This window comes from Ciconia boyciana, chromosome 1 (assembly GCF_034638445.1).
Source record: "Ciconia boyciana chromosome 1, ASM3463844v1, whole genome shotgun sequence".
NCBI lineage: Eukaryota > Metazoa > Chordata > Aves > Ciconiiformes > Ciconiidae > Ciconia > Ciconia boyciana.
Window position 1 is genome coordinate 150,760,980 of NC_132934.1, and position 144,179 is coordinate 150,905,158.

Here is a 144,179-nt window from a genome sequence, read left to right on the forward strand (position 1 = left end):
TGGAAGGGTTTTGTGGTTCCCATCTGCTGTCCAGCTCAAGACGGTATATAATATGTAAATGTACGAAGCTGTTTTCTGAGATTCTTGGGCAGTCACAACATAGGCAAAGGTTACCATCAGAGTCACACTGGAAATGTAAAAACTTGTGTGCCCCTGAGTATTTATTTAGGTAAGGAAAGTTTACGCAGCATATGGAAGAATTACTCTGTGAGGAAATTCAATTTCTGTAGCTTTTTTATCTCATTTCCTCAGTTCCCCTGCCATGCCCCGAGCTCTACCCTTTCTTTAGGAGCCCAGAGTGAGCAGGGAAAAATGTATTGAATTTAATGGTTGGCTTGGGAAATTCTTCCCCAAAGGACTGTTTGTCCATTATAACTGGCTGTCTGCTGCATTTATTCTACTTTGTTTTACTGGCTGTAAGGACATGAGTACTTACATTTTACTCTCTCTCTCAAAATGTTGTGGTTTGGCTGAGTGGTTTAGACTAAACTGAAGAGTTATATCGGTACTAGAGAGGATGGTTTATTTTGGTCTTTTTACCTGTGTGTTTTCAAACTCCATCTGGACCGTGAGCATCAGGCTGTGCGTGGGAGCGGTGCTGGGGCGGGAGGATGCGCAGGAGCCCTCATCGCCCGTTCCTCTGCACACACACAGAGAAGTGCTTTCCCCAGCTGCTCTGCTCTGCTGGAGAGGGAAATCTGGAGATGGGAGCAGGGACAGGGACCCCTGCGCAGAGGGCTCGGTGCCCTGGGGAAAGGCAGATTTCAGGGGGACTTATGCCCGTGTCCCTCGCAAGCGCTGTGCAATTTAGCTGTAGGCAAGGCAGGGTTGACCGCACTGTGATTTCGCATTAATTGTGCCGTTCACACCGGGCCAGAGGACAGACTGTTGGCAAGGTCAACCAGGGCTGTCCTTGCAGTCACCCTGGCCTCCCCCATGGTGCAGAGGACTTGCAGAAGCCCCTCACCGCCCCTTCAGCTCAGCTGGGGTGCACCGCTGTTCCCCGAGGACCCCACGCCGTTTCAGCCACGATGCCTGGCTGTGCTGTTGTTCTGCTGAAGAAAAGGACAGCTACGTTTCACCAGCATCCAGTCACTTTGATAAAATGGTTTTTCAGAGGGACGGTCAAGACCCCTGAGACCTTGTAGCTTCCCCAGTGGCTTGGCCTCCACCTCCAGGACATGCACCCCGGCACCCCGTCTCCCATGGCCCCGGTGCCAGGACACCTGCTCGCCCACGGACAGCTGGGAGCGGGCCAGGCAGCAAGACTTGGCGCCCGAAGAAACCTGTTCACAGTCCGGCTGCAACAAGTCCAGCAGCCTTCTGCTTGCTCATTCTGTGGGAAAGACTACACTTAAGAGCCCAGCAAAGCAGCCCCAAGCTCACTCCGGTCACATGCGGAGAGGATTTGGATTACAACTCCCCAGCTGCACGGGCAGCCCATGCATCCTGGCCTGGTGCAAATGCAGTGGATTTTGCCTATTGATCCGCATTTTCCCTCCAAGAGGATTTGCGTATGAGGAGACAGTTGTTGAGAAATTAATTTGTGCTGCACTAGTAATTGTATTATTGCTCATGTGCTGCTACGGACATAGATGACGTTTCACAGGAAATCATGAAGAAAAGACTATTGCTTTGAGTGGGGCTGTAATTTAAAGTTATCCAGACAACGTGACCCATGCTCGTATCCTCACCCCTGCAGTGCTGCAGTGGTACAGCGCCAGTCCAGTCCAGCTGATGTTCTGACCAGCACCTACGTTTTCAATACCTACATGTTTATTCTAATCGATAGGTTTAACATTTTAGACCTAGTTCATAATCCTAATATCTGAACTAGTGAGCACTTAAACCTGAAGCAAAATTTTCCTGTATATGAATAAGAGATGCAGGCTTCCCGTATACATACCCAATGTAGAGATGCCTCCTCTCTTTACCTGCCTGGGTGGTATGAGACATATCTCTAATTTATGGCTCCGTTTTATAGAAGGTATATTTTATTGCCATGAAAATGAAGACATCAGTAATCATATTTGATTAGTCATTTATATTCTAAATGGCATCACTGCACCATTGGTAATAGGAGGCAAAATACCTAAAAATGTGCCAAAGTAAATTGCTTCTTGCATACGTACTGTTTCTTCTAAGTCTGTCCTAGTCTGAACATCCCCTTTGAACACTTTCCTGTATTGGACATACTGATTACTCTGCTCGTTTAGCAAGCAGTAAATGAATGGAAGTGTTATTAAAATACACCAAAGCATTTTGATTGGACTAAATCCACTTCTCTGAGAAATGAATGCTGGGAAGAGCATGTAGGAATAACAGCAAACACATAAAGTTAGGAGGAGCAGTTCAGCCCGGGAGCTGGAGGCGGAGGCGATGCTCCCGCGTCTGGCACTGCCCGGGCAGGCAGCGGCCGCAGGGCAGGACGAGCCGGGGCTTCTGCTCTCCGGGGCCGGGGGCGTTACTGGGAGCGAAGGGAGCTGGGCGGAGGGGGTAGCGTTACTGCGTGCTGCCTCTCCCTAGCAGAATTAGGGTCATCCACGTTCCACTGATTTATTTGTGGGAGAGGAGTTAGGGGAATTCATTTGCTAATCCTACACCCAGCTTCCCTCTCCCCTGGCTGCAATCTTCCAATAATTTCCCAATATAGACTCTACCTCCCTCTCTGCAGCTGTTTGTTATTTGTTATTTTTAATAACAAAATGCTACTGCCTAAGGCTGATGCTCGGAGACTTTTGTTTCTTCATCAAATCCACTTCCACCTAAAGTACGTAAAGGATTTGTTCCCAATACATAAAAATCTGTAAAATAAGCCACTTGTACTACATTTTTTCTTGTCTAAATACACCTATCGATTCACTCTGAAGAAATTAGACACCTGCTCAAACAGTAAACTAAATGTTCAAGAAAATTAGAGAGAATTGGGAGGCTGACTCTCCAATCACTCATAAATCACGAACGTATACTTTACTTTTGAGTAGCGATGAAATAGTTTGCAGGAATCGTTTTTAGGTGGCTAAGGATGGCTCACCGCACTCCTGCAGTTGTTCAGCAGGGACAATGTGGGGGCAGTGGCTCTACGTGACATCGCTTCAGCTTCCCAATTGTATGACTGCAGCTTAATGAGCTGCTTAGGGCTTGACCCAATGAAAGGTTTAAGTGACTAACAAAAGACTTATGTATTATTAAGATGCCTGTGCTCAACATCGCAAATCCATACCTTCCTGTTTGACTTTACAAGTCTCTAAACACCGCCAACTCTGCGCCTCCACGTGCCCGGGACTGTCCCTGATGCTCTTGCCATGTCTGGGCTTGATCGCAACCCAAAAATACAGTGCTCGTTTGCCTTGAGGGCCTGCAACAGTGGGCTTGGCACACAGCCGCAGGATGGATCAACCACAGGAGGCAGCAGTGGATATGGAGCAGCTTTGACTACGAATACTCTCCACCTTTGTTGTTGAAGGTAAAGACAAGATTTATGGGGCTGGAGAAAGGGTGTGTAGTGTCACTGCTTAATATGTCAGGCACTCACATGGAAAGGAAGGAGTCAGTAAAATCCAGAGATCTCCATCTCCTAATCATCAAAGCAAGTTCAGGACCCCTTCACCCTGGCCAGAGGAGCAGGGGTGGGATCTCTAAGAGATCCTCATGCACCATGTCTCTTGGTGCCGGGCTGCAGGCGCTCCCTGCAGAAGGTGCTGGCTGAAGGTGGTGTTATTCTGACCCCTTTGTCCCAACAGTTTGGTTTCACAAGTCCTAGGGAGTCAAATAACTGCTTCATGACCCCAAATTGGAGGTCCTACCTCTCTCACGCCCTTGCCACCGCACAGTCCCACTCTGTATCTCACGGTGACGCTGGCACTCATGTGTTGGCTTTGTACTTGAACCACCTCAGTTCAACAAGCCGGAAGAAAACAAACAAACAACCAACAGAAAACCTACATAGCTTTATGCCACACTAGTGAGTCAAAGGGGAGGGTCCAGTCAGGGCCAGAGCTGGTGTAAGCAGGACGCAGGATTGGGAAACGAGGAAAGAGACGTGCAGCCTCGCCTCTTCGTCCTGAGCTGAGCGTTTCGGTGGCTGCATCCACAGGCTCCGCGTGTGCTCTCCAGGGAGCACCATGCCTGGCTCCGGGCTTGGGTCCTGCTTGCACGTAATGTACACCTCTGCTGGTGAAAATATTAGCAAAGACCTGAGGAATGAAGAAGATTGGTATAACTTCATCAGAAAAAGATTAATCACTATGAACATAAGCGGCTGTCCAAATAGTCACATACAGCCTAAATGCTGGCTGCTGGGGTTATGTTCGTACTAGATACATGCTGAATAAACGTTTTCTCCCAGAGTATAAACATTTATGATTTAATCTAGGAATTAGCCTTAGGGAAACCACAAATGTCTAGAGTATTTACATTTGTTTCAGATAATCAATTGTTGTTGGTCAGCAAATAATTAATCTGAATTAAAGAGGACTTGGGCAACACAGGTCAAACACACACACTTCTGCACTGCTGCAGGAAAAGAACTGAGACCAAAATATAGCTCTGAACGGGACAGGTTGCTTCCTTCTTGACATTAGCTCAGCTGATGTATGTAGGCAGCAGAGACCAAGCAGATTTATAGCTTACCAAGACCTTTCTGCCCATCCTGCCCTTCAGAAGGCAAGGAACTGCCAGGTGAGGGCACAGAAGCAGATCAGAATCTGACCCAGAGATACATAAAAACAGTACAGCATTCATCTAACTGAGAGAAATTAATTGGCAGATATATTCCCCAAACTGCTTTATTCTGCTTATGCAGAATGTTACCTTTAATTCCATGATATCTGCATGCCCACAAGTCTATTTTTCCAATATTTAACCAGCACTGATAAAAGACATAAGCAGGAAGCACCTGGGAAATTACAACTGAAAAGTCAAGTGGATTTGCTATAGGTCCAACTCTTAAATTATAGCAAAAAAAGACATACAGGTCTATTTGAGATAGAAATCCTTTTCTCTATATGTTCCTATATTAAAGAGAAAGAGAAAAAAAGAAAGAGAAAGGAGAAGAGAAAGAGAATGAAAAAGAGAAAGAAAGAGAGAGAGAAAGAGAGAAGGAAATGAAAATGAAAATGAAAAGGAAAAAGAGAAAGAAAGAGAGAGAGAAAGAGAGAAGGAAATGAAAATGAAAAGGAAAAGGAAAAGGAGAAAAAGAAGAAGAAAAAAGAAACAAAAAAGAAAAAAGTAAAAGTAAAAGTAAAAGGAAAAGAAAAAGGAAAAGAAAAAATAAAAATAAAAAAATAAAAATAAAAAGAAAAAATAAAAAGAAAAAGAAAAAAGAAAAATAAAAAATAAAAATAAAAATAAAAATAAAAATAAAAAGAAAAAGAAAAAGAAAAAGAAAAAGAAAAAGAAAAAGAAAAAGAAAAAGAAAAAGAAAAAGAAAAAGAAAAAGAAAAAGAAAAAGAAAAGAGAAAAAGAGAAAAAGAAAAAGAAAAAGAAAAAGAAAAAGAAAAAGAAAAAGAAAAAGAAAAAGAAAAAGAAAAAGAAAAAGAAAAAATAAAAATAAGAAGGAAAAGGAAAAGGAAAAGGAAATAAAAAAGTCTTTTGAGAGTTAATTCTTCAGCCATTTTCCTCTCTGTTTGAACTGGCACTCCATGACAACATTTCCATTATGTGCCATCTCTGGTGTATTGCTATCAAAGCATACAGAATTTTTCCATTGAGTGGAAAATTGGCGAGGCTTTCTTGTTTACAACTGCAAAGGTAACAACTCTGATAAAGTAATGGACATAATTATGCCACTTTTAGCCAAACTGTGGGAAAAATAACTTTCCGTTCCGTTAGCCTGGCCAGTGCACCTGAATGTGTTATTCTTAAAACCAATGCTGATGTTGCTTGTTAGCAGCATCCCTGCTCAGAGAGGGCTGTGCTCACTTCGTGACTTCCTGGCTTCAGCAAATCATAGAAGTAAAAGGCTTCTCCCTGCAAGTGTAGTTTAAGGTTTTGCATTATAATCGGTGCTCTCAATAGGCTCAGCTTTGGCAGAAGAGTGTGAGATTGACTTTTATTTCTACCCCACAGGTTAGAGGCAGCAAGCAAAGCTCTGGGCTAGAAGTGGACCAGGCAGTTGTACCCATCTCAGTAGATTCCCGCTGCAGTCCTTTTGGGCTCCGCTGTGTGCTGCTGCTTCTCACCAACCGCCCTTGAAAGACCAAGTCAGGTCTAAGACTGAAATATAAATGGGTAGATGCTGCACTGCTGTAGCGATCATGCCATCCCCATTATAAAGATTCACAGGCAACGCCGCGTAGTGCAAGCCCAGATAAGAAAAAAACTCTGAATGCAGTTGAAAGTAGACCTAGGCTATTCAGAAGCACTTAAAAACCACAGGACTACTATTCTTCCCAGGCTTGCCCTTTGTGGATCTCAAAGCACTTCACAGACATTCACCGAGTCTCACCACCGCCATGCGAGGTGTTAGAACATCGCTACTTTCCCAAGGGTGGGTAATGCAATTTCTGGGCACCCACATGGAGACACATGGAAGTTTCAGAGACACCAAACACCCAGAACTGCCAGCCACTGGTATGCATACCTCGTGCCCCAAATAAGCACTATTAAAAGTGCAATGGCAGGCTTATTTTTATTTACCTCCGAGTAAAAAAGAACTTAGGAGTACACATTTTCAAGTGTGTCTCCGCAGCTTTGAGAGCAAGAAACTTTTTATTTGCTTGCTTTTTTTTGCCTAAAGAAAGCTGAGAGTAGACTATCTAAGTAAAGATGTGATTTGGGCAGTTTGGCCTGTGAGCAAAACAGACCATATTGGATGACTCACAGTGAAATTGCAAGAGCAGATGAAATCAGCGAGAGCCATGAGCTTTTCCGTAAACAATTTCAAAGTTACAGACACCAAAGCACAAGGCAGCCCAGTATTAGGCACCCGTTAGGGGAGGATACCATTAAAACACACTGCACCAGGCAAAGAACAGCATGGGGAGTCCAGCACAAAGCCTGGTTCATGACTTTAGACCTACTTGAACAATAACATCTCGACCTAAGGGCACAATTCGTTCCCTCTAGCTTGGATACTTCCCAGGAATTCCCCTCCCGGTGGTATTTCGGTGGAGAGGGTCCTGTGACTAGGAGGTTTGGGACAGGAATGGGGAGAATGCAACCACTCCCCGTTATCGCTTTTCCCACCCACCCTCCCATGGTGCAGAGGTTTTCTCCTGCCCTGACGCTTTTGTAGGAGCTCCAAAGCCAGCAACTGGCAAGGGGAGGCAAGCCAGCTACAGCCGTGCTGGTGGGGGCTTTGAGGGGGGCTGCAGAGGCAAAGGACCTTGAGCTTTGACTCTCTGCAGGGTTCCCTGTGGTCTGCTGGGAAACTCCTATGGTAAATGAACCTGTTTTGTGGGTTGCAGGCAGAGGAAACGGTTGTTATCCTGATTGATCTGTGAAAGGACCATCAGGACCTACCAGTATCAACACAAAGTAAATGAGCTGCAATTAAGGTTGCTTACACAATTTGCTCTGTCAGCTAGGGACTTCACCAACCAAACTTAAAATCCCTGGAGAGCAGCAGGATACTGCGGTGGTGAGCTCTGCAGAAAGCCCTCCAGGAGACAAGGAGGAAAACAGCCCGGAAAAGTTTGTAAGAATTAACTCATTTCACATAAATTTAAACATCAATGTGTAGGTAGTTTAAAACCTAGAATAGAACTGGTTATTAGGTCAAATAGCTCCTTAATGCATTGGACCACTGCATTTTTGTACGGCAGCTGAGCAGCGTGTGGCCACCCGCTCCCAATGCCTCGTGCCTCAGGGCAGAGCACGTGTTCGTCGCTACGGCGGACACTCTCTACTCAAGGGAGGTTTGGTATTGAAAGAGCTGCGATATTTCAAATCAGGAATTTGGGAAACCATGCGGACCCTTTGTCAGGAATAGCCTATTTCTTGCCAGGAGTAGGAATTGCTCCTACTTTTGGCAGATGGCACCGGCTCAGACACCCATCCAGACTCCTCTGCTTCATATGCCCACGTATGTTCACAGACTACAGATAAATGTGTTTTGACTTACGTTAGTATGACAAAGGTATTTGGCTAACAAGTGTCAACACTATAAATACAACAGATCCACCTAAAATTTGTTGAAGAAAAAATAGCACCCGGTATGTTTCAGATGAGTGCTGGATTTTTCAGCTAAATCAGAACTGACTTCGCTGCTACAAGTCACAACACTAAAATATACTACCTGTATATGATGCCCTCCATGCTTTACATCTACAAATTAGCCCTCCATCATCCCAGTGAACTATTACTATAATCGTATAAAAGATAGGAATGCTAAACTGCCAAAGCTTTACTGACTAAGCTAAAGCTATATAGCACTTGGGTGACAGTGACAGATAGAAAACAAAGGCTGGGAACACTGATTTCTGAATTATTTCTCTTGTCTCTAGACAATACCTGTATGTAATAGAGATCAGCTAAAAAAGAATGGTAGTGGAGCAGATCTGAGGTTAGATATGCTCAGCCATTTGCTATTGCCAGGTTGCTGTCTTTGCAATAGCTGATTAAAAAAGGATTGCCTTAAAGCTGAAAAAACCCACCCACACCCAAGAAACCTGTAACTGTATTTTGCAACCTGAATATTTTTTTTCCAGCTCTTTTGTCACAACTAAAAAGTAAGTTTGTTCCTTAAAATAATTAATTGTACAGAACATTTCTGTTTAAAATACAATCAATATTTAAAATAAATCTTACTTTATCTTGATTCCAGTTAACAACCCATATTTATAATTTTGTATAGTTAAAATTTTCTCCATCTGATTTAATAATTCAGCATTTCCAGATTATTTTATGTAATATTTGTATTTGACCAGTGATTTTTACATTGCTGTCTTGTATTCAGTTTTTCTATTATGTATAATCGTTCAGCAATTTCAATTATAACTGACAGAGTCACACAACAATTTCTCTTTCAATCATGTTAGTTCTTCATACTATTTTTCTTTCAGCTAATTCTAATTTTAATTAGTTAGAGCAGCAATTGATTGTACTGATGTACTATTCAATTAATTCCACAGTGGTGACTGAGGTTATTTGCTGAGTGACAGCAAAATACCAGAGTACACCATATTTTATAATAATTATGTACCAGTTCTACTGGAAACAGTAGTCCATCATCTTGTACATCCAAATGCTGATTTTAGTGTCACACCTAGTTGGATTTTTTAAACATATTTCTCATTACAGAACAAAGATGACTTCATTTGTTAAGCGTAGAGATCACAAGCTCTGTAACATTAAGAACAAATTTTAAAAACTGACCATACAAAACATCTTGAAGTTAAGTTTTTCATCAGGAGCAGGTGCAGTCTTGGTTTGTTATTGTACGTCCATTGTGTTTTACCCTCTGTTATAGTAGATCATGTAGATGCAGGGAAAATCATCTAGTGATCACTCTACTGTTATGGTCTTTTTTCCCTTTCAATTCCAGATTGAAAGGTAAAATACAGACTACACTTTTGTATTTTCTGCACCAGACAAAGCAGATTTGGCTATGACCCATGCAGATTGTAGACAATGTTTGATCTGTGTGGACTGTACATCTGTGCAGACTGTAGACTAAAACCTTGTGTACTGATCGGTAACAGTCTGCATTACCTATTCAAATAGGAAATGTTGCATGAAAGTAAACTTCATGCCAGCATATAATAGCGGAAAACTACTTACGGTATCTGACCTAATTCAGAATTGCCAACCTCAAACATTCAAAAATTCAGTCACGACACCAATCACGAAACTAATGTAAAATCCTGATTTAAAAGCACATTGATTTTTCTTTTATCTACAGGTTTCTAAGTTCACAGGGATCAGGCTTCCAGACTTCCCCTGGGAGTCATGAAGGATGAAAACATTGTTTGAAGGTTGAGCTTCTTGTGTAGCCTTCTGCTTCTTGGAATCAGTGCTCTGAGAGATACCAAATATTTTGTATAACAATGACAATACTATAATAATTGGCAGTACAGTTTACAAAGGCAGGGCCTATGATTAGTCATTAGTTATTATAAAAGAAATGGGAAGGCTAATAAGGAGCATTTGTTTCCTTCTCTGCAGTCAACTACAGTATTGTTAGTTTGTGAAACTCTGACACCAGCTAGAGCTCTTAAGGGTGAAGTCACCTCTTGAGTATGATGTTGGTAATTAAGGCTGTAGACACAGTACAGAGCTGAGAAGGAACTTAAACCCAAGTCAGTGTCACATTACAGGATTGTTGCATTGCCTTCACTCACAACCTGCAGCTGCTTTTCCAACCTCTTGCCCCAGATTACCACCACCGTCCCTCCGCTCTGTTTGCCCAAGGACTTAGGTTGACAGGATCCATCAACGTAACTGTCGATCTGAAGCAAGCGTCTTTGCCCACCTCCTCAGATCGTGGCTGCCAGCCCAAGCTGGGATGGGCCAAAGAAGAAGTCCTGCCCATGCACACAGTTGTTGCAAGGTTGCAGCTGGTGGGTCCCCAAGGAAGCTGCCATGGAGCTTGACCAGGTTGAGGACCCACCGGGTTGAGCTTTCCTCCATCAGCAGAGATAAACAACTACATACACTTGAAAAATGCTCCTTCCAAGCAAAGAAAGCACTGGTCCCTGGGCTTATGCAATCCATAAATTGGTCACGCAGCCTACTGCATCTCCAAGTAAGAGAGAAACTGCATGTTTTTCCCCATGAGAGGGGAGTATCAGCTTGAAGTCCTGAGCAAAGTCTAGTGTGGATAATTACATTTTGTTGACATACCCCACCTTGGCAGTGGGACCCTATAGCCTGCGGCGCTCGCTCTGAACTCTTGCACGGCCCTGCCATGTGTCAGAGGGTTGTGCTCCTCCCTTGAGACGGCTGCACCTCATGGCTGGAAGATACAACGCCTGGGTCTCTGCGGTGTGCAGAACAGCCAGCTCTGGACAGAAGTTGGTATTTAAATGCAAAATGGAGATTACGTTGCAGAGTCAAGCCATTTAGAAGCAATATTTTGAATTTCAAAACTCTTTGAAAGATCAGTTTTAACCTTTGAATAGAGTTCAAAAGATGTCCCTCAGCACACTTTCACTTTTAAATAAACAGGAGAATCAAGGGCCCTGACATTTCCAAAGCCCAAAACACCGGTTTGTTTTCCTTACATAAATACTTTGAACCTTAGCAACTGTCTACAAAAGATAACGATAGAATTTGTCACAATAAAATGTGATCTGCTGATAGATTTAGCTTGCAGTTTTACAGCACCTCTGGGTAGCTTTGGTCCATTGAAGAGAAGAATTTGGATGTATTTTGAGCTCTGAGGACACGTTCTCCCCCCTCAACGTTTTTCATAAATGTCATTGAAGATGCAGTAGCCATGTAGCAAGTGAGAAAAGCAGCTGCGTTACTGTCAGGCTGAATTAGAATCATTGTGCAAATATACTTAAGTGACTCAGCAGTAACTAATTGAGTATTTGGGATCTATTCTCCCCTGGTAGCGGTCATGTAATTCCCCTTCTTCTACATGGGAACGGAGCATATGCATTAAGCAGAAACTAGATGATGTGTAGTGATGTAAACCCTTTAAGGAGATTTTTGTTTAGAGAAAAGACACTGACAATGCTTTCACATTTTTAAATTAACTGAATCATAAGCTGGGAAGTTTTCTGAAAGGTGTTATTAAAACGAACATTTTTTTCAGATTAGAGAGAATTAAAAACCATCTTGTTTCTTCCAGAATACCCAGTGTTTCTTTACCTCTCCATCTGTTAGTGACACAATGTTACAACCCCACGTGTAAATGAATTTTATTACATTATCAATGCCTTTAAAAGACAGTTTTAAAAAGCAAGAGTAGCAAATTTTAAAACAGGTTAATTTAGATTTATTTTCTCTTCAATGAACTAATACAGAGAAACCAAATGCCTTTGCTGTCCACTTCTGAACCGGACACACTGTTTTCCAGATTTGCAAACAACTTTCCAGTTCCTCCTTCTCATGTCCCTGCTAAAATGTCTCCCACTGGCCTATGCAAGCAGGTATTAGCTCATACTCTAGACAGAGCAGCTGGTGAGAAAACTTGATACACCTGGAAAAAGATAAAAGTATTTGCACAGAAGGTGGAAGGAGCCTGTCTGGGAGGTGGCAGTTGTGTCCTTGCTACAGTGGAGTGTAAATCCATTAGCGTGGTTTGGACCTGTACGGCTGGGATGTGTGGCAGAGATGATGGCCACGTGCCCATCCTGAGGAAGCCACTGCTCAGCCAGGCAGGTGGTAAAGCACAAGCAGCATTGCATAGGGAACAGAAAATGTGTAGTCATAAGAAAAGAAAGGTGAAGAAAAATAAAGAAATACAAGCCAAAAGACACAACGTGATTTTTTAGCCTCTTGTGCAAGATACGAATTTCAAGACAAATTGGCTGCCATTATGTAATTGCGAAATAAGTCCGTCACACAGCCTCTGGGTTTGTTGTTTGCATGTAACCCTCTTCGAAGCAGCAGCATGAGGCAGGCTGTTTCTTTACCAAAGACGAAGAGGCATCTTTCTATTGCTTAACCATTTTTTCTTTTATTTTTACTATACAGTTACAGCCTTAAGCTGGGAGAAATATTCATGCTCTTCTCTCCTGTGTATATATTTTCTAAGGGCTCCACCGCTCTTATGCATATGCAAAAGTGCATGCTTTGCATATTTACTTTCTTTATACAAAATGTTGTGCCCGCCACATCATGTACTCCTTTCACTTCTGTGCAGACTCCCCCAAATTTATCATCTTCTCATATTTAGAATGTAATTCTCACTCAAATCACAAGCAGCCAGCTCTTCTTAATAACAGTTATTCCAGAGATAACAGCTAATTATGACATTTCAAAAAGCATACATTAATATTTCAGTAGGCTCAACATTTTGAAATACTACTCAGAGCAACATCTTGGTCTTTTTTGCTGGTGAAACATAAGGATACGTTCAGCAGACAGACAGTTAAAATATCCTTCAACGTACCCTTGCAAACCCTTTCTACAGTGTCTTATGTTCATCATAAGCCACAGTATGGAAAAACCAGCTTTAATGGATCGTTTCTTCGTGTAATTAAATATATTTAACAACAGCGTGCTTCAGAGTCCTTAAATTAGTCCTTTGCCTGAAGACAATGTATTAATCCAAATCCCTCCTTAAAACATTCTTCTTCTGTAAATCCTATTAGCATTAATCTGCTAAGGCTAGGTGCGCTTTATAATTTTTCTCAGATACCTGGAAAGCTTTGAGATCTATTGCCCACTCGGCGTCTTACGGTGCCGAACATTTTTGGAGATCTCATTTAGCCTGGAAGCCCTGCGGGGTCGTGTCACCTTCCCCTGGGCATCCTCAACTCAACAGCGCTGTAGGGAAAACAACAAAGTAGAAGGTTTCTGTAGGCATTAGCAAGGGTGTGGTAAGAAGGGACAAAACTGAGACTGAAACCTAACTGTCTATTAGAAATGCAACGAAGAGGAGGGATAATTCACCTCTCCTTTATCGCTCCCATGGTGCATGTTGTTCCAGGAACAACAGAGAATTATATCTGAGAGTCCTTGGACGACCGATACCATTTAAATTCAGCCTAAGCCTCTGCGGGCTGGAGTGAGGCCTGACTGCGCGGCGAGGTGGAGGCAGCAGGGACCCCACATATTTTCCAGCTCTAAAAAATCACGGTCAGATTATTGTTTCAAAAGGAAGATTAACACCTCTCTGAATCGAAGTCAAATGTGTGCACGAAAAGCCTGGAAAGGAAAGGGGCTTTCTGTTCCTCCCCAAGGTGCATGCAAAGTCTTTCTTGGAAGAAGGAAGAGGCCACGTTTTCCTTTCAGGTTTATCTCACAGGCACATGAAAAGCGCTTGGGGCTTCCCAAACCATCAATTAAATGGTGTGAGAATTAGTAAAAGTTAACAAGGGGAAAAGGGAGTTATTCGAGGATTTCTGAACTATTTTAGGTAGGAGCATGGAAAGATCTCCGAGTACACATTTTTTAATCATTATATTTAAAGAGCTGAAAATCTTTGTCCGAGGTTCTCCCTGCTACTTTTAGCTTGGTCAGGGAAAACAAGACAGCAGGGCTGCTGACTTTATTTCAGATTTGGAAAAGGTGGCGTGGCCTCCCAAGCCAGGAAACGTGCCCTGAGGAGAGACTGAGGCAGTACGGGTAACGCACGATCCTCCTCTCTTTGGAGGCCGCCATGTTGGAAAGGGTTAATGGATTTATAAGGTCTCAGAGCGGCTTCGCCCCGCAGCACTGGTTTTTACTCTGAAGTCTCCGGGTCACTCCGGAGGGCCGACCTTTCCGCTTCCCCGCAGCCCAGGGACACACGCCCGCCGAGGGACTGCGTCCCCGGCAAGGCACTGGGGCCGGTGGGGACCGTGACTGGCCGAGGCCGGTGGCCAGCCCGGCACGTTGGCCCTTCCCACGAGAGACCCCGGCCTCTTTAACCACTCGTGGGGAAGCCCACCTTTCCCCACGAGTGGCGGGGCGCAGGGGGCGGCCCGGACCAGCCACGCACCCGGGGACGGGGCTCCGTTTTGTAAGAAAAGGGCGGCTTGGGGTGGTTTCCGTGCCCGGCGCCGTCTCCTGAGGGAACACCACCTGGGCAGGTACATACCGAGCCCCGGTAATTAAAATTACCGCCCAACCCACTTAATGTGCGGGGCGCTGGGGCTGAAACTTTGCCCCGGGGCGGAACGGGAGAGGAGAGACGGGAAGAGACGGGAAGAGACGGGGAGAGACGGAGAGACACGGACAGGGGCCGGGGCCGGGAACAGCCCGGCCCAACCGCCGCTGCGGGGCTGGGGCCTCGGCCGCCCCGCGCGCCCCGGCGTGACGTCACGGCCCGCGGCCAATGGGCAGCGGAGGCGCCCTGATGCCATGGCTGGAAGTTCCCGGCGGCGGCGGCTCAGTGCCCCCCGCCCGGCCCGGCCCGGCCCGGCCCGGCCCGGCCCGTCGCACCGCCGGGGCGAACCGCGGCGCGCCCGCTCCCCGCCTCTTCCCCCGGCCCGGCCCGACCCGGCCGCGAAGTGCGCGCCCCCCGCCCCCCCATCCCGGTGTCTTTAAGCGCTCGCCAGTACTTTCCCCAGGCGCTTCCGCTGCCAGCGGGGGAGCTTCACCGGGAGTGCCGGGTCTCCCGGGGCTTGACGGGGACGCGTGTGGGGGGTGTCAGGGCGCTCCCGCCGGGCAGGGCCCCCCTTGCCCCGCCCCGCAGCCCCGGCGGCGCAGAGGGGAGGGAGCCGCCCGGCCCGGCCTCCCTGTGCTGGAGCGGGGGGAGCGGCGGCCCTCCCGGCGGGCGAGGGGGAGTCCGGGGAGCTCCTCCCGCGCGATCCCGGCAGCGGCAGCGGCAGGAAGGGCAGGGCGGGGGCGGGGGCTGTGCCTGTGCCGGGGGGGGCGGGCGGTTGGCGGGGGAGGGGCCGCCGCCGCCGCCGCCGCCGGGCGCAGCAGGCTGAGGGGAAGGCAGGGAGCGGAGCCGCCGCCGCCGCCGAGGGTCGGGGCCTCGGACGCGTCCGGCGCGGAGCGGAGGAGGAGGAGGAAGGGGAAGGGGGGGAGCCAGCCGGCCCCTCTCGGAGGACGCGGCCCGCATCCGCCCGGGGAAGGGCAGAGGGAAGCGGAGGGGGGAGCGAGCGGGCGCCGCCGCCGAGGAGACAAAGAAGCGGAGCCCGCCTGGGCTGGGAGCCTCCCCGCTGCCGCCCGCCCCGCTCCCCGCCGGCCGGCCGGCCGGAGGTAAGCGCGGCCGCGGGCGGGCCGGGGATGGGGCCGGGGCGGGGGCCGGGGCCCGCCGTAAACTTGTGGCGGCCGCGGGGGCGGCGGGGGAAGGGCCGCCGGGAGCGGGGGAGGGGCAGGGGTCACCTGGGCGGGGGAGGCCCCGTCGCCGCCCCGGCGGGGGCCGGTACCTGCCGGGGGCGGCACGGGGGGCCGGAGGGGGGGGTGGGCGGGGAGGTGTTTGTGTGCCACGTCCAGCTGCGGGGGGGTCGGGGGCGGCTCCTCCTCATCCTCCCGAGTTGCCGCTCGCGAGTGTGCGTGTATGTGCGTGACAGCCGCTGCCTTGTGCCACCCGCCGTCCTGCCGGGGGGCAGCGGCGGGCCGGGACATCCCCCCCACCGCCCCGCGGGGCTCCGCGCCCGGCCCGGCGGGCGAATGGAGGCGGCGTATCCGGCGGGCGCGGGGGCAGCCGGCGGGCCCGGCGGCGGGGGAAGGCGGGCAGCGCCTCCCGGCCGGAGCGCGGCGCAACCGGAAAGTTTCCTGGGCGGGAGCGCCCCCGGTGCGGAGCGCTGGGGACCACGGGCGGTCACAGCGGGCTGCGGCCGGGGGTACGGCCCCCTGAGCCCCCTTCCCTTTCTTCTTCTTTCTTTCCATTCCCGGCGTCCGACTTACTAGAGCTGGAGCCGGGGGTTTTCTTGAGGAGCGCGGTGCAGTGTGCCCTCGCTCGATGCCAATGTAGGTAAAGGACATAAAGCTAAAAAAAAAAAAAAGCTAAAATTACACCTCCTGTACTGACTACTCGATGCAGCGCATCCCTGGGTGTTCTGGGAGGAAAATTACTTAAGTTTATAAGTCTTTTCATCCTGTTTTTAATTAAAAATGTGCCCGTGCTAACAGATACCCCTTGCTGGCAGGCTGGGCACCGTGGCCCACCTCAGGTGAAGTTGTCAGATTGGGATTCAGGTTTGTAATTCAGGTCTGAGCTGCGACTGGCTAATCGTGAGTGCGTCTGACTCTAGTTCCTACATTAATATCTCCCACTGTTGCTTTTTTTACAGTGCATGTGGCCGGCTGCATGTATTGGGGTTGTTCCGTGATTCCACGTAGCATTTAACTTGGAACTGTCTTGTTCTTTTGTTACTTTAAAACTTGAATGCTGACTGAACCTCGGCAAGAATTTAAAGCGTTCTTTAGCTGAACCGCGTTTCTTCTGATTGCTGTGAAGCAACATTTGTTTCTGAGGAACATACTGCTACTGTTGTAGCAGCTCAACGTAGAAGAATTAGACTTCTCTTTCATGAAACGTGGTAGTGCCCTTTGTAAAAACAAATTTTCATGGCCTAACCATGCGTGGTTTGTATCATCGAGAGTTCGGACTGGTAACTTAATATGGAGGAATTTGAAAGGGCTCACTGGGTAGGAGCTTATGAAGAATTTCTGTTTGAACGTACTTGTTTTGCCACTGCTTTTTGGGAATCTGAAGCAGTCAGCACCACGTAGATTATGTTAATGGTACTGTGTTTTCATTTTTAGGATTATAACTTCAGAAGTAAAATAATGTTGTTGCTTCTTAGAAATACTGATTTCACAACTCTGGAAATTGAAATCCTCTGTCTGACCCAAGTCACTTTAACCAGTTAAGCAGATCACTTTGTCTTCATAATTGATTTGCTTCTTGAGGCTTTGACAGAAGATGTCACTTTCAGGAACAGTGAATAAATGTAGAGATATAAGGCACCTGTAGAAGTACCTGATAGAAGACAGGAAGATCGAGACTGTAATTAGCAAATAATTTTATATAGGCCATGAAACAGATACAGACTCGTTAAGATGTTAGCTCTCATTGCCGTCGCTCTTGTCATTGCAACGTTAGCTGTTGTATTGGCCTTTTACTTCTACCAGATGACGCTTCCGATTGCTGTTGTGATATAATGATACACAATATCTCTTTTGCTATATTTTTCCAAAACCAACAGCAGAGTTAGTCCTTGATTGTCCGGATGGTCCTTTTTATTACATCCTTGCTGCTGAATATACGATAAATTAAAAACTTCAGCCTTTGCCTTGTTACTGCAGTGGAAAGGGTACTTATTATCTCCCCTTCCTCTCTTTTCTTCTATAGTTTCCTGGCTAGCTGTGTGGGAGCGTAAGGAAAGGTATTTGCTATCTTATGTGTCACCTTGCATCTTCTGTCTGCTAAAGAAGAGGGACAAGGTCAGCGGCATCTGCTTCTTTTCCAGCCTTTGTTTTTTGTACCTTGTGTCGCTGTTGGTACGTTACTCCTCTGTGATGCTTATGGCTTTCCTCGGTAGAAACTATAATGGTAGCAACTCAAAAAGTGATGCCCAGATAGCTTTGTTTGCTGGTCATGGTCTTGAGCAGCAGCAAAACTATCCAGAGTATCTGTGTTTTTCATGCTCCTTGAGCATAAAAGCTGCTTCCAGACTCATGGAGACAGGTGCTGTATCAATTTACTTGCCGCAGGTTTGAAATCAAAACCAAGGCACCTTTGAGTCCGAAGCGTATGTTCTAGAAGATATTTCCTGTTTGCATCGAGGGACTGATGGTGTCTAAGCCGTGGGTATTCCCCCCCACTCCTCCGCTCTGTGTTTTGAGGAAGGGGAATTGCTGGTGAGGAATTATTACAGATTTTTGAAGGAGTTTTTAGATAGCTGAAAACTGTCTGTGAAACCAGATGCTACCGTGTTTCGGTTAGCTTAGACCCAGAGTAAGGTGCTGGGTGCTCGTCGCTGGACACTCTGCTCCCCTGAAGTAGGTCATCTGGCGTGTTGAAGAGGCAGAGAGTTGAGGCGCTCTGCAGGAAAGCTGCTTTCTACTTCTACTGAAATAATGAACTTAAAGGCAATACACTTTATCCTTGTATTTACTAGGTATACAGAAATGTTGCAGAATGATAGTTTCCACAGTGAAAGTCAAGAATCCTTATTAGTTCCTGGAGTGGAAGACCTTCAGAGAGAACTGGGATGGTGTTTGTAATGTGGGAAATAGCATTGTTTCTTCCTCCTAAAGCGTGTAAGTGAGGCCTGCAGTACTCATTTAACCAGTGCACCGTTGTCCAGTCTTCTGAAGAATGTGCTACATGAGATCCTGGTGACTTACACCTTTTGACAAATGACTTTCCTGTTTGTTTTGCTTTGCAAATTCATGAATTTCAGCCCAGGTATCCTAAGCTCATTTCTGTTTTGGGTAGTTCCATTTATATTTTTCTTGCAGATTCAATTAGGCCCATTAGTTTCCTCACAATAACATAGTCGTCGGTGTTCTGCCCAATTAAACCATTGCTCTGTTCAGTGGGGGGTAAAGTAATTCTTTCAAGTGTTAAGTTGTTTTTTCTTGGAGTAATCTTTTTCCCCCTCATAAGGATTCTTAATTGTTTCATAAATGCTAATGAAATGAGTAGATTGGAAGTGCATTGAAATATGAAATACATATTTTTATATTCCATTAAATATATGTGACACAACAAATGAATTTGTTTCTCACCATTAATGAAGTGAGTTCATATTTCAAAACCAGCATAAATAACTTTGTGTGCAGCGAGGTGGCCTGGCAGTGTATGTTTTTAAGCTTTAATAGAGTATTGTAAATTTTAAGAATTCAGGTGCAGAGGAATAAATCTTGATTAGAGAGTAGCAACCCATTGCATTTTAAATTACTGTAGCTATGAACAATAACCTGATGTCAGTAAAGTTTTAGAAATACTTGTGCTGAGAAAAACATCTGTTAGAGTGGAAGCTCAGACGTGCTGGTATAGCCAGTATTTGTTCAAAGTCGTAGAATCAAACTTTGTGGCTTAGAGGCTTTTTTCCTCTGTAGGTTTGTTGTGCTGGTTTTGGTCCTGATCTCATTAACAAGTATTAATATGGTGACATGTAACTAAGATTGATTATTCTGTGAAGCAGACAGTGGCGTGAACAGGCTGGGACTCTTGGTAGGTACCTGAATTCTCAAAAATGTTGCTTCTTACAAACACGACAAAATACAGATGCAAAATAAAATGAAGTACAGGTGTGTTTTTAATCTAGGCCTGAAGAAACCTGATCCAATTTTCCTCAACTCGTCTAAGTTACTGTCTGCAGAGTACACACAACCCTAGAAATAGATGTGAAAACAGGTAGTGAGATATACCACAGACGGAGTATAGCTGAAACTTTATTAGACAAAACCTGGCATATTTAGTGTGGAAGTGGTGTGGATAGTGTTCGCTCTGCCAGGGCTGGACTGTTTAGCTGAAATGGGTCAATAACCAAAAATAAATGAGCAGGCCTTCAGATTATTACTTCTTTGGTAGAAAGGCAGATTTTAGCCTTCTGAACCATTTAAAGTTTCTGAGTTCTAGAAATGATCAGAGTATTTGTGAGGGCCTTAATAAGGAGAAGTGACAGGGGCATGAAAGAGGATACCGAAGTTTAGCGAGAGGCTAGAGGCTGCGGACGCTCTTCCTGACGCAGGTGAACTGGGTCACATCCTCTTACGATGTGAGAAACTGCTTTTAGCTGAGTACCATCTCTCGGCTGTCTTTCCCTACAGGTTACACTGGATCCAGCTCCGTGCAAATACGGAGGAGCCGTCAGACCCTGCAGGAGAATGGGAGGAGGGTGGTTAGCAAAAGCAGGTGCTTGCTGCTCATGCTGGGGTGAGATTCTGAGTTCTGCTAGCGGTGCAGCATTTTAAAAAAATTATGCTTTTTATTTTTAAGAAAATAAAGGAAGCTGTTTAAAATTTCTCTTCTGATTTAACTATGCCGTCCTTATTTATATTACTTTTTAAAAGTAATTAAACACTGTTTTAGAACCTTTCCTTCAAAATGACAATAGATCCTTGCAGGGTGGGAAGGTTTAGAAAGGAATGGTGGTGTTCATTAAGCATACAAACTATAAATTAAATATATTGGGGATTTTCTAACTCATCCTTCTTGTCAAATTTAAGTTGGCTGAAACAATCCTTTTTGTATACCAATTAAGTTTTTAGTTAACTGTATAGTAAAATAAAGCAGTTCATGACTAGTCCCCTCACAGGTTTAAAAGAAAGGAGGAACACTGAATCCTGTTAAAACTTACTCTACGTATGGAGAGTTAAATTGGTGTATTACTCTGAAATGTTTTATTAGTCCAGAATGCCCTAAAGAAATTCAAGGAACAGCAATAAATTAAGCCTTCTGTTTAGCAAGACCTGGCACTGATACCAGAGGAGAGGAGTCCCAAGCATCGATCGGACTGACCTCTTGGTTTTAATGCAATAGGAACACCCTCAGCATAGCATGGCTGCAAGGTTTTTCCTTCCTGTTCTTACAATAGCAGTGTATTCATCACACTTGTTTTCTCCCACATCCGTTGTGTGTCGGACTTGGCTCCCAGTGGCGTCCTGGGCTACCGCTGTTCCAAGGGAGTTGACTTCTTAGTTGACATCCTAATGATGTTTTGGATGACGACAAGGAAAGTATTTTTCAACTCTTTAATGCAGAAGGAGAGATAGGTGACTGTATGATGTGTGTTTGGGCTGAATTTTGATAGCTGTCATGACAACAAATCACGCGTTCATTTCCCTGAATGGATGGTGTCCCTCCAGACGCACACAGAGTGTTATCAAATTTGACAGATCTTGAATGATGACATGTCAAGGATTCTGGATTCCACCACAGGAGACTTGGGCTGCTGCAAATGCACGCAGCCACCTGGCTTAGCAAAACTCACTGTAGGCTTTTTCTTGGTTTTGAGTTCAGGTGGAAAAACAAGTGCCCTTTGGGTTTCTGTTTTGTTTTAAATAGATTTAGTGTTTGTTGAAAAATTAATTGGTAATTTTACATTGAAAGTTTGTTTGCTAGATTAACAGCAGGAAAAAAAAAGGTAGTTGGACTTCATCCAGTCACTTTAAACATGTTTGTTTCAAATGCTTTCAGTGTTTTTAGTAAGAACTTCAACAAAACCAGAAGGACAGGTTTTGAGTATTTTTTAGGTCAGAAATGGGCACTTAATTCACTGATTTTTCATTTTGGGTTAGTGCTATCAGTCAGTGATGATACAAACACCCCATGTTAGTTCTGCTGTGGAGAGGAGGGACGGGAGCTGACACCTGTATAGATGGGCTGCAAACAGGGGCAGTGGCACAGATGGTTTGTTTGGCTTATTTTTAGCCTTGGCTGTTGTTTATTTGTAAAGTTGCAGTGTCAGTTGGACAGCTGTTTCTGGTTTAACCAGACTGCAGAAGTCTTGTAAAGTTGAATAAAAACCTGTGAATACTGATTTTTTGCATGTTTTGTATGGGAATGTTATGCTGGGTTACAGTCCTTCAGTATCTAGCACTCTGGTAACTCTGACTCAGATGATCTGCAAACAGCAGTTTTAAGTGAGTGGCGCTGTATTTATTTATTTTTGAGATGTGAATTATTTTTGTTAGCAATACTGTCTGGTTATACCTGTAACATAAGTGAATTAAAAATTGGTACCATTTAGCTGCTGGAGAAAAGGTACCATGTTTGTACCTTTAATTAGTTCGTCCTACCAGAGCTCCTTGAAATCCTATGGATGTAGCAACTTTGGAAATGTGAGTTAAGACATAGCGTTTTTCCCAGCGAGTATTGAAATTTTGTAAAAGTCCCTGCTATTTTGGCAGCTTTGTGGTTTTAATTAAGAATGTTTTTGTTCCAGTTGTAAAAGAAATTGGCTATGGTGTATCTTGCTTAAATGTGTTTTCCTTTAATCATTGCATGTTGAATACAAAAATATATAGGTGGCATTTATAGGTATAAAGATGTATATTTATGTGTATTTTTACATCAAAAAAGAGTCTAAGCCATTTAGAGTATAAACATAGAGCTTCACCTTTCCTGTCTTTCAGAAAAAAGATTAAAAGAAAAATTGATGATCATTCTCCTTCCTTTACATTTTCAGGTCTGTAGGCAGTCTTTCTGCTAGTGCTGCAGGGGTAATATAGAAATAATTATATTGTGGACTATTCATAAATGGCATTCAAAACAGTGTGAATTTAATTCAAATAGGGAAAGAAATTAATGCCAATATCCCAAATAATTAATGCTATAATAAAGGATCTGCCTTCCACTTGACACTGAATGACTTACGTTCCATTACATCAATAGACTTAAATCATTTTGAGCATTCAATATTAAAATTCTAGTTCATGAATATTAGAAATTTAATCAGATACCTCGGTAAGGACTGTGTGGATTGTATTGGGTTTAAACACGGGTAATAATAAAGCTTGTGTTTAGCACAAGTATCAAAATATGACACATCATTTTTATGAGCTCTGAGGCTCTTAAGGGATGCATGGGGAATCGTAATGAACTGAAATGTTATAGACCTCCTATGACAGAAAACTATTAAAGTCTGTGTAATGTTATTGCGGCAATGTGTGTCTTCTGCTGTTAGTCCTGTCTTGTACTACTGATGGTTGTGTTCCTTTAGGATCTTTTCTGGTTTTGCTGATGGGAGAGCCTGGATGTTTGTTTTCAGATATTCCTTTCACCTTTCTGGAACATCGGGAAGATGTAACATCTTGGCTTTGCCAAAATGTTTGTTCTTTCTTTTATTTCCTAACTTTTCCCGCTGTGGCCCTGTGAAAATGCAAGCATGTCCTTAATACCTCTAGTCATCCTATTGGAATGAATGTCTCTTATTTACAAAACATGAAGCTGAGCCATAAGTATGTCTTCTTCAAGACAAGAACCACAGTTACGTTGCAGGTCAACTCTTTTTTAGTTATACATTCTTTAACTTGTCATGACATGTATGTTAAATTACATGTTGAACTTCTGCCTGCAGTGTCACATAGCCAGCTTATTTTTACAGACAGACTTTACACCTATGCATTGTGTGTTATGTTGCTCTATCAGCAGTCCCATAAAGTCAGTGGGACTGCTAGTAGTTTAGTGTTATTTAATGAATGATAATACTGAGGTGTTAAAGAACAGGAGTGGATCAGGCAGTGCTTGATATAATGCCTGCTTAAGTTGATGGGAAAAGGAAGCTAGTTCCTCATGGGGAAAACAAGGAATGATTTGGTTTGGTGTTTAATTTTAAAATATGGAAACCTAGAATTTAAAACAGAAAAACAGACTGTATGGAAGCAGAAAAAAGGAAAAACTAAAATGCGATGCAAGAAAAGCCCTGAAATGTGTTGAGGGTTATAATGTCTGTTTTGGAGGAATCGAGGTTTGAAGATAAGTATATTAATTCAGATCATTGAAATAAACAATTTTAAAACTTTCTCCCCCATGTTTTAACTATAATACAGTGTTTGATGGTGCAGCTAGACTTAGTTTCAGTCTTCTATGATAAAAGTCTTTTCAGTTTGTCCTTGTGATTTATCTGTTCTGTTCTTTGATTATTATTTTTTTCTTCTTTCTGGATGCATAATTTTAGTGGTTAAGTAGTTGGTCATTTGGATTCCTTTGAGATAATATAAGTGACATACTTGTGGTTAAAAGAAGATACCATACATAACTGCAATCTGAATTAATGGACATTGCCTTACTCTTCTGCAGCAATGGCATACATACCATTACTAAGTGTACACAGCATTAGAAGCAGCCTGGTATTCAGTAGATTATACTGTGCTTGCCAAGCAGATAGTAAAATTTTAAATGTTTTATTCTTCAAAGATAGCAATCCTGAATCTGATGTCAGCAAATCATGATTGCAGGTGAGTCAAGGTGGGGTTACACTAGAGAGAAGATAATTTTTCTGATGGTTGAGGTAGAGCACCTGTTGTTGTATTATCAAGTCACTTTAGTTACAGAAAAACCTAGGAGGAGTCTATATATACATATCGATCAGCAAGATAATCATCAACTAACCTATGATCGTAAAGCCTTTTTCTTGGTGATTGTGTAGAGAACAGCTTGGCATTGCTAATTTCAGGTGCATTTGGCAGTTTAGAAGTCGTTTGTCAATGCGTGAACCGAATGTATTTGGCAAAGGAGCTGGTAAGGACGAGCAGTGAGGGAAGGGCTGCATGTCCCCCAGGTCTCCTGTGTTCCGCGGCCGCGTGGGGAGGTGTTGGTAAAAGTGCAGGGCAGGGCTCATAAAGTGCGAGCAGCTCAAATCCCAAGAAAACGAAATGCGGTATCAAACAGCTTCAATCATATCCACCCCTTGGCTCTCATCCCAGCCAGGTGGGGGGAAAAAAACCCCAGGTGTTGCCTTTCAAGCCGCAACCCTCGAGCAGCCCGTGCTGCGTCTGCCCGGGCAGTGATGGCAGCCGAGAGCTGTGACCTCCCTCTGCCACCCCGCGGGTCGCTCTGCCTGCTGCCGGCCTGCTGCCTCCCACCTGGCTGGCACCAGCCCTTGGCTCTCGCTTCTGCCCCCTTTTCCTGAGACCAGCTTTTAGAGTGTAAGAGATGTGCCCAGCTTGGGAGACGCCACGCCTGGTGTTAAGCAGCCGCATTTCCATGGGTTGTTTAAATTGCCGACACTGTCCTTCTAAAATTGTGGAGCCTAATAGGTGTAAGAAAACCCCAACAAGCCTAACCCCCAAAAAACCCAGCAACAATCAAACCCCCAAACCCAACAAGAATACTTGCACCTGGTGTCAATATAATTCATAGTTTCAGTGGTTATGTAGATGCACCTTTAGATTTTCTTAGGGAGATACCATTTTATTTTACGAAGTTTGTAAAGATTTGGTCTTCATTTTAGAAAAACTTTTAGTTGGTGCATGCCTTGATTGTTGTGTTATCTAAACAGATGGTGATCGCTTCTGCTTTGTGGCTTTGTTAGTCTTTTCCCTCCTCCTTTTCCATTTTGTAGTGTTTTGTACATAGTTAGGATTGGGAATAGCCTTGATTGTGAGTGGATATGTTTTTGGGTTGTCTGTAATCCATTCATATGGCAGAAATATTTCAGCAATTAAAAAAAATAATTAGATAAAACTAAAAATAAAAAAAACCCCTGTATCCTGTCTAGCATGATTACACTTATTTGGGAATAAAATGAGCAAGATTTGACTGAAACATTGCAGTTAAGTGATGTTCAAAAATACAGTTGATGAGGTTTCTGAAATGAGGACAGATTATCCACACTTTTGAACGCTCGCATACAACATTTCTGTATAATTGTTTTAAAGTTTCTTCTTCCATGAATATGTTCTGGCATTGCATTAGGGTATTGGGGTGGGCTCCCACATGTTTCAGTCAATAAATATCTTTCACTAAATAAAAATAAGCATTTTCCCGTTGAGAAAAGTCGTGAATGTTTAATGTTGTTTTTGTATTGTTTCCAGTGCAATTGTCTTGAAATATTGTAAATTTAAGGAAGGCTAAAATTAATGCCGTGGTGTGTAACCATCCTGTGGAGAAGTCTGTATGTTCCTGTAGCTGCTGTGTGAGAGTGATCATCATACGTTGTCTTGAATCACACAGCCCCTTGCTCTAATCCCTCTTTCAAAGCATCCGAATCTGCCTTCTTCACCCCATCTCCCTTCTGCTCCCTTTGCAGTACTGGGGAGCACTGGTCATTGCCTTAGAAATATACCTCTTCTGATTAATTCACTTTTTCCCAGCGACTTAGAGGCTGTCAGGTAGCTGAATGGCATCCAGCTGCTGTGTTATGAAGCCCCTTGTCTAACGGTCTGCTGTTAAAAAAGTTGCTGTGGAGGTTATTACTCCTGTATTCTTCATACCAAAAGAGTCTTTCCGTTAAATTAACAGCTGTGAATAGGATTTGGATGAAGATATTTTTCTTCTTGTTTTGTTGGCTCACTATTCTAAGCATGTAGTTGCACACCAGTCACAGAAATGAGGTTGTCTGCTTGCTTTATCTGCTCAAGCTGGGAGTAAGTATGAGGTGCCTTATGGGTTATTCTGTTGAATATTGTGTTTTGTTTTCCTACCTACATATGTATATGCCTGCAACCTGGTATTTAGGAATGATTTGTTAAATCTGAACTGAATTTATGAATATCACTGTGGTCCAAATTGAGGCAGGATTTACCAGTGTGTACTGGCTTTGGACTAAAACGAATTGTATAAAAAATAACACCGTACTTTCCTTCCCTATGTGGCATCCTCCTCCTGCTTGTCCACTCTTTATCATGGCAGAGGGAGAGCTGCTGTAGTGAGAAATGTGAAATGAGGTCCAGCACTGGATCTCGGTGCGACAGGGAGTTGGGGGAACAGCAGAAGCAATCTTACGTAGGTTTTTCTGTTTTCCAGTAGCTGGATAGTCTCTTTGTAGTAATATTTCTCCAGAATGTTGCTGTTATGAAAAAAATCTCTGTCCTTTATGGAAATGTAGCCCGGGGTTTTCGGCTTGTAGATGTGCTGTAATATACTTTGTGAGAGTTGCTGATTCTGAGGCTTTTATATGCAGCACCAATCTGAAACTTGATATTTCTAAGGGTAGGTAAAGGAAAGTGAGTTGGAGAATAGAAATCCTGAGTTAAGGGAGAGTTAGACAAGGGATGCATGATTTACAGTTAGTAGCATTAAATGTGTATATAGCTTTTTTTTAAAAAAAATTCATTTGGGCATACTTCTAAGATTGTTTTTTAAAGTTGATTTTTTGTGCCTACCAGCTTTCGCTGTAAAGTGGACATAATGCAGGTTGCTGAGTCATTGACCCTTGTAATCAACAATTTATATATCTTCAGCTTGTTTAGCTTCATACCAAGAAGCAGTAGGAAAGTGATTTTTATATAAAAATCACGGGGTGAATAAACTTGTTCACGAAGGAAGGGCTTTAATTTTTCTCTGCTATGTCTAATTTTTTATCATTATGTGTGGACTTACAGAATGTGCTCAGCTGAGATTGATCACTGGTGTGTGAAATGACCAAATTATAACAATGGAGAGTTTTCTGAGGTGGGTAATATATTTTCATATGTAGCTTCCAGCAATGAGTTTAATACACTGAAGGCCACATTTTCAGTGCTTCTGTTACTGAAATGTAGTGCTCTGATCATTTTTCTGCTGAACTTCAATTTAGAGATTCATCTGGAAAACATCCAAGGAAAAAAGCATCAAAGCAAAATAATAAGAATTGTCTCGGAATGCAGGAAGATCTTTTAAGTATAAAATTAAAATATACATCGAGAGCTTGAAAAAGTGCATAGAACACCTTAAAGGCTAAATCTGTAAGTAAGAAAGGAAAATAGCTTTACAGGCACGTACCTTGATGTTGTAATAGTTTGCTAACCTTGGGTGCAGGAAGTAAACTTTTACGTTCTTGCCGTTTATAGCTTCATTTCCCATCTCGAATCTTTTGGCTTTGCTTCAGCTAAAGGATTGTTACCATTTTAATGATAGATCCCCAAGGAGTATATTACTACCTGCAGAGCTCTGCTTTGGTCCTGTGCTCCAGTTCAAAGCCACCAAGTGAACTCTTCCAAATATTTAATCAACTGAGTTATGATACTCGAGCCACTTATGAATATGTTTAGTTAACTTTTCCGAGGCTTAGATTTGTGACTTTGGCAAGAAAAGCCGAAGTGAAGAAGCCAAATGTGAAGAAGAAAACTGTGATTAAAAGAAGTGTATGCATAGTTGAGAATCATTCTGTCTCTTTAGCATTTTAGTTGTGACGTGAGAACTGCTATTGTAGATACTTTTGTCTGTCTAGGATGGTTTGTGGCCAGTGTAGTAATAGCTGTGGGAGGATGGTAGAGTGGGTGCAGCTTCAATAGCTGACGACTTTTCTGTTTTGTAGACATACAATTAAGAATATGGTAAAAGTTGAATTTCAAGCTGATGGCCAATATATTTTATTGTAAGAATAATTAAAGAAGAAATTTCTTCTGTATTATGCAGGAACACCTCCACATATCACGCTGAAGTCATTCTCTTGTTTAGGCTTCCCATGTGGGATTTTCCTTTCTTTGCAGCAGGTCCAGACCTGTCAAACACAGACTTGGGTTCTTCTTGAATTGTCCTGGCACCATCATCAGGTGGTTTCCATGCAACCTGCAAAACATATAGAAAGTTCTGTAAAGCGCAGATTTTTTAGGGGTTGTGTTTGTTTTTATTGTTCTTTGCAATGAATTTTAAAATGTTCAGGAAATTTAGCATATTTTATTTGTCTGCCAGGCACAATAAAATTTTGCTGTAGCATATGAAAGCAGCTTTTCATCCCACCCACAAGCTCGGTATACCTAAAAGGCCCAGGTATTGGCTGGGGCAGGGAGAGATCTGCTCATTAATCTAAATCTTAGCAGGCATGGGGATTTTCTTCACCTCTTTTATTAGAGGACTCTTCTGCTTGCCTTAGTTTCTACATTGTCTTTCCAGCTCAGCCCACACGTTTTTCTTGCTTTTCTAGGAATAGCTTCCTTAGATGGCAACACCAGTGGCTGGCAGCTCTGTGCTTGTTACGCCTGGGGAAAAAGCCCTGGCTTTCTCAAAGCCCACTGCCTCTAGCAGCAGCGAGCAGATATGCTGTCATCTTTAGCAGATGTGAGTGGCAGATACGTGGTAGTCTTGTCTCTGGATGGCTGAAACATTCTTCAGCTGGAGCAGCTGAATGGATCCTGGTCTTGGATGAACATGACTGATTAGTATAGTGGAGCAATGTCTGTGCTGTGTTAAATATACCAGTTGATGCTGCCATAAATTGTTTTAGGTGCTTGCAAGTATTCTCTCCAAGTTAGGGTGGAAATGCTCTTGATTTTCTTCCTTATACACAGAAACCTTGCAGTAGGTCTGGATTAGACTCTAATTACAGAATCACCTGTACTTCCTTGCTGTCTTTCCAGTCATCTCCCCATTCTGGATAAATAGTATACATACACTGTCTCCAAAACAAATTTTGCTATGGAATATGCACACAGGAAGGTCTTCAGAGACTCTAGGATCCACCCCTCTGGAGTAAGATTCTTTTCTTGATTTCTGTGTGTGTTTCAAAACAAAGTACCACCCTCAAAGCAGTTCTTGTCAACAGAGTTATTACTTGCTGTTAATTTTCATCCTTGGGGTAAAAAGATGTGTGCTAAGATAACTTAGTTTCAAGAGGCAACATGAGGAGAAAAGAGAGGAAGGTAAAACTGAGCGTGCCAGCAAAAAGGTGAATGATTCTCTGTTTCTCTGTATCTGTGTTGGAAAATACCATGATCTGTGATTCCAGTCTTGAAAGTAAAAAGCAAGGAGGAAAGTTATTCCGGTCATGTAGTGTCATTTGATTGCTGCTTGCTAATCTGCGTTTTCTTTCTTAGAAAAAGAAAAAGGATGATTTCATCACAGATTCCAAATAGTGGAGAGTAGACATCCCTGGAAAGTAGAAATTGTAGTAGAAGGATTAATTAGTTGCTTTCTACCTAGAGCATAGGACTTGCTCATTTTGGCAACGGCAAGATGTTTAGCTCAGCTCCACCAATTTTTTTTTAAATCTCACTCTAATTTGCTGAGTTTGGAGACTATGTGATTATTTCAGCCAGCAGGAAAGCCTCATTTCTTTTTCAGGTTTAAAAAAAAAAAAAGTTTGCTAATTGTTCTGTTATTTTTTTGAATGTTACTTCATAATGTGCACCATTAAACTTTGTATGCAGGAATGGGAAGAATTAATTATTTCTTCTTCAGTTGGTTCACACTGAAATAGCCATAAAACTCTTGATCCTGATTCTCCACTGTTTTGCAGCTTGTAAATCACGTACTTTGTGCTCCAAGTGCAGTGTGTTTGTATAATACTAGTATTGATGTTGATGTATTATTTCTACTTAAGGCAAGTGTAAATAACTTTACAGAGTTGCAAAACAGTAGGGAAATAAGCCTCCAAAAGCTAAGGCATCAGATTTATTTTCCGAGGCAAATGAAGAGGTTCTTTGAAGCCTGATCAAAGCCCAGGCTCACCAGTTGTGCGTAGTATAAAGTTGGTGGCATTTGAGCAGAATCTGTTGGCTTCGGGAGGTTTGGTTTGTTGTTTTTTTTTTTTTTTTATTGGGGCTTTATATCTCTGGAACCCATATTCAACATATTTCTGGAAATGACAAATGCACTGCCATATGGCACACCAGATTTCAAGCCACTCCGAGGTGCATGTGTGAGTTTTAGAGTGCCTGGAAGAAATGAATGAAAACCACATTCTCAATTTTATCTATTGCCGAGCTCTGTAGGCAGAGGAGGGGGGCGGCTTTGAAGTAAATTCTGCTGGAGGGATTGCATGCTTATTTCTGAGCCGCTGTCCTAATGTAGCAAGGTGTAGACGTAATTTATGTTTCAAAATACGCACTAATTTCAGCAGGACTGTCAGTTTATGTGCTGCTGTGTTTGTTCTGGGAGATGCTAAGAAGTACTGAGCATCCTTTTGCTACTGGCAACTGTTACCGTTTTCAGTCCTTTCATTTCCAACCCTTTTTGGGCCTAAACCTCTCTTTCAGGCTTTAATGCCTGAACTTAATTCTTACATATTGTTGAACTGTTATTTTTATATATGCTGTGTCTCCTTAAAAGGTTCTGTATTGATTGTGCTTCCTGAGTAGATTTCTTAAGCTTTTGCTGGTTAGTAAAAGCTGAGGAAGCATTACTGGAGATATTCGTACCAGGGTTATTTTTAATCCTGGAGACTCTATGAAAACTTTTTAAATGCAGAAAAGATGTTTGGGGAATTTGTGTCAGGTTTGGGTTAGAAAAAACATCTCCTCCGTGCGAAGGGCGAACTAATAAGGTAGTTCCTTATTAAGATTGGTTGTGTTCATGTAAACTTACACGAATTCTGTGAATTTGCTTCAGAATCAAAGACAATGAATTTTGAAATTTTCTTTATGTAGAAAGAGGGGGGGAAAACCTTACTCGTGAGATGATAATTTGAATGATTAATATTTTGCCACAGTAGTTGCTTAGCTGGTAGAATTTATTAAAATTAATTCTGTCTTCCTGTAGCAGTAAGAGAGATTTCACAGGGGAAATCATGTTAGTCTACTAAATCCTTTCCCCAAATTTTTCTTTTTAAAAGTGTTGTACCTTGATACAGTAATTGTTCATAACCACTTCCAACCCACAGCCCTTATGCTCTTTGATTTGTATGGAACCCCAAGGCTTTTGATAAGGTTGTGAGTTTCCTCCATGTTAGATCATCTCCATGGTTCAGTTCAGCTTGCCGTGTGCCAGTTAATTGCTGTTTCTGACCTTGAATGAAAGTGTGTGTTGTGCGCTCCGGTTGCAATAAAAATGTGACAGTGAAGGGATGGTATTCAGTGATGTAAAGCTGCAGTTTTACATGTGTTTATAATTACTAACAATTCTGATGTTCTTAGTCATACAGCCTTCTGGTGGAAAAATGTTTTCCTTCCTCCTGGAAAATACCGATTCATTAGGCCTCCGTTAATTAATAAATCAGTTTGACGAGGATGGATCTTCTGGGGAGAGTCAAGAAGCTGTGGTTCTCGCCGGTGGCAGGCAGGAGGGCCAGGAGCTGCTCCAGGGATCTGGGTGCGCGCGTTCCTGCTGGGGGCCGCGGGGCAGCTCTCCCCGGTTAGAGCTCGTGGGCAGGAGCTTGAACGGACACAGGCGGGGAGTTCCTGAGGCTGAGAGCCTGTTCTGCGGTGGGGGGCAATGGGTAACTGGCTGAAAATTCAGGGAGATTTCTAGGAGGGGAAGACTATATCCTTTCTTTCTCTCTGAATGGGCTTTTTTTTTTTTTGTGAAATCCATCTTCAAATGATCTTCCTCTTTCTGAGACGAAGGATTTTTTTTATAATTTAAGCAAACATTTTTTTTTTTAATACAGAATCTCAGTTCATATCTGTACTCCACTTAAAGACTTCTGGAGTATAAATAAAAACCCCCAATAATAATAAGACATTGTTCTTTGTTCTTGAAATTTTGTAACACTCTATGTAGCATTAAGCATGTACTCAATGTAATGTTTATTTGTGATCAAGAATTTGGCATTTCTGAAATGCAACTTCTGGGGTTTTTTGTAGGAATAAAAAGAAAAGACATTTTAGAGTTTTTAGCTTTACCTGTTTTACACACAAAACAATTTTTAAGCATAGTGTTCTGTGTCAGAATGGTAATACACTTCTCTAATTTCTATCTGTATAGAAACTGGTTTCTGTATGTTTTAAGAGGAGTATTAGTACATTGTGGATTTGTTAATTAGGCCTCTTTCTTCATATCTTCATTTGAAAACTCTTCTCCCACTTTTTCTAGAAATGCTTTGTGTATTCACATCTTTAAAGAAACTTTGGAAAGAAACTTTGAAAAATCACAAAATGAGCATGTAGTGAGGCATTTGAAGAATCCCTGTATGCTGAACCTTTTCATTTTGTGTCTTCGACTTGGATCAGAATTAACAACAAAAATCTCCGCGATTCTTCCCTTTCTGAAAGACTGGCTCAAATTCATTGGTATTTTATTTTATCTTTCAGGATTAGAGTTTAAGCTGTCAAATACAAAACCTTAAATAAAACCTGATATCTTTTAGTGTAATACTTGGTGTAGATGGTCTGCATTTCCTTTATTGTTTATAAATTTCCTTAAATTTATTATTTCTGAAATTTCAGTGTATCAAAAAGGATGTCTGCACCTGGGCTATTACCAGCCAACCCTTATTTTCCATCAAATTGTTCTGAATACTTTAAAAAAATCTGTTATAATTAATGGTTGTTTCTCATCAGCTTAATTAAGAGAACTAAACTGCATAGCTCTTCTGTGTGTATTTTTCCTTCCCTGTCTGTGCAGGGGATTGCTAATTGTGTAAAACCTTTCTGCATCTCTTTCAGTGTTGTTCCTCTTAAGTTTTGGCTGCTCTTGTCCTGTTTCTTCCTCTGCTTTTGCACTGCTCGACCTTCTCATGTGAGTTATCACACCAGCCTCCCACTCCGTATTGTACGCAAGGCGTGGAGTCTTTACCAGCCACTTATTAAAAGACTACATCTGCTATTCCAGCTCTCATTTTGAAGACACCAGTGAGGAACAATTTGGCAGATCTCTCTGCAATAAAATTAAGTTGTGATTGCATGCCCATCCAAGCTTTAATCTAGATATTGCAGGTAATGGCAGTAATGAAGATGTGATAGCATGGTCTAGCAACCAGAATATATACCTGGTAGATTTGTAATCTTGTTTACATGTTGGTACTGTTTGGAGAAGCTCTGTAGACCTGAAGCAGAACTCATGCTGCCCTCAGGCCATCAATTTACACATACTTTTAGTTCTGCAAGTTTTCTTTGAAACCATAGATGTGTGGGTTTTTTTTGTTTGGTTTGGTTTGGTTTTGGGTTGTTTTTTTAGGGAAGAATTGTTTCATAACATTTGGTGGTAATTAGCCTGAGTCAGTCTTTCGAGTTGTGGGGGAAATCCTGCCCTGCTGAGAATTACAGAAGTCTTGTGGTTGATTTTTGAGGACCCTACGGTCTCGTTCTGTTTTTCAGTAAAGCTTTTGTATAGGTACCCAAGATGCCTTCAGAATTTGCGGACGTGTATGTATTAGTCTGATGGCTCATTCTTTTATTTGACATCACAAATTTGACTAACACGTGCCAAGAACTTTTTAAAGCTGGTGTTTATGTCTGATTACTTACTCTTCTGCTTGCCGGTGTAACTCTTCTTCAAGTAGCAGGTCCAGGCAGTCCTCCTGCCTCTCAGCTCTGGGGAGAGCATTGGTAGGAAAGAGAAGTTTTTTTGCCTGTGGGTATATTAAAAGGCTGGAAGAAGAAACAATACCGTCCTCCTTTGAGGTGATCCTTCCTCCAAGAATCTGAAGCTTTATTCAAACAGGAGGTGTTTTTGCTCTGTGACAGCTTTGAGTTTGGTTCTCAGGCCCAATGTGCTCATTTGAAGTTCCCATCGGGTTGTACTCTGCAGAAAAGAGGAGTCATGTTTCTGTGGTGAAGCCAGCCAGCTTTTTTAGGTGGCAAAGCTAAAATTGGCTTCTGAAACATAAGTTATGCAAAGTGTGTAACATTTAGCTTTACAGTTTATAAGCGCAGCACTATCTTCTTCAAAACTTCATTACTGATCAGTAATAGGCATAGAAACCCATGCTAGGTAATTTTGGTGGGTATGCGCTCTGGAGGGTTGGGTTTTTTCCCTGTCCTCTGTTTCCTTTGCGTCTCACAAAGTGAGATGGTAATCTGTCTGTAATAAAAATAAGTAGGCCTGAGTTGCTTTGTTCCATGTATATTTTGAAATGCTGAATATTGATTGACCATTCTTGAGATCATTAATGCCTGTCATTAGCAGGAAGGGTGAAGTAATTCTAGTTGAACAAGTAAGTGCACATATAAAGTTACTATGGGTTAGTAAAATGTAAGGTGAGAATCGTTTTTTTGGCAAAGGAATTAATTAATGGTGTACCCCATAAGGGTGCAGAACCAGTACTAGATGATGCTTCATGCTTTTTGTCCTTGGTATTGCTTCACTGTGGTATGTTTATTTCTGACTGTTGGACCATCACCAGAATTTTGAACACTGTTCGCACAGGATGTCTGTTCTTGGACTGTTTTTTTGTTTTTGGGTTTTTTTTAAAATATAATGTTTTTGCTACCATATGTCAGATATGCTAAGAAGCTTGTTGCTTGAAGCTTGTTGCACTGCTTTCTTAAGGTACCTAGTGCTTCTAAAAATACAGTAGCTATAATTTAAGCACTCGATACGTTTGTAGTCTGTATTTAGGCTCTAGTTTTGAAAATTCTTGATTTTTACTGGGAACTGTTATTTTATATTTGTCAAGAAGAAAGCACTTGTGGCATCTGTGATATCGCTGATTTAAATGGAAGGTTGCTATAACTGATTTTTTTAAGAAGAATTGTGTGTATGCTTTAGCAGTCAACAGTGGGTTTCTGAGACTGTTACTCTTAGGTTTCATGGCAATCGGCTTTGTGTTCTGAAGCATGTGGGATGTTTGTGCTCTTTTGCAGCTCAAGAGGTGTAACTACCCTAGAAGATAAGTTCTTGTTATAGGATCCGTATTTGCCATCATAGCCTGCTGAAAGGAATGGTAAAATACAATGAAAGCAAATATAATTGAAGTCCTGTAGAAAGGAGGGGAAATCATTCTGCCTCCTTGAAAGTAAACCAGAATTTTCAAAATCATTTAAGTATACCAGTACAATTTGGTGTTTTCAGTTCTTTATTAGCTTTAAAAACTAAGAGACGATACTCTTAGCTTCATTTTTGGGCAAAGACATTTGGATCATGAAGCTGGCATCTTCATATTTTTGTAAGTGAAGCTTACCTTCCTTAAGGTGTGTTACATTACTCAAAGTTGCAGGCAGAGTTAATTCAAGGTCTGCGGTCTTTGGCGTTTGTTGTTCCCTAATGTGGCCTGCCCATAGTTTTAGGCGTAAGATGAAGATAAATGGGAAGGAGCAAAAGATAGGCAAAACAGCATGGAAGGCATTTTAAAGAGCATGCAGAAAAAAACCTTGGAAATACACTAGAAAAGACCATGTGATTGAGTAATATGCATGGAAAAATGCCTCTGCCTTTTGTTTCCTTTTCTAGCAAAAGGGGAAAAAAAATCAATAATGTTACTGTCTTTATAATCTCCTCTGCACAGAGAAAGCTCTGGCCCAGATCTTCCCATTCTAATTGCAGAATTGGAGCACAAACCTTGAAATGACTTAATTACCCTCCCTTCCCCCCATCAGCATTTTCTCTCCCTTAACCTGGAACTTACCTGTTTCTCATGGTTTTACTGACTGTTGGTGGTAGGCATGTAAAGGACATAACATTATAACTAAAATTGTTTAATGGGATGACTCAAATACTTAAAAGTCTGTTCTTGAAACTTTGAACCTTTCTGTCCTAGCAACGAAGTGTCTGGGGAATATGTTTGAAAGTGGACAGCATATGTTTTCCTGGCTTTTGTGCTTTAACAACAGATCATGTGTTTAAATGTCAGCATGACATTTTGATTTCTAGCCTGCACGAGGAAGATGATTTAGTCAGGTCAGCTATTAAGAAACAGCTATTCAACAAGGCTCTTACGCATCCTTCAGAGAGAGCTGTGACTGTGGCCACTGCTTACTACAAATGAGGGTTTTTTTTGTTTTCTTTGGGTTTTTTTGCATTCCCAAAAGAAAGGGCAGACCTGGACATCTATAAGCAGTAGTCTCTGGGTAGTGAGACAAGCTTGGGAAATACTGTAATGAAGGTAGAGGGGCACATGATTATAATATATCCATAAATTAACTCCACTGAAGTGGTGAGTATTCAGAGCTTCTGAAAGTTGTGCAAATTTACTTTGCAATATTTAGCAACGATAGTTTTTTATATCCAGATAGAATAAGAGCTTACTAAAAAATGCCATCATCTTTTCAGTACCCTTCAGATTGGTGGGGTTTTGTTTTGCTCTCCCCTCCCTGCTTCCCAACCTGATGTTACCCTGTGCCAAAGGGTTCCTTGCCCAGGAAATCTTAAAAAAAAAACCCAACAAAAAAAAAAAAATCCCCCCCCCCCCCCCCGTGACACCTTTGGAATAAATGTTGAATTCACTAGGTGGTGGTTGGTAGGATTTGCATGTGTTTTAAGCATTGAGCACCAGGACAAACTTCTGTGCCACAGGCAGAAGGCTCAGGCGTTTGAGAAGCATGAAATAGCGATGGCCAGCTGGCTTCTTCAAGGGAGGGTGGGAAGAAGTGGCGTTTCCCAAGTCTCCCTGAAATGCCTGGCAGAGAAAGAGAAAATTCAGAGCTACCTCCCTTGTAAATGAAATTTTATTAAGCTCTGATTGCCATCTATGTCATACTGTAAAGATGGTTGAAAAACGTGCTGATGCTCATTTCGTTCAGTTTATTGTCATACCGTATGGGATTTAAATGAGACCTAATAGACTAGTAATTGGATTTGCAATGCCTGCGTGACACAAAGGAGGATTCATGGTACTGTGCTCAGTGTGTTCTAGAGAGCAAATGCAAAAATGAAATCTCTTGTAATAAAGAACTGGCAACAAATGGATTCCTTTATATATATTCTTAAACTTAAAAAGAATAAAAAATTGAAGCTGAAGAATTTTGTTCTAGGCTTTGCCAAAATGTTTCTGACAGCCTCATTGACTGCATGGTTCAACTTAAAGCTATTTTAAATAAACTCTGTATTTTTTCATTGTAAGAAAATACAGTAAAGTATATTATTAACAAGTTTAGTTAAAATTATTGTGTCTGATATTCTAAGTTATGCTTTAACAGCAGAAAATGTGGTGGGTTACTGATTTGAATTTGGTCCATACTGGTAATACGCCAAATTGCTGGCTTGCAAAGGGATCTCTGTGCATGCCTCTAAAAATGATTTTGAGATTAAATGCCGTGAGCGGGTGAAGATGGTAGCTGGTCTTCATTGGCACTGCTTTGAATTAAGGCTATCTCGAGTTCTGGAGTGCAACCCTGCATTTGTATATGACCCATTTCTTTGAATTTCTTTTTGAATTGGCTGTACACTCTAGAACTTACCAGACTTTGAACAAAAAAAGCTTCTTATTTTCAGACTTTTCTGAATATCCCCAATTATTGTCATCAGGAAAAAAAAAAAACAAAACAACCGAACAGCAACAAAAAACCCCTCACCTCTAACTGTGTGAGTCTTGGTGCAAGAAGCACAGCCTGAAACATGCAATCCTAAATATAGGCCCATTCATAATGAATGCTTTACTCTCTCCTGAATTTGATAATCGTGTTGATAGCAGAAGCACTTGCAATATGTATACAGTGAGTTATATCCTTACCTTTGAAAGCGTCATCTCCAGTATGCGGACAGATCAGGGTTAGAAACTTTGTCTAAATCAGTCTGCTATTTTTCATCATCATTCACTTATATTTATCTAAAGGTTTATTTATCTATTCATAATAGAGATAAAGGTTTCTAGTTAGAATGTAGTTACTAACCAATATATATTGCTTCAGTTATTTGGCAAGTGCAGTTTTTTCTTTAGTTTCCTAACAGACTCTTGAATAGTTTCATTTTAAAAAAAGATAAACTTATATTTATCAGTAGTTTCAGAAGCAGTTATTTTAATATGCCTGCAAAGAAAGAAGACAAAAATCCTTGTATTTTTTTCTTTGTTGAATTAAAAGTCTATTTCCCCCCCACCTTGATAGTTGTCTGTTTTAAAACCACAAATAAACAGAATCCTGTGGCAAGGTTCAGCAAACTGAATTTGGCACATAATTAAGCAGTAACACAGACACTTCCAAGGCAAAAGGGAAATCAGTGGTTATAGTGGTTTAAGGAAAGCAGCAAGAAATCATACTCTTGGATTAAAAGCCCTGAATACCATTTGTCACTGCTGCCTAATATTGAAGTGAGGGAGAATGTTATTTTCTTTTATGTAGATTTTAGATAAATTTAGTTCGTGCTTCTGGGAAGTTGGCATGTTCTGCTACTGCTGTTAATTTTTGGTTGGGAAAAGGAAGTTTTGGAAAAACCAAAGTGGTAGTGGAGGATGTAGAGGTAAGCAGAAATCTTTTTAATTACTGGAGTCAATACATCTTTTTTCGAAGAAGTGAACCTGGAAGCTATTATCTTGGGGGGCAAATTTGGACAAGGTAATTGGCTTTGACCTTTTGCCAGATGTCTGACAGTTCTTTTTCCCCTCTCCCTTGTGTCCAGATAAATGTCATGCCTTTAGATTTTTGTTCCCCTGTTCTGGTTTCAAGTGTGGAGCTGCTTATGTAGCTAATCTGCGCTTAAAATTATTTCCACTTCTAACCCCAGTAGGACTCTCTTTTGGGGTATTCAGACAGAATTGACATAATTGGATTTCTGCCCAGATACTGTATTTAGATAGCTTTGGAGATGTCATTAATTTGACAGCTGCCACAGGAAATCTTTGTTTTGACTATTGTTACAGGGCCTGCAATGTTTCTATTGCATTTTCATTTGTAGTCTGCCACTGAATTGGCATGATTAAAATGGGTAGAATAAGACACCATCAAATGTGTACAAGACATGAAAGGGAGAAAATCAGTGCTGAAAACCTCAGAAGGTAGGCTGTTGCCAAATTTTATTTGAGTGTTATGAGATTTTGGAATATCTAGTTATCTTTCAAACAGCAGTGCCTGCGGCTAGGGCTGCTGTGTGCTGTGGTGGAACCGAAGCTGTGTTAACATTTCTCTTCTTGTTGTCAACCTAGAGCAAAGTTTCAGGGGCAGTTCAGGCAAAAACTGCTTCAACAGTTTCTGATGATTAACTTGGAATAAAAAGCAGGTGGTTTGGGGGACTCTGTTCTTGGGAAGTAGCAATCCTAGCAACTCAGGAGTTGGGTCCTTTTTGTGGATCTGAGGAACCTGGTGGCTTTGTTTTGACCTGCACATGGAAGGTGCTGACCTTGAGGACTGCCATTCTGCCATGTCCAAAGAGGATGGTCATGGTACCACATGTCACTGACTAGCATGTGCCACCTACCAAGTCGTGTAGCAACCAAAGCCACTTTTAAGTTCCAAGTGTTTGTCTTCCACTTACCTTTGGCTCTTAGTTGTGAACCCCTACTTATCGTAGTTTTGTACTTGAACCGCATGAAGTTTGTTGTTTTTCTTCAGTTGGGTCATCAGAGGAGACTCAGAAAAGCTTTAAATCTGGAATGCCAATTTTTCCCAGCCTTTGATATACAAATATACTGGGACAAAAATGTCTTTCTCCTCCCAAGGAAGATCATTTTCATCAGTGCATTACTGAATTCTAACATCAGGTACTATTTGAGCATACTCCAGTTTCAGTAAGGGATTTTGTGTTGTGGTCTTGTTTTTTTCTTCCCCCCCCCCTCCCTCAATTTTACTAATGGGTTCCAGTTTAATGTCTGTTTATGTGAGTTCTGCAGCTCTGTGCTTTTCAACATTGCGAATGAAATACTGAGGTTGAGTAAACAATAAATCTTTCTACTCTTTCTGCTGCTGGTGGTTGAGAGAGATTTCTTCAACTTGCTCCCTCAGCTGAAGTCATTATAGATTTCTTCACCTGAGGGCCAAGATGCCTGGACTACTTTCTGCCATCCCTTCAAAGTGAAATGGCTCTTGCTTATGCTGACAGTACTTCAGTGCAGTCGACCTGAAAAGACTAGGGCAGAGCTTGCATACTCTTTGGAACAAGATACTCTACTTGGACAGTAATGCCTACAGCATCCTTATATACTCAGTGGCTGTGCACCTGGAGGAAGGGTAAAACCCAAACACCCTCAGCAAACAGGCTCAGGCGCAGGGAGTGGTTGCTGCAGCTGTTGGTGATGACAGCTTTTACAGCAGGTGGGGAGTGCCCAGACCAGGCCTTGTCCTATCAACGTAATGTATCACGTTGACACTTTGCAGTTTGGCAGTTATCAAGAAGTTTCTGACAGTGTTTTCCTTGAAGACGTCAGTCAGGATCTGCTCTGTGCATTTCCTCGAGTTCCTTGTATCTGCCTGGGGGTTTCAAAGACAACCACTGACCTTTACCTATCCCTCTTAACATCACCTTACCCATATATTTGAGCACCGTCTCTCTCCATTTCATGTTTGTGCCTCAGCAGCGGCACTGTTATTTCAAATTCGGACAGTGCTGTGTTGAATGTACACATAGGAAAGATTTTCTTTGGACTAAGAAAGAATGAATAATTTACCAGAACAGGAGCTCTAACAAGGATTGCAGTCAACCTTTAACTTTGAATTGCCAGTGGACTAAGTCTGCCTTACTTGACTGTACTGTATTAGTGATCTCTAGTCTCTCTGTAGCCCCTGTTACAGTCCATTTTCTGTTAATCTCACCCCAAAGCAAATCTCTTAACTGTAGATGTGAGATTTTTTTGCTTATTTTAAACATTAGTCTCCCTAGCCAAGAGTGGTAACCAGGTGTCTTTGCCTAGTGTTTCTCTGATAGTGAGCTGGCCTTGCATCCTTCTGTGGTAGCTAATTCATCGGAATTTGTGGTTTTCACTTCTCCAAAAGGCATCTGTGAATGCCTTTTTCTGGTGGAGATGTGCATTTTCAGTAATTTACATGTGCATATTACTAGATTACTGTAAAGACTATATTAAGATGCTGTTTGTAGTCATCTTTCACAGCCCTGAAATCCACAAGTGTTAAATTAAAAGCTCTGACTCTACTAGAGAGGTTTGGAAGAACTGGTATGAGTCGGTGGGTCATATATGTCTTTATGTAAAACATTTTAACGGCAAAGATGCAATAGGAAAAATAGATTTGTGAAGGACCTGCTTGGGCTGATGAGTTGTTAACCACTCAGGTCCTCAAAGATTCTGAGCTGATTTTACTTAATGGAAAAGAGTGTCATGGTGCAGTTTTTACAAACAAAAAATAAAAGTATCAATCAGAAAAAGGCTGAAGTTCCACTGGAATGAATTATGAAACTGTATGTACAAATACTAATTTCTAAAATGCTGAAGAAAGTTATCTACTATAAATGCTGAGATGTTTCTACAAATGATATCTGTGTAATTTGAATAATAAGGTATCCTATTAAGGAAACCAAAATAATTATCTCGTGTTCAAACCATGGCCTGAGAAGCTTGCTTAGTTAAGCACTACCTAAGGTTGAAGTCTAATCCTTTCTTTTCCTTAAAGATACTGTGAGACAAAGTTTAAGAAAAGCCTTGGTGCATATAGTTCCGTTCATGCTTATCTATCTGCAATTATAATTGTTAATTCAGGTCTTTCAGCATACATTTGTAAGGGTTCTTGAGGTGCTTAGAGTTCTCCTAAGCATAAATCTAGACCTTTGTTGCTTCTTCTATATGGGCTTTAGGGATATTTATATATCCCTTACATAGCTTACATAGCCAGCTTGTAAACCCTTAAATAAGGAGAATTAGAAAGGTTGTGAGTTCCTATTCCTTATTGTAAATAGAAAAGAAAAAATAGGGGAATTGAGATAAAATGGAATTTGACTACTTCACCTTTCACAGATGGCTCTTGAACAGGAATGCTTAAAAAACCTGGGGCTATTTTGGTGGCATGGTACCTTTGTTGTGAGCCTCCTTCAGTTTGCAGAGAGTGACTGGACACGGCATGCATTTATTTTGATGCTCTATTATCAGTCTGAAAGACAGATGTGTGGGGGTTTTTGTTGGTCATGGGTTTTTTGTTTGTTTTTGACACTGCAATATTATATGTCCTCTCAAAGAGTTTATAGCCTTTTGGGGGGAGGCTTCCTGGCCTCTCATTCACAATTTCTCCACTCTTTGTGGGTTTTTTCTTTTTCTCATGCAGGGACTGCCCTGGGAGTTCACAGCTCAGCATAATCAAATTTGAATTAGGTCAATATCAGTAAGTATCAAGATCAAAAGTCCTGCTTAAGCCAGGAATTAAAACATTTGCATATTACAGTGGGTTTAGGTAGTAATTTGGTATCAGTATTAGGTTTTTTAATAGCTCAGACTTTTTGGGGAAACTTCTAGCTGAGAGAATGTAAGAAGCATGTGATTCCTCTTAATAAAATAATGTGAATCTGTACAATATATATTGTAGAATTCTTAGCAGATGCAGTCACTAATGATGTAACTCTCCTTATTTCTTTCAAATTTAAAAAGATGCTAGTCATGCATGTATTTGGATTGCAGCTACAGAGGAAGCTGGCAATGGAAGTTGTTTTTTGAAATACAGTATTTATTTTAAATGTTGATATTATTTAGACAGTCAACTACTTGTGTTTCATAAGTAGATTGAGAGCTGGTGGTTGTGCAAGTAGATGTAAAAATATTATTGTTTTTTGAAAATGTACCATGTATATGCGAGAGTCTGCAGAGGATATGCATTTGACTGCAGGAGTTAAATGAGAATATAGGTCAGCATAGCCTCTTTCATTGCATGTGGTTAAAGTGTGAGCCATTGCATGCTTTCTCTATCTGCGTTCCTCTCCCTACCTGCCCTGGCAACTACCTGTTTATTAAGGAAAAAAAAAAAAAAAAAAAGTTGTTGGAGCGACAAGCGATACATGTCTAATCACTTCCTCTTATACAGACAGCAGCTCCTGCATGCCAGATAGGAGCACAGAGAAGATACACAACCTCCTGCCCGTGCAGTGTTCAGAAGAGACCCGAGTTTCTTAGGCTAACCCTTATATCCTCTGGTGATGGCTCCAAACCTGGACCGCTTGAAAAAGCCCATTTAAACACAGAAGTTTGTCTTTGCTTTAGTCTCATTTTCACAGCTGGCATACAGGCTTAAATCTTTTCCAGCATTTTAAGTATCTGGCAATCTTTTCTGCATGGAAGGCGGCAAACCTATTCTTGTGCCCCATTTCACTTGCTTCCTTGCTGTTAAGGAATCACAATCTTCAGAGAATAAAAGCTTAGTTGTGTAGAGTATATAGCATGAAAGAATTTTAATTTTTGGGGGTTTTTTTCAGAATATTATACACATTGTAATGCAACGTTGCAATTTGCTGCCTTTTTGAAACCTTAAATACAATGTGAATCCAGTCTTGCTTTCTGTTTTCTCTGTGTGTTTCATACTTAGTTTTAAAATGTAGTATTCAATGAATGCCTTGACTTACCCGAGTTAAAAAATAGTTGTGTATTTTTCTTCACTTTAGAAGAAGGTAATATTAAGTGAATTTTGTGAGGATATGTATGACTAGGAGGTTAAAATACTAAGCATATACTGGAGTCTTGAATAAACTTGGTGGGTTTCTTTTCCCTTTAAGCAAATTCAGGCATTGAGCTTTTGAGTGCTTAGGCTGATCTGTCTGCTGCTTCGTGCAACTGGAATGTGCTTGCCCAATTGTCTGCATATTTAAAATATTTTGAACATAGCCTATTTTGATGTAACTTAATTTGAAATATTCGCCTAATGGAGAAGTCTTAATGGAATACTTTAATAGCCCAAAGTGGTTACCTGCAATTGCTCCAGCATATTTCAGTCAATTACAAGGGAAGGCAATATTTAATGTTGGAGTGGAGCTAGATGGTGTAATGAACTGGCAGATTGCCAGCTTGATCTTCTCCACAGGAGAATTTGTATTAATGGAATGCTTTTCATTTGTTATCCCGAAGGTCACCAGTAATACGTCAATTGTTGAATTTTATCATAGTTATCAGAGTCACTTGAATGCCTTACCATTGGAGTTCAAATTCCCACTCTGTGCAGTACAGGTTTACGGTCAGGTCATTCTTGTGTATTAGCATATTAAGTATCAAAGAGATATTTTAGCTATTTCGTGTCAGAATTTAAATAGGAGGTGGTCAGGTATTGGGAAGAGAGCCTGAGAGAATTATCATTGAAATAGTCATTGTAAGGCTGAGTCTGGATTTTAGCCATGGGGATAAAGAAAATGGGGCACATTAGAGCTATTAGGGAAAGGAAAGGTGGTTAATAACTTTGGATGTTACTTGTAATATAATCATTACAAGAGCACTAATTTATTCTTAAGGTTGTAATCTTTAAAGATTACACAGTTAAATGTAAGGTGCTTTTTGTATTACATGTTACTGATATTTCTGTGCTGGTGCTTGTTTGCAAGCATCAAGTTCAAACTTTTATTTCTGACTACTCAAAAGTGCTTTTTACTGTGGACTTGTATAGTCTTTGTGTTCAGAAGGCCTTGGTCTAGAACACAAACGAGAGTGAGGTTGCTGTTCAAACGTAGACAAATTTGTCTTTCTACCTTGCATGTTTATAATCACGTGTTCATCCAATTCCTATACTTTGCCATTCCTGTTCCTTGTTGTTGTCTTCTGTTCCTCTGCTCTGGGCCTCACGGTAAGTGTAGGAGATGAAGGCAGTCATGAGTGGTAAGGACCCATGGCACTTTGCATGCAGCAGGGCTGACATTACTGCAGTAGTGTCGGTATTAGGATTGAGAGATGACAAATGGATGTCACACTAGATTGTACAGAAGTGATGGGCACTGGTGATACCATGGGACAAGACTGCCCAACTCTGTGCCTCCGTTTGCCTTGCCACCTTTCAAAAAAGTTTTTGGCTTCGTTTCCCAAGTTTTCTAATGTGCCAGTTTGTCTTTTCGTGGACAGTAAGCGTTTGCCATGTGTGCTCCAAGGCTTTTGAAGGTTGATGGAGATTATTTTGTACTCTCAAAGTTTAACTATTCATTCCCCAGCCTGGCTTTGCTATCAATACTGCTTTCTAGAGTCCTGGCTGGTAGGATGCAGCAGCAGAACCAGAAAACCCCACCTACAGTGCAAACCCTCTGCCTGGGGACAGATAGTGCCAAACCTTAACCACTGTTTCCATTTACTGCCCTTTGAGAAGAAAGATCTTGAACTTCTATAACTGAAATATTGTTTCAAGGAACATATTTAAAGTATAAGCGGATTATTTGCGGTCCAGGTTTCCATCCTGAGTTTGAGTCACTCTGCAAGTCACAACGTTGCCGGCAAAGCTTTGAGCTATGGGGGTGTGTGATGGAAATTGGTTACTTTTCTGGGGAAGTAATTCTTAGTGTGACTCGTAGCAGAAAACTTCCCCTGGCTCTTCCATAACAAAGTGAAGATTTTTAGCAGGTGAAAAATAGAAAAGGAGGTCACAATGCAATGGAATTGAGCCCAGAGAGCAGAGAGACCAGTCTGCATCTTGCGCTTATGAGTCTGTTAGATTAACAGAGTTTTATTAAATCAAAGTGTTGGTAGGAATGAGGTTTCTTGTGCATCTTCTTCCTTTGACTCTGCACTATCACCATTAACATTCTGAGCTACTCTTAATGTATGTTAATTGAGCTGCAAAAATAAAACCATTCTTGCTGTACAGAAGGAAGTTAGCATTGTTATATTGAGATAAACACATGACTCACTCTTATGTGTTTGGATGGAACTTGGACTCTTATTTTCCCCAACTGTGCTTCCTCTCCAGTTGACTAATAAATACAAGGTTAGTTTTTCAGGTATTGATGATTAACAGTACTGTTTTTCAGCTTACTTTCAAATGCAAGTTCTGTGTGCAAATGTGCATTTGTGAAGGTGGAAGCAATAATTGAGAGAGGTGTTGGGTTTTTCTTTAAGGAACAAAACAAAAAGAACCCCCAATCAAAATCAGAAGCTTGGTACAGTACTTCAGTGGTGGATGGTAATGGGCAGTAGATGATTTGTGAGGTAGGAAGGCGAAAAATAGTACTGTTCAGAAGATCTTGTACTAAAAAATGAAGTGACTTTTATTTTCTCACTTTTCCCCCTTAATATTAAAAATGTTCTTGCATTATTGACAGGAAAAAAACATGTACTACAAAACATTCAGCCAGTAGGAAAATAGATCTGCCCTGCCTCAGGGTTTTAATATTGCTTCATTTATTAAAGTATCTTTCCCATTTACTTCATATCTGTCCTATAATTTCAAATGTAGAGCAGTTTTCAGCAAGAACACAGTTAAGGTCTGTAACTGGGTAGGAAAATTGATATAGCAAAGTGTGGTTGCCTGTGGTCTGTGTCTGCAGAAAGCTCAAAACCCAGGTCAGGCGGTGGGGCAGCAGGCGTTCCAGCCAGCACCCTGGCAGAAGAAAAGGGGGTAGGTCACCCTCCAGTCCCATCCGCGCTCTGCTGTCACAGGCATATACTTAATTCAGGTGCTGAACTGAATCAGGAGGCTCTTCTATTTGAATAACACTTCCTCATGATTTGCCCTCTTCTGGGGTTTTTTTGGTCTTTTTGGTGGTTTTTTTTTTTGTTTTTCCTTGTGTGTTTTTCGGGAGGGCTAGCAATGCTCCAGCTCCCCTTGCAGCTGCTGGGGAGCAAGGGGTGAGCTGCTGGGGAGACTAGGGGCAGCGACTGTCTCGTGCTTTGCCCCCTAATAATATGTTTATACTTAAATGTTTGTCAAACTGTGGTTTTAGTAGTTCTGTTATTCCACTTATTAATGGGTGGAAGTCTAAATCTCGCTTTTAAACATCTGTGTAAGGTATTTATAATACCTTTGTCAATACTCTCCCCCCCCCTTATGATGCACAGGATCATTGGATGAATTGCTCTTTTTAATTTAATTTCTTCACAGGATTCTTTTGTAGTGGCAACTGTTTGGAATCTGTTCAGAGAAGACTTTGAACAGAAACATTTGTGCATGAGTGGCCTCAGGTTGAGTAGGAGTTGTAATATGTCATCCTTATGGGCTAGGGGCTGCAGCGCAGGAAGACACTCAGAGTTTTTTTCCTTCTCTTTGAATTGGATCTTAATGGGTTTACACTGCCTGAATTTGTCAGACATCCTATGGAGTTAGAAGCGTCATTAAAAAGCAGAAACAAATGTTTAAATACTTTGAAGTCTCTTCTGAAAGGTTACTTTTGTGTCTAGAAATACATACCAGAACAGTGGAGGCCAGGAGGGACCTGTGGAGGCTTGTGCTGCCCAGCTCCCGCAGGGCTAAGGCCGCAGCTGGGGCCATGTCCAGGAGAATTTGAGCCTCTCCAAGGAAGAAGGTCCATCACTTCTCAGGGGACACATGGCTGTGCTTAGCCGCCCTCGTGGCTTCTTTACATCCAGCCAGAATTTCCCTTAACAGAGTTCTCCAGCCCTAGGACCAGCCTCTGGTTGGGCCAGAGGGCCCCAAGCCACGTGCGGCAGTAATCCCTCCGGGCTGCACATCCAAATGCCTGCGGGTGCCTCCTGCGTGGACGTAGTCACGTCCCACAAAACCCACGGCTGTGCTTTTGCGGATGGACCTCAGTTCTCGAAGTGTAACAGTGTGTCCCTTCTCTTAGGAAGTATGGGCAAGTTTAATGTAAAAGTGAAGGAAACACTAAATAATGGTGCTTTTTAAAATGTAATCTTTCTAAAACTGGGCTGAATTTTTAATTCCATTTCTTGACTGATTTTTCTCTGTATTGTGATGGCTAGGTTTGTAGTTGCTTTCTTTCCTATGTGGTTTGGGTTGTCTGTGGTTAAATTGACCTTGTGTTCATTGAGAAAAGTTAAATATGAAGATGGATTCTATTTATGCTAAACAGGTGGATCAAGTTAGAGCCATTCTGCCTGCTCTTCAGCACCTCTTAGGAGATTTTGGTAGTATGAAAACTGAATTACCTAGCTAAAAGTCTTCTAAGCTTAGTGTTGGAACTAAAATATGTGTTGTTTGTTGTTTCAGATCGTGGTGTACATAACTTTGTTGGAGAGTCCCGCCTTTCACTGCCTGGATCCTTTTAACAGTGTGCCAAAGGTGAGTGGTTCAAGTTCAGTGGTTATTTTTGTAACTAAAGTTAACGAGTGAACTGGATGTATTGCTTAGTTTTTGCTTTTATGTAGTGTATGTAGTACTTGTGATTTTTTTTGTTTTGTTTTTAAAACTGCTGGATAGATTATTAAATAGCAAGTCTTTTTCCTTCAGTGATTTCAGACAAATCAGTTTTAGCTTTTACTTTCAAAAAAAAGACAAGAAAAAAGGGTAGGCTCAGACTATTAATTAAGCACTAGATATTGCTACCACTGTTTTTTGGCTCCTGTCTACTGTTACCTACTGCTTTGACTTGGGATGTTTTCCCCTGAAGGCTTTTTAGGCAGAACGTGGTGGTGTGGGAAGTACGGAGGAGTAGTGGCCATCCATAGCCTGTGGTAGAGCAGGCTTAATATTATTCTTTGATTGAATTCTAAAAACTAAGTAATAGCTTGTAAAGTATTGAGAGGAGAGAAGGTTCATGGGTTTTCTGTGAGAGTAGAACAGAATTGCATTCAGTATATATAGAGTGTCTTCCTGGGCAGACTCCGAAGACCTGAAGTAACCTGATGAAGCTGGTGTTTTCCATAGGATTCATTTTGTGGTAGAGTCTGGCTATCTTCTTTCTGTTAATTCATGTGCCCTGTTTTCTGTTTCTAGTAACTGTAGTTGATCTCCGTGGCTTAGTAGGGATTTATTAACATAAACTTTTAATAAAATGAAGCCTCATTACAACTGTACCAAAAAATAAAAGCAAAAAGGCAGAACGCTGAATGAACTTTCAGCATTGTAGTGGCTGCAGCACAGAGCAAAAAACTGGGGATCTTAGTTTCATTCATTACTTTACCAGGTGGATTTGTTATTTCTTACTCAAATTCTCTGTTTATAAAATAAAAATAATGTTACCTTCTTCAGAAGGAAGTTATGAAGGCTAATTATTGACATTTTGGAGCCTTCAAATGGAAAGCAATGTATGAAGTCCTTGTATGCCTTGATATTTGTTGTGAGTTCTGTTAAATACTTGTTCAATGAAGTGTTATCAGACGTTGAAATTAGACTTAATTTGTTTAATAAAGTGCAGGTGAACCCATTAGAATTAAAAATGCAATCCAGTCTTAAGTATAACTTCTACATATGTTTTTGCAAATGATTCAGTTTCCTTCAAACTGAAAAGGAAATTCTGAAGTACTGGGATAGAAACTCCAAGATGCTACAGTTGGCTTTTGCACTACATTTTCAAATTATCTGACACATGTCTTTAAATGTAATGAACAAATTTATAACCCTGGCCTTTCCAACAGATCAGAGTATAGCCTTGAACATTTTGTATTTGTGTTTAAAGACTAATAGTGAGAAATCTTTTGTAATAATTTTCTGGAGTAGAAACTCCAGTGAGTTCTCTTTATACTTTTTGTGTGTCATGTAGGTAGCAAAATTAAAATATTCTTGAAAGGGCTGTTAAAGTAAAAACAAAACAAACACACAATCCTAAAGCCAATGATTCATCGAACTGTAGACTTAGTCATAGTAAAATTATTCTAATTTTTCTACTAAAATTTCTACTCAAAATTAAGCTTGTATTTTACTGACTATGGCCCAAATTTTGTATTTTTTTCAAATGTGTAATATAAAACTCTTCAGCTTTTTATCTTCGGAATCTCTTTCTTGTCCTTTTTTATAACAGTTTTCAGTTCAGTGAAAATAATTAAAAAAAAAAAATAAAATCCACTGCTTTGTTGAAGGAAAATACATGTTTGGAATCTGGGTTGTGGATTTAGAGTAATCTTTATTTGTTGAACTTACTTCTGTGATATTTGGCTTATTGAGTAATTTTTTCTTCTACAAGAAATGGCGAGGGGAACCAAACACGCCCAAAGTGAAGGTTTTATGTACTTCCCCAAAAGGCCAAATAGATAATGGCTCACTGAAAGGAGTAGAGGAAGAACTATTTGGACATCTCAGTTGGTGGGGGGTGTAGGTGGTATCTTCTGTGTCGTCTTCTTTTTATTCCTTTTTCCCCTCTCTCCTTTTTTCCCCTCTCTCCTTTTTTCCCCTCAAGTATGGGTACCCAGAATACTTGCTGTATCCGATTAGACAACACTTAATTTCAGTAACAAAATTAAATATAACTTCAGTAACAAAATTAATAATCATTGTATTAATATTTTATGTGTTTTTCCATCCTTTGTGTGCATGTTTCTGTTAGACTATGTTCAACTTGGTAAAGATGTGATTCTGGAAAACATGGAGCATTCTAATGCCTTTCCCAAAAGGAGATGAATGCATAGGTGTAGCTTCAGTAAAGCCTACACTTGAAATGCTTTGTTGAACCAGAACATAGTAAACCTTTTGTCCTTTGAAAAGGAAATGCAATTGGCAACAGAGTAAATATTCACAAATTACACTCAAAATGTTCTTAAACTTCACCAAACTGTGGACAGTAATGTGTTCTTATAGGATTTTGTTGAGTCAAAACTACAGTGTAATTAGTATGTGGTTATCAAGATCTGCCAGCTCATCTTTTATCTAGCTGGGCAATCTGGCTTTTTTCAGTTGTTTGTTTCTTTCTCTCTCTCTCTCTTGGAAGAGCATGATATTGAAAGCACCCTTTTTAAAAAAAAAAACCCACACCAAAACTGTCATTTCTGCAATTAAATTAGTATGAAGTTACAGGTGAAGTCTAATGTTCTGGCAATTTATTGCAATAATTCAGTTGTTGCAAATCTGAAACTATCCAAAAAGCATTTCACCTGGTTTAGAACATCATATTGTATGTAGTGGTATTCTGTACTTTTGAACTTGTTCCTCATTCACTTACAGTCTTTGAATCAAAAAATAAATAACGTCTTGTATTTTCACAATAGAATATTTTGAAAAGTGATTGCAATATTAATATGTGACTGGAGCAGTTCTTTTTTGTATTTTAGATAAAATCTGGGAAATGTTCTTTAATAGTATACTTTTTGAGACTTCATACACCTTTATGGAATGTACTGTTTGGTTCTTCAGGGATACCTCTGTACAGAGGAGGGAGATTGATGAGATCAGAAGCAAACAGGTACAAGCAAAGTTATCAGTGTCTTAGTACTCAGCAGATTTGCCAAACTGTGCTCAGGTGTCAATGGCTACAGTACCACAACGTTTGGTGGAAAGCCTAGTCTGTAAAGGTACTCAGAACAACCGTGATGCAAACGCGCTCCTCACCTTGCGAGACTGGGGACGTGCTCACAGCTTTTGAAAGACTGATCCTCCTCGTTGTTTAAAGAGGAGAAATCACCACAGACGTTTCAACTTGATGGAACTGTCTGTGATGCTGTATCAGAATGTTTCCTGGTATTTTTCTGTGGATCAGCAAGTTTTGTAGTTGTTGATTTTTGAGGAGTTTTAACCCAAGGAAAACAATACCTATTCTTATTGTTTCATATGAGTTAGTTATGGGAAATTTTGATTCTGACAGTAATTAAGATAATGAAAGGTATGTACTGAATGGATGTCTGGATTCTTTCCCTTAAAAAGTTTCCTGTAATTATGTCAATTATCCCAGATGCCTAAAGTGTTGATTTTAAGCCTTTGAATGCAACTTTAGCATGACTTAAATGTATTTAAAGACATTTAGTATAATAAATGAATTTATAGAATACTGCCTGTTATGTTATGCTAGTGGCATAATACTTTCTAACCTGTAATTGTGGACAGTAGGGAAGAACACTTCCATCCCACTCCTATGCCCCCGTAACCACAGATATACCCCCCAAATAAATCAATCATCGCTGAATTATGTATTTTTAGTACTTTCTTTTTTAGATTTTTTTATGTATTTTTTCTCTTTTTCTTTGTAGTAATTGTAGTTCTTTGCATGCAAATACAGGCATGCTTTTACTTACTAATAATACCAAAATAGATTATTAAGAATCACTTGTCTATATTTTTTTTCCAGCTTTGATAGCTTGAGGTGCAACTCAGGTTTGTAGATATCAACAGTACCTGTTAGGGCTCACAAATGGCCTTTGCAGTATACTTTAACTGCAATCCGTATGGATTCCTCACGAGAGAACACTGTACAGCTTTCATCAGTACATGAAAATTCAGTTCAGTAAAAATAAAACGATGACCACGTTTTTCCTGGTGGAAGTAGTTTTGTGGTTTGATAGCCAGTGTGGACTTTGGCTGTCTTCTCATTGAGCATGTCAGTTTTTATGAGCCAAAAAAAGCTTTTCCTGCTGAAAAGGATCTAGCAAGTTGCTCATGAATATGAGTTAAGCTATATATATAAAATAGATATATATGAGTATGCTAAGGTTAAGCTTATGCCTGAGTATATTCGTGAACTGAGCACAAAACACGCCGTGACCAACCATAGTGTCCTGACCAGTGTTCAGAGGAATGCCACTGGCAGAACTGGTTACTGAGCCCTATTTCTGTGGTTTCTAAATAAACATATCCCTGCGTTACACCAGGTTCAGTTAGAAGATTTGAATATGCACTGCCCTTTTGAGGGACAACTGATGTGGCTTCAAATATGATCTTGAGAAGCTCTTCGAGATAGCTTATGCAGTTAAGCTACATCACAGGGAGAGTATCCTGAGGTGCTGAAAGCATTCGTGACTTAGGTGAGTGTTATACATAGAGGCATAGGTTGGGGAAAGTCAGCTTGAGGCTTTCAGGGTGCGGGGACTGTACGATAGGGCTGTATTGGTGCAGGGGCAGGTCAGTGATCCCAAACCCTCCTGAAGGAGGAAGCAGATTAGCAGCTGAGGCCACTGAGGTCATACTCCAAGATCTAACTGCCCCATAAAGGACCTGTTGTCATCTCCTGCTTGCAAACGCCTCCCGGAGATCCCCCCACTCAGATTTCTGAGGGGTGCTGTGCCTGTTTTGTAGCTCTTTAGGGCTGACTGCTTGAGCTGGTGCTTTGCAGGACCAGGCCTGCAGCCAGCGTTGGCGTAGGTCGCTTATAAAATCAGTTGAAGGCTTGTTTCTCCATTTGATAATGGCTGGAAGGCAGTTTGTCTGGTCTGGAGGCTTTGAGGGAACTTTAAATGATTCATTGTTCGTGTTAGAATTGGTATTGTATTGTATTTAGCTGTATTGTATTTAGCTGTATTGGAAATACAGCTAAAACTGTAAACGTGTGTATTTTCAGTAGTGCTATTAACATATTCTATATAACATCATATTCAAATGGTAGGTATTATATCAAATGTATTATGATATTAAAAAGCAGTTCGGCTTGATGAAATACTGCCCTTTAATGAATGGGAAGTTCATCTCGTTTCATATCTGGCGAATGGTTTTGTGTGTGTTACCCAGAGGTGCTTTGGATAACTGCTGAAATCGGTGGATTTCACAGAAAAGAAAATATTTAAAGGTTAGTGCGGTATATTTGCTGTGGAATTCTCTTTCTAATAACTCAATTAATCTTGGATTACAATTAGTGTTTGCATTGTATTAACAAAGCTCGAGTTGTACTAAGCAGAGAGGACTGAGAAAATGAGCTTGTCCTGTTGTTTATTTTTTAAGCCAGTAGTAACATGAAGCATAAAATACCATGCATACAGATACAAACCTTTTACAGTCTGTTTTTCTTTCCCTGATTTTAAGTTTGAGAGTCTCATTTTAAGGCATGACAGGCTCCTTGCAGTCTCCTGGGTTTAAGTCCCGCTTTCCTTTGTGGTCTCTTCACACCCTTTTGTTTCAGGGATCCCCTGTAGATGGATTTCCCCATCTTATCCCTCCTTATTTTGGAGGCTGTTGTCTGTGTCAGCTGCTCTTAGTTGTTCCCCATAACAGAACCTCTGTGCAGCTTATTTTCTACCTGCTCTGTCACCCTCTTTCCCTCCCCCGCACTTTCTTTTACGTGAACCTACTCCTGCTTTTTGATTCAGCAGCTGTATGTGCAATCCTTCCAGCAAATCCCCTGCTACTGTCATTGCTACTCACACTGTTGTTTTCCTTGCTAGTCTGAGTCCTTGCATTTCTTTTTAGCACTTCTTTTCCCTGTGCCCACTTGTTCCACTTCTTTCCACTATCCTATAAAATTTACCTGTAGCCTGATTTTTTTTTTTTTTAATGTGAAATACTGACATCTTAACAGACCTGTTCCTATATGCAAGTTAAGTATCAGCTTCTGTCTAAGCACGCTATCACAGGTGATGTCAGAGAGATCCTTTGCCTGAAGCAGCAGGTAGTTTAGGGGATCCAGATTTTCCCAAGAGGCTGATTTTGAATTCTCTGTCTTGCACCAAAATCAGTAGTATTTTGTCCTTCAGTACTTAGCACATTCCCTGATAAGCTGGGTTGTCTCATACCATTAGTTCTCTAGTTATCCCATACCAGCCCAAAAATGCTGTTGAATTGAGGATAGACGTCTCTTTATATTTGATCGCTGAATTTATCTTTTAAGATTAAACAGTCAGAGTATTACTTTTCCTTTCTTAGTTGTCCCTCAAGATTACTCAGTGGCATTTTCTACCAGCTCTGGATTTGTATAGGATCTGGAAAGGTCTGTTCCATTATTGATAGAGTGAGTGCTGATTCATGGTGATGAAGATCAGGGTGTTTGGTAAGGTAAAGCATTTACCTCAAAAGAAAAGGGTGTGACATCCTTGGGTTTTCTTAAATGTTTTGACTAGAAGGACAAACTGGGGGGGGGGTGATGGTGGGGTGTGTATATGAATGTTTATAAAACTGGTTTTGAAGCTAGCTTGTAACTAGCTTGTAAGCAAGGTTTTGACAGTTGCGCTCTTTAGAAATTGAATTTACTGTCAGATGTTTAATGGAATCTTGCGTTCTCAACTGCTGACTTGCACTTCAGGCACTCTTTGGATGCATGGCTGCTATAACATACTTTCTGACTGCAGTAAGTTACTGAAACTTCAGGAAGTCTTGACCTGTGAGCTGTAACTGTGTAACTGGTAAGACATCATCATGTGGCCAACATGGAGGTGTCCCATATGTGTGCTGGGCTTATGTCCAGTTGTGTGAGGAGTGGCTGCTGCTGTGTATCCTTCAGGAAAAAAGGTGGTGGCAGAGAGATCAGTAGGTTGTTATGACCTGCTTCCTGGCTGTGGTTCAGGAGAAGCAGAGGAAGACGACGTCACAAAGCAGGCCACTGGTCAGACTAAAGATTCTGACCTGTATGTGGTGGTTGGGCATCTTCGCATCCTGAGTCGGTACCCTGACTAATTCTGTAGAATCCTTAAAAATAAGAGTAACAAAAAGTGAGGGCAGCATTTGATGCGATGACACAGTACTGCTTACCGTTTTTGGAACTAAAGCTTGGTTTCAGGTTTGAGTTTTTGAACCTGAATGTATTATGCACTAGAGGAGCAGGAACAAGGCATCGGATAACACTTCAGTCCAAGACCTGTTCCTCACAGCTTAAGTTTCAACAAGGAGCTTAAGAACAAGAACAAATGAAATAAATATGCTTGGTATTAGTCACGTGAAGCATTCAGAGGTTCTGTGATGCAGGAAAGGAAAAGGGATCTCTCTCCTGCGAGTTCTCCCTGAGGTCCAGGTGGAGAGGGGATGCATGTGTCTTCCCCCTTCTGCCTGTTCTCTTCCCCACCTTGAGGCGATTTGTGAATTTTTATATACTTGCTCCTACTTTTGGGCGGGTCAAGGGTTTGTAACTTGCCACTCCTTTCATGCACTGCTCCACAGCTCCCAATATTTGTGTATGAATTTTCTTTAAAAAGCCTTTTTCATTGAGGCCCGATGCAGATTTGGCAACACTATTGGCTTCTGTGCTGGTTTTGGCTGGGATAGAGTTAATTTTCTTTATAGTAGCTAGTATGTGGCTATGTTTTGGATTTGTGCTGAAAACAGTGTTGATAATACAGAGATGTTGTAGTTGTTGCTAAGGAATGCTTATACTAAATCAAGGACTTTTCAGCTTCCTATGCTCTGCCAGGTGCACAAGAAGCTGGGAGGGGGCACAGCCAAGATAGTGGGGGTCAACTGACCAAAGGGCTATTCCATACCATATGATGTCATGCTCAGTATATAAAGCTGGGGGAAGAAGAAGGAAGGGGGGTACATTTGGAGGGATGGCTTCCCAAGTAACTGTTATGCGTGATGGAGCCCTGCTTTCCTGGAGATGGCTGAACACCTGCCTGCCCATGGGAAGGAGTGAATGAATTCCTTGGTTTGCTTTGCTTGCATGAGCGGCTTTTGCTTTCCCTATTAAACTGTCTTTATCTCAACCCACAAGTTTTCTCACTTTTACCCTTCCAATTCTCTCCCCCATCCCACTGGGAGGGGAGTGAGCAAGTGGCTGTGTGGGGCTTAGTTGCCGGCTGGGGTTAAACCACGACAGCTTCTCTTAGTAAGGTCTGATTTAGATAATGAAGAAATTGTCTACTTCTGTTGTAATATTACTTATAACAGAGTTGTGGCGTTGTCGCTCCTGAATTTTGACTACAAGTAATACTAAGCTACTACAAGAAGCTGTCAAGTACTAAGTATTTTATGTGGCTCTCAACTAAACTTGTATATGAAACAATGATGGCATAGTCACTTTTATTGAAACTCAGTAGCAATATAAATTTTTAAATTTGTATTAATCTAGAAGTAATGACAACTCGGTGGCTAAACTTCCAAATTTCAGACCTGTGGTTTTCAACCTTTTTTTCCTTTATTTAGTCTTGGTTCTCATACAGATTTTAATCCTCACAGTCTCTCTCCATGTTTGGCAATTATTTGGCTACTATTATTTCCCTTTCACATTTGTTGATGCATTTCATTGTTATCTGATGAGAGTGAAGAAGAAAATGTGTCCGTGAACGTGTGAGGATAGAACGTCTCATCAGTGTAAGAGTACATAACATTTCTGGATGAAAGGGAACGTGATGTAGCAGACAAAGCCAAATGTTTAATTTTGAACCAATTTGTTTATTGCAGGGAGATTTTATTCAGAAAAGTGATCTGTGGAGAAATTTCTGGCAGAAGATAAAACAGTAGGAGGAGATGTAGAGGAGTTTGGAAAGATTCAGTTTTGTTCAAGTACTGGAGCTGAGAGTGGGAATAAAGGAGGACGGGAGTCTGGCGTCGCCAGGCAGTGTTGGTCTCTATGGAATGTATATTTTGCTCATAGAAATGTATACTCTTCTAATTGCCTGTTCTTGGTTTTGGGTAACTGTTTCTATGGAAGAAGTCAGATATTCCTAGTCTTTATCTGGTAAAAGTTTACTTTCAGAAGCTTATCTTTCTGAGCAGCAGTTCTGGTGCAGTGGAAAATCATGTTGGGGTAATAGTAGTGGAACAACTTTTTAGGTTGTCTATGTAAGCCATCTTAAAGCAGCTGACACCTGAACTGTAAGGTGAGAGTTCAGAATACGAAGCATCGTATTGCTTACAGCAGCCTGTGTTCTCTGAAGCACGCCTTGCAGAACGGTGTCAGTAAATCCCCTTTGATCCTTTTCCCCCTTCAGTGAATGGTGTTTCTCTCTTGGTTTTGTGTCCCTTCCCTTCGACTCGGGAATTAGAATGGCTTGCTGCTGTAATTGTGGGCAGAGCACTCACAAATACTATTTTTTGGAAGAGGACCTCATTTGAACTGGAGGAAGGTATGTAAGAAATAATTTGATTGAAATAAATGAATGCTGCCAATGTTCCAGACTAAAAATGCAGCTTAACTTTAAATTTAAAGCGTTTTTAAGAGCTGTAGCACAGGTCGTTTTGAAACCTGTTTTATTCGGGAAAGTGTGAGGGACAGAGTTTCCTCTGCACTTGTTTTGGGAGCGGTATAAGAGAGGATTCCTGTCTTGACTCTGAAGAGCTGTTAGATGGAAGGAGAACAGATAACTTTCAGGGGAGACTGGGATAGCCCTTTCTTGCCTGGGCTGATACTTTCCCGGTTGTGTACCATTAGCACAGCAGTCAGTCTGATCGACAAGAGACTTGTGAAGCTGCAGCATTCAGTCACATCTCATACAAGATCCAAGAGTGTCTCTTCATTTAAATTGTGCTTTCTCTTGGTACATGTCCTATCAGGAAATTAAAAGGATAGCTTTCCAAGTAACGGTCTCGTGGTCCAGTCTTCTTCAGGAAGATGTACAGATTTATACAGGAATAAATTTAATGGTATTAGCTGTTTCTTAATGAAATCTAACACAGTATCTTTCAAGCTGCCTCTTTGGTTATATACATAAGCAGAGAATCAAGAATGATATCTTGCATCTGGTGATTATTTTTACCTGTACTATTCAAAGACCCTGCTTCTGGAAAGTAGCTTTTTGCCTGAGAAACTCTCCTAGATATGAGAAATAGGTGTTCAGTAACCCCAAATTCAGATAAAAATCTGTGGAACATTGCCTTGAGAGTTAAATTGAGAAGTATCTTATTTTTTTTCACTGCCACATGCACCTCTTTATATTGGATAAAAATTCCTGTCCAGGTGACCTGGTAAAAAAAATCCAGAAGTCTAATACTTTATTCAGTATTTGAAATGACAGTAAACTGGAAAGCTCATGGGAACAGAGTCTGAACAGGGCCTTTAAAATACTTAGTGCTCTGTGAACTAGAAAGTTAAAAATTGTTTTAATATACATATTTTTCACATTTTCCTACTGTCATGAGGTAGATTGAATGGGTTTTTTGTAAAGCAATTGATAAATTGATTAAGACTATAAAGTGAACATTGTCTAGAAATGGACAATGTACTCTTTTTTTTTTTTCTTAAACAGCTTTGGGAATAAATGCATTTTTGAACTGAACAAACATCTCTTCCTCTTTCTAGTTAAAAAGCGAATATATCATTTTTCTATTGGGGAACAGAAGGCCAGCAGTTCAATTTTATTTTCAGCGTTTTATAGACAGTTTAAAGTGAAATCCCTTGAAAAGTAGGTAGCAGTGTTTCAAGGGATTAGCAGGGAAACGTAGCAATCCACAGTGATTCTGAGCTTTGTCCTTCTGTGCGAGATCAAGGTTAAACTTCTTATGTCTGAGGACTGTTCTTTGTTTATACAATACATAAATGTACTAACACTCCCACTGAAGTATAATTCCTGCAGACCATTGAATGTTTGAGCTAGAGGAAAAGAAGCAGCAATGGAAGCAAATCATTCAAATGCTTTTTTTTGAATCTTGAAGGAAATTCAAGGATGTCTCCTTTATAAAATTTCATGGTGTTCACCATATCCTGAGTGGCTGGCTGTTTTAATTTCAAGGCAAGAAGGAAGGTTTACTGATAGTGAGGATGAAAGTGCATGAACAGCGGTGCACTTAATTTGTTCTTCCACAGAGCATGTTTCACCAGTCTATCATATAGATAGTATTACGTAAATGTCCCACTTCTGTAGGGTGTCTGGTTTTTTTTCTATCATCTTGTGTGCTTGGATCCCTCCTACCGCCTTTTTGTAAGGGACTGCGGAGAGGTTGGTAGGTGTGAAATGATTTGTAATTTTGTCTTGTCTGGGCACCTAATGTACACTGTATTCTTTCTGGACTTTCCCCTCTCTTCTATCTTGTTTTTTTTTGTTGTTTTCATGTGTTTCCAAATATATAGGTAAGCTGAAATGTTGTCTGCTGGGAGGAGTGGGGAGATAACAGTCCAGATTAACACCAGCAAACATTAAGCTTATCTGCGTCTCTGAGTTAGTAGAAACACCCTAAACCAATGCAGAGATGTGGCTATTAATCATTGCTGCTGTTTTAGGGGCGAGATGAGGTCTCTTTTCCCAAAAGTTTCCTTTAGTGCAGTTGAGCTGTTTATTAGCTGTGTGGCTTTTCTGAAACTGCTTTTAAAAGAACTCAGGAAAAGGTGAGCCGATGCTCTCTTCTCACCCTCTTGCTATATTTATCTAAATGTGAGGCAGCATTTGGGGTTCTGTTGTGTTTACTGTGCAGCCGAGAAACATAGGCCAAAAAAGGTGCCTCCTCCCTGTTTGTCTGATGCTCTTTGCAGCCGAAGGGTCTGAAGGTGTCCTCTTTGCACAGTCTGGGTTTGACCATTGCTGTCTAGAATGTGGAAAACCATCGCTCTTGATGGCATTGCCTTCAAAATAAAGCAAGAAGAAGCTTTTTGCTCTGATAGTGGAAAAAGTCACCACAGATTGGGTCATCCTCAGTAGTTGCATCCATCTAGGCTGCTGACAGAGGCAGAATGAGAAACTGCAGCCGCTACCGGCACCTTCCTGAGCCCTGCCTGCTGCTGGAGCTTGCAGCAACAGAGGCACAAAGGGAGGTTGAGGGCAGATGGCACGAGCATGTGGGGCTAAAGGCTGGACGAAGCCGTTGGTAGGAAGGGATATTAGCTGGCTATCGGTGGTTGGAGTTGCTTTATATTCAGATGTGTTTGTTTTGGTTTCCCCCCCCCCCCACCTTTCAACAGACGAAACCAGCGATGATAACTTAATTCACACTTCTTGTGTTTTCTGATAAGCATACAATAAGAGGGCATGAAAAGATGCAAGTTTGTGTAGTCTTCAAGATATGGGGAAATACCTTCTTCCAAAAATACCAGCTGGGTTGGATGAAGCACTAATAAAATCATCTAACTACAAAAATGCCCTCTCAGTGTTTTCTGCCTGGTCTCTAAAAGGTTGCCAGTACTGTCTGTTAATCTTTGTCCAGCTTTCCAAATGAAATAAAAATGCAAATCTTTTTAAAAAACCTCCCCCTCCTCAAAACAAGCTGAAATATGTTTGGTTTTTTAAATCCCTTAAGCTTGTCCTTAACCAATTTCTTAATAGTCATCCCATGTTTATGGAAAGGCTTGAGCCAGGTTTTTATTATAAGCCCTTTGCCCTGTGTGTTGGTGACCATACTCAGTTTCAGCTTAGCTGAAGACCTATTAGAGTGTTTTCTCTGTAACTTCTCTTATCATTTTCTATCTTTTAAGGATAGGGAAGTTACAAGGCTCCTAACTAGTACTGCTAAACTTTAACATACATTAATATAATACCAGCTTATTCTGTAGCATACCAGCTTTTTGTCCTTTGAAATAGAATTTTAAATTTAAATCATCTGTCAGAAGCTAAAAATGAACACTGCCTACTTTATAATAGGCATGCTGTTCCAGAAATGGTATAGAAATATCCTTTTCAAGTAAGACATCAAAAGATTTTAAAAAACTTAACTTCCCGAAACAGCAGAGTGCTTATCACATAAATAGGCAAGATGGTACTTAGTATTATGTGTTTTAAAGACTGTCACATTGATTAAGCATTTGTAGCTTGAACTGCCCGAGACCAGGAAATTTTGTGGCACAGCAGTATCACTAATGAAATTAAAAAAATATGAAAGGTTAGCTTCTATGAAGGTCACAACATGAAACAGAGTGAACATCGTATAAAATTAGGGTGGTATTGAATGAATTAATAGAAGGCCAGAACTCAGATTTGTGTCCTTTTAGTGCTGAGCAGCCTACCTTGTAACAGCCCTGACGGCTTTCTCTTTCTACCACTAGAGAGGTAGCAGGCTAAAGTATTTGCTACTTTCTCAAATAAGAATAAAATTGCTAACGTTTATCTAAGAATATTTGCCAGAGTCTTACTGTTGTGACAGCGTTGTGTCCTTTTCTTGCAACATCAACTTTTTCTGAGACAGTATGCCTCGAATTATGAAAGCTGCATTAGTCTGAATAATGGGCAGCCGTGACGACTGTGAGGCGACCCTGGCTTACAAGGAAGGAGGAAAGATGTGAGCTGGGGGATTGCCCTCACTGGGTTCCTTGTGCTTGGCAGTCTCTACCTTCAAGGGCATCCCTGCTGCTCTTACCTGGTAGACATAGGGCTACACCTTCATGCTGGAGTGGGCTTGGGGAGCTGGAAAGGGCCTTGTCATCACCTACAGCCATCAGAGACGGTCATCACTGGGACTCTGGGCTGCACGCAAAACATGTGAGTCTCGCTGAGGAGATGCACGCTTTGTGATTAAAACTATTCCTTTTCCTTAAATGGCGAGTTTACATTTTAAAAGATCATTTGAAGCAGTCCCTGCTTATTTCATCTGGGCAGACTGATTTGTGTGATAGGCTTCGTGAAAACATTGGGTGGGAAATTTTTTTACAAACATCCTGTTACATGTTATTATATAAACATACATAAAGTGAGATTTCTTTTTTGTTGAGTGGTAAAGTGCTGCGCTGACTCCTTAGCAGGAAGGATGTATTTCTGGGTGTTTCTAATCTGTATTCTCCTTTATTTCTTTGTGTGTCTTTTAAAAAGGCTTCTAAGCCACTTATAAGACAAAAAACAAGCTTAACTTTTGTGCTCTGTTGGAGCTACGCAGAAATTCGTTACCACTAACCTCTTCTTGAGGTTTCCTGTTTGCAGTTGTTCTGTAATGCAAGATACAAGGTGCCGGAGTGTTGCTGCAGTTGTATTAGAGATTGGGCTATCAGATATGTTGCGGGGCCCAGAGAAGCAAACATTGCTCAGAAGCTGTCAGAGGCATCCAGATGAAGAAACAAAACCCCAAACCTCACAGCATTGTGCCCTGAAACGATGGCAGGTGATAGAGAGGGGAAGAAGGTTTGAGGTGTGTGGGGACAGGCTGTTGGGTAGCATCAAGATGAAGTTACTTGGCTAAGTACAGTTCTAAATTGCTGGTTAATTAAGATTGATCCTTCACTTTTTTTGAAGATATACAGCCCACTTGTATTTTAGCAAGAAGTATCATCTAAAAAAACCCCACACTTGTGGCACCCATAGAAGTGGGCCGTGGCAGGGCAGTCCCGCCTGTGGTGCATGGGCCGCAGCATCTCTGATGTGATTAACTGTTCCACTGGGCTGTATCACCCTCACAGTTTTATCTATAATTATTGGTTTGTTTGTTGTTTTTTTTTTCCTAAGTGACTCATGAGGTAACCGAGTACTTTTGCACCTAAGAACAAATGTCTTGGGACCTGCCAGAGAGGGTCACGGTGTTTGCTGAGCCTGCCTTTGAAGTCACCCCTGCGGCTGGGCTTGCCTGGTATCTGGTTGTTAATCTGTCCAGCATGAGTGCGGGCTTGGGTAGATGGGTAGACCTAAATCAGGAGCTCAAATGAAGTGAAAAATGTACAGAGAAAAATAGCTTGTTCATGCCTATCTTCCTTAGAACCCTTTTAATAAGTACTAATTGCACGTCCATAATCTGCTGGTATGCTGTGTGGGGTTTTTGGGGGTGTGCTTTGTCTCTTTCCTTTATTTTTCTTTAGGATTAGACTTCATCTGACTAGTTGGTGGTGTTATCAAGGACATCCAATTTATGCTTTCAAATTAGTGGCACAACTGTAACTCTCCAGAACTCCTTCATCACTCCAGATTTTCCTCAGAGTTGACACTAAAACTGTAAAAGCTTTGTGGACGGTTCTACTATCCTGGGGTGCATTTGAAGATTAAAAGTTTAATTTTTTGTATTATTTTTATACCCTAGTTAATGACACAGAAGAAAATGGTTGTCACTGTTAAATAATCCCATAGTGTAGAAATAAGTATTAAACACTTTTTTCTTACATCATGTGCAGGAAACTTAATGTTCTGTCTAATTCTGTACTTCTTCTATTGCTGGTATTTAATTTATTCCAGACACAGTTTAATAACTTTTAATAGTTCTTAATGAGCTGAACTGCACTTCTTTTGATACCTTCAGTTTGCATTTTCTGACTTGAGCTTGTTGCTATCAGTTTTTCCTTTTCAAAGAAAGTATCAGGGAGAGGGGACACAGAAAACCTCTAGAGCTTTTTACCTCACTTTTTAAACAGGGTATTCTTTTAGCCATATAATGCTTCTTTCATAAATGCTAAATTGTGAGAGTAGGTTGGGAAATGTAATAAAACATTCCTCCTTCGCAGTGGATACATTTATTTACATCTTTGTTCACATTTATTCTTTACAGCTTCCACTCATCCTTCCTTTCAGCTTTGGAAAACTGACTCTCCTGAAGTACTGGCAGCGGCTTCTATTGTTTGTGACTGTGTCTTCAGTTTGCACATCAGTAAATTAGATAATAAACACTTGCACTTACTCAGCTATCACTTTTAGTTAAGTAGTCAACGCATCCTAATGAGACCTAATAGTGAAATACTCCAAATTAATTGTCAAGCTTGTGTTAAAACAGCCAGCAATTTTAGGCAGCCCAGGTATGTGGGGTTTTTTTTTCTGCTCAGGTAACGGTTTGATACCTCAGAACTGCATAGCCAGATGACGAAGGTTTGGTCACTACAGCTATCTAGTTAACTTCCTTTGAAAGAGGGGGGGAGTATTCTTACAATAATTTTTGGTGCAGTGACCTCTTTCCAAAGAAATGTGTCCCTTGGGGAGGATTGACACACATTATATGCAGTATTAAAGTGTTAAACTGCAGAAGCAGTTAGCCAAGCTGGCTGTTATGTGATCCATCTCCATTTGAGCACCAGCAAATAATCCATGTTACAAAGCATGGAAGGGGTTTTACTGGTTTTAACAAAGGGCAACAATTTGCCATAATTTGAGTCAGCTTGTCTACTCTTTTTATACCTCTGCATTTTGAGATTTTCTTGTAGCAGTTGTCAGAAATATGATATTTTGCTTGGTTTAGGTTAACTTTGGCCTTTGCATAAAGGAGATCATATTTTCCTGTTTTTTCAAACATACATACTTTAAGTGTAAAAAATGCTGTGTTCTACTGGAAATAGCTAAAAGTACATCCAAAAGGTGTATTCTTTTTCACAGGTTTTCATTTGAATTCACATTTCTGTTCTTTTTAATGCCTTCTGAATTCTGTCTTTGAGTTTGGTGCTTTACTGATCCCCAAGAACCAAGTGAAACAATCTCAAATGTAGAGATTTTTGAAATCTTTCTATATGTCAAAACTATTCATCCAGGCTGATTAAAAAAAACCAAACAAAAAACCCCAAAACAACTAACCACACACCCAGTCATGCAACAAAGAAAACAACTGTAAGTGAAAACAAAGCTTCAAACCTACTGAAACAGTAGGCAGGCTAACCAGAGATTGCCTCTTGATAAATAAGAAAGCTTCAGACTTGGAGTGTACTTCAGATGAAGTGATCTAATACAAGTTATTTTATTAATTACAGAACACAGTAAGCACATCCGCTTACTATGAAAGAGGCCTCGATGGAAAGAGACTTTTTTTTTATTTTCCACAACTCTGTTACCTTAGAGGACCAAATATTGCCTATTTGCTGTAGCTTACAAAAGATTAACCAAGTGGACACCAGATAGCTGGCCTGTCAGCAACACGTGCTGCAGGGTTCAAAACCCATTTTCATTTTCAGAGTTTGGGGGCAGGAGGAGGAGAGGTTGTTCAGCCTTCAAATCTTAGAGGAAACCGTGATATGTCATTAGTTATCTTTTCATTCTCCCAAGACAATTAACTAAATATCGTATAGTAATTATGTCTTATGTAATACCGTATACCAGTTAGGTGTTTTATGCACATCAGTGTCATGTAAAAGTCTCCGTATCAATTTAGTTTCTTTCTTTCAGTGTGTCTTAGGAGGACATCCAATTCCAGAACAGTCTGTTATATCAATTGTCACTTCCTATTAATAGAATTTTTTCTTGTTCCCTTGGTGAGGGATTAAATTTCAAGCATTGCTGTCAGTCATTTTTCAGCTATGTTTCTTTTTTGCAAAATAAATTGTGAACGGGGAGAGTGACTGCTTCTTTTCTCCCTGTGTCTTTAAAGCTTAACCATACCGCCTGCGTGCACTATCCTAACTAACCATATCCCTGACGTAACCCTGAGCCTTCCTCCTGAGGGCAAGAAGAGATGCTGCTTTTCTGCCCGTTGGGTCAGGGCATTAAACTAGTGGGAGTGTTAACTCACAGAGAACTTCTAGGAGAAGATTCCAGTTCAGGTGGCATGCTGGAATGGATCCTTTCTTATTTATCATTGTGGGAGAAACATACCGGCATAGGGGGTGGAAATCCAGGCCTGGTAAAAGAAAATGAGATCTGTGTAACAATTATATATAGTTTGATATTTAAAATAACATCAACAGAGCAAATAGTTCACATGAAAAATCACTAGCAGATTTACAAGTTTGTGGGAGCAAATTCTCTGAAGTTCCTCTACATTTAAGTTTCCATAGTCTCGAATATTGTTTGCATGGTTCAGTTTTAAGCGTTGGTTCAAAATGGCATAGTTGGTTGGTTGTCTTTGTGTTTTTTTCTGCCGCTGATAAATTCTTGAATAATTGATAGTTTATTGGACATAACCTTTTCCTTTCTGGACTTTCTTCTGATAAAGTACAGACTTTAGTACAGGAGCTACAGTACTAGATATTCCACTGATGTCTACCTTTGTTCTGCCTTAGGGTTATCTAATGTTCCTCACCTGTCTGAGCAGGCTTTCAGTACAGTCTTCTTACAACTGACTTTACCTTGGCTGGGTTTTTGTTCACTGCCTTCCTAGCCTGGCAGATTTTTCAGTTTTTCCTTCTCACCCAAGCGTGGTTTTTGTGTTGGAACATTTTCATGTGTGTTTCTGCGATAGGGCAGCTGCCACTGAAGACAGGGCTCCTCTCCTAACAAAACCTAAATTGGAGGGAAGAAACAAAGTGGCTGAAAATACCTGAGCTCAATCTAAACTAATTAGTTGTAACATTTCAGCAGATACAATATTGGTGAAATTAGTTTGCTACCACTGCTAGCAATGAAGGAAATGCTGGCTTAAAAGGGGTTGGAAGTGTGCATTGGTCACATAGTTAATATAAGAATTATGTTTTCAAGGTCTGAGTTGTGGAGTTTTGTTTGCTTGTTTAGTGTGGTGTCTTTGTTTTGGGGGGGGGGGGTTGTTTGTTTTTTAAAACTGCAGTTGGAAGTTGGATTGCCATAAAAGTAAAGCAAATGACCACATGATACCGTAAGCTAAAAACCAAGGCCATACGTACACTTTTTAAAGTGAAACAATCTTGTACTGAGAAACAGCTGTGTTGTATTTAATAAATTTACAGTTCCTTGCATAGGTATTCACTGGTGCTTTTTAAAGTGGGGGCTGTTATCCTATTGGGTATGAGGAGAAGACTCTCTATTTCAGTGCTAGGACTTTTGAGCTTTTTGAGGAGGAACGTTCCAGAAAGTTATACACTCTTAGCAGTAATGGATTTTCATTTTCTTGATGTGAAGGAGTCTTGTGTTAACATTAGAATCAATGGGGACTCTGGTATTTTTTATTGTGCAGTCTATAAGCAGTATACTACAGAAATTTCATGTTTTGAGTGCATGTCAAGTTTTTATGGGGCACTCAGATGCTTTGGAAGGTTGTATTATTGTTTTTTCCTTATGTTTTTCCCCAAATCTAGTTATGTCGTTTGCTTCTAATCTTTCGTTTGGCACACAGCTGTGTTGCAGAAGCATTTCAAAACTATTAACCCTACAGACCCCCTTCTGGGGAACAAATGTGTCCTTATTCACAAACAAGGAAATCTTAGCTCTGCAAATGTCACAGGAAGAACCTTATTGTCCTTGATGGAGCCAGTCTAATGATGTAACCAGAAGAAAGTAATTTTAAGAACTTTAATACTAGTTCCCCACGTTTAAAACCAAACAAAAAAAAAACCCCAAACCAAACACCCCCCACCCCCCCCCCCCCCCCCAAAGAAGCAAAACAAACTACCCTAAAGAACCAGCACAACCAAACTCCACACACATGCATACAGCTTTAAATGGACAAATGTTTAGCTGCAATTATATGATGCATTTTGACTCGTTATAAATCCTGTCCCCACTTGGGTAGGAATGCTTGTGCTATTAAACATTCAGCAAAACCTGGAGTACTTTCCTGACTTGGGTTCTGCATGAGCGTGCCACTTGAGAAACTTGGCTTCCCTACACTTCTGCCAAAATTGCATCATGCAAGGAGTCTGCTTGTGAAATGACATTGTTTCTCAGGGAGAGTGGCAGTTTTACACGTGGACAATAACTGGAATTGTAGAAATCGGGTAGCTTGGGGCTTCCTGTCCTGAGTGCATTTTGGAGGACTGTACAGTTGATGATGTCAGCCCTGACGTGTGGTCTCATCCTGTGCTTCTGTCCTTGCCCAACACCTTGGGGAAACACTGGAAACACTTGGTGACTCTTAATAGCACGGCCCAGTTCTTTTTTTTTTTTTTCTTTTTTTTCTTTTTTTTTTTTTTCCTTCAGAGGGATAGGAAGACTTTAATAGTTTTCCATTGGTCACTAGCCAAATATTATGCCTAATGTGTTTTTTTTATTATTAATATACTGTAATATTGATAGATAATTATAACTTGCCTGTGTTGTGAAAATAACCTATTTTAGAAGCAGAGCCTGTGTGGTGGCAACATCAGCCAACTGCATTGGTGGTAGCCTATTTCTTCATGTTCTCCATGTCCCCAGGAATAGTAAGAATTGACCATTTTACAATTGCTGAGATAAAATAAATTGATGTAAATTGGAGAGAGAGATTATATTGACAATGCCAGCCTCCAGAACATGCTTGATTGCAGTCGCCCTGTGGCTGCATCAGCTTATCGACCTGTAGGCTGTCTGTCCATTTTATGTGGATCAGAAACCAGGGCAGTTTATTGGAGACTGTGGTCCAAAGCTCAGGCTCTCCTATGTCGTTGTCTGATGGGATTATTATTTTAGGGAAAAAAAAATTGTTGAAGGGTATAGTGACTTATTTCCTGTAAAATCATCAATTCCACCTGCATAAGTCACAGCCTGTTTGAACTGTAAGGGTTGTGTTTCTTCTCAGTTGTTCAAAACATCGTAACTTCTTTTTGAATTAATCTTGGGGCTCTCAGCTATGCAAACTCACATTTGAATGATGTTTTAATTGCTGTATGTTCCTTTGTGTTTTCTAATTGGAAAATGAGAACTTAAGCCTGTTGATTTCAGGTTCAGGTTTTCAAAAATGTCATCCTACCTTGGCCAGGAGGGGTGACGTTGCTGGTGCTTTCCAGAGCTTTGCTGTCAAATAGTTTAGCAACCATAGCTCAACCCTATGATGCTCTCCTGGAAACAAAAATGATGATACGAGGAGGCTATTAAATTATAATAGAGTCCACTGTTGTGTCTTATGATTATTGGTTAACTTTAAATAAGGAAAACACTTATTTTTCTTTGAAAGAGTAGACTGCTGGACTATCTAGCATGTAGTTTTCACAGCTTGTACTGTAGCTGAAGGGAGAAAGCGTGTGTGTGTGTGTGTTTACAGACTGCAGAAGGAAACCTTTCTGAATATAGGTGATATAACTTACATGCTCAACAGAATTTCTGAATGAGGTTTAGGTTTTTTTAATTACCTTTCTGTCACATAAACTAATAGGTATCAGAGTTCATAGGGTTGTGGACTGCTAAGAACTAGGCAACAAAGTCAAATCACATTAAAAAGATCCTTGGACATTGATAGTTTGAAGTACTCTGGGACCTGTTTCTACTAATCTGTAATTTAAAGGAAATCTACAGCTTTTACATTTTTTAAAAATAATCTGCTACATTGATTTTGAAATATATTCTCACCTCCCACTCTCTCCTGTCCTCCTCCACTTCCCTTGCCCCCAAAAAACCTCAGCAGTGATTAGAAAATTTTAGTTAACTTCTCAGAATTTAGAGGATAAAATCAATATGTTTTGATTGGCGTTATAATATGTTTGAATGTCACTGGTACTGGCATGGGACTTTTCTGTTCCTTGCACGCTATTGTGCTCCCTCACATTGTTCCCAGTAATTACCGGGATGTGTAGGAAAACATGGAGGCATGCAGCTGTCTTCATGCAGCTGACTAGCTTTGGAAAAGATCGTTCTTATTACAGGTAAGTAAAAAAAGACAACTCATTCAGTCTTAACAGAAGTCTGGGTAAGCTTCAGGTAGGGAAGAAATGAAATACAATCGAGGGAAGCGCAGTGGGTGCTCTTATCTACCCCGCTGACTCCTGCCTGGCGCAGGTGAGCTGCAGTGAGCTGGGATCTTCCCGGGAGCAAAGGCTTCTCCTAAAATGCAGTCTTGTGCTGCCTGCACAAAACATTGTGAACAAAGGCTTACTAAAGACAGTACCCTCTTCTTGATGGCAGATTTTCCTGCTGACTTATGTTACTTCTTGAAGAATTTTTAACTTCCTACTAAAAAAAAGTTGGATAACTTTGTTTAAATGCAGCAAACTTATAAATAATATGTTAGTATGAGGATGAGGAACTAGGGCAGAAAGAAAATATATTTTTGGAATGCTGCTATTTTTTTTTTTTCCCTCAGATCAGAACTTTGAATGCCAGGTGTGGAATAGTTTTATAATGCTATATGCAAAAACTAAATGGGTTTTATAAATTAGCCTTTGTTAATGTGTATCTGAATAATATTTTATATACGTTCAGAGGAAGCGAACAGAATACATTATGACTAGAATTTACTGTCAAGGTGTTGTCGTATTTTAGTGGCAGAAAAAGCAAGAAAGATCAATATGACTTCCCTTATTTTTAAAAGAGGAGTTCCAGTCTATGAGGTTTTTCTCTGTATGGCTTTCTCATTTTTGCCTACCTTTTTCTTGCTTATTTCAGAAGAACTGGAAGAAAAAAGTGAGTAAGAATTACATGATACAATTTACTGATGAACATGTTTTAATATTTTGTTGCAGAAGGACTCCATGAAAGATGACAGAAGAAGTTATTGTTATTGCAAAGTGGGATTACACTGCGCAGCAGGACCAAGAACTTGACATCAAGAAAAATGAGCGTCTTTGGCTATTAGATGATTCAAAGACATGGTGGAGGGTAAGAAACGCGGCCAACAAAACGGGATATGTGCCATCAAATTATGTGGAGCGAAAAAACAGCTTGAAGAAAGGTTCTCTGGTTAAAAATCTAAAAGACACATTGGGTAAGTCCTTTTGTATTTTGGAAGAAGTTTAGTAGACTTGATGGGTTTCAGATTGGGAATGTAATGTGCATGTAAATGTTTTTTAACATGCTTGTTTGGATTTTCTTAATCCTTAGTTTGAGGGGACATGGTGGATGGTGGAGGGAGGGAGTGGGGGTGGGGGGAAAATCATGTGGAAAAATCTGTAAGAGGTTTTGTTGCATCACATCCAGGAGAATGTTATTTTTGTTCCAGTTTGTCAGAAGCTGTGTATTTTCAGTGGCTGAAGAACTGTGTTTTCATTGAGATATCAGCTGCTGAATCCTCTCCTCTCATGCCAAGTCCTCTCAGAGATAGAAGGATGTAAATTGGATTGTTCAGCATAGCTATCATAGCAAAGCTAAATCGCTTTATGAATGGGATTATACAATGTGGCTATGTGCAATGTCAGGGGTTAAGTTTCTGTGGTCCGAGATGTTCCTTCTGCTTCCAAGTCCTTAATATGTACACTGTTTTATACTTGCACATAAATTCTTCACAACAGTGTATCATACATATAAAATACTATACCTTTGAAAAAATTTTGACTGTATTTTGAAGAAACGTATTTGGAAGTCAGGTGAAATGAATTTTTTTCTTTATTTTTGCAATGATTTTTAATGACTGATTAAGTGACTAAAAATAAACGGGTTTACATATGGCTAGAAAAGGTTAAACACAGCGATACGTGATCATTTTACATATAGAGGCCAAAAAAAACCTACTAGTGGTATTTTAGGGTGTAATGAATAACACAGAAACAGATATGCACCTGGAGGTGTTTTGAGGTTATTTTTTGCCTGTGTTTTGGTTTTTGCCTGTGTTTTGTGAAGTGTTACATAGGGAAAACTTACTCTGTTGCAGTGTGCTATAGAAAATACTGACTCTTCAACAGAAAAATTAGAATTTGGTATTGGACTTGTTCGAAAGCAAAAAGGTTCACTTAAAAATAACATGGCGATAGCTTGTGTAGGTTTATTGCAGGTGTCCTGTGCTAATGTTGTGTCTAACAAGTTAGGTTTCTTGGTCACTTCTTCATTACAGTGTCCTCCATTGCTGAGCTGCCATAAAGTACGTGGAAATTGAGGATTACAGGATAGGTGGCAGGCAAACAAGGTTATCACAAGATTTACCACAGTAATATTTAAAACCATAGGCCTTTCTACAGATACTCTTGGAATATACTCATTACAGTGCCAGCAAATGTGATTATGCCTTTTCAAGGATTTGTATAAAGAATAGGCTCCAACATCAATTAACTAGTTAAAATCCCAGTTGTGACTTTAAGCTCCTTTTATATGGATTTATGTTGTTTAAAATATATATATTGTCTAAAAGCTACTTCATGAAAAGATTGCGTTTCTGTTGTGATAATATATCAAGTGTTTGTGTAAAATGTGGACAATATTTACATGATGTAAATAAACACATTTTTATTTATAGCCAACAAATGTGTTTAAGTTAAGGAACAGAGCTGTGTCCTAGCATATATGCGTGTTTACCTCCTTGATCTTAACAAAGCTGTGTGCTGCAGGGTGCTTCACTTCACTGTGGTGGCGACCGATGAAACGGTGTGAGAACAAAAAGTTTGATGGTTTCATGGCTGAGCCTTCACCAGTGTCACATCTTCCAAACCTTAGCCTTTTGCACACATGTACACGGGTTTTTAAATTCTGAAGGACCGTTATTACAATCTACTGATTCCCCTGTACCTTTTCTAATAGTTTTCTCTGTGGGTTGTTTGTTCAGCTGAGGCAAAAAATACCGTCAGGCAGAGCCTAGCTTTTTCTTTTGCAGTGACCACATGTACCTGCTAAGCATACAGAGTGCCAAGCACCTCTCATGCTCTTTTATGCTCGTACATCCTGTGACAGTAAGAAACTGCCTAACCCACAAATTGGCTCAGGATATTCTTGACACCCACCAAAAAAAGCTGGTGCTTAACAGTGTTCTTTTTTTATAGTTTAAGGGCTGTGAACTGCTTAGCATAATGAAACTTATGTCTGTGCTTTGCACTATGTATCTGTACAATTTTCTTTTTACCTTTTCTGAATCAGAGTCCTCAACTAAACTATAGTCTTTAAGCCTTGCTTGTCTTGTTGTACAGTAATTTCCCATTCAGAACAAGGAGAGCATGTGTCCTTCCTTAGAGGATCCTTTGTTCTGAGCAGCCATCAAGAATGCACTTCTATTTTTTAAACAAAAGCTTGCAAATTGCAAGGCTGATGCTTGATCTAGTGAAGCAGCTTTTGAAAGTTTTGCTGCGCCCAGTGAAACAAGTTCTTAAGTTCTCTTTATAGAAATATGTCTAATGTCTCATCAAACATGCCTCTCCTAAGATCACAAGAAAATTCACATTAAAATACCCGCTAGCCCAGCACAGATGGGAATATTAATTATAAGTCTTGTGAAATCTCAGGAGAGAAACAGCAGGCTCTTAGCTGCTTCCAGTGACAAGGCTAGCGGGCTTTAAAGAGAGGGACCCTCTGACGTACTTGGACCCACCTTTCATACTTGTGGCACTCCAGCAAGTGGTTGCTCCTGTGGAGATACACTCTTCCCTACCTCTTCCTTAATCAATTACATTTCCTTGTGTTCAAACATATTTCATCTGAAAGCATCGTTATCGCACAAATGACATAGCATGTTGTCTATGTTTGCCTGTAGCTATCTGCCTCTCTTATGCTTATCCACAGTAATTACTGGTGGTTGATTTATACTTACTTCCAGATACTCAATAAATATGAAAAGTGCCAGCCATAGTTCAAATTGTGGCAGACTCCATAAGAGCTATTACTATTTAATTAATAGTCCCCATAGTTGGCTGTTGAAGATGCATCATCTAAACAGTTCTTAATCCATGTACTCTGTGTTCTAATGGAAGTTTATGGCACCAGTTGATACATTGGTGTCTTGTACATAAGAAGCCTATTTGGCTTTGACCACCAAAGTTTACTACCTTTATGAAGTTGCCTTTATCAGGAAACCTTTTAATCTCATCAGAGAATGAAGTCATGCCTGTTTGATGCTGAAAACTAATTTTCCCAGAACTCTGTTGACTGTCATTAATTGAATCTCAGCCCTTGAATACTTTATTAATAGAATCCCATCAGCTTTACTGTTGTTTGGCTTGGGGTTAGTGGAAGGTTAATGAGCATGCGAGTACCTAGAACACGCAGCTTGATAGCTTAAAACATCAGCCTGTTTTCGTCAATGTCTTAAGGCTTCTAGAATTTCCATTGTATTTCAGCATTTTTGGACAAGAACATCAGCAAACAAAAATGCGTTCAGAGCCAACTCTTTTAAACGTGTCAGGTGCATACTAAAATGCTGATTAACACTTGTTTAGCATATGTTCATTAAGTCAGTTGCTTGTGGACTGAAAAACAGCTCAGCTCAAATCTCAAATGAGCCCCAGTAATTTCTGAAGAGATACTTTTGAATCATCCTACATCTTTTTACAAAACAATAGCCTTTTCTGCACCATTCATTTTGTCTCTTCCCTTTTAAGGGCTTACTCCATTATCATGTATCTTTTAGTCCTGTCATCAGGGAATTCTTCCAAAACTTTTAGCTTTCCTTAAGTGACTTGGAGACATTTTGAGACTTGTAATTTTTCTATTGATGGCTGTCTGTTTTTATCATTTTTCTGTTTGATATACGTTACTTCTGTGTTCTTAAATCTCTTTATTGAGTGAACTCTAATGGATACATAGCTACAACAGCCTGGTTTTAATTATGGAAATGTAGTGTATAGGCCACTTATTAAGTATTTTAAATGATTCATCTTCTCATTCCCTTTTTTGTCTTAACTGAGTGATACTGTGAGTAAAAAGTTAATGGCAATTTAGCCATTTCAAATTACTGTCTTCTGTTTGCTCATATTGAATGAAATCTGGTAATTATTACTATTCTTAAGGCAAAAACCAACTTCCAGGCCTGTGATTAAAATTTCATCTTCATTCATTTAATGAAGTTTAAAATAGTTTCCTTGTACAGTATTTCTTTTGTGGAGAGGGTATTTTTTTTATACATTTCGATTAAGTCTTACTAAGCAAGAGACCTCCAGCATGTATCTTCCTAACTGTAATTTTCTGTAATATAATTCTTCCCATGCACTGGGGATGGGAAGGAATTCCCATACCCATTTGGATGGAGTGGGTGTTTGCCAGCACCACCCCCAGAGCTGCCTCTGAGCACAGCTCCATGGGTTTCCCCTTCTGCAGCAAAGATGATCTCTACGCTTGCTGGCTCATCTCTGTCATACCAGACAGAAACCTTATCTGAAGGAAGCAAAAATAATTAAGAAGTCAGTTGTTTGTGTAAGCAAAATAAAACTTATGCATTTTTTCCATCCCTTTGCAAGTCATTTTCCTGGCAACAGCACAACTCCCCAGGCAGCAACCATGGGTGACTGATGCGTGTGATCCAGCAGCAGGGTGCCATTTTCATGGGAATACACGATTTTCTGAATGTTACTGCTTCTGCTTCACAACCAGCACTGCATAATAGGGATTTCTTAAAGGTGTCTGATCTTGCTCCCTTTAGTGAACAACCACATAAGAAACTTTGAAGACATTTCCACTCAGTTCTTGGTGTGGTTTAAACAGATGCCCAGCAAAAGAAAGAAGGTTTATTAAAAGGTATTGAAAGAGAGATTGGTCACCAAGAATACAGGAGATGTGTTTGCAAAATGCGTAGGAACAACAGAAACACTAGAGATGAGTGTTGGCAATGATGGCAGATAACAGTAATCTCAATAACATTTCACAGAGATGTTTAAGTTACACAAGAGACTCTTCAAATGACTTTATTAAGTTTCTGTAAGTCAGCAAAACATTGCAGTAACTCTTTAGTTTTAATTCACTCAGTATGCCAGATTTTCACGTGGAAAGTAAGAATTGCCAAATGCGATGTAAAGTACAGAAACCAGTCCTTACTTGCATCACTGTTCCTAGTATGTTAGTTCAGAAGTATTGTGAGCGTCCAGGAGTATTTCCTGTGTTTGTCAGCCTCCATGGTGTCTACCTGGGTCAGTCTGTAGATCCATGCAGCAGTTCCTGAGTGCTATATATACTGCTGCTTCCAGGAATCAATAGTTTTACAACTCTCCCCTTCTCCCCTGTTTTTATTTATTTATATGAAAAGGGTTTTTTCACATTTATAACTTCACATTTTCCCATTTGGGAGCTACTTAATACCACCTTCACCATGCCTTTCTGGAAATTGCCAGGGAAGTTAGCTCGTTTTTCTTTAGACAGTCACTGCTTAGTAACAAGCAGAAATGCAGAATAGGTCATTTTTTAACACGATGTTTTCTTTAACATTGGAAAACATTGTTGGTTAAGAGTTTTGGTGTACTTCCTTTTTACATACAAATATTTCGACTCAAATTTAAACTATTACCATCATAGTTCTGCATAACGTGGTCATGAAATCTCATTCTCCAAATAATTCGTCAATCTTTAACTTCTGGTGTGTGGGTTAGTAGTCTTTATATTTTGTTTTGGTTTTAAGGATTTTTTCTTTTTAAAAATATCTTAGTGCCCAATTTTGATAGTTCTGATGTGCTGTGTCTAGTAAGTTTAATTGTACAAGGTGGTATTTTGACATTCATCAAATCGCTTCTAAATCTTGTCTTGAGTACTGAAATTTGATGACTACTTAAGTCTTTCACTGGTGAAAGTTACTTACGTGACTCTAATTGTTGTGGTTTTTAACTGAACTGTTTCCAGTTCTTCAGCACTAGTTTTTAAAAGTGTAATCATGAGAAGCAGACACAGTATTTCTGGCACAGTCGTAGCTATAAATTGAGTCTTCCGTACTCTTTGCTTGATGAATTTGTGTTTGTTTATCAGTGAACTGCCTTAGCCGTATTAGCTGCAGGATCACAGAAAACACATGAAATTGGTAATATGACCAAGTACTAGTTTGAAAATATGTCTATTAGTTCTTAATTAGTTGTTTCCAATTTTAGTATTTTCTGGACACCATATGGGTGTAAAATTTACTACAGAATGAAAGAATGGTGGAAATAAGAATAAATATGGTATCATTGTATAATAAGTACACTGTTGTATAGCACAGCCTCTTAAGCCTTGTAGAGCTCATGTTAATAAAAACAGAGCTGCCTTATAAGACAAACAGAAGTTATTTTAATCTCTTTAGAACTTCGAGTTCCCAATATTGTTGGACTTCCTTGTCACAGACCTGTAAGAAATGCTAGTCTTTCCACTCAAGAGCAGGCATTTAATAAATTTGATTTTAAAAAATAAATAACCAACCAACCTTCAGAACTTTCTATAGTATGTAGCTACTTGTCAAATTATTTACCATATACAAATAATGATATATAAAGATTCCTAAGAAGGAATTATATGAAGTCTTTTGTTTAGCCAAACATCTCTAGTTGAAATTAGGAGTAAAATCCCCTTGCAGGAATTCAACACAAATAAAAGTGTTTTTCCTGTGTCACTTTATGTTGCTTTGAAGCTTTCTAGCTTGTCAGAAAATGTGGGCATTACAGCAGTGGCACATCTGTCGTGTCTCTTGGAGGACTGGATGAGGGTAAGTCGTCTTTATTGGCACTTTTAAGCAGTTGATATAGAGGAATTTAAGTTCATCTTTACAGAGAGGAAGTAGCTGAAGTGTTTTTATACAGCACAAATTCTTGCTCAGTTTCCTAGAATCTGTGTATTAAAATAGCTTATTCCATGGTTGAATTTGTTCAGCAGAAGCACTTTCTCTGCTGCACTTCATCCCGCTTTTTAGTTGCATTGCTCAAAGTAAGCATGTTTGTTTGTGGGGCAGCTTGGCAACAGTGGTGACTCTTCATCAGTGATGAAATTGAGGAACATGGGTTTTTGGTAGTGAGAGAAGCTGATGGGAAGTCTGTTTAGGTGTGGTGTCTTCAGTGGTTTGGGGGGAAAAAAAAAAAGCTGGAACAATTGCATTTCTTCCATCTTCACAGTAATAATAGATCAGTCTGGTTTCTAAAGGAACATGCGCTTAAGAAGGAAAAACATCTGAAATTGCAGAGCAGACTAATGCAAAAAAAAAAAAAAGCAACCCCAAAACAAAATAAACCACAAACTTCATGCTTTTTTGTTACCTGTAGCAAAAAGACTTGAAAGCAAAGAGAGTTGGTAAATATTCTGGAGAACTCAAGGTACAGAGTAATCCTCCTTTTACTGCTTGGTAAAAGACTTTTGCTGCCGGATGTATGCATCAGGCCTTTTATCTGATCTGAAGTGAAGAGCCAAAAGCAGCAGTGAAAGCAGAACCTGCAGCTTGTTGCAGTGCCCTCGAGCTCCAGTGCTAGCTGGTGATGGGAGCAGAAGTTTGCTCTTCTTTCAGTTTACAATTGCATGTATTATATTCTGCTGAAAGTTTGTTTTACATGAATTATTTATTGGGGTGGATTATTTAAAGGATTTGCTACTTCAAGAGTTTGAAACAGACCTATAATGGAAACCATCATGTGTCCTACCTTTCAGCAGATTTTTCTAATATGATGGTTGCAGTAAAATGTTGCGAGGCTGAAGGCGTAAAGAAATCTTGCTGGTTTTAGTCCATGTTGAGTGAATAAATTTGTTCTTTGTATCGTATTTCATCCCTGGAAGCATTTAAAAGACGTTTGGATGAGGTGCTTAGGGACATGGTATAGCAGTGGTCTTGGTAGTGTTAGGTTTACGGTTGGACTTGATGATCTTAAAGGTCTTTTCCAGCCTCTACGATTCTGTGATTCTGTATTAGAAGTTTTGTGTAATAGGTACTTCTCTCCCCCCTTCCCACGCAGTATGTCTGTGCTTGGAGGTACAATTTGACATTTACAGATTGCAGAACGAGCCTTTATTTTACTCATAATTATGTTTTGAAAAGATAAAAGGATCGCCTTAACTCAATGTGGCTGCGTGTACTGGTGTCTCTGATGGTATTACTTCCCTCAACTGTCACCTTTGAGGACCCTTGGTTTTGCCCCTCTCTGAGGCAGTTATGTTTCAACATGTAATTGTGTTTGCCCTTTAATCATGTTTGCCCTTAGAGCAAGCCCAAAAATTAGCTCCCAGGGTAGTTTCATCGTTCCCTATTAAAGAGTCACCCCACTGCCGGTAGCTCTTCCTACACCCAGTTCCAGCCATGGAGGCAGAGCCTTTTGCTCTCTTAGCGTTAAAAGTTTGTGTCTGAACCCTCAACTCTTTTGATGTTTCATTTTTTCCATAGAACAAAATCCTTTAGGCAATCTGCTAATTATGTCTTGTCTTCTGAGGCAGTGAAAATAGAGTAAGTTTTTTTTCCAAGTAGTGTCTTGTACTGGACTGCTTGCATCGTGTTCCCTTCTGTCCTCCTTTCCCTCAGGTTCCTGGGAGGACCCAAGTCTGCTGAGGCAGCAGAACTGGGGCCGCGGTGTGGGTCACCGCATTGCACCCTTCTGCCTGGGTTGGACCCTTCCCATAAGCATGTGCTTATGGGGGGATATGGTGACCACAGTTCTTCAGAAAATGTGGTCTCTGTGCGCTCTGCGTACTGTCCTCTCCTTTAGCTTCATGTCGTAGCGCATGAAGGTGGTAGTAGAGAAGAAACAGTTGACAGTAGCTGATTTTGAGGTCTTGCGTATACCTTGTTTGGTGTGTATAGCTAGGTCACCCTCATAAAGACCAAAGTAAGATGGCCGGCAAAAGTCAATAGCCTGTGTATGTACTCTCGGGGACACCATTTTCCAAAGAATTCCAGTGACTCAAAGGACAAGTGATTTTTCTATATTGAAGTGACAGTGGCTGCTCTTCCTACTATCTTAGCGTCACCAGGGGATTTCTTCTCATTTGGATATGGGTATTTCCTCCAATATGCATCCCTAAATAATTCTTTCAATATTACTGTATCTTTCTTTTTGAAGCCTTGGGCTGTCTTGACATTTGATCTTCCAGGGTCTTTCGGAGTATTAATTTGTTTCTTTTTCTCTGAGTGGTTCCACTCGGGTTCCATTGCTTTCTGTTTCTCAGGTTTTTTGAAGATCTGAACAATAGGTGGCCATTCTGTGACATGTTTTCATACGGCACAAACAAAATTTCTAAATTAGCATTCATGCAAAAAAAAATTGGGCTTTGTCTTAGAATGTACAAGAGAGTATTTCCTTCCTTTTTCTGAGTCTCAAAAATGTTTTGTTTTGTGGAGTCTAGCTATAAAGCAGGAATCGAGATGCATACAATGTGTGCAGACACCCAGTATAAACCTGCTATGTGAGAGAAACTGTCCACCTCTTGTTTCTGAGGAGGAGGGTTCCAGTGGCAGAAATGGCTTGCTTTGAGAGTCACTTCAACGGTAAACATGACTGTTTACTGACAAGTAGTTTTTGTGGTCTCAACAAACAGATTGGGACAGACACGGTTCTTAATGTGAATGGGTGTGCAGGTTGGCCAGGTGGACATTCAGGGGTGCTGTTTCTACTGGGTGACTATTTGTAGCTGTATTTTGCACTAGAAAATTGATTTAGGACTTTGGCTGTAGACCATCTAAACTATACACAATCATTGCCATCGCTCCTGTTTAGCAGCCTTTGGGACCTTGTAAATGAAAGAAAATGGAAAGTGAAAGAAGAAAGAAATGGAAGATGTGTTTTGATGTAGTGAAAATGCCATTGTTCTTGTACATGGGCTCTACCAATTTACAAACCTGTAAGGAATTTTTAATTGTTCATTCAGGAAGTTGTTCTCCAGAACAGGAGCTAGATTTATTACTATATTACTTACTAATTCATTATTGAGTTTTAATCTACAGAAGAAATTGGTTTAGTTTGTGAGTTGTGGAATTTTGTGTGTTGGCTGTGAGAGCCAAACCTCAGAGGAGACGGACTGTTTTGTTAAGCAAGCCATTTTCCCCTGTTACTTCCCCTTCAGTGATGGGGAGGTCTGGTTTTGCATATGTAGTTGCAAATAACCTGAGCGCCCTTGATTGATGAAGCTGCGGGCATTGCAATTCAGAGAGGAAGTTAGTAAAGAAAAGGTGGTATTTACTTTGCTTTCATTTCCTAAAAGGAGCTTTGAAAAAAAATTGCAGTATTTATGACAGGCTTCTAAGGGTTCTGAGGTTTCCAAAGAAAAAAGTAATAAACACCTTAAATTTTCTTGTAACATGGTATTTAATGTTTGAAAACATTAGTATAGTATAGCATAGCATTGTCATTCTGACCTTACAGTAGAATTACTAAGGCTTTACATCATGCTTGGTGTTGGTATGGGCCAACTAGAATAAAACGCTATAACCACAAAGAGTAGCTGACCATGTTGCATTCAGGAGGGACTGTCTTGAGCTTTTTGATGCCGAGAGGTTGCCCTTCTTTAGTCAGTGTTTTCATCGTTGTCTTCTAATGCATTTCTTTCTGTTGAAGGACTGTATAATTACTGCTTTGTAATTTATGTGTTCAGGTTTGGGCTTGATGATCTGAACTTCAATCTGTATTTGTAACACCTATTAAGCCTTTCATTTTCATGTACAGTATTGAGGGCAAATTTGAGAAAACAAGAAGTGAAAAGACCAAGTTAGTACTATAATCGCCCGTATCCAAAATAGAATGATTCTGTCTCAGGTATCTGGAAGAGTCTTTAAATTGGAGGGTCATCATCTTACATTCATGGTAGTCTACTTTGTACTTGCTGTATTATTTATTTTTAAAAAAATAAAAAATTGAATGGGTTCATGTTAGCAAGTTGGATTTGTATCCAAAGCTGTCCTGTGCACCTCTTTTACTTCGTATAAATGCTAAATAGCTCAATATAAATTATCTTTCCGTCAAATGCTGGAGGAGGAGGGGGCACATAAGCTGTTGTATATTTACTGAGGGACAGGAGCATGTATTGGGGTAGACAGTTGGATATTGGAGCACCTCATGTCTATTTGTCAATATTCTGTTACTGTCTGTGAAGGAGAGGCGAAACGGTGTAGCTTTCCTTCTCTATGTCAAGGGAACGGAAGGCACTGGGAAGTCCTACAGGGCTACTGTGCCGTCTTCCCATACCTTATAAATCCATTCTTAGAATGATAAGGCTGCCTTAAGTTTAAGGTAGTGCTGGTTATTTTTTCTTATCGAGGTATCCTACAAAATCAAGAGAGCATCATTAATAAGATTATAAAGTAGGAGGAAATATCTTTAAATGATCTCTATTTGAAAGCAAAGACTGTGTATTTAAAGCAAGCTGCCTTCAATTTAAATTTGTAGACAGAAATTGGAACCATAGATCTTGAGAAACCCCATTCATTTTATATGCTTTCTATTTGAGATTGAGACAGCTGTTTTCCTGTTCCATAGGGTATTTAAAATCCCAAGGCCATTTTAAATTTGCCTAGTAAGACTTCATCTACTTCACTTTTCCATTGGAGTAAGAACATACACAAGGCAGTTGATGGAAGCCTTTGGATCGTGTGTTTGACGCCTTTGAAAAACTGTCCACGTACATCTCTGTAGTACATCTTTCATTTTAACCTCTTGCTCTAAAATGCTCAGGGTACAGGAGACTCATTGTCTGGTGCTGGAATTTGAATGTACCTTTCCTGATAGGCATGTTTAACACAGTCTAAATTACAAGGATTAATGCAGTAGTTGTTTTTAATACAGTTGTTGAGTTGATTTCTTTATGGAAGCCTCCATACCAAATAGTGTTTGATGTATGGGAAACTTTGACACTACTTTTTCCTGTATTTGAAAAACATAGTGATAAAGCAGCCTGGTTGTTGAAATGTCAGAATTTCACTTTGACATTTAAAGAAGAGTTTCCATTCTCTGATTTGTTCTAGTGTGGCTTTTTTTGATATTGAGCTTCTTAAAGAAGATACAGAAATGAAGCCTTACAGCTCTATTAATGACTTTTTGTATCACAAATGCAGTTGAAGATTTCTGGAATTTATAGCAGTGTCCTTTAAAGAGTGCTATTGATGGAGATGTTGCTTCTAAAATACTAACTATCCCATATGGATCTTGGCCTTTGAACATTTGCTTGGAAACTGGACGTGTAGGTGGAGGGGGAGAAGAAGGGGTGGGAGGTTGCAGACTGAAAATGTGCAGAAATGTTTGTGTTTTTTTCCTATGTAACAGAAGAAACTTCAATCTGCTGAATTCCTTTTTAATAAAGAAGCAAAGACAAGTTAATTTAAAATTACAAAAATGATAAATAACATAAAGCTAAATGAATGTCTGATCCAGACATTCCAGCTGTCAAGAAGTTATGTGTTTATCTCTGTATTGAGTGAATTAATTACTTAATTTACATCATTTTATGGGGTTTTTTTCTTAAGAATTTTCCTGAAAAGGTAATTATGTCTTTCTTAATACAATTTCTTTTTGTTTTAAAAAAGACACTGTACACTTTGCATATTTATTAACTGTATGCATTAATGTGCAATATAATTCAGAGCCTTAATATTAGGAAAGGAATAAGTTATTTGGTAAACAGAAAAGGATCTTTTTTTTAACTGCGTATGTGTGAAGCCAGATGGAATTAAAATTCTAATAAAATGCACAAGAAAAGTAATGATTTTTAAGTATCTTAAATAAAAATTGGCTAAAATGTTGAATAAATGTTACCTTTAAATAAAAATGGGTTTTGATAAACTTGTTTCTGCTCCATCTAACACAAAACCGTGATTAGTAAATAGAATGAGAATTTCTGGTTACCTTGTCTTTGAAGATTTTTAGAAATAGGAGAGCTCTTCTGTAAAATTTGGTTTCATATTTGGGGGAACTAAAACATATTTCCATCTTAGCTGAAATTGATTTCTTAACTTTTATATAAGTCACTAAACTTAACAGAAGTTATTTAAAAAATGTTTTTTCTAACTCTTTCAAAGATGACTATTATTCAGTATTTGAACAAGCTCTTGCTCTAGGTATTTACACCAGCAGTTCTCCTAGCTTATTTGTTTGACTTCCTTAAATTTCTCAGCCTCAAACTTGTTTTGCTTGAATGTTTCAGCTGTTTAACGGAAGTTGTCTTAATAGATTATAGTACTGTTAAATTTTTCAGCTGTGTAATGCCTTGTTTCAATTTGAATTATAATGGGTTTCTTTCTAAAGAAGAAAAACATTATTTTAAAAATCTGGTTAAAATTAAAATATTTTCATAAAAAACGTACTGTACTTATGCTTTTTGTGGTGGCTTCTATGATCATTTTTTTAAACCATAAAGCTAGCAGTACTGTTTAAAGCATTTTACTTTAGAAGGAGGGTACACAAATTGAGATGCATTAAAATTTGTATGAAAAATTTTACAAGTAACTGCTTTTTTTTTTTTTTATTCAGAGAAGAATGGCCAGTAATGTAAAGAAATTTCAGTTACTGGGTAATTTCTAATGCCAGTGAAAGATCCTTTTTTAAAATTATTTTTTCCCATAAATAAATTTTAAATTACGCATGTTACATTTAAAACCCATGCTTTGACAGCCTGCATGAGAGTTGTGGCAGCGTGGATAAGATTTAAGGCAGAAGTTGAAGGAGCTGTCTCCCAGAATTTTCTCCCTTTTTCCTCCTCTTTTCAATACCTTCGTTTTTACATGTTAGTTTGCTACCAAATAGCTGCGAACTCCAGTGCTGAAGCTGAGCATTGCACTGCAAGGCGTTGCCATCCACTGCGAACTGGGAAGTTGGGCAAGGGTGTTATCATGTGCACAAGGAGGGAGGTGCTCAGCCCTACAAACCACAACCCCAGCACCGCGGCCGGGGGCCCAGGGGCACCACGGTGCTCCTGCTGACCCATCAAAATCAGCCCGGCCTTGCATTCATCTCACTAAAATCATGCCGGTTAGTCAGCTTTTGACAGAACCGTGCATCACGGGTTGATAACCTGTTTGCAGAGCAAGTCTCTTTGGGGAAGGCATGGACGGTTTGGGCAACCTGGGGGCTGGTGGGGAGCCAGGAGGTGGGAAGGCAGGGATCCTCACTAGCCCTGCCTGCCTTTCCAAGTGAGCAGAGCATCAGGTTTCTGTTTCTGGAGGATTTAAAATAAAAACATCTACAAAGCTTAGTTTAGAGAGAGAAAAATGGAGCATACAATTTTTTACCCACCTTTGTTTTTGACTGTACGTAAGTGTGCTTTTAATTCAGCTCTAGTATCAGTTCCTGTGTTTTGACTAGGTGATACAGCATAATTTAGGTTTTTAATTGAGAAAAAGCTTTTTGCATTTGTAAATAGACTATGAAAGAAAGTAGCTGGCAGTATTTGATGTACTATTAATTCAAGATATCTATTTGATGACCCCTATCATACTTGAGTTAATTTTTTGCTGATTTACAGCTTTGTAATAATGTATAACGGATGGAAAACTAATTCAGACATAAAAGGTTGAATACATGATACAAAAATCAGTTCTGACTTGTTATGAAAAAGAATCTATGAAGATATGTAAATATAGCAATAAAAGAAAATATACAAAAAGTTAATTTTCTAATTGCCACAGGGAGAGGGAAGGTAACAGCATTACTCAGCAGCATTTGTTGTTATATTTCCAGCTGTATATTTAGACTTAAAACTAGCTACTCCAAAAGTGATACAGGATATTTGAAGGACACCATTTAGTAGAAATCTAGTCCCTTAAAGAGGAAGTCATTTCCAAGAACTCAGTTGTCTTGAGACACTTTTGTTGTTGGTTTTGCAGTGGTTTTTATAGTTTAAAGGTCACTTACTTTGGGCGGGGGGGCTGTCCTTCCTTAATTGCTCTCAATATTTTAATAAGTTGCTGGAGACTTCTTAAGCAGTTGTACCTGGCATATTTAGTGGCACGGTCTCTTTCATTGAGTTCTGGATTGAGGAATTCTGTTTTGGAAATTGTTTAGTGTTGCCTTTATGATTTCTCAAAGCAACACAGTTTTCTTGTATTTCACCTTTTTTCTGAAAGGCCTTTTTTTTTTCTTCCCCTATGAATTTGATTTGATGTGCAGGTAAGCTACAGAAAATATTTTTGCTCGTGATTTGTTAAAATCAGAGAAGCTTTTAGAAAAGATAGGTTGGGAGAATTCAGATGACACTAGTTTCACTTGCCAACTATTTGTCAGAAATTGGCTTTGGGTATTGACTGACCTTTTTTTACATACAGAAGATGGGAGAACAGAAAAGTCAGTAATCTGAGGTATCAAACTTAAAATTCCTTTGGAAAAGAAATGCAGCTGTATTTAGTCTGTTTAAAGTTAAGCTCCATATGAGAAGTAATAAATTTAGGGAGCAGTCTTGGGAGGGGGACGCTAGACAATTTTACTGCAAATATCTTCAGTGTTCAGTGCATGTTATTCTTAAATAGAACTTAATAAAATAAATGTGAGTATGGATAAGCCTGCAGAGATGCATTATACAGCCACGTCAGTGAATCTGTTCTTTCACCTCTGGGGATGAGCAAGAGCAGTTAAAATACAAAATGTGGTAACTCTTCAGTTTCAGGCAAGGACACCAGCTCACAGGAGCATGGAAAGACTCATCAAGTAAGTCTTCCTAAAATTAGGAAAAGATACCTGTTTTGTAAATGGGCTTTTTCTAGTAAAGGTGGTATGTAATATAAACCGTAATTAGCAAATGGAATATGAATTTTTACTAGTGGCAAAAAAATCCCATTCTGTACAAGTGTTATGTATGTATTTGATAAAGTATGTATTAGGATTAAGTTTTAAAGATAATTAAACTTGTTTATCCTGAGCACCAATTTGCATAAAGACTGTAGCTACGCAGCCTCGTTTCAGTGCCTTCATTGAAGGCAGAAGGAGAGATAAATCCTTTCGGTTTTAGCAGGAGAAGGCTGTGCAGTCGGGGCATCTGTGCTGTCTGACAGGCGGCCAAGCTTTGGGACAGGAGCGTGGCCAGCATGGCAGAAGACACAGGTAGGGGTAGGGGAACTGGCACTATCGCAGCATCGGGCCAAAGAGGCCAAAGAGGAGCGACCAGCAAGAAATTCCACCACTTTGGGGTTGGGGGGAGCTCAAGATATTGCCTGGGGGAGCTTAAGGAGCACGAGGTGGGAAGGCTGGAAGTGCTGCAGGGAGAGGGGGCATTGGAGGTGTGAGCTGGAGGACCTACTGGTACAATGGGAAGGCCATCACGGGGACAAGCTGGTAACGAAAGGGTGCAAAGCTGGGGTTTGCACAATGGGGACTTAGAGACAGGAAGCAAATTTGTAGGAAACTGGTCTTCCTTCGGCCTGCTGCTCGCAAAACAAGCTATTCTTTAGAGCAGCAACTGGGTGAGGAAAGGAAGAGGGCACGAAGTAATACAGGAGGCACATTTCTGGGTCTCCCTAGGACTAACCTCGGGGCCAGAGGATTTCTTTCACTGCAGAGAGAAGGAGGATTTGCAGTGGATCCCGTCTCTGGAAATGGTGCTAACCATTATTTTTTTTTAATCTCTGTAATATATCCACCTAAAAATTAAACCTACTCGCATCACTTGGCAACTTGTTGTTAAGAATGGAAGTGAACTAGTTTAGCGTGGGTCAGCTGTAGATTGTGAACAGTGTTATTTCCTGCGAGATGCCATAACATAAAACAGGCTTTCTGCTGCTTTGCAATGCTTTTCCTCCCACTCTTTCCCCCTCACTTGAAAGCTAATCCATTGCTTTAGGTTTCTCCTTACAACAACTAGTTGTATTACAAAGGATTACGGCTTCAGGTGAACTGTAACCAATGAGTCAGAATGGGAAAATACAGTTGTATTTCACTAGTAGATAAGTTTTCATTAAAACAAAGACAATAAAAATGCCAAAATTATGACTGCAATCACAAGTATGTTTGACTCTTCCAAATGTGACTCCCAAAGTGCTTGAATATTTTGTTTTCCATGAAATTGCTTTACATGGGTTTCATTCCATTTGGACATAAGAATAGGGATACCCTTGCAAATAGTAGTAAGTCGATATTTCTGTTAGTAGTGAGTAATGGCAGTGTTTACTCTGAGAGATGACTCATGTAGATTGTACTTTTTTTTTAATGGAGTTGTGATTTTTGTCATAGATGTATATGAAGTTTATAATCATCCTAACTTTATTATTGCTTAGCTATGACCAGCCATCCTACTAAATTATATTTTTAGACTTGTTTCCTAAGGAAATGAAGCTTACAGTAGTCATGCTGTCACAGTCAGCTGTCATCGTCCGTCCATCTGTCCACCCTTGATAACTCAGCCAATTTTAAGCAAACTTGACAGACTGGCAGAGATAAAATAACTAGTTTTCTCCAACTCGGAGCCTGGGAGGGTCATTGCTGGTGTCCCTCACTGGAGGAGAAACGAGAGCAATCCCAGCTCTTTGCTCAGTCCGGGCAGGGCTGAAAGGCGGCGCAGCGCCGGGCACTCTGCTTGGCTGGCCAGCCCAACGAAGGTAGGGAGGGCAACACCAGGGGAGACGGAGTATACTTTGAGGGCAGTTTGGAGATTCTAGTGGGTAGCTGGAGGTATGAGAAGGACCCGGGGGATGCCAAGGCAGTCATATGGTAAGGGGGCTTATTGTGGATCCTGCAGGAGATAGGGGAGGCAGAGGAGGAGTGGTGCGGCAGGAGGTGTAAGGAGAAAAACAGGAACAGATTTCTTTTGTTCTGCTCATGGAACAACTTGTTTCCTCTTCTGTCATAGATGCAGTTATGAATGTTGTAACCTCACAGAAAAAATGAGTGTTAGCTAATGTTGTGCATGCCCTTCACTGTGCTTGGCTGCAGATGGGTCTCTGCATAGTTAGTTACCTTGGTCAAACCAGCTGGAAGCACAATCTTTGGTGCACATCAGTGCTACTGCAAAAGGCAAATCATTACTATGCTGTCAGCCTTAAAAAGTTTGGTTACATTAAACGTTAAGCTTAAACTGAAGAGCTCTGACAGCCTTTATTGATAAAGAAAAAAAGTGAAGTTTCTGATTCCCCCCCATGTTGTTATGGTTTGTGTTGAATGGGGAGGATAGAAAGGACCATTTAAAATGTCAGATGCAGCATTGGAAGGTTTGTGGAAAAAGATGCAACTTGGGAAACTCCAAGTGAAAGAAAGTGCTTGGATGATAACCTTTTGCTAAATGTTTAGACACCTTTATCAGACTTCAGATTTTTCTTTGAGAAATTTGTTTCTTTCACCTGTTTGTCAACATTTTTTTCTCTAGATACTTCAGTTTATGGCATTCTCTTATCACGCTACATCCCCATATTTCACAGTTATCTCTCTGCTCTGATTTTCAGCTAGTTTTCTCCTGGCCAGCTACTTTGTCATCTGCTGTTTTCTTTTAATTTTATTAGTTCTGCTGCTGTAATTCCAAGAAGAGGTGCTGCATATCTCCATTACAAAGCACATCAAAACTTAAGCTTTTAATCTGGAAGGTTCTATCTCAGTGTAGGGCTTTATGTAGAGTGAATCCATGGAAATACAGTTGCTTGTTTTCCATGAAGTTATAACAAGTAATTTCCCCCCTTTCCTAACAGAACGACCCTTAAGTTGTGTTTGTTTATATCACCCTAATTTAATGCTCCCAAGTTCTGATACATCCTTGTCTTTTGGTTGAAAATGATCTCTAAACTGATGAAAATTTCCAGCCTTGGCAGAGAACGGAGCCTGGCCAGCTTCTGATTAGCGCTTGCTTGGACACTCTTTTCCTGCGATTGTCTCCCCTAGTACAATAAGCCGCTCTCCCTCATTTTGCTTGAAGTGCAACTGCTGGTTCTCGGCTGAAATGATGTAGTTAGAATGACATAAGGATGTAAGCAGGCTCCGACAGGAAGCAAGGAGCTGCTGGGGAAGGTCAGGAAACACTTTAGGATCATTGGAATTTTCTGCTGTCTTCTGAAACCTTAAGACTGTATTAATTAATGTATTTAACCCTTCTAGTTAGCAATCCCTGCGTGGCTGCATGTGCACTGTTTGTGCTGTACAGCTAACCCTGTGAAATAAACCAGGTAGTTTTGCACTGAACAGCTTTGCCGAAGATATTCATTGTATATGCATGTACATATATATGTATATATATTAAAATAATGAACACTTTTCAGCAGTGGAGTGGCCAGATTAAGTAGTCCTGTATTGTTAAAAATTAAATAGCATGTATCTCCTTCTATCAGATTATTTGAAGAAACAAAAGCAAAGTCCTATTTTTTTTTTTATTCAATCTGCCAAATCAGTGTGTACTCATTGTCTCAACTGAATCTCTTGCCTACCAGCAAGGCTCTAGGAGCACAGAGAAAAGTACAAAAGCTCCTATTTCTGTGTTGGTTTTTGCTTTCTGTCCCTTGCATGACATTTTGGGTGTTGCTTCGTTTGTGCTATACTGAGACTTCATCTTTCGTTTTCTCTTCAGAACTTTTATAAGTGAATTGCACAAGAGAGGGCTACTTGTTCACTTTATCTTTCTGTTTATATATAAAGCTTAAGCAGTCCTTGCTGCAATTTGAAAAGTACACCAAGTGTGTTGTGAAGTTTTTCTTCTATATTTAAACAGACATTAGCATGGTTCCTCTGATTAAGAAAAAAAAAGTTATATATTTAATGTTATTGTTGTTTCTTCTGTACATTGTATTTCATGCTATAATTAAAGCCATGACAGTACATCAGAATTTACAGATTATAGGGGAACGTATGCAAATAGTCTTCCTCAACGTCAGGTTTGCGCTTTTACAGTATGTGATGCTGTGTAGATGGAAGAGGTGTGGATTTCAAAAGAGGGCTTGCAGTTGGAAGGAGTTGCAGCTGTGGCTGCCTGGGGACTGACGGAGGAATGAAGAGAGCAAAATGTAATCTGCAGAGAAACTTAAGCTTTTGTTGCTGTGCTGGTTTATTTTTGTAGATTTTCTTCCGTGTTTTGCTTGAGCCAAATTAAAGTCATCACTAAAATTAAAAGGCATGATCATTTGGCTGGATTTTTAAGAGACCTAACAGCAAGCTGTGCAACCGTTCCAGTGATTAGCTGTTCTCCTAGTGAATAAACCACTGGTTTTAAGTGTGTTAAAACTCTGGTACTTCTGGGAAGGGAAGAGAGCCATTATAATGCTCCTTACCTAATGGTGCATCAGCTGGATGTTAAAGATAATCTCTTAGAGCTGTTACTGTTTCCTGACTATGTAGCGTTACAGAAGAGATCTCCATTTAGCAGTGTTGTTAAAGTGACTAAAGTGAGGAGCATGTCACCAAATCCAGCGTTTGCAGTCTGGGGACAAGCATTCCGAGTGACCACTTTACATTTCTCTCTTCAACAGGTTTGGGAAAAACCAAGAGAAAGACAAGCGCGAGAGACGCCTCACCCACTCCTAGCACGGACGCAGAATACCCATCCAACGGCAGCAGCGCCGACCGGATTTACGATCTTAACATTCCAGCCTATGTGAAATTTGCCTATGTTGCGGAGAGGGAGGATGAACTGTCCCTCGTTAAAGGATCCCGAGTAATTGTCATGGAGAAGTGCAGCGATGGCTGGTGGAGAGGTAGCTACAATGGACAGATTGGCTGGTTTCCTTCGAACTATGTGGTAGAGGAGGTTGAGGAGGCAACTGCAGATTCACCCAGCTTTCTCAGCTTAAGGAAAGGCGCTTCCATGAGTAACGGCCAGGGCACCAAAGTACTCCACGTTGTTCAGACACTGTATCCATTCAGCTCCGTCACAGAAGAAGAGCTCAATTTTGAAAAAGGGGAAACGATGGAAGTCATTGAAAAGCCGGAAAACGACCCAGAATGGTGGAAATGTAAAAATTCCAGAGGGCAAATTGGTCTTGTTCCTAAAAACTATGTAGTAATCATTAGCGATGGTCCTACCATTAACACTTCCCATCCGCCTCAGATAAGCTACACGGGACCATCTTCTACAGGACGGTTTGCTGGAAGAGAGTGGTATTACGGGAATGTTACCCGACACCAAGCAGAATGTGCCCTGAACGAAAGGGGAGTGGAAGGAGACTTCCTTGTTAGAGATAGTGAATCTTCGGTAAGTGGTACTCAGCCCTGCAGGCTTTGTAATACCCGATGCTTGGGTTAGCAAGCATGACCGTTAATGGCTTCCCTATCTGTAGCAAAGGGCTTTTCACCCTTAAAGAAGCAAGCAACGCTTCAGCGTTACCAACCGATATGCTTACTGTTTGTGAGAATTGGTCTGTTACTGAAATGCAGTGACATTTACACTGAAGTTTTAACAGCTGTGGTCTGTATTATCCAGGGTTTTTTAATTAGTGGACAAGCAAGTAAATATTTCAGGCTTCAATTTGACTCTTCGTGTGTTCCTCATATGCAATCCTCCTCAAATTTACAGTGCTACAAGATAAAATAATTCTTGTGAATTGCAGATTTGGTCATTAATTTGATTTTAAAGCTGATTTCAAATGGGACCTTTGCATTGGTCAATTTTGTTCTGCTTTTAATTGAATAATAACCTAAGTTCTTTAAACTATTGGTTAAAATCACATTTTAATGTATTTTTGCTCTACTTAGATTATTTAGGTTATAATAAGGTAAAGTTATTATAGTATCTAATTGTTAAGATTATGATACACAACAGAGAGGGTCAAGTCGGCAGCTCATATGCTTTGTAAACTGAGCCTTGATGACATCAGAGGGATATGAGTAATCCTGATTAGGCATCATTGTAAAGTTTAAATTTAAAATTACACTGAAAGGCCTTTCATATATGCTGAGGCCAGAGAATTCATAGTTAAAGCACTCAAAATTTAATTATCCCTTGACTGTGATTTTGAAAAGGTGACAGATTTTAATAATTCCCTAATACATCTTTCAAAAGCTACCAAAAAAAAAAAATCAAATCTGAATTTGTGATTAGGGCTTTTCTGCATTTATTGTTTCAATTGTAGGGCCATTCCATGAAGACAAATTGTTGTTCAGTAGATGTCTCCATCTAACTATTTTGTTGCTTCATGTATAAAAATTCATTATTAATATAGTTATATTAGCTTAGTCTTCTAATTTGAGCGTACGATACTACTAAAATAAGTATACCTTATACAGCTATGGACATCTATCTCTATGCCATATTTGTATCAGGTTTCACTGTGCCTGTATTTAGGCATGTAAACCAGGGCTATCCTGGTTTACAACGTAAATTGCAAATAAAAACTAAAAGCAGTGTCAACTGCATATAGTTTGAGCCATAATATGGTTTTTAAAAGATTTCTTGACTCTAATGTCTTCAGAAGGCTGTACTGATTGCATATATCACTTCTGGTTAGAACTGTGGTATTCTTTATCATAATTGTCTATAAATTGGGGGAAAGCTGTTCCCGTATACCATTCCTCGGGTAAATAATTTCAGTAACTAGCCAGTAGTAGGTGTTGGCATGACTGCACGCTGGAAAACAAAGAACTTGCTTTAAGTAAGGGGGAGAATTAAGCTTGAGCTCAAATCTGGAAGTAAAGATTCTTTTAGCTCCCGATACTTTTTTGGAAGCATGTTTCGCATTTCATTTGCTGATTCCGTTCTTCCTAAGTTACAGTTTCAGCTGCTCAGAAGAGGTCCCAGAATTAAGTCAAAATTTGAGGTAGTATTGAGGCAGATTCATTAGGTAGTGCAAAAGGATACTCTTTAGTGGACAAGCAACTAAATATTTCAAGCTTCAATTTGACTTTTCATGTGTTCCTCATATGTAATACTAAAATTTGGGATTGGCTGGCATCTTGGCTCTTGGCAAGGGAGGTGAACAGAGGCTTCTAGTGACAGCAGAACAACAGCTGAAAGACAAAGAAATTGTTAATTCTGTAGGTTTTTCTAAATCTAAATAAAAATTTGCATTCTAATTTTTGGAAAACATTAGCAGTTTATTATTATTAATGAAGTTAGGACTCTCGTTATTCCCCCAAATTTTTACATCATATGTAACATTATTGACAATATATAATCCTGTAATAGTCCCAAATATTTTTTCTGGATACAGTATTGTCTGATTAAATTTCAGGCATCTTTCCTTGATGAATTTGCTCTGCAGAAGACATGATAGCTGTCAAACTACCCTTTCTTTGAAGCCCTGTGTCATTGAGTTCCTATTTCTGCTCTTAATTAACTGTAATTATGAAACGAAGGCAAGCGCAGATAAACCAGGGGAGAACAGGAAGAATAATAGAAATTTAGAAAACATGACTGAGTTACAGAGGCTGAGAGGAATTAGGTTTGTTTAGTCAACAGACAAAAAGACTGAGGTGGGGCATACAGTCTTCTAAAATGTAGAAGGCCACTAGAGGATTATGGTAATCATTCAATTACAGTAGTTCAGCTGTCTCTTCAAGGTAGCATCCTGTCTGGCAGGGGCAGGTGGGTATACTGGATGCGGTGTACCCTTGGTGTGCTCATCCAGCAGGTAGAAGCTCACTTTCAGATCTGGATGCTGCATTTTGGGTTATCCTGAGACAGTGGCTATCAATTTTCTTCTGTCTTTTGGGAAAGTACCAGAAGGACAGTTTGAAAATTAATACATTACTTAAAATACAAAAAATGTGCAGCCATTTCTCAGCGCATGCCATGTCACAGTGACCCCTGTGCTACAGCTTGTTTCTTTGCTCTTAAGAGTCCACCTCTGGAGTAAATGAATTCCCTTGAAAGGACACAGTAACCTTTTAATTTAATACGACATAACACTAAACACACTTGTATTCAAAGCAGTTTCAGATTCCCTGCCTGCATTGTTGCTGGGGAAATTGTTGCCTGTGGAGCACAAAAAGATTTATTCAGAATGTGGTCTTCAAGTTGTTTCCAGCATCTAACACTTACTGGAATTCCAGAAAATTTAGTCAATTCATATTACAGCAAGTTTTTGCACACACGCAAAAAAAAAAAAGTGCTAAATTGAAGAACTTATCTTTTTTTCCCTTTTGTAATCTTGATCTCGTCTTGCAGATCTTGTATTTGGGGGTTTTTTGAGCATTGAGAAAAACTGTAGTTATGCATGTAAATGTCTCCTTTATCTTAGTACTACTTGAGAGTTTTTGTTTTTATTAGGTTTAAAGAAATATTTTACTACATCTCAGACTTTTGTCTTCCCTAATCTTTATATATCATACCATCATATAATTTGTTTATGTATGTGAATTATAGAAGCATTGGGGATTGCTAGTTTGTTTTTTGGTTTTTTTTTCTGAAGTGCCAGGAGTGATATAATAAGTGAATGGGCATACTTGATAGCATTGGGAAAAAGATCATAAAGAGCTATTTCACACTTATTATGTATGGAACAAAGAAAGATTTTAGAAATAACTCCTAAATTCATGACAGTTGCCGTATTTCACATGCGTGACTACAGGTGCTGTTCACGCTGTGGCTAAAAGTCACCAGGAGTGTCTGCACGATCAGAGCGAAAGATCTTGATTAGAGAGACTGGACTGAACAGAGCGAGATCGTCAGCTCTCTGGTTTGCTCATCTTTCCACCAGACCAGCACTTCCCATTACATTGTGTTATGAACCCACCTATTAAAGCTGTGGATGCAGGGGTTATTCCTTTCTAAAAAGGCCCATAGATAAAACTGTGAGTCATCCTGCTAATCCCGTGTCTGGTTTTTGACCTGTTTTAGGGTTTTCTATAGGCTTCCATCACCATAGTTACAAAAAGTCATCTGTATAAAAGTTTCCCTTAGATTTCTTTGAGTTTTGCTCTTGTTACTGAGCTATGAAAAGCTCTCCTTGGATAAGTGAAGGTTTGTATTATCCTGTATTCACTTGATGAGACTGTCATGTTTTTCCATTTCAAATTTTAGTAGTTACAGGATGTTACAATGTTTCTCCAGATTTAACTTACCAGATGTTTGTCTACAGCTAGATTCCTTTAGCCAAAAATATTCTCCTCGGTTACACTTAGACCTAAGGGATGCTGCCATAGTGGAGAATATCCTGAGATGAACTCTGTCAGGTAGCTAGGAGCCTGATTATCTTCATTAATTATGAAATGCTATTATTAGGACCATAAACCTTTTTGAACCATTTAAGCCCATAGTTTATGTAACAGGTGCAGTTACCTACTGACAACATTTTTGCCAACTCTGTTATATCTAGGTAATGGCACCGTAGTTTTGGAGATGTAAAAGGAAGAGACTGAAGCGGAACATACCTGGTCAGAAATACTGCTTGATCTGTTCTTTCTGTTGCAGGCTGCTTAGCTGATTAAATACTGGTTTGTTGTCTCGTTTAGTAGCACTCCTGAACAAATAATGCAGATTTATTCTGTGCAGCCTCTGTACAGCCACTTCTTACCCTTTTTGAATTGCAGGCTCTTTAGCAGTCAGATTTTTGTTCTGTCTGTGTAGTACCTAACACAAGACAAACAAGTCTTGGCTGACACTGTTGGCCTGGATTGGCTAGGTGATCGTCATGCTTTGAAGATCTAAGATTCCACTGGGGAGAGAAGCAAATTTGGAAGGAAGAGGGGTTTTTGTTCAGATTCACCTCGAGAAACAAGTGTGCTTGCTAGTGCTGTAGCTAACAGGAAGCAGTAATAGGTTGTGGCCGGGTTCCGAGGGAGGGCAGCCACACCACACCTCTAGCTTCTGAGCAGATCCTCCACTGCAGACACCCTTAGCCTTCAAAGGGAGCTTCTGTCAGGACTCGCAGTCCCCTTGCACTCCGCTGCGAGTGGGTGCGAAACTGATGATTAGACAAACACCACTGCTGCTGCTAGGAAGCCCTGCCGTGTCTTCCCATGAAGCAGGGAAGATGTTATTTTTCTCAGACCAGTTCTGTTTATCAGCATGAATGAGCTATGCATTTTTTTGGACGTTTTCAGGAGCAATTATTCATTAGGAAGTAATGGCTACATTCTGCCAATAGTGTCACAGGTATCAAAGTATAGTAACCGATCCTAAATGGGGTTCCAGGGTATAGTATTAAGATGATACTGAGGATTGTAGATGTATTAAGATGATACTGAGGATTGTAAGTGTGAATGGATTTGGCTCAATCCTTTGAGATCGCCTTTAGCGTCTGTGCTCTTTGTCCAGCAATTGTGACAGCAGAGGGAGGAGGCACAGGTTGAGAGTTTGTATGCTTTTTGAGGTGCTAATTCTGTAGTGTTCAAGGTGTCCCATATTTTCCTGGCATTTAATCCTGCAAGTGTTGAATAGAAGCAATGAAATGTGGCAACTGTTCAAAAACTGAAGCATTTGTCATGTTCTGTGACATGCTGTGATTGATGAGTACAGCGGCGAGGAGGAGAAAGTTTATCTTTAAAAATAGGCTTAAGGAAATATCCTAGTGGTTTATTTTAAATGGAAGAGTAGAAATCTTATTAGAGCTGTATTTGAAGATCGGTGGAGCCAATTCATGTTTCTGAACTGCATAACGTTGATTTTGGAACGTGGTGAACATTACATAGAGAGGAAGGGTATTTGTTTGTATCTAAAGGAGGTGGAAGGGGTAGAAAAAGGAATTTTTAACCCTCCCAGATGGTTCTGTCCAGCCTGACCTTAGACCTTTGAGCTATGACTTGTTTTTTTGGCTGGGTGACTGAGTAGGAGGAGGAGTGAGGGAAAATCTGGGTGCGGAAGTGGAAGGAGTTGGGGAGCTCCAGGGCAGGCTCACAGGTGGGAGCTTGAAGGGTCTAGAATAGTCTGAAGAATGAGTGCATGAGAATATCTTCCATGGAGGAAGGACAGTGCCAAATGGAACTGGATTGAAAGGAAAAAAAAATAACTTACAGGATCAGTAAAAGATTTTCAGAGGGAGTTATTTTTCCCAACATTGCCATTTGTGATAAAATTGTCTTGTTTCATTCTCAAATGGAGATTGTAAAGAGGGAACCTTCTTTCCCGGTTTCACTTGTTTCCCTTATATTGCTTTATTACTTGTCTTCATGATAAAGTTTTCCATCTTTTTTGAAAAAACAGTGAAGTTCCTGACCAAAGAAGTAAAATTAAAGGAACGTCTTTGTACCTGTTGTCTTCCACATGCTGTAGGCACCAGCTAGCTTATGGCCATCTTAGTCATAAGCAGGAATTAAGATAAAGGAATCTGAAACAATTGGAGAAGTACTACACCTGGACTGAAGAGCTGCAGATGCATAACAGCTAATCTTCAGTTTTCTGTTTTAGGAATTGATTTAACTTCAGGTTTAGGTCTTGCCAATTATGACAGTACAGAAGCATTCACAGGTTCCCTTGCATGAAGCTGTGCTCTGTAATTCTGTTGCAGAATCATCAACTCCTCTGTAGATTTCAGGGATCAGAGCTTACTTCTGATATGCCTTTATTTGGTGTATGTGAGGCTTTTATTCCTGGAAAAGTTAGTGTGCAAACATCCAAATGTAGCAATTAATTTAAGAGGGAGAAGGGAGAAAAATTGGCCAGCAGTTGAAGCAAAATAGCTTAAACAGTAAATAAAATAAACAGATTTGGAGCAAATCCAAGGAGGACAGCAGGGAACCAATTCAAGCTGCATTGAACCAGCATACTTTGAAATGGTAATGTTAAGAGCAGTAGTTTATCTAGAGATTTTTTTTTTTAAATAGTCTTTTTAACCATTTTGCATGTTTGTTAGAGTGGGAAAGAACCAAAATAAAAACAAATGCAAGTCCAGTTGCTTTTGCTGTTTGTTCTTGAATCCTGTAGAAGTTACTACGCTGAGGCCAATAAAGGGTTTCAGGATTTTTGCAACAGCTGTTCAAGCTCTTCCATCTCTTTGCACCGGATGATGGCTCTCAAAAGAGTTAGATCAGCCTTTCCGCTATTTTTTTTTTTTTAATTAAATCAGATCACGAAAAGAATAAACTTTGTAACACATTCTAGAGAAAATAACCGATAATAATGTCTTCTATTTATGCATCAATCTAATTAGCAGCTCTGAGGCTGGGAAGAATGGACAATAGTTCAGGAGAATGTTCATTCATTAAAGTTATAATTAAAATGGCAGGAAAAGTATTTAATGTATTGTGTAGATCGCCTCACAAAGATCTAAGTCTGGCCACTGCCTGGGACATAGGACAGTAGATCAGAGGTCTAAGACCTATTCCAGCACCTCTTTGTGTGTCATTAGCACGTCCTTTCTGGTCTAAAGATAATGATTCTTAGCAGATACAAGGAGCTCTGAAAACTCATAATTTTGACATGCTGAAAACAACTGTGCTTTGTTAGAAAACATTAAAACTTTGTTGAGCACAAAATTATTATTTCACTTATTTTTAAACTTTTGTTATAACGTCTTTTCCTGTTCCTAAAACAAAAAAATGTGTTTGGGTCAGATTATGGACTTCCCGTTTGTAAGGTCTTTATTTTAAATGAGGGCCTTTTGGTTACTGGTTTTCGTTTGGCATAGGCATCGCCCATGGAAGCAGCAGAAAGTAGTCAGCAAGACTTGATCTTGTTTTTTGAATCCTAAGCAGCTAGTCTGTAAGTAATCCCCTCAGTGCTGTCCTTGAAGAGACCCTATGGACCTGCCTGGTAGCCCGTGTTTAGAGCACAGCAATCAGCACGCTGCCCAGAGCCCATGCCCCAAATTTCTCCTCCATGAGCCCAGGGTCCCAGAGCTTCTGCAGAGCTTCGTTTGTGCCAGCCTGTGCTTTGTTACCATTTAATGGCTGCTGCTTAGGGCTATGGAGATGTCCATTGAAACAGGTCCTAGGCCTGTGTGGTTATGGCTGCCAGAGGGTTTGTCCACACTGCATTCGGGGTCTTAACCACAGCGCGGTGTTGGTACACCCGGCTTAGCTTTAACCCAGTAGTGTAGGTGTTGAAAATAGGTCAGTCTTAGTGCGAGCTCTGTGCAGCCTTGTTTGCGGTGCTCCTGAGGCAGGGGTTTAATATCAGAGCTAAAATGGCTTAAAATGGCAGTTTTCAAACTTGGAGCTAGGGATGGATGACAGGGTGTGAAACATATCTTGGGTGGAGCGTTGGAAACCCCAAAGATAAGCTCTTATGCACATTTCTGTCCATCCCTTTCCCCCACCCTCCCCAGTCCTCTCCTCTTGGCAGTCACGGGGGGTGTTGAGTGTATTTTGAGCCAGTGGCTTTGGAGCTGCTTGATGCCTGAGGCAGCCTTCCTGATGGAGCCCGCACTGACCCGGCCAAGGCCGGTGGCACTGGATTATAGATGGAAGCAGTAGTTCTCCTATGGTTGTTATGTAAAATACTTTTTAAAGAAGTGATGTTTGTGGATCTGGAATGTAGTGGCTCGAGGTAGAAGAGGGTTAGTCCAGAGGTGTGGGGAGGTAGCTGCTGGCTTGAGCAGCGCAACGGGGGAAGAGCTGTTGCCCAAAGCTGAGGTGTGAGCCTGGGGAGTTGGGCCAGAGCCAGTTCAACAGGCATGGCAGGAGCTTTGTCTGCTCTGGGCAGGGCAGATGGAGTTGGAGGGGAAGGCAGAGAAGGTATCAGTACTAAAACAGGTAAGGGGGAGATGCAATGGAGGAGATTTTGGGATAGGCAGAACATGGGGGATGTGTAGGGCAGAGACCCACATCATTGCAGGAAGAAAGACAGCGTGCCTGAGAAAATGCTGTCCTTCAGCTTACTTGGGTACGTACTCAGTGTGTATCTGACTCCCCAGACACAGTGTAGAGGAGGCTGTGGTTTCATGCACCCAAGTCTGGTGACAGCAGTAACATCCGAGGGCTCCTGCTCCCCCCTGCTCAGTCCTCTGCTGTGCTGCAGCTGCACTTGGGGTTGTTCGTAAGATGATGCTGTGAACCAGATAAGTCCCTTGTGGGTTTTGTTTAGCCTGGACGAGTTCAGGTTTGCAGTGTTGGCCCGACTGCAGTAGCATGGTGGTGGGGAGGACTGAAGGACTGCAGGAAGGCTGCGTCTGAAGTCTGGCATGTGCCTTCGACAGTTTCTGCCTTTCAGGCAGAATGAAGCCATGCCTTCAGTGGGCAGAGACCCTGCAGCCTTGCCTCCAGAGTGTCATCAGGCGTTACTTATCTCCATTAAGTGCTTGCTACAAACTCTGGTGTGTGCGTTTTATTTTTTATAATTCCATTTTCCTGCTGGCTGGCAACACCCGCCTCCAGCCACCTCTCGAGGGGCAAAGCCCGTACTCCCATCTCTACAGCCAGCAGCAGTTGATGGCTGGAGATGGAGCTCAGCTGGAAGCGAGGGACAGCGTGTCCTTTCTACCTTCCTGCGGCAGCATGTCGTGCAGAAAGCGGAATGGTCTCATCCCAGCTGTTTGGACGACAGCACTCTCTTCATTAGAACAACCAATAGCCAAGACGAAGAGATTTATCATGTGAAATTGTTCTGTCTTGAATAACTTAATTAGTGCTTAAATTCTGTCTTTTGTGGGTGGTGGTTTGATGGTGAGATTTGTACTGTGTTTTTATTCTATAGCTTTATCTTTTTTTACAAAAAAGGGTACTCAATAGGAGAAATTATTCCCCATTCATGTGGTAATGAAGATAAAAGGTGAATGTGTTTTTGTCTTTTGCAATGCAAAGCAAGAACAGCCCTCTAGTGGTCACGGCTCTAAAAAAAGCGATATGGGGAATTTTCTTCATCTTGCCCAAGCAATATTGCAATAATTGCTTTCTCCAGGACTCTCTAGCAAGGAAACTATATATGATGAAAGTTTTTTCCCTTCTCCTTGACATTCTCGTGCTTCTAGATAATATTTGCAATTTAGTCATGTAATTGGCAACTTAAGGCTGTGCATCTGGGGAGCTTTCACTTAACTGACTTAACTGTGCACGTTAATAATGATGGCAATTATTTATTGAATAATAGACTATTGGGTTTCTTAAGTAGCAAAAGCTGTGGAACAAAGACTAGCATAAATTACCATCAACTATATGACACAGTTTGTTCCTGAAACCACAAAATTACGCCTTCATTTTGTTCACTTTCATGTAATTCTTTTTTTTTTTTTCTTTTTGAATTCTTCTCAACAGCCCAGTGACTTCTCGGTATCTCTAAAGGCGTCGGGGAAGAACAAACATTTCAAGGTGCAGCTCGTGGACAATGTCTATTGTATTGGGCAGCGTCGCTTTAATACTATGGATGAGTTGGTGGAACACTACAAAAAGGCTCCCATCTTCACCAGTGAACACGGGGAAAAGCTATATCTTGTGAAAGCACTTCAGTGACGTTGAAGATGGACTTGGCCACCTGGGCCTCTTACAACTTACAAGCCTTAGGTCCTAAACTCACTTTTATAGAGCAGAGCAATATCTGAAGCAGGCTTAAGGAATAGGCTCTTTCTAAAGTGTTTGCTCTGTCGGTTGCTGTTTGTCCTTTTTTTTTGTTTGCCTCTCTTTGTGTTCCAGTTCTGTTAATCTCCGACCACCTCTCTTCAGGTTGAGAGTTTCCCTTGGGTGGCCGAGGCGAGCACTCACCTTCCCGGCTGAGTTCAAAACTCCCCTCTCCTGTGTACGTTTACATAGTTAGCTCAGATCAAGGAGGGGCGTTTTCAATTCAAACCAGTGTTAATCTGTTCAGATTGCTCACGCAGGCAGAACTCTCCGTTCAGAGACATCGGGCACAGTTTGAATGCACTGAAGCTGCAGCTACTTAAGTGAGAGAGAATAGACATAACAGTTGTGGCTGTGAGTTCTGTAGCTATATCGCTTACCGAGTAGTATATTACAAAAACTCCTAGTTCCTAGAAGCACTCTTTACACTGTACTCTGCTATTACATTGCCTCTCTGACTCTTTGTAAAGAGTACACTAATTAAAAGCATTTTGTAATAGTACTTCTTAAGCTACTATGGTAAGATTGTAGTAAAAGAAAACTATCTAGTGTATTTTGGTCTGTAATTGCAACAAAGAGAAATTTTATTTGAAAGTTGATTACTAGAGAAAGAATCATTGAATTGTAAAGGCTGAATGTTTTAGTAATCTACAACCAAATGTGCCATCCACATAATGCTTTTTCCTCTTGCCCTTCTGCTTGTTTGAATTAAACGATTATGTATTTAATTCTCAAAGTAATATGTATCTGTAGCTGATTGTTGACACTAATACAGAAGATTAATAAAAACTGATCTTGGGATGGGGTGGGGCGGGCTACCAACACTATATATATATTTGCTTTACAGAAAGAAATCTTCGGGTTTTACAGAGGATGGCGTGGTTGGTAGGAAGACACACACAGAATGTTTATGAAGAAAATGCATTTTTCTCTTTTCTTTACATTTAAACTCCTTTATGGTTTAAATATACAGTCTTTAGATGGCACATTCCTGAGATTGAAGAAGGGATCGTGAGATCTCAAAATCTTGCATACTCAGTTTTTTGGATATTGTAATAAAAAAGGTATTATGTCATGATGGAGTACTGGATTTATCCTTGGGTGGTAGTCCTGGTGTTGCTTTAGCAAGGTAAAATAGAGGGAATAATGAATTTGTTTATCTTGGAATTTGTGTGGCCTAAAAAGAAGACTTCTGCAACTGCAGAGGACAGATTGATATGAGGCAGTGTCTAACACGCTCTGTGTTACTTGTTTCTGTGATAAGTAAGTCCATTCATAGCTTTAATGAAAACTGCAAGATGGAGCTGTTTCCTGGTACCTTTTTGCTATTAAAACATGTTCCTTATCTATTCTGTATTTCAGCCAGTGGTAGTACAGTTACCTCTGTGCATAACTCCAGTGTAGGTTAAGCAGACACCAGTGCCGTCTGACTTGCTTTCGTGTAAATCATACCACTGCCAGGAGACTGCACTGGTACGTCTGCGAATGAATTGCAGTCTTGCTCAGACCTGAGGGGCAATTACAATTTTTGAAGTTCTACACGCGTACTATTTTCCCACCACTCTTGAAATCTTATTTCTGTAAGGTTATCTGAATTGACAACTGTATTTGAATTAACAACTGTATTTTTCTGTACGTGCATTAACTAAAAATTGGGCAGTGACACTTCTGCTTGGTCCGGCTTAATGAAGGAAAGCAGTGATTCAGAGCAATCCAGAATGGTCATGCATTATCCTGAAGAGCACCTACCTGTGACTATCTTCTAAGAATATAGAAGCTTTCCTTAGGAAGTTGGTGAGAAGTACCAGTTGTTTGCAATCTACCTACAGAAGGACTCCACAGTGGGCTGCTGCTTAAACTTCATGAAGTGAATTCTGCAGAGAATGTAGGTTTTTGCCTTCTAATACCTAGTTCTTTCTTTAGGTGAAGCTAAGCATGTACTGAGTATGGCAATAACGTTAAGAAAGTCAACTGTATGTTGTATGAGTAATTTCAGGTTTGAGTGAATTGCTTTTCAGTTTCATTGACTCTTTGTAGTATTTGGAAAAATGATATATGGGAATAGTTTTCCTTTTCAGTAAACTGATTACTGCAATTACTCTTTCATGCCCCTTGTTCATTTTTCTGCAATATTCCCCATATTTCCTGTTCCAGGAGCCTTTGCATGCCTCTTGCAATCTTTTTTCCAAAGATCATCCCTTTTTATAGGGGCTTTTTACAAGCTCTCTTAGTTCCCAACCCCTTTTTAGTCTTAATAGCTTAGAACTAAATCAGATAGACATATAAATGAAGTTCTTACCATATGCTTTATATCTTAATGGATTTATCAAATCTTTTTTTTTTTTTGTTACCTCATCCTCTGTAAACAGCTGCTGTGTATTGAGGTGTGAATTGTTGAAGTATTTTGTTTTGGAAGCAGTTAGTTAATTTACAGCCCAGCAGTGTGAAAGACTAGCTCGAGTTACTTTTTTTGAAACAAGCCTCATCTTGGTTTTGCCCACGCTGTATTTAATCAGCATGCTTTCCATTCAACAGGCTCATTAATAGTTCTTCAGTTGTTCCCATCTTTACTAATTGAGATAAGTCTCTGCAAGTTTTGCTGCCTTTTTGACCTCATTTGCTGGATTGGGCCTAAGCATTAACAATCTTCAGTACTAACTGCTTAATAAAGGGGCAATAGACATGGATTTTATTTTTATTTTCCTATTTTATAAGTACCTTTCTATCATTTGACAAAACCTCACCCTTATTTTTGACTACTTAAAGTCTCTTTGTCAAAGCTTGGGGTTGGGGGTGTGTGGGATTTTTTAAGATGAGAGGAATTGTGGTGACCTGAATTTCTTCACCTGCAGTTTTCATTAAAGGCTCAAATAATTTCTGATGCAGTAGAAGTGGTGGTTTTTCTTTATGGTATTCAGTCTGGCTTTTTTAATCATACCTGCTTCATACAGGTGTGTAAGTTGTACTTTTAAGTATTATTTCTGTACAGCTGTTAATGTTTTCTTGCCTTGCTGGTGTTTACACAGGAATGTGAATGAGGTGTCTGAATCCATAGCAGTTGCTGTAGTTTCCATGCAGTGGCAGGAATTTGAGATCCATGTTTTCACTTTTAGCTCCAAGAGCTTGTCGATGAGCTCTCTCTTCAGTTATCTCGACCGTTTGTGGTATCACCGAGTAGCCCTACCTTGAGTAAGCACAAAAAGACAGTCAAAATCCTGTCACTTCTGAACTTACACATCATAGCCCATCTGTTCTGTAGCACTGCTCTTCTGAGGATGTTTTATTTAAAGGATGCTGTGGTAGCTGTTCTTCATAAATATCTACAGTGTAGTCCTTGGTCCCAGCTTTTGTGCTGTTCAGTCTTATGAAAGTATGCGTGTATGAGACATTTTCCAAGGGGTGGGGGGCCTAGTGTCACGCCAGCCACTCCAGCGTGGTGTATAGCCCCGTGCCAACTGGGAGCTGCTGCTCTTTGCGCAGGCGCCTACACTGCCGTGCTGCTGTTACTGATGGTGGTATTTGGGCACAAATGTTGGAGAGCTTCAAGGTTTACACTGGTTTGCAGATAAATGCAAACAAGCTTCTGCAGGGGTCCCAAGCCAGGCAGCTGCTAGCCAGATCCAAATTGGAAGAAGCATGAACCCATGGCATGGTCCTGAGTCCCAGCCTGAGTGTCTTGCAGAGAAGTACAGCAGAAACACTCAATACTGCTGTGCAGTGTTCAGCTGGCTTGGAGCCTCTGTCAGCAAAATACCGCACAGCTGGGTACCAGGTAACCGTGGCTGACCTGATTGAGTATTGAGGGTAGTCATGTATTAGGTGGGGACAAATTATTAAAGGATTAATCTAAGGGTGAACTGAGAGCATGCCAGGTAGTCACATGGATCTGCTGTATTATAAAAGCAAAAGGTTTGCTCAGTCTTTGCTTTTGGGGAGAGGAGAGAAGAGGCAATGAAGACATGCGGTTGGGTAATTAACATGAATATAGACTATATGAATGGACTGTAAAGTCCCACTCTTGAATGATTCTGTTTAGTGTTCTCTTCAGATATTTTTGTCTCATAAATTTATATGAAATCCTTAATGTTTATAGCTGTTCTTCCAAGCCTTTATTGTAGCTTTTCTATATTGTAAAGTTTGCTGCCTGGTTTAATGGTTTCACTAAGGGATCTTCCCCACTTAGAACAATAACTTTTGTTATAACACAAAGTTGAAGTACTTTTAAAATACCACTATACAATTTTACTTATACAAATGAGTCAGATTTTGCCTAAATTATAAAATCAAAAACTAGAAAAGGGGTCACACTTCTTTTGGATTAGGTCTGGCAATTTACTTGGCAAGAGCTGCTAAATAACTGTAAGGGCTTTTGTTCCTTCTTGCTCTTAAACTAGTTTAATTCAGTGATTTAGAGGTAAATGAAACCTGTGCAGTCTCCAGAATCTGCCTCTGAGTTCTGTTTTCTTACTGTAGTGGGATGGGAATGACTCATTTTTTAAATGGAAAGTTGTTAACATATTTATACTGATAAACTGTGAAAGGTGTATCGCTAAAGTAACTCCCAGCTCTTAAAGTGCACTACAGTGAACTGTGAATCCTTCTATTCCTTCCTCTTTGGTACATCCAAAATTCAGTGCCTTTTTTAAGAAGTGGACAAGTGTAAACCAGCAAGAGTACAGGGTGCACAGTCCTGAATATAGTGTTATAGATCACCTGGACCACATGAATGAAAGGTTTCAGAGTAAAAGGAGGATGCAGGTAAATGCTGCTGTTCATTCACTAGTTGCTCCTAGGTGGAATAGGCTTTTAAGTAACAAGTAAATCAGTTGTGCAATACTATTCTAGAAAGTATACTGCAATTGCAACCTAAATATGCACCAACTTCAGTATATGATAACAGTGCCTAATATGTGTATGTTCTTGTGCTGGTGTCTTGCAAATGCAATAGCTTGTTGTCTTTTTCTCTATTTTAAATGGGTATTCACATCTACAGCTGTTGGATATAGTTATAGTTTGTTGGAAAATCCACACACAGAATATTTTTTGACCTAAATTGGCTTAACGTGAAATACAACCTATATATATTATACTTAAAACTATAATATTTTCTGGTCCTTTGCATGCCTCTGGAACCCTGTGCTACTTTTGTATTTTAAAATGCAAGTTTTTCTGGCATATTCTTGGTGTTTCTTTTCTTGTTATACAATAGATCGTTTCCCCTGTTGTTATTTGAAATATCTACCCAAGCTCATACAGAAGCTGACTAACAGAAGTGGCATGTAACCATTGACAGATTGGACAAGTTTTTCCCTGCATTTTCTTTCATATGTGGTAATATTAAATGTTTTAGGAGTGGGAGGTTAAAAAAAAAGAAAAGAAAAAAGACGTCCTTTTAATTTGACAGATTTTCTTCGGCAGTGGGAGTCCACAGTTATGAGGAAAAAGTAACAGGTAAGAAATGTTATTTTCTGTTTTCTTAAGTGAATTTAGTTTGGAGTTTAGCTTGACTTCATCTGGCACTAGCGTGTGAAGTATTACAAAGGTTAACAAATTAATGCTGACTTGGTTCAGCTTAATGAAGGAATGGATGGATAAAATTGTTAATCTCAATGTCCTACTCTAGAAAATAGCAGTAATCTTCAAAAGGGGGGAACTGTGATTTGTGGGACTTCTTTGGTGGTGGTGGGGTTTTTTTGTTTTGATTTTTTGGGGGAAGACTTCAAAAGAGGTGTCTTGTTCCAGTTTTCAACCCAAATTTTCCTTCTGAGCTTCTTTCCAAGAAGCATCTCTTTGGGTGTGAGCCAGGCCACAGAGAATATGTTAACTGGTATTACTCTCCCAGCTATTCAGTTCTCACAGTAATTGAAACTGTGGTGGTGATTAATGGGTTACTTTTTTTTTTTAATTTTGATCTCCATTAGATTGGATACATACATCTATATGGTAATTAATTAGTGGGTTCCGTGGGTTACTGATTTAGCTTTTCACCTGGGTTCAACTCTGTCAGGTTAAAATAAGCTTGATGATTTTTTTTTGTTGTTGTTCCTTTTTATGTCACAGAACCAGTAGTGCATTCAGTGCAATTATAATTTGTAATGCAAAGAAGCCCTTCAGTTGTGGGTGGCTGGTATGTTTGGAATACTAAGTCCATAGATGATGATGATAATACAGCCATAAAGAATCACGGGTAAGGGCACCAGCAGACAGGCAGAGAGAAAAGGCTCCTGGGATCATGAAGCAAGTATCTGATGGTTTCTCTTCGGAGAATTAGATGTTTATTTTCAGTTGAATATGCATAGCTAATTTGTAAAAGTGAAACTTAACCCTTTTTTGGTGTACTGTCTGTTTATTTAGAAGTAAATTGCATTGCAGGAGGGAAAATGGACATTGAGACCTTAAGAAAAGTGAAGGGTACTGGTGTTTGTGGCTGCTCTCCTACTGAAAATCCTTCCAGGTTTATATCCCAGTGAAAAGTGGGATGCTCCGCATTACTTGGTTTTGCACCAGTGTTGGCCTGACTTTGTGCTGGCATAACCTGTTTCCACTGAAGACGAGGTAGCTGTGATTATGTTAGAAGAGACTTCCATAAACGTAGTCAAGGCTCTTGTGCAGCTGGCTTGGGCTAAGCACAGAGTTCAAGGTGAAGAGCAAGTTGTTGAATGAGTGTTCACCAGTAATGGATGGGTGGCATAGAGAGTTCTTTTAATCCAATTATTTTTGTCCTTTGCCCTTACTAATTCAGCAGTAGGTGTTGATGTTATCAGTGTTTGATGTTCTGTGTTATTAATGCAGAGAGTTGTTTCTTGTGCAAACAGGTAACTTTGATCAGATGTGCCACTTCTCTGGCTTGTCTCTGTGAAATCATTCTGCTATGAAATTCAGGATGGTCTAAGAGAAATATGTAATTTCTTTTTAGCTGGGATTTCTGATGCGGTATATAGCACACCTATGCTGTCAGCCTTCTGATGCTCTTTGGTGTAACCTCTTCTGCAAAAATGAGAAGTCTGAGCATGTTTCAAAAGTTAGCAGTCTCAGCTCAGTCCTTTGCCATGTGGTGTTAGATTACCAATCATGGGCCCCTTGATGGCAATATCTCAAGTTTTTTAACTGTGGTCTTTGAGACTTGTGCCCCTAAACTAACATCAGATTTGACTTTGGGTTTTTTTTTTTCTTTCCCTTTTTGTCCCCTTCACCTTTTCCTCAAAAATGCACGTGCATCTGTCTTTGGCAGTCCTGTTACTTTCTGGAAGGTCTCCTTGGCCGTTAGAAACTTTGTGGACCATTTGGAACAACAGCGTTTCCATCCAATTGTTGGCTTGATGGGAAATAATACCCTTCTTGATTAATTGCATGATCTGGTGGTGGGGGAAATGAGAACCGAAGGTGCTTTCCTACTTTATGCTAGTTCTTGGGAGCACTTCATGCTAAAGGGAACAGGTTACAGTTCTGGTTTAAATCAAATCACTTTGTAAATGCTTGTGAGTAATTTTAAAACTGTAGGAATGGAGAAGTTCATTATATAATGCAGTGCCAGGAACTACTTTAGTTATGGATGGAAGTAGGAGACTGCTTTCCTCAGCATTAGCAGAAGGTTAATTCTGCAATATTCGTAGAATTTTTGAAAAACAAACCCAACCACCTTCAGAAACATATCTGAAACCAAGCTGCTCATGCTAAATACAGTGCTGAACCTTTGAGGATAGGGCACCACGCAGTCATCTAGCTTGAATTTTTGTTATTTTTCTGTTAACTGCAACAATTTTACTTTTATGATGACTCAGATGAATGAATTTTTCTTGTGTGTTTTCTAGTGCAGTTGTGTGTGGTCTGGCATTGCTTCCATTTGAGCTGGTTGAGTTTCCAGGAATCCTGCTCGTCCTGTGCTTTGTTCTGCACTGCCTTCCTGCCCCATTTGCACTTGGTTTCCTACTCCGCTTTTCCTTCTTTCATCCTCTGTTTTACCTCTTGTGCCCTAAAGCTTCTCAAGTTTTTCAGTTCCTCCTTCCTTCTTCAATTGTCTCTCCTCTCCCTCCATTTTCAACCTTTAATATTTAGAGCCTACCTAATGGACAGGAAAAACGGCTGTACTCCACACTTCTCCCTTACACATCCAGGTTGCAAAGAAGCAGGCCCACTTTCCTGGGTGGAGCTGTATTTGTGCCGTGGGCACAGCAAGGAATAGGCTGTCAAGCCAACTGTATTGCTTGAGCAAACCTGTTCTTATCATCCACAGAGGTGGTTCATTGGACGATGTAATCCCAGCCTAAATCAGCAGCTTGACCTTAGGGCTTCAGTGCCTGTGTTCTCACTGGTGAAGGCTTGGTGCTCAAACAGACTAAGGAGCTGCAACTCTGAAATAGGGAGGGGAAAATGACATGGTCAGTATTTCTGCATATTTACCCCAAATGTCACATAGCATGCTCATCAAAACAGGGGCAGTGAAATTCTTATGTTATGTTGGTATTTGGGGGTAGTTGCCCACCCCTCCTTTCCTGCTTGCCTAAGTTTCTTCTCCTTGACCTACTGGATGGTATTTTCCGGTACTGAAGAGAGAAAATACCAAGAATTCCTCCAAGAGAGTTGCAATTCAGCAGTAGCAGTTTTTGGGAGATCTGATTTGCTTGAAGTGCATCGATGCATAGTTAGGCTGACATAGTGGAGATGTTATGCTGGCGTATAACTATAACACTGTGTTGTAGCTGTAAATGACAGTTCGTACTGTTTATTGGGACTATTATAATTATGGAGTCTGCTATAAATCTTCATTCAAAAACCTGATACTGTAAACAAAGCCCTTTAATCAAAAAAGAAAAAAAAAACAACCCAGCCCACATACAAAAGGAAGGAACAGCTCAAACTGAAGAGAGCAGCCAGAATAATTGCTGTGTACTGTACAATGATGATGGAGAGCAGACAAAGAGCATACACCGAGGAGCCATGGAAATGAAGCATCATAAAAGGACTGGTGACAGATAACGCTATTAAGAGCGCGCTCACCCACGCGAATGCGATGATACATGCGTTGGCACCAGTGAGCAGGAGGGAAGTTCAAAATGATTGCACAAGGCATTTGCTAAGGGACCAGGCTCCGCAGGGCCATGCCGGAGGAACTTCAGTTTCGTTCTGAAAGAGTTCTTGCTTTTTCTCTTCAGATGCAGAGACCGAGCATAAACCGCAGTGGGCTTGAATAAGCAGTCAGCCTCTGCTTCTGCGGCAGGAAATGAAGACATCTTAAGAAATCTCCTTTGTCTTGGATAGATGTGTGTATGCACGTGTTTATTTTCCCTCCATTTAAAAGATTTCTTCAAATTTGCATTGTTCCAGAACTAACTCGCTTATCCTTTCAGAATCAGTGCACACCTTTGCATAGCAGGGTGATTACTGGGGAAAGGTTTGATTACATTTGAACATGTGTGCAGACTTGCCCTGGACTGCACATGGGTGACTAATCCTTGATGAGCTCAGTGCTCTCTGAAGGGAGAGACAGTGTTTGAACAATCGCAGTCGTGCCCGTGATTGCATTAAAGTCCCTCCACTCTTCCACCTTCCCCACCACACTGATTGCTTGGGGACGCATATCCCTTTGGTTTCTGCGATCTCTTTTGCAGCCCTGGTACTTGTTCAAATTTATTCCAACCTTAAGTCTGATACTTCGGGGAAAAAAACCCTTGAGCCTGCTTCTCCTCACACCAGCCTTTCCCATTGAATATGAAAAATTGCTGCACTTGTGTAGTCGTACACATGCCAGCCAGGGAACCTGGTTGTCCTCTGCCATAACCAGATGAACGCGTTGCCTACCATCAGCATCCAGAAAATAAGGGATTGCTCCATCACCAGTGGAACAGCAGTATGAGGCTCTGTGTCAAGCCTATGTCATTCTGCATCCACATGGATATGAGTTGGATCGGGAGCTGATGCTGTGTAAAACTTGATGAGGAGAGCTAAAATGTGGTGCGTATCAGTTCTAAATTGGCTCTTTTCAATGCAGAGGTCTTAATGGCTGTGCTGGCCCTCCTATAACCGTACAGTTGTAATAGTAGACTTACCAGTACACATATGTTAGGGCAATGCAAGGCCTGAAAAGCACTGAAATTCACTGTGCTTCTGTTTCTAAAGCAGGAGAACATAACTGTTGCCAAAGCAGTGAATTGGACTAAAATACACCTTTCTTGTTAGTGGTATTGACTGACCCAGTCTCTTTGCTGGTTCCCCATCAGTTCTTGTGGGGCCTTCTGACTTCTGGACGGGACCCATCTCCTCCCTGGTGGATGGGTAGAAGTGAGTTATGAACTTTTAGCGTGATGCTCTGAACTAATCCTTCCCTGGGCTTTGGACTGCTATGCTTCCCAGTGATGAAAACCACATCCATCATTTACTGGCCTGAAAAAGAAAGCAGAGATATCTTCCCAAAAGCTTGGATCTGTGTTAGCAAGAAGTAGGAAGAACAGTCTTTTGAAATCAAGCTATGATAAATAGTGATCTAGACAGCTAGAGATTTTCATGCTCATCTAAGATGACAGATAGCCAGGTACTGCAAAAATAGAAAGAGTTAATGAAGATGCTTCTTTCTCTGACTTGGGAAGTTTGACTTGGGGAAGTTTGACAGTGCTTTGTCCCCTCCTAATTTCTTGCCCTAGAACTCAGGAAACTGGCCCGTCTTGGTACTGTCTTCTGGTAAATGCTTACAATTTACACTCACCATGTGCTGAATATACAAACTTGTTAACGTACTTCAGCAAGATTCCTGTGTGATTATGCAAGGACAGACACAAAATCGCTGACCCTCAGTGATGCTGCCTAGGCTGATAAGTGCACATGTACTTCTGCATATATATATTTCTTAAAATTTTTCTTTTAGGCGTTAGAACATGATAGTGCTTACTTAATTTTTTGCATGTTTTTGTAGACTTCTAGCTCGTCCTTTGTGTACATGGCTGCTTTCCATAACTAGATACTGCATGCAGATTCATATCCTTTGTCTGGCACCCTGATTGTTACTTTGATAATGCTTCAGTTTTTAATGGGCAGTGGCCATGAACTGAGGCGCAGAAAGAGAATATCATTTGCAAAGAGCCTCACAACATTATGCGATAACCACAAAGAGCATCAACATTTACTTTGCATGTTTTCTAAGGGCTTATACCAAGGCAGGCTGAAATGTAATGGAAAGATCAAAGCCTAGACTTGGGTTTGGATCAAACTGTAACACAATTCATTTCTTACTGACTTCTGTTTGATATCAGAAAGTATTAAGGCACTTACCCGTATGATTTTAAGAGGTGTAATTTTAGAGGATAGAGGGGATCAGAAATGTTAGCTTCTGTTGCAGAGCAGCTGACTGAATTATACATCTGTGTTTTCTAAACTATCATAGGTGAAGCATATTTATTTTACCGATTTTGCAAAAATGATAAAAAGTGGAGATGGTGCCAAATCTGCAAAGAAAATGTCATATGAAAGAGGGTTTCATGCTTACTTTGGTATCAACTATTGCACTGTTCTTTAACTGAACCTGACTTCCTAGGTTTTCTGCTATAAAACCACTATGGCTTTTCCCAGAGTTTCTGATTGTTAAAATTCAGCCCTCCAACTCCAGAGCTCCCTTTCCTAATGTTATTTTATCCTAGCTAGAGGAAAGTGGTTTAAATTATATTTTTTTAATGGAAAAAACCTTCTTACTATTAAGAATTTAAAGAATATTATACTTCTTCTGGACTGAGAAACCTCAAGTTGGAGAAAAGGATGCTATTGCTTTCTTGTTTTAATTGTTTTATTTCACCTTTTGAATAATGTTCCAGCTCTCCAAGGAACGCTACAGTATTACTGTGCCTACGCTCTTGGACCTTAGGGTCCCATCCCATAGGGATTTTGCACATTTTGTTCATCTATAATAAGCCAGCATTAGAAAATAAACTCTGGGTGTAGAAACACACTTTCCCTCAGTCTTCTGGAATTACAGAGCAGGCAGTCCCTGGGCATATTCCCAGTTTTGGGACTTGTTTTTGAGATAGTCGCTTGTTGCATCATTGTAGTGAGAATTTTATCAATACGTGAATGAGCTCAAATATTATGAGTGGTTGTTTTCAATTCGTTCATCTCATGGGTTTTGATGTTTATCTTTGTGGTGGTATAGTGATATAACACAGAGCTTAGATAAAGTTTGGCAGTTTGTTCTTCTTGAGTTCTCTTTGTTTCAGCTTCTCAGTCCTTGCTGCTTAGCGATGTTGCTTTTTTCTCTGCTGGCTGGAGCTGGCTGGATTCACAAGCCTAATACTGCAGTAATTACTCTGGAATTCATTATAAGATGTTTAGTATCAGAGCCTGGCTACTTAAAGAAAAGAGCAGTGAGTTTCCAGGCAGGGATCAGGTTCCGACAACTGCTTGCAGAAGGATTTAGCTAGGTTACACCTGTTTATCTGCTGCAAGCTGGTCTTTTTTTCTTTCTCTTGCTGCCATTTTCCCACGTCTTCAATGATTCACAGCCTCCTACACTGCAGTCCGCTGGGACTGCCAGAGATGACTTCGTTATTAGGCGATGTTTCTTGGACGACCGAAGTTTTCCTTGTAATCCGATTCCATCAAGGGGATGGTGTCAAGCCTCTGGGACTTTGGGGAATGGCTTGAATTGCATGCACTTAAGGGAAGCTTGTTCAAAGTGACCTAAAAGCTTAAAAGTCTCAAAGCAATCACCAGTTTTCAGTTCTGGGCCCCAAAACATGAGTTACTGAAGTGCCTGAGCTCTTCAGGGTGAGTCCCCTCGCTCCGTGCTCAGCTCTCCTGCTCGCCTCTCCTCTAGTCCTAAGCTCCTCTGTGCAAGCAGGGCCATGATCCCAGGTGTGCACGGGGCACCCCTGTCAAATGACCCCCAATGTCTGTACTGCCCCAATGCTTTCACTCTTTGTAGACACCCCAAAAAATAGAGGGAATTAAAGAGAATTAGAAAAACTAATGGTACTGTGTATTTTCTGCCACCTGCTTGTTAAAGCTCCCACTTCTTCCACATGCTTTGCAGCACTGAGAAGTATAAACACAGCTAGGCTCTTCCTTTTCCAGCACTGCTTAGACGGCGTATCCCTCTGCTACTCAGATGCCTTGCCGGAGTTGCCAAGTGGCGAATCACACTAGTGAAGGGACATTCATTCACTTGAAATTGCATTGGTGCTGCAAAACTGTTTCCTATAGGTCACTGATTTGCTGTCATTCAGGTGATTAGCGATGTTATTAATAATTTATTTTTGCTGTTGATCTGAGCCACACTTTAGTCGGTGAAGAAGGGTGCCGAGGATATTCAATATAAATCTGAACCGTGCAATTCTCTCTTGAGGCACATGCCATAAAGATGCCATTAATTCCCTCACTGCTTCTGCCACAAGTGGGATTTAATGTGAGCTGAGAAACTTCAGCTGATGTTCAGTGTTTTATTGTGTGTCAGGCAAGCCCAGAAACTTTCTCCGTGAGGGCTGTGCATGCTGTTGACTGATGAAATATTTCACCCACTTCAACAGTGGGAGGTTGTTTAATTAAAGAGAGTAGGTAGCACGTACTATATCAAACACTTTAACTCTGAAAACTTGGAAATGAGAATTAATAGATTCATGCAGAAGCATGCTTACAGGGGACTAATGACTTTTGTTAAGCTGGTGATTATTCATTTCCATTTGAATAAATTGCTCTGAGAATACACTTGGAATAAAAAAAAATAAAAAATGGGGATGTGGGGGCTTGAGGGTGGGAAGACCAGGACTGAAGTGTGTTTCCCTCCAGTGGCACAGAAATAAAACCCCTCGGCTGATGCTTCAGATAACTGTCGTTTCAGCCCTGCAACTTCTGCTCTGTTTTCAAGCATGCCGTAAAACAGGAGCAGGGCTTAAAGAGAATGGTAAAAATAATGGGTGTGAAATAGTAAGAAAAAGCCCTATTTCATACCCATGGTTGGGGGGAAAACACGGTGAAGGTTTGTACAATGTTCACATGGGCGTCTGTGTCCTCCAGCTCTCACAGACATCCAGAGTCCTCCTTCAAGCTCGGAGACTTGGATCGGACCTAGTTTACCTGGATTATCAGCACAACCTCTTTTCTCATGTCTTGCTTCATCCAGGATAAAAGAAACTGCCTCCCAGTTGTAGGATTGGGATTTAAAACAAATGGGCAGTAGTAAGAGTTGTAAGCAAGCCCTTTTTAAGGATGTGCCCTGTAGAATGGTATTTGAAGAAAAACTGAGGGTGGGATAGAACAAGAGAAAGCCGAGGTACCCAAGTGTGAGGTTTTGATGCAGCAAGAAGGATAGGGAGGCAACAGGAAAGATCAGAAGGAGAAATGAGTCTCCACCGGTACTCACACAGAAAGGGAAGAGCATTCACTCAGATCTATTGATTGGCATCGGTACAAAAGTAATACTTTTCCCTTAAGCACAACTCTGCTGTCACAGCTGTTTGGTTACTAATGTCTCCTCCTAACAAAAGACATTACCTTAATGCAGAGAGGTTGCTGTAAGCTGCAGGCATAACTGAGGCTGTGCCATGTTCTCAACCACGGTTACGCAGATTCCCCCCCCCCCCAGTGTATTTTTACATCTTTATATTTTTCTCTCCTGAATGCTTCTGTTGGTATTCAGACTTCCTCAATAGTTACTGCTCACATTGAAAGGTAGGAGGAGGGAAGAGTAAAAACCTGAGTGATTATGATGGGAGGCTCCTTTCCCCCACTCTTGCAAAGTCGTTATCGGCAACAACTGAGATAACATGGGGGATAAGAGAAGCACAAAAATAGTATATGAGGGGTTAAAAAGACAATGTAAGCGGCTGTAGAACAACCACTCAAATAAAATGCTCTCATCCTCTAACCGTTTATCTCAGTCCTCATTAAAGTTAGTGGGAGCCTTTCCATTAACTTAAAAGGATATTGGATCAGCCCCAGATCCTCCGTGCTGGGTGTAACGGGCACAGTCTTTAAGCTCAGAGGTGAGCAGAAGGAATTTTATGACTGAAGAGTCTGCGTGAAATCCTAACCGTCTTGAATCCAATGGTGAAACTCCCATTAACTTCATTAGCGCTGGGATTTTGCCACTAGACTCAGCATGAAGTGAAATCAATGCAGCGAGAGACAGCGGGATGTTTGACAACAGAGATGCTAGCTATGTTTTTTCCATGGCTGGAATGCCTAAGCATAAACTATTTTCGCTGTTCAAGTTTCATGCTACCATTTCGGTGGCAATAGGAGTGAATTGAGCCTGACCGCAGCTGCCTGTCCGTACCCAGGTGGAAGAAAGCATAAAGCAAGAGTTAAAAAAAAAATAAGGAATTTGGAAGAAAAGAAGCTTCTAAGAAAGTAATGAGCTGTACCCATCCAGCTGTGCTATCTGCAGGGAAATGATGTATTTTTGAATGGGAAAGAGATGTGTGTGTAAGAAGGAAGGAAAAAATGATTGAAAACACATGCAAATGGAAAGAATTTTCACCGAACTCTCCCCCAATCTGAAAAGAAAGATGTCCATTATAATAATTGCAATGTAAGCCCCAGAAATATGCTGCAGTGTGAGGCCAGATCCCTCCCTGGAGGGCTTGCAGGCAGAGATGAATGTAAAAAGAAGGCACAGGAGTTCAGGGGTAGGTCAATACAATGATTTCAGTTTTTAAGCAACTAGTACAGGATTTTCTAGAAAGGGCTGAAAATCTATTTCCCTTAAGTGTTTGGAGTTGAACTCCAAAACCCAAGGGCTCTTAAAACCCCAGTTGCTTTCAAAAATGTTTGTGGTTATCAATATCTAATCCTGGCCTGCTTCCCAAGCTGGGGCTGCCTTTGAAGTATTGCTACCCAGAGCTGCTCTGCGCTCCTCCTCTGCCCTAGCCTGCTCCCTGGGCAGGCTCCAAAATGGAAGGGGTTGTTGTAAGCACGGGATTCACCTTTTCTTTCTGTGTGTTGTCAACTGGTATTAGCAGTACCTTCCTCGAAAGAGATGGGATGATAACAAGGTAACACTTAATTGAGATCCTTAAAATAAGAAGCCACTTGCTTTAGCCTCCCTCTGTAGCCACCAAAGATCTTTGTCCCTTGTGAAGAGCACGTAGGCCTAGACGCTCCGTTGTAGTGCCCGTGTCTAGATGGGCTGGGTGTGAGCCTGACTTCTCCTGGCGTTAAATGGTCCCTCCCTTCAAATACTACTTTATTGGTAATGCCAGCATGTCATTCATGTATAGAATCATTAAAAGGGGAATTTTTTTCCCCCTCCTTTTCTGTGTGGTAATGCTGAATGTGGTCTCCTGTCCCACCCCAAATCCATTTTTCTTTCTGGAGCATCCGGAGTGCATGACTTCATCTGCTTGGTTATCTCGAGCCTTGGGAATGCTGGCTTTGTCTCTGAAACCACCAGAATGTGCTGAGCAAACACCACTGCTAGTTGGGCTGCATCGGGGCTGGCCGTTAAAGCCTCCGATGCAAGAAAACTTCCTAGGAGCTGCTTTTCAATGAGATCATCTTTAGTGATACAGGGTTGTCTTCTTTGGTGAACTGGATCGAACACGAGGCAGTATTACGGCCAAAGAAGAGAGCTGCTCTTTCCGAATGTGTCTGTAGCTTTCTAGGATTGTGTTTTTGCACAGAAGTGGGCATTGATTCTTCATTACGTCGCAGTTTCATCTTTCATACTGACAGTGTGGTTTGTGTCGTTGGAAGCAGTTCCAGTAAATTCTGCAATGGATTTTGAAATGTTATTGGGGAGGGGGTGGTTCTTCTCTGAGAGGGATGAAGAGCTGTATCTCTGACGATGCAAACTGCTTAAGCAGAACTACGTTGTTCACTCATGTCTGGCTATAGACCATTGCTGTTCGTGTGCATCGAGCAGCTGGAGTGAGCAGAAGTAATGGAAAGGGAAGGAGCGCTACGGGCATCTAATGGGGGCCATTCCACAAAAACCCCTGTGACGTGAGTGCAGGAGCACTCCGTGCAACGTCTCCAGCTTGTTGAAGGGTGTATTTGCTGCCACAGCTATTCTGATGTGCCGTCTCCTGAAAGAAAAATCTGGAAATTAGGATGGCTTAGGATTACTAGGATACTAAGAAGAGGTATTATGTTTCTCTATTAGCTGATAATATCTAGGTTATGCAAATGCAATCTTTATGGTCTGCAAATATCTCCGCCCGCCCGCCAGGAGGAAGATGAGTTTGTACAGCTTGCTCAAAACTTCACAGGAGATCAGGCTGCAGCGTTACATTGTCAGGAGTGATCCATCAGAGGGGGAGGTCTGTGTGGAAAAAAACAGATAACTTGAGTTGTGCACGCTGACCCCAAGCCTGCGAGGGGGAGGCACATATTAACATCTTGAATTTCCTCCTTGAATATTCCAGAAATGTGGGCCTGCCACTGTTTGTACGCGGCAGAGGCAAATGATGCAGATGGCAATTACAACTGCTGTTCAAATCTTAGTCAAGCGTGTGCTTATTAGTCTGAACAGTGTCAAGGTCCCAGCTTTCTCCCTGTCAAGCAGCCCAGCCCCTGCAGGTTTGGGAGCTGCCAGTGCATGTGAGGACACTTGCTGGTTCCTGTCACTGTTCTTGTGATGTGCATGAAGCTGAGCGTTACCCTGGTGTTAGGGTGATTACTTCCAGCACGGCTTTTTGGGGGGAATAAATCAGTCTGGTCAAATTAGGAAGTGATCCAAGGTTTTGCTCATAACCCACATTAAGTAGAACGAAGCTTTTATTTTATTCTAGTTTAGGAGAGGTTTAACTCTCTTTGCCATGAAGCCCTCTATACTCCCTCCTAGTTCATCACGCAAGCATCAAAGAAATTGTTCTAGTTCAACCAGAAAGGCTTAAAGATGTTCTAGAAGAGAAGTTATTCTCATGGAGCTGAGAGGATGAGCTCGTGCAGAGCTGAAACCAGCTTCCAGGACATTTGCAGGGGGAAGCTTTGAATGTTCAACCTGGAGATGGGCTCAGTTTTGACGGTTTCTGTTGAGACTGGTGTTCAAGCCAGTGCTAATGCACAGAGTTTTGCATGGCCTAGCAAATGGAAGACGTAGCTCTATCAGAGAAGATTAAATGGAAGTATTTTCCATTGAGATAGCAGCTAGAGAAGGTTACACAGGACAGCTGCTGACTCTGAACATTTTAGACTCATTAAATCCAAGAAATTCGTATCCGAGAATTTTTAAAGAGAGAGAGGAGCTCTGTTGACCTCTATATGTTGCTTTTTAGTCAGCGAGTGGAAAAAAGCGTATTGTTAATATGCTATGAAAATTGAGTGCTGGTGATAAGTATAGGTCTGTCAGCTTGACATTGATCCAAGGCACAATAACAGAACAACTGAAATAGGACTCCTTTAATAACGAATTAAGGGAGGATCACTTTGTTAACGTCTATCTACCTGAGCCTAAGGAAAACGGATCTTGTCAAATCAGTTTGATGTATTTTACTTTACCTAGATTACAAGCGTGCCTGATAAAAGATGCAGTAGTCTTCTGAGTGGGCCTCCTTCACATCTTGATCTGGAGACAAAATGAACAATGTCCAGCAGAAAATGGTTTTGACACTGACGGATCTCCAAATGGAGATGGATGGAGGGAATAATCTCTGAGCTGGTGTGTGTATAGCGGGGTTCCTCGGGGATCGTTTGCTGGCCTTTTGCTATTTAACACTTGTATCAGTAGCTTGCTAGAAAACATAAAATCATTACTGATAACGTTTGCAGATGTGCATGCAGACTGGAGACTGCTGAGGTGATGAATGTCAGCTCACTGGAAGAGCCACCTGCATTATTTGATGAACTGGGAGAATGTAAGAAATGCTCATTTTTTATTTGCCCAGTACAGGGGCTTGTATTTAGAGCTCAGGACAGCAGGTCTTGTGGGGGCCCGAGGCTCCGGTCCTGCAGAGCAGCAACTGAGAGGCCCCGACGGATGAAAAAGGGAGTATAAATCCCGACACGCTGCCAGGGTGTGGGGCTTGATAAGGCACCGTTGTGGATGTGGAAGGAAACACTAGAAAACTAAACTCGGTATTGGTAAAAGGAAGTGGGTTGTTTACAAATTCACTGTATGTTGGATAAAATCCACCTTTGTGCAGAGGGCTAGCACAGATTATATCAAGGCTTGGAATGAGATTTTCATCTCGGGCTGCCTTTCAGTGCAGGGGTGGAGTTTGCCCTTTGAGCCTCTGGATGTAATTGTGCTACATCAGGACTTAAATTCTGTATTTACTGTTTTCCTGGCAAACATTTAAGTAAATGTTGCATTAAGTAGACATTTATTTTTAATAACATTGACATTTATCTTGCTTTTCTCCTGACATTTTTAGCATCTTCACAGATATCTGCATAGCTATTTCTGTTCTAAAATTTGCACTAATTAATTGCTTTTCTGTGTATCTATGGGAGCAGCTATCAGCAAAGAGAAAGGGAGGCACTGCAGTTACACATCGTTTGATTAAAGATAAATTGAAATAATTAAAGATGCGGTATTTAACGTAGATGCTTTAGGGCTGAAAACCAACATCCTGATACCTGCTGAGGAGTATCTTACTCCACTTATAATCTCTGTTCTAGTAACTTCTGCCGTGACTAAGGCTTGCATTGGAATGTGGCCCACGGTAATTACTGTTTTGAGACAAAGGGGACTCCTTCTGTTCACCCAGAAATAAATCACTTTGCTCTTCTCCGGTGGCAGAGCACTGTATGTATAATTTAAGATGTACAATGCAGCAGTGGAGCCTTTTAGAACTGGATCATCCCAGCAGTCAGCATTGAGAAAGCTAATGCAAGTGATGGGTGAGCAGATAAACGCCAACAATTTCGGGAGCTGGCTAGTGTCAGGGATGCTACGTGGTACTTGCGCAGCTGAGAGCACCGTACATCTTTCAGTCACCGGTATCGATCCTTCCAGAGGTGAGACCCAGCTTGCCCAGGTGTGGCTAAGCTGCAGGAACGTCTCGGGATTGCTCCTCGGGGGATTGCCTGAGTGCTGAGTGGAGCTGCAGTCGTGTCAAGAAAACCAGTCCGTCATGTCAAGCACTAATAACAGGAATTAAGTCAGTCTGTGAGCATGTTTTGGAAGTATAAACAAGTGTAATCAGTTTGCTGTCTCTTAACAGGCCAGTATGTGATGACTCTGGAGAGCCTTGGAAAAGCTTTTGGAGAGAGAGGCAAGGGAGAGCATCCCCTTTGAGAGCGTATTTGCTGAAAGCGCGGGGCTTTCTCGTAGCCGTGCGTGGAGCCGCTCCATGCACCACCTCACAAACGCCAGGGTGTTCATTAAGTTATTAACCAGCCGCTTGGGAAGGGTTTCTAAAAACAGCTTTTTTGTATTACTTGGCGAGCACTTGAAACATACAGTCTGAGGCAGAAATTGCTGATGTGCTTGTATCAATTTCCTTTCGATGGTTGTTTCTTGGTTCTTTAGTCTGGGGTCTGAGATGCTTTGGGAGGTCTGGGATCTTCCTCCCTCTCTTCCCCGACTCCAGCTCCTCCCCAGGCTGCAAAGTCAGCCTCAAACTCTCATCCTGCTCTGAAGTCTTTAAACCTTTACCCAACGCCGCAGCTAAACAGCCCCTTCTCACGGTGCCGCGAAGGCACGTCTTATTCTGCATGCCCCGAGTTTCTGTACTGGAGGCAGGGCAAGAACCGGAGGAACTGCCTCTGCCGGCAGCCACCCGCTTCTTCCAGGGCTTCCCACCCGAGCAGGCAGTTGTCGGCACTCTATATTGTCCCTGCTCTGGCTGAGAGGAGAGGTGAACTGTGAGCACCGAGGTTCTGGTGTCACGGAGCATCTGGCGAGGTGGCATCAGCCAAAGTTTGTGAACCTGGGCTTGATACCATGTTTTCCCTTCTAGCTCAGCAGAAAGGCTGACTTGGGAAGTTCAGTAAAAAGTGTTAAGTAGGCACCCAGCACCTGCCATGGATGAGATTGCTTCATTGTCTCCCATGTGTTTGTTTGAAAAAGCAAATACATGTCGTTTGCATGTCTAATGCAACTAGAAGAGCCAGAAAAAGACCAAAAAAGGATGTGTCTCTGTTTCATTTCTGGAGCCATTCTACTTTTGTGTAAAATGAGCATTGTGATTGAGGCATTCTTATTATAATTTTGCAGATATGTGTTTGCAGATATGTGAGGCGTTGCCATGTGGCATTCTTACACACACACACACACACACACTTTTTTTTCTACTTCTTTGTAAAATTTTATGCTCTCAGTTCTGAAGTAAATTAAAGGTTTCAGATTGACAGTTCCAGATGTAGATGCTGTCTGTTCATAAAGCAGGCGCTGTACAGTGGCAGAATTAAACTGCCAGTTTAATTTCACTTCAGCACCTCTGATTTGATCCGAAGAAACCTTCATGCCAGTAGAGAAAGTTGGCAATTGTGTTTTCAGTACAAGCATGAACGTTTATGATGCAGAAGTTATGCAGCTGACTGAAATGAACTTGGTGGTATTGCTGCTCTTCCGCCCCTGTCTTCGCTTGCTGGTAATAAAAACCTGCCTCTTTACCCCTGTTCATAGCAAGTTTCCTACTTTCTGGATCTGCTGGGCTTCAGTAACATGTTCGCTGAGGAAAAAATCCTGTTGTGTAATCTCAAGCCTTGTGCATTTTTATGATTTTCTTGTCATTTCCATTTAAAAAAAAAAAGAGGGGGGGAGCTTGGATCCTAACAGAGAGGCTATTTAAGCAATGAGTGCAACCTGGAGGCTAAACCAAATCTTTTTCTTTTGAATCACCCCATGGGTGGTGCTGCTTCTGTACGAGCACAAGGTGCCCTTAGTATGTTGGTAATTCCAAATTATTTCCAGCAATATGAGTGCAGATGGAGCTAATAAGCAGTGCTTATTTCTAGGCTTGTTCTATCTTCTCATGGGGGAAAAAAGTCTTTCTGATGCCCATTTGAAGCTGAGCATGATGAAAAATCAGGCAGACCTTTCATCTTCCTCTATCCTGATGCTAACCATCTTCTCTGTTGAAACATGGGGACGGTGGCATGTGTCTAGCATATGGATTGAGACTCCCACGCTCAGAGCTGGAGACAGACCACAGCCGTCTCTTCTGTGCAGGACCCTGAGAAACAGCTCATCCCAGCCCGTGGGACAAGCAGTTCCCGTGAGGGTCTGTGCCCAGCCCTACGGCAGGGCTGGATCCCCATCTTGCCCCGGTCCCAGGCTGGAGCTGGTGCGGGCTGCCCCTCGCCCGGGGACAAGATGCAGCACTGGGGCGAATGGCCCTCGCCTGTACCTGTTGCTCCCAAAACCCGGGGGGAGGTTTCTTTTCCAGAAGCCTAATGGGAGATGTTTCAATCTCTTCTAATTGAGTATTACCCCGAAACAAACGGCCATTTAAAAATCAATGTTCCTCTGTACGTGGCTCTTTCACAATGATCGAGGCATGGAGCTGAATTACAAGCCCTGCAACAACTGGGTAATGACTGGCAACAGGGCACATTTGCAAGGGGCCAAAACTCGGTCTAGACTGGGGGGCTAGGGAAAACCAGCTCTGTTAAGGAAATCTGGCGGCTTGAACAGACCACCACAGTTTCTCTGCCCCCCATCCCGACCGCAGTTAGCCACTGGCCCAGCACGCCGGTGGGACGCTCTCCACACCCATCCTCTCTCCGCCAGGCACAATCTGTCCCTCTGTACCGGCTGCTGGAAATGCACGTAGGGGTTATTGAACAAAGGTCTGCCTGTGCAGCTGGTGAAGTGAGAACCCCTCGCTCTTGGATGGAAATGACAACAGCTTTTTTTTTTTTTTTTACCAAATCATTTATTTGAGTAGATTAGACAGTAACTGGGTGCTGTCTTCAGAGTCATTTAAAACCAAATTAATGGAGCGCATTCGTAAGCCGAGGCATAGGGAGGCAAGCAAATCCTTCTTCCCAAGTCTCAGGGGAGTTGCCTTTTCCCTGCAGCATGTGAGAAGGACTCATGCGTGCTTAAAATGTCACGTATCAGTTACAGAGCCCACGCTGCTGTTCAGATGACACCACTGGTAAGCACACAGTTTTCTTCCCTCTTGACCTAGTAATGTGTGTGCCCTCTCATGATCATCCCCCATTTTCTTTTAATAGGGACCAGGCTACACCAGCAGCGTAACAATTTGTTTCACAGGGGTTTCTCCTCATCTAAGGATGATCTTTAGAAAAAAGCTGGGGTTGGATTGACACATGGGAAATCACTAGACTAAGGCTGGAGTGCATGGAGAGTCTGGCCTAGCCCATCTGCGTTCGAAGCTAATGCTGCTCTTGCTTTTTAGGATTAACATCTGGCAGAAATTCAGGCTGGGTGCAGCAACGCTGCTGTTTGCAGCTGGGGGTGCGGGGAGAGGTTTGCTGCTCCATTACTCACCATCGTTGGCTGCTGGGTCGCTGGAGAAGCTGGCAAGTTGCTCCAGATAACTGCCTGGGTGGGGTATTTTTGAGTAACTGCTGCTGGGATTGCCCTCAACCCAAAAGCCTTTTAAAGTCAGTGGTAGTCTGCTGAATGGGGATTTCTGCTCATTGGCATAAAGTCTAAAATGATTGGACAGAAAAAGCTATCGGTTTCCAGTTCTCCTTGAGCAGATGCTTCTGCCCAGGATAACTCCCTTCTGAGGGTGAGGATGAATGGAAATTAGTTATAGGGAGTTCCAAGGGAAGGCAAAAATAAAAGCAATTTCGTTATAAAGTAAGTGTTTATGTTGCAGAAATAACAAATGGGGTTTGAGCAATAGTGATTTTAGGATATAAAACAGAGAAATTAAATATTTTATGCATGGAAAAGATTTTATGCTGGAGTAAATTTGTACCATTAGTTCTGTCCAGAAAAATGAGATTTTCATAATGGAAACAATAGCAGGACATTGTCTCATAGAGAGACATGATAAAAGAGGGGCTTTCTCTCACCCTGCATTTACACCCAGAAAATTTTGGTTTTTCCTATTAGTATCTTGACCAAAACCCCAAACATTTTTAATGCATGCTGTGAACGCTGCTTTGCACTGTACTGCACAGAGCAGGGGCAGCTGACTGAGAGAGACTGATGGGGAAAGCATAAAAATTATTGTACAAAGAGAGATTGTTTAGATATCTTTATTTAGCAAGTGAAGTACGTTGCCAATAGGAAGGAGAAAAATGGAGACTCAGCTGTGTTTACAAAGGCAACAAATTTTCCTGAAGTGGGGCCAACTTTGATAGGAGCTATTAAGTTTGCTTGATTTTTGCAGGGCTAATTCTGAATAGGATTTGAATGTCATGTTTCTCAGCGAGGGCATAAACAACTTACTTCCAGTTCATGTTAGCTTTGCGCCTGTGCTTCTAAAAACCGATGCTTGGTCTGGCGCTTGTAGACCTGTAACGTGGCTGAGATTGCAGCGCGACCTGAACCGGGTTGTGCCCTGAGCCCTGAATGCTTTTGGGAAGAGCTGTGATCCTCATGGCACCAAAACAGGTTCTTGATACTAGTGTCAAGTGCGTTGTTTTGATCTTGTATTTTTTGTCCTTCTCTTCTTCCATCGCAGCAAATATTTTCCTTGTGGCCTTGATCCAACAAGCTGTTTAACTGCGTGCAGGTGCAAGCACGTGATGGGACCTACTAGCACGTCTCACTGTGTGCCAAACTGTATTTTCAATGAAAAACAAACTACAAGACAACTTCTGCGCCTACCTGCCCCTGCCAGCCCCAGCCTTTGTTAGTGCCGAGTACAAACATCTTTCCAGAGCACTAAGCTCAGGGTGGCAAACCAGGAAATACCAAATTAAAGTACAAGTCCCTACCTTGCTCTCTCTGACCTCCAAAGATGGGTATAGCTGCTGGGAATTACCTGTGGTGCTTTGGCTTTATCCATGAGAGCAGTTTTGCTGGGTGCTTGATGTGGCAGCTGGGCAGCGCAGCAGGATGTTCCTGGGTCTCGTTGCTCCGTGAACGCAGTTGTCTGAGCACAGGTTGGCTGGTCACGCAAGGCCACCCGCAGCACTTGCACCATCAGTGATCCACGTTGTGCAGGTTGTTGGTGGCAGGCGCAGGTGGTGGTGTCCTGGGGATTGTGATCCATGAAACGCTAGAGGAGGGTGTACATGTTTCCACAGGGTTCCCTGTAAATCACATTTCCTATTACCTAGGCACAGCTATTACTTGGTGGCTTCAATACCTGCAAACCTATGTGAGATGTCAAGTCTTTTTCTGTCTTCATCCTGCCTCAGGTAAGTTCCAGGCGTGAATGCCAGTACATGAGTGTCCTTTTTCATCCTACTAGGCCACTCACGCTCCTGAACCATTGACCATTAGCTTGAGAGTTTTGCTCCTTGGGCCCTTTACTGCTGCAGATGTAGGTGAGAAGTAGCTCTGAAGGGTCTCCTGTATCTCACGCCCACTCTAATCACTACCCTTTCCCCTTAACAAGAGCCCTTGGCTTCCTCTTTCCCCACTGATTCCTTTCCTCATAATTTCACCCTTCCTATTATTCCCCTGTTTCTCCTTAATCCAAATTTTTCTGTCAGGAAGAATTTATTTAGCTTCAAGTGTTTTTTTGATTTCTTGCTGTACTCAAATTGCAGCGCCTCAAAGTGAGTCCTGCCCCTCCCCACCACCTTCTTAGCAGAGCCAGGTTGTAAGAGTATGCCATTACTTTGCTTCCTTCCACTCCCTGGTTGAAGAACACGTTTAGTAGGTATTGTTCAGGTTTCAGGGCTAGTGAACCCACTCACTGATTCTGTTGAGCAAAAGAGAAAAATTGAAAGCTAGAAATTTTCTTGACCTGCCCAAGCATGCATACTGTGACCCTTTTAGCTGAACCTCTTGTAGGTATGACTGCCCACTGAAGAGCTCAATTGTTATGGCAATACGGTGTTGAATTGGCCATGTCCAGGAGGGACTTACTTGGTGCTGCTTAAGTGGAAATGTCAACAGGCTTGCAAGTATGAAGTTATGACCAGAATATGCTCATGAACAAGTTCAGGTAGACTTCTATCATCTACCTTAAGAAAATGATGGATTTGTCTGAAGATCATATCTTCTGGTTTCACAGCCAAGAAGCATCAGTCCCATGGAGATATTTATGGTGTCTACCTCACATCAATGATATTTTCCTCCTTTGGAGTGCTGTGAGCATTCATTGGGTACAGCCAAGTTTGTGAGATTTGGGTGGGAGTTTTATTTCAAAGGACTTCTATGTAACATCTAAATAAGGTTTGATTAGAACCCTGAAGAGGAAAATACAACAAATAGGCATGATCCAACTCCCACTGACTTAGAAAAATATCTACTGACATCCCTTGACAAACGGATTTGACTGACCCTTAACCAAGGACACTAAGCCATGGGCCCAGATGAAGAAGTTCCCAGAGAAGTCTTTTGCATCCTGTCCTTTCCTTTGGCATCCCCAAGCTGATGAAAGCCCCAAGCTTGGTTGCCTCTCCCTTAGGCATGGGCTAAGCCCTTTTCCAAGGACCTCAAGCTATAGCAGAAATCTATAAGCCATAGGGGAGAAATATTTTTGCAGCCTCCCTTTTCAGCCACAACCCAGCTGGAATTCAAGGATTTTCCCTCTCCTAATCTTAACCTTAAACACTGGCCTTGGCTGGACTATCACCAAGTAGCACAAGCTGCACCAATGATGGAGTTGTCAGCAGCAAAATCCTAATGAAGCCAGTCCCTCCCTCTGAGGGAGCTCCCTGACAGCCCCACACCACATGGAGCTCTAGGCTTTGACATTTGCCCAGACCTAACCCTGAACCCTGTGAGCTGAGCATTTGCCAAAGAGACCAAGCCACGGCCAAGATTAAGAAGTTGTGAGGGGAGAAAGGTCTTTGCAGCCTCTCCCTTCCTTTGGCAGTGCACTGACAACCCCATGCCAGCTGGAGCTATAGGACCTGTAAGTGTCCCCACTGTAACCCTAAACTGAGGTGTGGGCTGCTCTGTTGATAAGAATACTCAGCCATGGCTGAGATGAAAAATCTAGCAGGGGGGTAAGTTTTTTGCTGTTCACTCCAGCCTTTTCCAAACCCTTTGCAGACCCGTGCCGGCTGGAGCTCTAGGCTTTGTCCCTCTTCCATCCCTAGCCCTAAAGCCTGAGCACAGCTGATCCTTAGCCAAGCACCCAGAGCAATGGTCCAGATGAAAAAGCTATCAGAGGAGAAATCTTTCTGTGGCCCGCACTTTCCTTCAGAAGCCCCTCACCAGTGCCATGCTAACTGGAGCTTTAGGCTTTATCCCTTTCCCAACACTAAACCCAACTCTTAACACTGTGCATGGGATGAACCCTTTGCCGAGGACCCGAAGCTCAAATCAAGCAGTTGTCAGAGGAATGATCTTTTAGGAGACTGCTACTTCTTTTGGCAGCCTGTGGGAAATGCAACATCAGCTGAAGCTTCAGGGCTTCTCTCCCTCCTAAAGCAAAAGCCTGACCTTGAGTTAACTATAGCTAGGGACAACCAGCCATGGTCTCAGTGAAGATGTCGGAGGAACAATCTTTATAGGTAACCTATACCTTAACCCTAACGCTAAGCGTGGCATGAACCCTGGGCCAAGACCCCCAGCCATCATTTAAATGAAAAAGTTGTCAGGGGAGAAATATTTTTGCTGCCTAGTCCTTACTTTGGAAGCCCCTTGGCAGCCCCATGCTAACTGGAGCTCCTCTCCCAACCCTCTCCCTGTTCCTGTCCCAACCCTAACCCTACCCCAGACTCTTACCTCAGCTTACCTACAGCCAAGGCCTGCATCCATGGCCCAGATGAAAAAGTTGTCAGGGGATATGGGTTTTTTTAGCCTACACATTGCTTTGGCAGTCCAATGCTAACTGGAGCTTTAGGTTTTGTCCCGTTCCCAACCATTAATGTTACTGTAACCTGAATTTTAACTTTAAGCCTATCCTAAACTGGACTATCCAAGGGATAACCAGGTTATTCCAGTGCTGAGATGTTGACAATTTCTAGCTTTCCTTCCAGGTATCAGGTGACTCACTTTTACTTTTTAAGGCCTGTGTTCCTTTTGACTATTTTTTAGTATCACAGCTATGCATGGCGCAATTAAAGATTGTTAACAGAGCCATGTGTTGCTAGTGTGTTTGTGAGCGCTATGTATGCTTCTTCCTCTCTAATTAAAAAAAAAAAAATAAAATCCTCTGCCAGGTAGCACTGTTGTGTCTGTGATTAATTATGGGGAGCAGGAAAGACCAGGCAACATCCTTGTGAAATGGGTACATTTGTCCACTAAAGCACGTGGACTGGGACGGCTGTGTGATGAAGCGGTGATAATGTGGACTCCAGACACCATGTCTCTTCCTGTCTGTTCTGGTGCGGGCCAAGCATCATTTTCCCCCGTCTCGAAGACTTCCCCCTGGCATCCAGCTGGGCAGAACAGAAGGATCAAACCAGCTCCCTGTTCTTTTGCATCCGGCTCTTGCTGTTCCTGCCAACGGAGCTGAGATGAAGACCGCATGTTTATTTTCACATAGCGTCTCCCAGCCATCAGCCGGAGCAAGCCATGGATGCCCGCCGTCTGAATCCTGAAAGCAATTTCCTTTTACCCCTCTTCAACTCTGTGTGCCCATGCTGGAAAGTAACTTAATAATAATAATAATAAAATAAAAGGCTTCCTGTGATAGGAGAGATTATTTTCTGTAGCTCCTGGTACAACATGTTCCAATACGTTCAAGGCACAAGAATCCAACTGGGGGCCCTTAGATCGAGTTCACCATTTTCTCTATTGTGCTGGAATGCTGGGAAGGCAGGGGCATCTGTCCCCAGGGCATGTACAGAAACCTCAGCAGCCATCTGCTCCAGAACAGTAGCCACCACGTCTGTGTGGGAGGGCTGATAGCACGTGACACTAGCAGGTCATTCTTGAACATACACCAAAATCACCCCCCTGCCCATAGGTAACTTGGCCATGGAGGAATTTGGGCCTTTTTGAGGTGGAGCACGCTGGTAGGCAGGAGCTGTCATGCCCAGCAGGTCTACTTATGAGTTGTGATCCCTGCCAGCTAGTGAGACTGCTGCTTTCCTCCACTCTGTCCCTCACAACCACAGAGCTCCTCTCCTGTGCAAGCAAATCGCAAAATCTTATGCACCTCTGCAAGCAATGCCATATATTCCCAGGCTCAAACTCTGGGGCCATGAGGGAATACCTATTATCCTGTATAAAGAAAGCCAAGGAGACAGTGTTGGGTAGCTAGAAGAAGTCAAGCATTAAAAGAAATATTTTCCATCAGGAAAAGGAATTAAAATGGAACAGCAAATATTAACAGATCCTTGCCCTGTGGTGTGCTCTCTGGTGATGAGTATTTCAGGTGGCCCTGAATGAGGGTTACCTCCTGTATCTTCTCAAACCTGCTTCTTGAGATCAGCCCATCTGCATCTTAGGCTGTGAGTCCCTAATGTGAACCACAACTCAAAGCTTTAGCATCAAATCTAGACTAGTGCAATGGAAATCAAGGTAAACCTGCAGCACGTGCAATTGCTTTTTCAGCATGGGGGTGTGAGGCCAAGAAGGGAGGATGACTCTGAAAGTTGGAGGGAAAATAGAAGGAGTCACTGACATGAAATAAAATTGCTGTATTAAGGATTTCCGTAGGTGAATTCCAGGTCAAGTGCTGATGAATGATAATGCCCAAGCCTCACTCATGGGTTATTGCAGGATGGAAAGTAATAGAATACTGCTGAGCATCCTCATTCAGCAGGGAGAGCCCTGCTGTACTTCCACTTGACGTACAAAGGCTTACCTAAATGGTTTTGGTTGTGCTTGAACTCCATCTGTTACAATTAAATCAGTACAGCCCTCTGGCATGGATGCAGTTACACTGACGGGACCTGATTCCCACACTTCTAGCAGAGAAGACTACATAGATGTGAACAACTCCGAGCTGATACAGCCACGACCCGCACAAAGGCTTGTACCATTGAGATGACACTGGCAGTAAATCACAACTCTTTACCCAAAGGTAAATTGTTAAAACAAACAAAACCAATCCATGTGTCATAATTTAAAAAATAAAAGGCAAGCTTTGTTTCGCTGCACGTTCATCTTTCCCGCTCCTCAGAGCCATGAGCGAGAGAGATACACGGATCCGCAGGTAGCAGAAGAAGGGAAAGGCAGGCTGAGCTAAGGGTGGAAGAGCTGCCCTTGGCGCAGCACGCCGAAGCCATGCTGTGCCCACCGCAGGGCGGTTGTCGTGCAGTTTAACAGGCAGCGCAAAAGGAGCAGGGTCTAAGGGAGGGTTTGAAGAGGCTGGAGTTGCCGAAGGGCTCTCCAGCTGTAGGAGACAGCAACGGGGAAGGTGCCGAGGTGAGGAATGAATGGTGGAGTGGGCGCATGGGTAAAGCCATTGGCAGGGTATTGGAAAGCCATAAATCTTCAGCCCTGGCACGTATCTGACCATTTCATTTGCTTGACAGGTCGATGACAGAAGGCTTATTCATCAAACTGTTGTATACTGAAATAAATGCGCTGCATTTTAGTAGAAATAACACTTTGGAGCAAGATATATTATCTATCCCCAATCCTTTCACCACAGCCAGAACACTTTTTCATGTGATTTAAGTGAATTAACAAGTAGGCTGTGATCTGATGAAGCAGTGAATTCTGCAGTGGTGCTACAGGACAGAATTCCCCTGTCCCTGGGGCTGGGGCTGTGCCACTAGAGCAGAGCTTGAAAGAAGCAGCTGGGGGAAAAAAATTTTTAAAAAAAAGAGCTAAAAAGAGCATTTTTTTTAATGGGCATTGAGGTGTGGTGTGAATAGGCAGGCTGGGGTGAGGGCTTCAGCTGGTCTTGCCATGATATTGTCAAACCTGAGTCAGCGGTCATGCAGCATAGAGAGAAATAGATGAGGAAGCAGCAGAAATAACAGTTTGCCAATAGTTGTGACGTATTTCAGTTAATAGTGTTCGCAAAAGCTTACAAAAGATCACAACCTGCTCACAGGACCAAATTAGCTGAGGAAGATTTTTTCTAGAATAGAAAAGAGGCTGAGTTTATTTGATTATATATCCACAACGAGCAACATGCCGATTCTCAGTACAGAAATCAGGTGTATGTCCAGAGGTCCTGTTGTCCTGCTGCATTACATTTAATTGCTAGGAAGCTTCTGAAGTGCACTCTCAGCAGGAGGCATGAAGGACTTGCATGACCACCACTCATGCAACAAACGGAAAACATGCTTTTAAATGATGGTCCTCTCTGCTCACAGCATTTGGGGTGACATTCAGAAAGCCCAAGGAAGTCTTCTGAGCCTGGGAAATGGCTGGCTGCACGGAGGTAGATTTTATTCTTCCAGGATTAAATGACCATTGCTTTGGTGTTGGGGCAGCGCCTTGTTGCACGCCTCGTTCCCCAGCTCAATGGGGATGCCTGAGGGGGATGCACTGGATGAAATGTGTTTACCAAGCCATTCTCAAAAAGTACAGCAGGAGGAAGAAGAGGGCCCTCTCCCCACAGAAAGCACCAGCATTAATGCAGGATGTGGTAGATATGGGTTAGCTTCCTCCACTCTCCCTTGGGCTCCCTGGGTGCGTCTCTCACACTTTCCTGTTGAAGCTGTTCCACTTTGCCTAAGCAGTCACTTGGCTAGAGAAAAAAAGAGCAAACATAAGGCAATTGCAATAATAACAATAACAATAACAATAACAATAATGAATTGTTGACAGCTGCATGGATCACATTGGGATCTGACCACTTTTCTGATCACATTTTCCTCTTCCACCTCTAAGAGGGCAGGAGATTTGCTGGCCCTGCTCACACTGAGGAAGCAAAGCTGGATCACTGGAGTTGCAGTCCCTGCAAGACCCTTCTTCTTCCTCTCCATCAGAACTAGGAATGAAGGGTTGCAGCCTGTTCAGCTCTGCCTGGGAGAGAACACAGCCGACGCTCAGAAATCAGGATGAATAATTCCTTTTGCACAAAATAAATTTAAAATGTAGGGAAATGACCAGAAGGAAAGAATATGCAAAGGTGCTGAAAATGATTAGTATTTACAGATGCAGAATTTACCTAATCAGGAAGGTGAACGGCTGGGGCAGAGTGGAGGCTGAGCTGGGAAAGTGAATGTTTTTCCAGCTTTGCACATCGCCACTCTGGGTTTAAGGAGGGAGCAGATGGAGAAGAACTGGCAGGAGTGGCTGTCATGTCCAAAAGCAGAACCAAAAGAAACCTCTTACAAAAGCTGTATCTGGATCCCCATCTCCCCTTTGCCCCCGCTCTCAGATCACTAACCATCGGCCACAGCTACTCCAGGCTCAAAGGGGAAAATGCTGAACTAGGGCAACTCTTCCTTCTCCGGGAGGTTTATTAAACTAACGCCTTTATTATTCAAAATATTTGAACAAGTGGTAGCACGGTTACCTCCCTCTTTCAGAGGTCTGCTGACGCCAGCTGTAACACAGAAGAACAAAGCGGAGGCTTTTGTTCAGCCCACCATTTCTCCTCTCTCCTGTTTCCCCCTGTGCAAAATGACCCCTGAAGAAGGGCAGGTGGAGGCCTGAGCTTTAGAACAGATTATTTTGTTCACCCTTGGAATTGAAAGCAAACACTCCTGAGCCTCCTTTGATGCCAGCTGACCTGAATCAAAGCTTGCAGACCCCTAGCTGATAATGTTTACCAGATGCGGCAGTGAAGAAGGGTTTCCAATCTAGCTTCTCGCTTGCTAGGCATCCATACCGAAAATTAAGTGCATGGGAAGGCGTTTGGTATCTGACTGCTGTGACAGAAAGCTCGCAGAAGAGTAAAAGCAAATAGAAAACGAAGCGATGATCTCGCTGCATAGCCCAATACATTCCGGTACTTGACCAATAGCTTGTAACAGTCCCGGTAAGCGCAAAAGGCCCCGTTACAGGTTCTGCAGTGCTGGGGTTTGCTTGCAGCTGGATCTGTACTAACATGGAGTTTGCCATTTCAGGGCGCGAGGGGAGTCCTGTGCAGCAAATACACATTGGCAGAAAGGCCGAGCCGAGTGAAGGGAAGGAGCAGCAAAAGCAACGCTAATGTTTTTGCTGACAGAAGCAGAGGAAAATGGGAAGTGTCACCCGAGGGAGTCTCAGTGGCTGATACAGGCACTGGCAGGGCCTGATGGCTCTAGGGACACAGATACCTCTGTCTGCTGCCGCAGGGAGAGTGAGAGAGAGGGTGACAGCCACCCGATCACCATGTGTCGAAGAAAACAATGATGCGATGTAGATATTACTTCATAACCTGTAGTCATTGTCTCGGAGAGTCCAATTCTGCCTGCAGCTCTGTGACAAGAAAGCAGAGGCACCTCGGTACAGGGGGAGGAATGAAGTTGTCTTAGGAGAAAAGCAAAGAAAGGTGCACAAACGCCTGACTTCCAGAGGCACAATCTCTTAAGCGAACACTTCAGCCAAGCCTATTGAGAAGGGGAGAAGGAGAAGGAAGGGGGGGAAAATCCATGCATTCATATTTCAGAGGCCCAGCTGCCCAAAGCAAACCCAGACAAAAGGCACTGTTGTCCTGTCGCTGGAAATAGCAGCAAGATCAGGCTTTTGGGGCAGCAGGAGAGAGCTAAGCATCGCATGACGGGACACGTCCATCCTTGCGAGGGCCACAGTGCTGTCTGTACAGCTTCGTATAAGATACAGAAAAATACTAAACAAAAGAAAGAAATCCAGGCCCCACAGCTCTCCCCGTGTCCTTGCTCCGTGGGGTTGTGCCCATACCCCCAGGACGCAGCAGCTCGCCAGCCAAGCAGTCACATCAATTCTCCGGGGCTCTTGGGAACGCGCCGGGGGGACAGACCCTCCATCCTGGGGGACAGACCCTCCCTTCAGAAACTGCCTTAAAAAGCAGCAGCGGGCTGGGGGCAGGGAAAGCAGCCAAAAGATGTAAAGCTGCACCAAAATCCTCCAGGCTCCTGCAGCAAGCAGGGGAGCGGGGGGGGGCTGCTCCGGTGGAACAAAGGCTGGCGAGCGTGGCTGGTGGGGGCAAGGCAGCCCCCGGCTTTGTCCGGGAGTCAGGGCAGAGGCAGAAGAGCTGCACGGCTGCAAATCCTGCATCTGGGAAGGGGGAACGTAAAACAGGGCTAGATCTGAGTCCGCAGGGATGCTCTCCCATCCCCCTCCTCCTCTGGCCTTTTGTGTGTGTGTGCGCGCCAACTAATTGCCATCCCCGAGAGACCCTGTTAGGGTAGTTTGACCTGGGCTAAGACCTCTCATCTATCTTTGCTTTTTAAAGAATTGGGGCATAACCACATTGTGTGGCCAGAGGGCTTCACGCTCCCCTCCTTCACCCCAGGCTTCACTGTCTTTGAAAAATCATTAGCTTGCTCTCAGCTCCGGGAGCCCCTCTAGGCGTGACAGCCAGAAGGCCAAAGAGCACTGCATGGGACGTGTACAGCCCCTCCGGAGGTCGGAGCAGCTACTGCACTGTAGCTGGTCTCTCCATCAACTGCCAGACCTGCATGAGCTGCGTTACAGCTGCTGGGGTGCTCCCATGGTGTCAGTCCCTCCGCCATATATCACTGACATACAGGGGCCGTAGCCTCTTCCCCAGCACTGGTCCCAGTTCAGTCCTACAGCCTTCTCCTAAAGATGTTTTTCCCTCTGTTACTCTGCAGTCCCTTTGCCTAAGCAGGACCCTGACACTTCAGGATTCAAGCAATAAATGCATGTTTAATGTTAATGAAAATGCATATGTGACCTTGTCCACCGCACGCTGTTAACCCATTCTTTGCAAGGAGTGAGTGGCAGAACCCATCTCTCCTCCGCAGGTCTCATCTTTTGTCTCCCAGGAGCCTGCCTTATCGCAGAGCTGATAAAACATCCGTGTGATGTCCAAGCCAAAACCCCATGGAGGTCCAAGTTTTTATTCCTCCCAGCTCCCTCAGTGCATCCTGCTGCAGCCCTCCACGTCCAAGATGCAAGCCAAAGCATGGAGCAAAAGGGACCCCCTGCAGTCAATGTACTATGTGATCCTTAATGCGCAGGTGAGCGAGACAGTTGAGGCTCTCCCTATCTGATCCTGAATCTTGCTTATTTTTTGCATGGTACCAGCACAGGAAGGATAAAATCAATCACCCACCTACATTTCTCAAAGCCCAAATGTTGCAACTGGTCTGGAAAATACTGTGTCAGAGGAAGGCTCACTGTAGGAAGTTCAGGCAACCAGCTTTCCCATCAGGGTCCCGGCATGCCCCCAGGTAATGGGAAATTCATTTATCTCACCAGCCGGCCCGCTGGCCCCAGCAGCGCTCACATTCACATGGAGATGCACCCAAAAGCATCACCTCTGGGGCGGAGTGAGGGCAGCCTGCATCCAGCGCTGGACATCCCTGCCTCAGGGCTTATCTGCAAGCTGGCCCATCCGCCCTGCCCAAAGGGCAACCAGAGTGACCCACACAGAGGGAAAGAGCATGGGTTGGTGGCGAGGGTGCGCGGCTGGGATGCAGCCTGCCTGGCCTGCCTGTGTTTTACTGCAAGAATTTCAGCCTCAAGCTCACTATAAGCCCAGCCCAAATCCCCCCCGCCCCTTCCCAGTCTGCCCAGTGCCTCTGGTTCCGTCTCGGACTGGAGTCCGAAGTGAGGCACTGGCTCTCCCAGCCGGGAACGTCAAGGCTCGGGGCTGGCGCAGGTTTTAGGTTCGGGCAGCGCAGGTGTGCGTGGCTGCTCCCGCCTGGCCCCCGCCCCACGCCCGAGCCGTGCCGGTGGTGCGGAGCCTGCGGCCCTTCTCTCCCTCTTTCCTCCCAAAGCACCTCAGGGAGGTCACCCTGGCACAGAGCTGCCTCCCTACAACAGGGGTGCTAAAGAGGACACGCATTTAAATATTATTTAGCATGTGGTTTGCATGCTGTCTAGTCTTTGCTTGAAAGAGCAGTGTATAAGAAGAGAACTGACAAGTCACGTTTTTTTAAAGTCCTTGAAGAGCTATAAACCCGACCGCTCAAAGGTAAACCAAATCGCTGATGAAAGGAAGAGCCATGTGTCGTTGCCACAGGTAAGCAGCCAGGCATCTGCTTTAACAAGGAGTGTTTAAAGGGCCCCAGTGAGCACACCCTTGCTCAAGTTCCTATCAAAAGGAAATTCACTCTCAGGAGGATTTTTTTTTTTTCCCTGAGAAGTTTTCCAGCCATATGGTGCAAGTCTCAAAAATTCATGTCTGAATCATTTATTTTTAATAGGTAAATATCTTCCTCCTGTCTCTCCCTTATTCAGGTTTCCTTAGTGGGACCAGAACAAAATGATTTTTTTTTTTTTTAAATAGAGAACAGGCCTTCCTGTCTTGCTTCCTTTGGATTTGTGGAAGTTTTTCCGTGAGAATTCTCCCCAGAAGGGGAAGGCGGCCACGCTTGTCCCATCCCATGGGGCGGCTTGAGGCAGCGCAGCTCTTCACCGCCTCATATGCAACACTGGGCTGCTGGCAAACTTCCCTGCTGAAGTGGGGGAAAGTCCCTCAGAAATTGCATTTATGCAATAATATAGTTATGTCACAATATGTGTCCAGCTCCTCTTACAAAGCTCAGTGTGGTTTTATTTCTGCTGGCTGTATTGCAGCACCTTTGGAATATATGCTTCATCACTCCAGTGGTCCTGTGTTCTCCAAGTTGTCTGCAATCATCTCTTGCAGGCTGGAAATGAAACCGTACTTTCTATCTCTCCTTATATCTCATGGAATCCAATAATACAGATGTATGTGTGCCTGCACGGGTGTGGTTTTTTTAAATCTGTCGCCTGTTTGGTTGCTATATACTCAGCTGAGCAAGAAAACCAGCACTGCGGCTGTCCTCCCCTTGCTCCTCTAACCCAGCTCCCCCATTCTAGTGCTAAAATATCCTCCCAACAGGGTACTGAAAGCAACGGTGGGAAGGTGCTTCACGTTCAACCTGATGTACTCAATCTGGGCTGCGAAAGTGTCTGAATTACGTACTGCAATCGGGTTGTTATTTGCAGTGATTAGATGTGCGCTACCGTGTGTAAGCAAGTGGATGCACCCAACTTTGGGAAAGATTTTTAAATAGGCAGCTTAGGCAGTCCTCTCGATTTCTCTCAACATGAGGATTTTCTGCATTACTGGTTTATTTTTGGACACGCAGACTGCAGAAAAGGGAATTTTGTTAACAGAAGCATGCAGTCTCATTTGTGACAGTAACTATTCTTTTCAGAAGTACGAGAGAACATTGTGCTGTTATACTTTAATCTATACATGTTTTGCTGACTTGGAAGCTGGTACCGCATTTCAAAGACTAACTCACTAAGCCTGCCTGGTATCCTTTATCTTTTGATGTTTAAGAAGCTTTTCTTTCCAAAGTCCCCTTTTCTTTCAAGGCACTTCAATGAAAGTCTTCTCTTGCCCACCTTCAGAACTGCGTGTAGCATCCTTCTATTCTCCCTGATTTATCTTACGTATTCTCTTGACTAGAGGCAGATCATAAATTTGCCCTAATTTATCATCTGGTGTTTTTCTTTTTCCCTTTCTTTCAATTCTACCATTTTCTGAGACATTTATTTTACCCTAATGAAATAATGTATCTACTGGGGTGTGCTCATCCCTCTGAAAGTAAACTATGGTGGTCTACCACTGCAGTAAGGACATTAAATGCATCAACTGGAAGCAGAATCAACTGATTCCTTGCTGACATTTCATCAAGCATCTGGACCTTTTTTTTTTAAAACTACTACTACTTAGATGTCCAAATGCAAAAAAGTGTGTTTAAAAATAAAGTGAAGGGTCAAACTCTGACCTTGTCTTCTGTGGGAACTGCACTGATGTGGTGCTTAAGACTATGTTCTGGTCAGAATTCCCCAGTAGAAAGAAGAGCATTTTTATTTTGTTTGGCTTTTTTGGGGGCAGCAATAGCTACAGGGTAAAAGACCCACTTATGTGTTGTTTGGAGGCTTTAAAACAAACCACAGTCTTCAGTGACAGTTCTGGGACTTGTCTATCACTTCATTTTTGTATTTCTCTTCTTCTAGCTTTTTGTCACCAAAGGTGTTTGCAGGAAAAGAGGATTATTATTATTCATTTTAAAGAGGTCATCCTCTTTAAGCTCCTGCTTCGACTCTCTCTGTCCTGGAATCATTATTTTCTGTTTGTGACATCAAAATTGTTGCTGTGGAAGTGTTTATCATCTCACAAATAGAAGAACATGACATCATGCAGGAAAATAACAGCAGGAGCTGAGAAACTTTTAAAGGTGCCCTGATTTTTATTTGTTATGTTCTTAAACTCTGGTTTGAACTGTGTTTCCCTGAATAAATTAATTTGGCAGGCAATAGGCCTCCTACCTACCATGTCCCTTGCTACCATGTATGACTTTCCAGAGCTTTCATGTTTCAATATGAGATGACCAGCAATGGATCAAGATTTAAACTTCCAAATCAGGGTTAATCACGAAAATGCAACTAGATCCTCAGCCACAGGTTCCCTGGCAAAACGCTCCCTTGATTGTGACTCCTGCCAAGTTGGGAATAAGGTTTAATTAATTCCATACTCCTGATGGTCCTTTGCAGGACCCAGGGCACATCGTGTCTTCCCTTGATGCTCAGTTTAGCTGTGGGGAATAAGGAAGGTTTGGACAAGACACCATGCTTGGTGTTTCTCCTCGTTCTGGAGCTCAGAGACTGGCTACAGCAGGAGGGGAGAAGGTGGACAAGAGGCAAAGCTTCTCTGTGTAAGGCCGAGCAACCTCATGAGTGGCAGGGTCATCTCTCTGGTCCTCAGACTCAGAACTGAGATGATCACCAGGTTAGAAATAAGAATCAAATCAAGAACGAATGGGGATTTTGCCTTCTGAGGTAACACAGGCTGCAGTCCACCCTGGAAGATCATCTGGGCTTCTTCCCCTGAGAGACTTCTCACTCTGGCATGGTCCTACGACATTAGGACCCTTTTTGCTACCTTTCTGTGGTCCTTTGAGGTGGCTATTGTGTGCTTTACTTCTGCACCAAAAATCTTAAATTTGTCATGGATTAATGAAGTGTTTTGTGGCAAAGCAAAGAAGGGGTGTGGATCCTTCCATTATATGGTTGCCTGTAACTGCCAAAGACTGGATTTAATGACTCAACAGGCTTCTTCCAGTTGCATTACTGATACTAGCTGTTCAGGCTGAGCTTATAGGAGAATCTGGACTACTGCCCTGACAGTGTGTTACTTGCATTCAGGCCTGGGTTGGGAGTAGGACTCTTGTAATGAGCTCAGAAAGTCAGAGTTACCCAGAGGAAGGAGCCAAGGGGAGCAGTCTACTGCCTGAAGTCCACAGCGTTCATTGATTTGAAGCCTTTTGACTTTGAATCTTCTTTTCTTCTTCTGAATTTGCTTTTTTAGAGAAAGGTTTTCTCATTCTCCATGCAGCAACAGAGTCTCTTTGCATATCACAGTCCTAAACTTGCCTGAGGCCTCTGGATGCTTTAATCATGAAACAATAATTCAAGAACCAACAGGAAAGACTTTTGGCAGCCACTGCAATCCTGCAGACCCAGTCCCTTCCTTATTCGGTGTACTGGTTTGCTGCAGAATTTGGCTGAACTTGTGGAACAATTCCTTCACGCCTGTTTTTCTTCTGGGGTTTTGGAGGCCTCTGCACAGTTCTTATCTCCACCTCCTTGCTCCTGCTTATCTGTTTGTCATGTCTCTTTCATCAGGTGGGATCACGCAGTCTCTCAGACAGTGGATGTGTAGAGGCTATGGGAGTAGCATCCTCACCTCACAGACGTTTAACGAATCCACATGGCTGCATTACCATCCTGGCCAGGAGGCATTATGCTGGCACGGGAACTGGAGGAGGAATGATCAGAGTACATGCAGGGCTAGGGCAGAGGTACCCAAGCGGCTCTTCAAGGCTTCATCATGGATTCACATGGCCAAAAGGTCTGAATGCAGCATTAACTGTGAGAGACCAGACGTACCTCTGCACTGCACCCCTGAGCACCTCTGAGCATCTTGGTGGCTTTTCTGAAATGGAGAGCACAGGGGACCATGGTGCAGGCTTCTCAAGGTATCTCCATGGAAGGTCTAGGGGAGATGGAAAGATCCACGCTGGTCCCATGGTAATGAGCCCTGCTTGGCTTCTGGAATGAGTTGTAAGCAAGGAAGCCACCCCTGTCTACCAAACAAGAGAAGAAAATATGAGGCAAAATGTTGCCACAGCAATTTTAGAGGCCTGCCTTAGAGAAATCTTGATAGAAAAAGCAGCAACTAAATGCACACAGGATAATGGGAAATAGAAGATTTAGAAAATAACAATTGTTATGTGGAGATAAGGAGATGCCAGTAGACGTGATTTAACAATGGGAACTTTATCCTCATCTTTTTACTTAATAGAAAAGCTGATTACATTCTCTTTCATACGAAAAATAAAACAAACAACTGAAAAGGAGGGAATGGTAAATTGTTAGCTGCCTATGTAAAAACACAGGAGCTGCAAAGAGTTATTCCAAAGGCATTTTCTTCGTCTCGCTCACTAACTCGTAACTCAAGTGGAATAGCTAATGAATTTGAGACATTCTGAAATGTGCAAGTGCGTTTCCCAGCATCTCCTGTAATCGATCACTCTGCAGGGAGATGATTAATTTATCAAAATTAGAAATTCTTGATAGGGCTGTTTCACAGTTCCTCTTCCTTTAGAGAGGAAAACAAAAAAATGAATTAAACAAAAGGGATAATTTCTCCAAAACGATGACTTCCCAGCCAAATAAGATTGAACCTATTGTATTAATGGATTTATTTTGGGCTTGGTGAGGAAGTTGGTGAGCTTAGAAGGTAAGAAGCATACATAGACAGCCCAGAAACTGTATGAGCTCTCAATCTGGAGCATTGCTAAATTATTGGTGCCAGGTCTCAGCACTTCCTCCTAAGCCGTTCAGCAACACTCTGAAGCACCAGCTTAATTTTAAATGCGTTGTCTCACGGATTAACTGCTGAGGTGCAGTTTAACCAAACACGTGGCTGCAGGTATTGGACATCTGACCAGCTGTCCCCTCTGCAGGTTGGTGTCACCCTCAGGAGGTGCTGGTGGTCATGGTCCCTGCAGCAGCCCCTGCTGGGAGAGGTGACTTTTCTCCTCAGCCCCAGCAGAGTGGAAGCCACCAGGCCTGAGGCTATCGAGGGTGGCTGCAGGGCTCTGCCATTTCACAAGCTCCAGCAGCCATTAGGTGCACATTAACTTACAAAACCTGATGTCTTCATGGATGCTTATCTGGAGGTCAGCACGATGGGACCCCGACTTTTGAGTGCTCCTACAATGCAAATATTAGGTAACAATTCATAAAAGTAAGAATAGGAAAATAAACTAAACAAAAGCATCGTTCAGATGCTGTTGAAATCAGTGAGGCCTTTCTTTTAAGCTCATTAGGACTTTGATTTGGCTCTTGAGAAAAATTATTCTTTCCCATGAAAGAAACACTAAAAGTATGTTTGTTGTTCCTATGTTCAAGTATGGGACTCTTCCACGTTTTCTCTGCATAATGAAGAATTGTAGACTTACTCCTAATCAGTTAACAGCAAGGAGTGAAGAACAGATCCCACACACTAGGCGTTATCAGAGAGATAACGAAACCCAGATGACATTTCAGGAAGAACTTTGAAATCCTTTTTCCTTAGATAAGCTATCATCTGCTCTGTAAGCAAAATTGTTGTGACTATGGTTTTTTTTCCTTGGTTTTCATTAACACAACAATTTGCATAAAAAACAAGATTCTTGTTTCTGAAAA

At 41.5% G+C, this 144,179-nt stretch overlaps 1 protein-coding gene and 2 long non-coding RNA genes across 4 annotated transcripts; 2 read left to right on the forward strand and 1 right to left on the reverse strand.

The window, feature by feature from the left end:
• Positions 1–3,935: 3,935 nt before the first annotated feature.
• Positions 3,936–15,356, reverse strand: LOC140646204 (uncharacterized). Of its 2 annotated transcripts, none has more exons than XR_012040363.1 (2): positions 15,102–15,356; positions 3,936–4,196 (listed from the first exon to the last, which is right to left on the reverse strand). It is a non-coding gene; the product is annotated as an uncharacterized lncRNA (long non-coding RNA). The 2 variants fall into 2 exon arrangements; XR_012040362.1 differs by lacking the exon at positions 15,102–15,356 and adding an exon at positions 13,256–14,960.
• Positions 15,357–15,434: 78 nt separating this feature from the next.
• On the forward strand, positions 15,435–103,316 carry NCK2 (NCK adaptor protein 2). The gene is made up of 5 exons (XM_072849774.1): positions 15,435–15,747; positions 48,640–48,711; positions 71,240–71,481; positions 91,687–92,408; positions 102,281–103,316. Exons 3-5 carry the CDS (start codon positions 71,256–71,258, stop codon positions 102,473–102,475), a joined length of 1,143 nt encoding a protein of 380 aa, XP_072705875.1. The 5' UTR covers positions 15,435–15,747; positions 48,640–48,711; positions 71,240–71,255; the 3' UTR covers positions 102,476–103,316.
• Positions 32,849–35,620, forward strand: LOC140648041 (uncharacterized). The gene is made up of 3 exons (XR_012041068.1): positions 32,849–33,039; positions 33,415–33,684; positions 35,554–35,620. It is a non-coding gene; the product is annotated as an uncharacterized lncRNA (long non-coding RNA).
• Positions 103,317–144,179: the final 40,863 nt, after the last annotated feature.

Coding starts and splice junctions, on each gene's coding strand:
- NCK2 (XM_072849774.1), top strand. CDS start 71,256: ATGACAGAAGAAGTTATTGTTATTGCAAAGTGGGATTACACTGCGCAG. Junction 71,482..91,686: donor AAATCTAAAAGACACATTGG/GTAAGTCCTTTT, acceptor TCTCTTCAACAG/GTTTGGGAAAAACCAAGAGA. Junction 92,409..102,280: donor TTAGAGATAGTGAATCTTCG/GTAAGTGGTACT, acceptor TCTTCTCAACAG/CCCAGTGACTTCTCGGTATC.